General features: G+C 36.3%; 5 protein-coding genes across 8 annotated transcripts; 3 read left to right on the top strand and 2 right to left on the bottom strand.

The window, feature by feature from the left end:
* Positions 1 to 15380: 15380 nt before the first annotated feature.
* LOC306863496 (sorting nexin-7-like) lies at positions 15381 to 36989 on the top strand. 3 transcript variants are annotated; one of them, XM_079406857.1, is made up of 10 exons: positions 15418 to 15657; positions 17883 to 18074; positions 18156 to 18266; positions 20214 to 20378; positions 21791 to 21989; positions 22133 to 22332; positions 23541 to 23627; positions 25764 to 25865; positions 29807 to 29959; positions 35842 to 36989. In XM_079406857.1, the coding sequence occupies exons 1-10, from the start codon at positions 15535 to 15537 to the stop codon at positions 35917 to 35919; spliced, it is 1410 nt and encodes a 469-aa protein (XP_079262983.1). In that variant the 5' UTR covers positions 15418 to 15534; the 3' UTR covers positions 35920 to 36989. The 3 variants fall into 3 exon arrangements, with proteins under 3 accessions (XP_079262984.1, XP_079262983.1, XP_079262985.1); XM_079406859.1 differs by having other exon boundaries at positions 15426 to 15652; positions 35842 to 36983; XM_079406858.1 differs by lacking the exon at positions 25764 to 25865 and having other exon boundaries at positions 15381 to 15657.
* Positions 36990 to 44020: 7031 nt separating this feature from the next.
* LOC306863199 (uncharacterized protein) lies at positions 44021 to 46477 on the top strand. Of its 2 annotated transcripts, XM_079406421.1 has the most exons (3): positions 44021 to 44075; positions 44985 to 45261; positions 45348 to 46321. In XM_079406421.1, the coding sequence occupies exons 1-3, from the start codon at positions 44040 to 44042 to the stop codon at positions 45389 to 45391; spliced, it is 357 nt and encodes a 118-aa protein (XP_079262547.1). In that variant the 5' UTR covers positions 44021 to 44039; the 3' UTR covers positions 45392 to 46321. The 2 variants fall into 2 exon arrangements, 1 of the variants encoding a protein (XP_079262547.1); XR_013783659.1 differs by lacking the exon at positions 44021 to 44075 and adding an exon at positions 44594 to 44684 and having other exon boundaries at positions 44985 to 46477.
* Positions 45878 to 49321, bottom strand: LOC306863198 (uncharacterized protein). The gene is made up of 8 exons (XM_079406420.1): positions 49261 to 49321; positions 48089 to 48302; positions 47721 to 47796; positions 47129 to 47403; positions 46897 to 47028; positions 46318 to 46397; positions 46093 to 46173; positions 45878 to 46014 (listed from the first exon to the last, which is right to left on the bottom strand). Exons 1-8 carry the CDS (start codon positions 49278 to 49280, stop codon positions 45906 to 45908), a joined length of 987 nt encoding a protein of 328 aa, XP_079262546.1. The 5' UTR covers positions 49281 to 49321; the 3' UTR covers positions 45878 to 45905.
* Positions 49322 to 57877: 8556 nt separating this feature from the next.
* LOC306863670 (phospholipid phosphatase-related protein type 5-like) lies at positions 57878 to 97582 on the bottom strand (the record flags this gene model as incomplete). Its single annotated transcript, XM_079407176.1, has 7 exons — positions 57878 to 57971; positions 62044 to 62216; positions 62335 to 62469; positions 68089 to 68265; positions 78469 to 78719; positions 84825 to 84957; positions 97352 to 97582. 7 exons carry the CDS (start codon positions 97580 to 97582, stop codon positions 57878 to 57880), a joined length of 1194 nt encoding a protein of 397 aa, XP_079263302.1.
* An 18884-nt stretch (positions 97583 to 116466) lies between these two features.
* Positions 116467 to 131720, top strand: LOC306863132 (phospholipid phosphatase-related protein type 4-like; the record flags this gene model as incomplete). Its single annotated transcript, XM_079406333.1, has 7 exons — positions 116467 to 116544; positions 121247 to 121432; positions 124406 to 124535; positions 126017 to 126212; positions 127697 to 127754; positions 128839 to 129012; positions 130311 to 131720. The coding sequence occupies 7 exons, from the start codon at positions 116467 to 116469 to the stop codon at positions 131718 to 131720; spliced, it is 2232 nt and encodes a 743-aa protein (XP_079262459.1).
* Between the last annotated feature and the right edge of the window lie 1559 nt (positions 131721 to 133279).

Here is a 133279-nt window from a genome sequence, read left to right as displayed (position 1 = left end):
TCTCTTACCCGGAAGCAATAGAACATCTGTTCTATGTCGGCTGTGACGGCGATGGCCTCTCTTCTGAACCGAATCAGCACTCCCAGTAGTGTGTTATTCAGGTCAGGACCCGTTAACAGCACGTTGTTGAGTGACACGCCGTTGTATTGGGCACTGGAATCGAATACCACACGGATTTTCTTAGGTTTTTTCGGATGATACACCCCGAACGTTGGTAAGTACCACCTTTCTTCATCCGAACTGAGAGGGGGGGCTAACTCTGCATGACCGTTCCGAAACATGTTGCCCATGAAGGCGAGAAAGTGGTCTCTCATCTCAGGCTTTTTCTCAAAGTTACGCTTGAGAGACATGAGACGCCTCAGCGCCTGTGGCCTATTGTCTGGGAGCCGTGGGCGTGGACTCTTGAAGGGTAATGGTGCCACCCAACTGTTATTTGGGTCTTTTTGTAGTCCTTCATCCATTATCTCCATGAACGTTGAATCTTGAATGGAGGGAGCCACCTGGTTGTCATCCCTGGTCCGCCTGAACACTGTGCATCCAAGGTGGTCGGTTTCACAAATAGGCTGGTCCTCAGGATACGCTGGAGGCTCACTGATGACCTGGGTGTCGCTGAACCTCTCCTTCACATGGAACACGTTGGGGCACGCGTCAAAGAGAGTGGGCCGTTGCAGCTCTGTGGTGTTCGTATGGAACGTGCTAATTGTAAGTGGCCTGTGAACATTACCTAGGCACACATTTCCAACAATGACCCACCCCAGGTCTAACTTCTGTGCGTAAGGCAGGTTGTGAGGGCCATTCACCTGTTTGCGGACTTTATGCACTCTGATAATGTCTCGTCCTAAGAGAAGCATAATGGGGGCTTGCGGGTCAATGTCTGGGATGAGGTGTGCCACTGACTTTAGATGAGCATGATGAAGAGCTACTTGGGGGGTTGGAATCTCCTCTCTGTTGTTCGGTATGTCGTTACATTCTATGAGGCTTGGCAACGGGATGCGAACAGCTCCATCCAGAGACTCCACTTCATAGCCACTGGCCCTTCTGCCTGCTGATGGCTTCACTCCGGCACATGTTCTCAGTGTGTAAGGAGAGCTTGGACTTTGGTCGTTGAACATGTCGAAGAACTGTGAGCGAACCAGTGACCTGTTGCTCTGCTCGTCCATGATCGCATACAGTTTCACGGCTTTTTCTCTGTGGCCGACTGGGAACACTTTGACGAGGCATATTTTCGAGCAGGAGCGGTCTGTGAGTTCCCCTCCGCAGATTTTCGTGCATTTGTTGGTGACCTGAGACTGCGGTGAAGCTTCATCCTCCTCCCCGCCGTGCTCAGCAGTAGGGCCAGCCCTCTGATGCCAGGGTGCAGGTCCAGGGTGAAGCGCTGTGTTGTGCCTGTCGCTCTTACATTCAAAACACTGGACATTGAGTTTGCAGTTCTTTGCTATGTGAGACGAGGAAGAAAGACATTTAAAGCACACATTGTTCTCTTTAAGGAGTGTTTTGCGCTCGTCAATGGGCTTTTCTCTGAATGCCCGACACTTACGGAGAGGGTGTGGCTTTTTATGCAACAGACACAGTTTGTCGCCTTCGTCGGATTTTGTTGGAGGCTCACCCGTGTCAGATGTGGCTCTGGGTGACACCTCTGTCTTGTGGACGGAGACTTCCCGCTGTCTGGTGGGCTTCCACCCTGTCTTCTCTGTTCTGGGGGCCATGTCTGTGTTGCCGATGTGACTGAAGCTTGGGTCATTTGCGATGCGAGCCTGCTCGCTGACAAAATCAACAAAGAAGCCAAAGGGAGGATAGATCACATGGTTTTGACGCTTGTAGGCTGCACCAGCTATCACCCACTTGTCCTGGAGACGAGGCGGGAGTTTCTGTACAATTGGGTTGACGCCTCTCGACGTGTCCAGGAAAGCCAGGCCTGGTAAGTCTCCTTCAGCCTTAGCGGCCTGCAGTTCCATTAGCAGATCACCCAGCTTTGTCAGCTTAGATCCATCTCGGTTTACTATTTTTGGAAAGCTGTCAATGCGTTTGAACAGAGCATTTTCTATTGCTTCAGCTGAGCCATATGTTTGCTCGAGCCTTTCCCATGCCATGGCCAGTCCTGCTTCTGGCCGATTGATGTGTATTGCTCTTATCTGCTCAATATGCTCTGCTGACTCCTTCCCGAGCCACTTTAGCAGAAGATCCATCTCCTCACTCGGTTCCAGGATAAGGCCTCTGATGGCAGTCAAAAAGGAACGCTTCCATGCTCTGTAGTTTTGGGGTTTGTCATTGAATTGAAGCAAGCCTGTAGCCACAAGCTCACGGCGGGCTAGATACCTGACAAAGTCATTTATGTATGAGCTGCCATCATTGTAGTCTGGCGGTATGGCATGGTGTGCGGGAGGAGGCTGGGTGTGGTGATTTTGTGTTCTGAAGTGGTGTACTAGAGAAGCATGCTCACCGCTGGACTTGATGTGAGGTAGACAAACATCTCCAGGCGTCCTGTTGAATGGCTTGTGGCTGTCTTCGTATGTGCTGATGTAAGGCTGTTGTGAGATGAGACGATGTGTAGCAGTACTGTTCTGATGCGGATAGAAGGGACTGGCTTCAGGCTTTAGTGGTGGAGGTGACACGTTGTGGTTAAAGACTGGCGCTGTCTTTGCTTGTATGTCACCGTTTTCACATGACTTAAGTTCTGAATCCCTTTCTTTTAGTTGATCAAGCACATACTGCCTTGTGCGTTGTGAGGCTTCTAAAGGAACAGAGTCTTTGTTCAGGCCACAACTATGTCTCTCGCTCTTTACATCAGCAGCAGCTTCAAGTGTCTCTGCTTCTGCAATGGCTGCTGCAGCCTCTTTTTTATGTTTTAGCATTTCTATAGACACTTCCAACTTAGCTTGTTGTAGCCTCAGATTAGCTTCCTCTTCAGCATAGCATAGGCGTGCCTTCGCTGCTTCGGCTCTCGCTCTTGCTCTGACTGCTGCAGACCCCGCTGACGATAAACTGGATCTCACTGAACAACATACTTGCGAGCGTGTCCTTATCGATGCACTGTATGGGTCCTCCTGTGCTGCTGTATTTCCATGCAAACTCTCCTCTGTAGCCTGTAGCTCGGTGGCGCGCACTGCTCCAGTAGCACTTGACTGTAGAGTATGGTCTGTTGCTCGTCCACTGGATGCGTGTGACGACGACATGTCGGCCAGCTTCCAACTTGCTCTGCTTTATCTCACTTGCTTGATAGCGTCGTTTCACTGTGCCGTCCTCGATATGTTAACTTAATATCCTGACAGCCAGCTAAACTTTTTCCCCACACCAAGACTCTGAAGATTAATTCTTAGTTCCACAGGTTTATTGGGGTTAAGGAAAATAGTGAAACTGCAACACACAAAAGAGCAATGACAAATTACACATGAATAAAGGCTACTTTGCACAATTACTGTTACATATTTGTTTGTACTCATTTAACACTAATAAAGAAATACATGTGAATTACATTCTGGTCATTAAACCATCTTTACCGTGTAGCTCATAACAAATGAACACGTGAGAGCTAGCATATGCGTTGCTGAAGTGAGTTCAAACCACCGGCAGATTACGCTCTACAAACTTACAATTATTGTCAAAAATAACGAATAATACTTCCAGAATAATCTCACAAAACAAAGTATACATACCGACGATGCTACGTCAGAAATGAGAAGTAGACAGATGCGATTGAAGCGCCATGAAAAATAAACTTGAGCAAACCGCTGAAACGCGCATGAAGAGCGTGAGTAATACTTCCCAACTACGGATCGCGTAAAAGGACATTTAGCACAGCGCGATCTTAAAGTGACCATGACCTAAATACAAACACATATGAAATGCATATTCCTGGAACACCTTAGAACTCTGGAATGCTGACTAAAGGTAAAGCATGTTAATGAAACTTTAAACTTAATGCTTATTTAAGTTTTCTTACTCATAACAAAACAATAAATAAGAAACAAATTATATGCTTACATGGTACATTTTTCCTATTTTTTGTGATATGTCATGGTGGGCCAGATCAAAGGTCACCACGGGCCAACTTTGGCCCACAGGCTCTGGTTTGGGAATCTCTGGTCCATATATCAGCCTGTTTATTAATGTTTTATTTGCTGGTTTTAGTTTATTTTAGTTATATTAGTATTCAACTTATACAAAAAAAAAAAAAAGAAGAAAATGATGCTTTGCAATTAGTTAAAATAAAATAAATTGTTTATGTATTTTATGTTTCATTTTATTTCAAGTAACATTTTTTTATATGGTTTTAGTTTTAGTTTAGCAATATTAGCCCTGAAACTAACATTTACAAAGGTGCCATGATTTACCATGTTAGAAAGATGCAGTATGTAACTGTCTTTTCTTTTCATATTGGTAGATTTCAGCTAAACTGACATTCTTGTTTATGATGGGAACCATGCAACAAGATACTGGTACACCCCTAGGAAAGAAAATCCATAGCTGAGATATCTTTAGTGTCACAGTTGTTTTTACCAGACATCAATGAAATTAAATCGAGAGCAAATGATGTCTCTTGCTCCTCAGATTTTTCCCCTGAGAAAAAAAGATTCCCGGTAATATCACATCTCCTCAAGATTTTCCGAAAATGTCATAAGAATTTCACAAACTGTGAAAAAAAAGTTAACAAATCAAAAGTCAGAGATATCAGATTTACGACCAAATCATTTGGATTAAGTTATCCACATTCATTTTCGCTCTCAACTATTGTCTTAACACTATATAGTTTTTAGTTGAGTGAAATTACATTTCGAACACACATCCTCTTGTTTGGAGCTGCTGCTAGCTTTAGCATGTTAGCTATCCAGAGTCTAAGCTGGATATGGGTATCCAAAAATGTCTTTTTACGTCTCATTTTTAATATCCTGCATGCTCTTGCAGACACTGTTGTCTCAAGTACAATAATTAAAAATAATAATAAATCACACAATAAATATTAATATGGTTTCATTCTTATTTTTTTTTTTTAACTAACCATTTTAAATATATCATTCATATTTTTAAAACAGATTTCCTTAGTTTATGATTGAAACTCTGGGTCTGGGACAAAAATAAAACAAAATCTATAGGCTATTTGAAAAGCAATCCGTTCCCCAATCTGTTCTGCAGGCATCAAGAGGCTTAAATGTAAATATCACAGCCCCTGTTAGGGAAAAGTAAATGACATCATGAACAGGACTCATCATGTGGAGATTTCAGATGCCCCACTGACCTGTGGGTAATTCACTTCGTAGAGAGGAACACTGAGTATTACTTCAGACTAAACCCAGTAGACCTGTGCACATCTCATGGGGGCACTTACTCTGAATTGAGACATGGGATAGACATAACCCCATGCACACAGGCATGATTGCATGATCTCATGTTCCATTGTACATGCAGTTAGCGGCCATTGTCTGGGACGATTACGAGCCGAGCTGAGGTCTGTTGCCAGGCAGATGCTTTCAGTGCACACTGGAATAACTAAAGGCTCTGTGAGGTCTGTAAAAGATGTCAAAAAAATGAAAACTTCTGTCATAATTTACTCACCCTCATGTTGTTTCAGACCTGCATAACTGACTTTCTTCTGCGAAACACAAAAGCAGAATGTTAGTGTCCAAACAACATTGGAACCCATGGACTTTCACTGTATGAATCCAGGGTCATTGGAAAAACATCTCTATGTTGACATTTTTGCAAAATGATTTTCACAACTGATTAAAAAAAATATTAATCTGGCAACATTGGTTGCTGTATTTATCAAAAAACAAAACAAAACAAAAAACATTTACTTTGCTTCAACAAGTCTTTAAGGTCTTTTTTTAATCACAACTCATGCTTCATGGGACTTGTCCCACACCTATCACAACATTTTCAAAATGAACCACCCATTGAGTGGCACTAAAAGTGTGTTCAGTTTTATCTGAAACGGATTAACATGAATCTCGCATCATCTTATTATGGTGGTTGCTATACTTATGACAGCAACTCGGCACTAAAAGGTCACATTGCGTTGAAAATAACATTTGAAACCCTACCTTAAACTTAACTGATAGTGTTAACAAAATGTCAGATAAAAGTTTTCTAAAGTGACCCTGCAATTTTAGCTTGCTTTTACAAGTCTTTGAACTTTTTTATCATGACCCACATTTCACAGGACTCGTTCCCATGTGCACTGCATTGCAAGTGCAATACTGTACCAGGTGCGTTACTGAGCAAGTTTACTATGTCAGAAAAGCCATACATATGGCTTCATAATCTGCCCCTGTACTAATCATAATTTTGTGAAAATTAATTAAAGTTGTTAGTGTTTCATAACCACCAGTGTTTATTTTAGTTGGAAACTGCAGTGAATTGTACGTATATGTACGTTTTTGGAGCAAAATGTAGGTTGATGCATGTTTTTCCAAAGAGCCTGGGTTGCATTTTCCAGAATATCTTCTTTTGTGTTCTGCAGATTAAATAAAGTAATACAAGTTTGGAATGACACGAGAGTGAGTAAACAATGACAGAATTTACATTTTTGCATCAACTGTCATGTTAACTTCAGAATGCAACTGATATTCTTAAAGGGACGGCATGTGGTGCACACACTCTACCACTCTCATTTCCATCCGAGACAGCTCTGGTGTTATCCAGTGCGCCTTTATCAAGTTAATGACTTAACTAATTGCAATAAAAAGCAGTGGTGTTTACAGAGTGTGAGGAAAACGGGTCTAATTAGAGAGCGGTGCCGCCAAAGTTCTCGGATAGTCGGTCCGGGGGAAAGGAAGGGGTCGCTCAGGACCTCTGATCATCGGTGCACTGTCAAAGAGAACGGTTCCTCCATTGATCTAGTGCACTCTCTGCTACCAGCTGATATATGGAGCCTGTTCCTGTTCGCTGCAAACAGCTAGTCACCACACACACACACTCTTCTGTGCCTTGATCCACTCATACGCTCACTCACGTCAACACGGACACACTCGCTCAGACAGGACACCCTCAAGCACAAACAAATGCTCAATAATGATGTTGAATCCACTCTCATTGCTTTTTGATGAGAGTGCGTTGAAAGAGCAGGCTGCTATGATGTGGTCTAACAATCCCGTTCCCTTATTTGCATTAAGAGCAAGCAGGTAGCCCCAGTAATGGCTTTGTGGCTCTCCAAAAGATGTCTTTGAAGCCGAAGAATCGATGCGCCTCTTCAAAACTTCATATCCTTCCAGATACGACTCCTCGACCCACTCAGGCGCTACCGTGAGACCAAAGAAAAACAGTCTTTTTTAAAAAACGAGCCAGAGAAAGGAGGCCAGTGGCACTTTTTTGTAAGAGAAAAAGCAGACATTTGCACTTTCAGTTCCATCAATGCGACTCTGGCGAACATTACAGTGCAGGGCTATTTGTGTATATCTTGCTAAATGGAAATAAAGAGAGGAATCATGCTGCCAATTTGCATCATTCAGGCGTAAAAGCCCGCTTGGCATAACAAAGATAATAAAAAAGTAGCACAACTCAATTTTAAACATCCGAAATGAGCCTCATTTCCACAAAACCCCCAGATTTTCAAGGCGATGACAATAACGTGCCATTTTCAGAGACGTGTACCGGGTTTTCCACAGTCCACTGAGGCTGAAAGGCCATTTTGATGGGACAGGCTGAACCTTCTGCTATTGAATGTGACTGCAATGATAATTTGAAAAATGGGAGGTGATGGTTAGTCATTACGGCCGTCACTGAAGGTTCTTGAAAATGACTCCTGGCAGGCCCGACTCCTTCCCAGATGCAGGCTGTCAAGGCGCACCAAAGCAGAGGCTAAGCTGATTAAATAGGACCTTTTCCAGGGTGTTTGTTTATTTAGCGCTCGTACGAAAAAAACAACTCTCGTCGTGATGAAACCAGGCACTTAATTGGGATTCAGGTTGCATCTTTTAGTGGGGGGTGACCTGCTGGGAACGTCCCGACAGACGTGTTGGGGTCATGCGATCGAGCCGGATTAACATAACGGAAGCTACATGCCAACTTTGGGTCGTTTCAAAGGATGCTAATTATGGAGCCAAAGTTGAAATCAATACCTCAGAGAGAAAATGGCGACACATGTATAAAAACACACAGGAAAAAGCAGCTAAATTACAGTTGGCCTTTTTTTCCCCCTCCACAAAGTCCTCATTAGGGATCAGGCAGCATTATCGCTGGCTAGCCTCCGTTTCTGCAGTTAATGCCACCCAATTCCTTCTGTTTACTGAAAAGCCTCTGCTGTGGCCTCATACCTAATGTGCCGCTTTAAATTTTAATGCTCCGAATTCACACTGGAGCCTTCTAGGGGCCCATCAAGGCTCGAGTGAAGAGCCAGATGCCCATCTCACCCCCAGAAGGATGTGGAAGTATTACATTAGACAGAAAATCCACACCGACCTTGTTAATTATTTAGGAAAACAAAGTGCTGCAGTCATAGACACTCCACTGTACAGCTGAGCAATGTTTAATCTACATAATGTATCTGGAGGTGGATGAAGCCGGGAGAGCGGGGGATAAAGCGGTAAGGAAAGAGAAAGAAGCAGCTGATAGAGATGTGGAGAGCGTGCTAGGCTATAGTAATGGCAAGGAAGGGAGAAATGATGATGAGAAGCGCTAATGAGACAGCGTGGACCGAGATTGTGAAACCGCACGCAGAAAGGTACAAGAAAGCCATGGAAGGTAAACACGGCGAGGACAGAACAAGCAAACGATCTGAAGCCTTGAGATTGGGGAGGCTGGGGCTAGTTGTCACACAAGCGCTACAGTATATCTCAGTAATTCTAATTACACAAATATACGTTTTCTCTAGCAGTGACTTCGTTGAATGTCAAACAGCTAGTTCAAAACCGCTGTAAATTAGGTACTTTTCTGTCTTTCAAAATATTTGTTTTAAGAGCTGTAAGGTAAACATATATAAAATATAATTATATTATAATTTTATATAAAATATAACATAAAATACATAAATACACACAACCATAACGAGGGCAATAAGTAATGAATACTTTCACAGTTTCACAGTCTCTACAAAAATATTAAGCAGCACAACTGTTTTCAACATTGATATTAATAATGTTTCTTGAGCAGCAAATCAGCAAATTAGAATGATTTCTGAAGGATCATGTGACATTGAAGACTGAAATTCAGCTTTGCGCTCGTACGAATAAAATAGTTGTACAGTTCATCACAGTCCATCACAGTCCATCACAGTTATAAATTACATTTTTAAAGCTGTTATTTTAAATTAAAATAATATTCATAATATTACTAACAACTTTTTTTTTATTTTTTTTTATCAAACACAGCCTTGGTGATGTTTATTTTTAAAAAGCATTTTTTAAATCTTATTGACCCTAAAACATTTGTAATTTTGTTTTCTTTTTTTAATCCATAATTAAACAACAAATGATATATAACTACATAATGAAGGAGTACCAAAAGTTAACACAAGGGTATTTTTCATAAATGCCAGATAAGGGCAAGTTGTCACATCTGTTTTAATTGTTCTAATTTTATATACTATAAAATTACCATTAGGGCTCGACCGATTATCGGCTTGACCGATTATCAGTGCCGATATTAAGTATTTTTTATTGTTTTCAGTATCGGACATTTCCAAAACCAATTTGCAAAATTATTTAAAAACATTTAAATATATACATATATCAACATATATATATATATATATCTGTTATCTGTCTACTTGATCTGTAATAATCGGTACCGGCTACCCCTATTACTATATACAAATTTTTAAGAAATGTTTCTAAAAAGTGTGACAACTGGCTTTGTTCTCGCCTGTTTGATTTCAGGGACAGAGAAACACGGACAAACTGGGAAAACAAAGTTGACAATACTCAATTTCCACCATAATATGACGTTCTTTTCTCAAATACTCTACATTTTTAATCCCATTATTGTTCAAAAGCCCTGACTCCTCGCTACACTGAACAAAGACACGTAATTTCCCAAGTATTTAACATTAAAGTGCAACAAAAGAACATAATAACAAAGTCATAATTCTCACCGTTACACACTTTTAAACTTTTAAACATTTAAGTTAATGAATGAAAGTCTTTACGGGTCTTAAGAAACATTCCCTGCATAAATTTGTGTTTATAAGTGTGATCTATTATGCATTCAGAGAAAGCAAAGAGGAACAGGCCGGGTGTATTTTACCATTCATCATTATATCTATATTGGAACCACAATGCTAATACTGGCAATGCATTTGAGAACATGATGAAGCATCTCAAAGAGATTGTGATCGTCATTATGGCAGAGACACTGAAGTACTGTGGTGGTTATTGATGAAACATATTGAGCTGGGCTGAAATAGAGTGAGAGGGATAGTATGTGGAGGTGTTGGCAGTGGGATGGTGATGTTGCAGCTATAACCCTAATCATTGAAATCAGATGAATGCTGTGTCTGGCTATATTTATATGCAGACCATCCCCCATCTGTTTAGAGCCATCTATCTGTATCTCCTGACCCCAGATTTCTGTTAGATGCTAAAACAAGACTTAAACGCAATCTGGCACTCTGGATGAGCACTGCATATGTCTAGAAGATATTCTTGTATATTTCATAATACATGTTGCTCAAAGAAACCATTAAATATTAAGGTTTGGTGACTTTTAGTCCATGTTATGTGTATGCACGTTTAAACGTGTGAATTCTCTTCTAAAAAAATAGATTAAAAACTAATTATTTTAAAGCTTGTATTATTTATATATTTATTGACTAATTTTGATAATATTATTATTACAATTAAATGGTCCATAAAAGTTAAACATTCCATAAAATGGTCCTAAATGAATGAACGAATATAAGCTTGAAATAACACAAGATTAACAACTGTATCATTAAAAGTAGCTTAAGATAATAATAATAAAAGTCCATAAAAATAAATTTAAATAATACAGAGCTTGATAATAATAATAATAATAATACTAATATATATATATATATTTTTTTTTTTTAAATATTGAGAACATATTTGGAATATTTGTGACCCTGGACCAGAAAACCAGTTGTAAGGGTCAATTTTTCGAAATTGAGATTTATACATAATCTGAAAGCTGAATAAATAAGCTTTCCATTGACGTGTGGTTTGTTAGGATAGGACAATATTTGGCCGTGATAAAACTATTTGAAAATCTGTAATCTGAGGGTGCAAAAAATCTAAATATTGAGAAAATTGCATTTAAAGCTGTCCAAATGTTCTTAGCGATGCATATTACTAATCAAAAATTAAGGTTTAATATATTTACAGTAGGACATTTACAAAACATCTTCATGGAACATGATCTTTACTTAATGTCCTAATGATTTTTGGCATAAAAGAAAAATCGATAATTTTGACCTATACAATGTAGTTTTGGTTATTGCTACAAATATACCCCAGCAATTTAAGATTGGTTTTGTGGTCCAGTGTCGCATTTGAACTTGCATCACCGCATGAGCAGTGTAGCTAACAACTAGGCCACAGCTTCAACAACATACGACAATTTACAAATGAACTCATAATGAAATTTAATTACGAAACCAAAAAACAGAAAACTCAATTGAGGCTCTTTTACTATTTAGAGGATTAAAAGAAAACGTTTTTATTTTATTTTGAGAAGTTTGGAAGCCCCTGCATTAGGGGTCCTTTAAAATACTAGACTTCACATTAGTTAAAAATGGACATTAACAATGAATGCATTGAAAAGCAGCCACACCTTTTGCTCAGCGTTCGTTCGCCGCTGTGATTTAGAATTGTGCAGAACGCACTTGCGCTTGTTTTCACCTCTGCTTATCTCGCCCTCTCAGCCCTGTATCTCATGTGCCCCTCCTCTAATTTATCTTCTTTCTGGCTGATTGATTAGTAATGCCTTTTTTTGTTTGTTTGTGACTGAGACTTAATTAGATTTCACAGGTTAGAGGTCTACATACTGAAAGTTCAAGATTATTATTATTATTTTAATTAGATTGTGCCATTAAAGCAGGTTATTGTGGGACATTTCGGAGAAGGGAAGGGCAGCGCTGTGGCTCCACCAGCAGTCATTAAGTCTGTGATGAGTTCTTTGAGTTCTGCACATGCTCCATAGCCCTGGATGTGTGCGGTTACAGCCTAACAATGTCAGAAATGAGAAGTGCTTCAGGGAGCCAAAAAAGTGCTGTGTAAATGGACATTTTTAGTGCTATGGATTCACCTGTTGACTCAAAGAGAATTCTGGTCAATAAAATAATATGAAAAATCTCAAAAGGCTCCAAAGACATCCTTAGATTACATGCTCTTAAGCGCAGTAAGCCTCCAGAGCTTTTTGTTTGAGTGCAATTAGAAACGGCCCTCCATCAAACACCACATCCAGAAGGTCTATAATACACTGGGAAAGTGATTTTTCAAAGTTGTAAATAAAACACCATACAAGAAAATGGTATTTCAGTCAATTCACTGTGTTTCTTGCCATTTCTTTGTGATTTTTGGTGAAATTCACTAGCAATTTCTGAGTGAAAATTGTTTCACCACCAATTTTGTTTCAGTGGACCTGGAGAAATGGCATGGCTGTTCATCTCAATCGCAGTTTTATGGAACAGGATGTCTGTGGTCTTCTTTGCTCAGTTGTGAGCATTTCTGAGTCGAAAATGTCACTGCAAGATCCAGTTCCAGACCTTTCACTAGCAAAAATCCGGAGCGGTGACATCAACGTCAGCTAATAGGGAAAAATAAAAATCCATTTAATCTATCCTATTTATTTGCATTCCTCAAAGACCCATTAAAACCTTTTTGAAATCATGCAGATCTGCAGAGGAAGTTGAAGCTTCTAAAGGCATTTTAATAGATGAATTAAAAGACAAAGTAGTGTCCAGCTGCTTGGCCACAAAAAATAGAAGTGCCTTATAATGAATAGCCATTATTACAGCACGTACTAGCCGCTAATGAGAGCGATCATGACGGCTCAGTTGTTGGATTGGACACCTGGTAGGTATTGAACAGCAGTCACATTTAAAATGCATTTAGAAACCTGATTACAACCATATGAAATAAGGTATAATAGTCCTCGTCAGAATTCAGTGTCTCAAACAGAGAGTCGAAAAAAAGAGCGAATATCGTAAAAGCGATAACTATTGCACCCGTCTGGGGGGTAATAAATAAATAAATGTGTGCTTTGCAACTGTGCATCAGCCAGCAACGAGAGAGACTCGGCTGTGTGCGGATTTAATTAGAAAGCAAAGCTTTTTTGACAGTAAATTGATTTTTAATTGTCTTCTTCTGCATTCTCTCCAGGTGGCTCAAGTCTTCTCTATTTGATGTTTTGTGTGCTTTATGTGAAGGTTTTTCCTCCTGCCAAAACAGTTTATTATGGCACACTGCAGATTAGCAAGCGGTTCTCCCAAACCAAGCCTATTCTACATCTGAGGGACATCCAGTGGGGTTTTAACAGAACTGTTGAAATTCTCTGTTGCAAATGCACTCAGAAACAACGGCAATAGTGGATTTAAAAAAAAAAAAAAAACATGGTCTGGTCGACATCGCTAATGGGCCCAACAGGAAGGAAATGTAATTTGAAAGGAGCTGATCTATGTATGCCATTGTTGTGGGGTAATGCTGATGTAATTATTATCTGCCATTGATGGAGGTCGTAGAGGAAGGATTTGGGACCGTGCCACAAATTTGTGCAGGATGCCAGGATGTCGTTCATTCACAGACAGTCGCACAAAACACTATATATATGGTGCTTTCTGTGAAGTAAAGTGCTCTGTGTGATTTAGCCATGACTAGCAAGTCAGAATGGGTGTGGTCTGCACTGAATTTGACCTAATGAGGTTATATCAGTAGCATATTACATAACACATTCCCTATATTCTGCCTTACAAATGACTTTCCAACAGGCTATTTATCATTTACATTAAAAACTGTTTTAATTAATAGCGTGCACTGAATATTTACACTGCAACGGCTAAATAAAGATTGTTCCACAGCAACTCATACATCATATGGTGGGATATTGTGACACGGTTATGAAAGTCTTTGATCGGCACACATCAAAATGAGAAATAAGGGTCCTATAGATTCAGCTTTAAATCAGTTATGAAAGCAAATTATATAAAATGACAGTACGCTAATGTGATCGGGTGGGGCTGACCTTTTCTGTGCTTCGAGCTACAGCTGCCTGGTTCAGGCATGCGTAAGGCCTGCCCTTTCTACAGATATTCTAATACTTTATATGCTTTATAATGCAATCTATGCAAGATTTCAGAGAGTTCTTATGCAGAAGGGATTCAGGTTTGAAACAGTATTATTTTATCCTGATGCATGCTATAGAATAGCTCTTGATTTAGTTTCATACTAAAATAATGTAATATAATATATAATATAATATATAAATAGCAATGTCTAGTACGATTTTCACTCAATTCAAGAACGTGAAGCATTATAATTTATGATAATATAATGGATGAAGTCCAAATTCAAAGAAGTTCTACATTCATTATATCCAAGGGGATGGTCTTTATTTGATTAAATAAATGAAATAACTGACAACTAATGAGGAATTCTGTGGCAGAATATTTTATATTAATGACTAGAGCGGTCTCATGATAAGTGCTTAAATTTAATATAGTCTGACTGGCATGTCCCCAATTAGATGTTTCCTAATAAGTCTCTTATTAGATATGCCCGATTTTGTCCCATAATACAGTCTCACACAGCAAAATAGTTGAGTGTTTGCACAGCTATATAGAATTGTAATTGCCACTGCCATAAGAAGTCTTAATTATGAGATGTGCCACACTGCAAAGGCATTTAAATTGAGCAACAGTAGCATCTGCTGGTTTGAAAAAGACATAGCAGGAATTCAGTGCTAGTTGTACAAACCCCATACTGATATAGCCTACAGCTGATGGTGATGAATCATGCAAATAGAAATTTAATTTAACTTAATATTTCAAGACATGTACACAGTTCTTAAATAGTCACTACAGTGATTAACAATGTATAAATATTTATTATGATATGTTAAACACATAATTATATGCTCTTTACTATTTAAATATATTTTTTGTATATAGAATACACATATTGTATAGTTTGTAGTTATACACATAGTACATTAAATTAAACTAGGTATTACTGTTATAGCTACATGACATGCGAAATCCACGTAAATGTTTGTTTACACACGTTTTAGTAATCTTAGATTACAAACTGGACTCCAAACCCCATAATCAGAGTTTCATACCCAAAGTGCAATAAGAATTATAAGCCTTTTAAACATTAAAAACACTCATTTGATGTTAATCGCTATTATTTGACGGTTCAAACCTGAATAACCTTTAAAGGCAAGAGCTGTTGGCCAAAAACCAACCATAACATCAAGCCAAATACAGTAAACACACTCCTTCACGTGGGCGTCCCGCAGAGCTCAACCCTCGGTCCTTTCCGATTCTGCGCAGTTGAGCCTGATCCGCCTCGGCTGAGCTTTTGAGAGTTGTGCGGAAAAACCGATGAAGTCCACAAAACTTGTAACAAAGTAGCGATTTGAGCAACGATGAGTGAATCTGTTGTGGACAACACCGTGTCATTGGGCAATTCTTCGGTTGCGATTCCGACAGACATCAGCGGGCAAATATTAGATCTAGACGAAGACGATGACTTGGAAATTTTCAGTAAGGTAATTTATAATCAACTGAGATCGACCGCTGTTCGATCGGTTCTGTGAAACAGGCACATAACCAGAGTTGATATTTTTTGAGTCTACATAATCAGTGGCGTAGATATCTCAACTTCTCACTGAAATCTTGGTGTTTTGCTGTGATCTGAAGTTACAAAGGTCAGCGATCAGGCGCTGTCATGCCATGTTTTTTTGTTTGGTTTTTTCACTTCTGAGTTTTTACTGTTGTGCTTTCTGTAGACTTCGTCGTTTGATGTAAGAAAATACGTTTTAAATGGTCAGAAACCGTCGATCAGCTCAGTACAGATGCAGCGTGCGTTCTTATTTGAGTTTATCTGTCTGTCTCACTGTCGCGAACATAATGTTATGAATCAATCTGTCTATCTGGTTGTCTTGCCTGTCTGTCGACGGGCTGTAGTGCACTAGCTGTCAGTCCATTACCAGCAAGCAATTACATACCCTAGCAATGTCTGGCAAAAGTTAGAACACCCTAACAATTCATAGCAAGTGGCTATAGAACACCATAGCAACACCCAACAAGTGTTTAGAACACCCTAGCAATGCCTAAAAAGAGTTAAAATACTCTAGCAACTAAACAGAACACCCTAAAGGTTCTCAGCAAGCAGTTAGAACACCCCAATGTAAGTTGGAACACCTTAGTAATGCCTAGCAGAAGTTAGAACACCATAACAACTTAGCAGAACGCCCTAAAAGTTCTCCGCAAGCAGTTAGAACACCCTAGCAATGCCTAACAACAATGACAACACCCTAACAACAAGGCAGAACGCCCTAGCAACAGTTAGAACACCCTAACAAATAGGCAACACATCATAGCAATGCCTAGCAACAGTTAGAACGCCCTAACAATTCCCAGCAAGCAGTTAGAACAACATAGCAACTGGGCAGAACACCCTAGCAACCGTTAGAACACCATAGCAACCGGGCAGAACACCCTAACAGTTCACAGCAAGCAGTTAGAATGCCCTAGCTACCACTCAACTGTTTCAAACTGCATATTAAGCTTTGTCAGTCTGACATCAAAGTTATTCTTCTTGACAAACTTTCATTTGTAGTCGGAGTGTTTATACTCCTCTCTAACTGTTTGGTTGGTGTTGTAGTCAGTATCAGCAGTGAATGGTTATGAATGGAAGTGCTGTGTTTGTTGGGTAAAGCAGCAGCACAGTTTCTGCTGACTACAGGCCAGTTTGTTCTGACAGGAAACAGACGCTCAGGCTTCTTTCCCAGCAGCTGCGGCTAAATGAAAGGGATTTGCATGCGTCAGTGTTTGGACCAGGAAAAGATAACAAGACAGTAGGAAAATCAGATGTTTGTCTCTCACTGTGATCAAAACACAAACAGCTCTCAATTCAAGTTCATGGCAATATTACGTCCAGTTATAATGATACACTGTTATGGCATGAGCCTGTGGCTTAGTAACAATAGCAGAACCGTTTATTGTTTTTATTTTTATTTTTGGTTCAGTAAATATATTCTGAAAGTTTAAAATAAGTATTTTTATAGGTACATATGAGTCTAAATATGATCAAAAGAGCCTTTAAGGAATATAATTTCTTTGTTTTTTTTGGATCAAATCATATTTACAGCACTTCTCACTTTCAACAAATGTGTTCTTTTGAACTTCCTATTTATTAAAGAATCCTGGTTTTCACAAAAATAATAAGTAGCACCACTGTTCTCAACATTGATATTAATAGAAATGATTCTTGAGTGTCACATCAGTATATTAGAATGATTTCTGAAAGATCATGTGACACTGAAGACTGGAGTAATGATGCTGAAAATTCAGCTTTGATCACAGGAATAAATTACATTAAAATATATTCAAATATATTTTAAATGAAAATAATATTTCACAATATTAGTTTTACTGTATTTTTGTATTAAATAAATACAGAGTTGGTGTGCGTAATGAACTTATTTGAAACTTTTACGACCACAAACGGAGTTATTTAATTATTTTTATTATTGCTTTTTTATTTATTTATTTATTTGTGGTTCTCCGAGGTATTTTAAAGAATACCAGGGTATTATTATTTTTTTATGAGCATTGTACCGTAGATCAAATTTAGTGTCAAGCCAATCCACGTTCAATTGGTTGAAAACGCATAAAGTGCACGTGTTGTTTGCTTGATGTCTAAACACTCTTGCTGTTTAGTGTTGCTGGTCCCTCACGTGTCCTGATGCACGTTTTGTTTTTTGTGTAGCATACGACTCTAACAGACGGCAGCTCTTTCAACGCCTCCATGCAGACGTCCCCTGCTTCAATGATCAACCAGTACAAGTTTGAGGAAGAAGAGGAAGATGCTGACACTAAAGATATTTTTGTCACAGTTGATAACCCAGAGAGTCACATAACGGCTATTGAGACGTACATAACCTACCGGGTTATGACCAAGGTACTGATCTGAGCACAAACTCACTAAGTCAGGTTCTGTGAATAATTCTCTCATCTTTTCCATCGTTCTCCCTCACGTCAGACCACACGGAGCGAGTTCGACTCGAGTGAGTTTGAGGTGCGAAGACGATACCAGGACTTCCTGTGGTTAAAGGGACGTCTGGAAGAAGCTCATTCCACGCTTATTGTTCACGTAGGTGAAGTGTGTGAGTCTCCTGCTTGTCAAACATTCTGGAGAATGAACACATTATGGAAGTTTATGGGATAAGGAGAGTCGAAATATCAATTTTTCCATGGAAATATGCTTGTGAAGTTGTTTTAAACTTTAATTATGATCCGCACTCACGAGAACAGTCTTTTTCCGTTTTATTTAACGAACATCACCAATGTTATAAATAGTATAACAGTGGAAAATTCAATAATTAGAAACATCAGAAATACATCGTCATAAGCAATTATGGTTTTCACACTGTAAATACTCTAGATTTATTATATAACATCTTACTTACTTTACTTTACTTTTGTCATTTAGCAGACGCTTTTGTCCAAAGCGACTTACAAATAAGAAAAAGTAACTAAAACTAAAAAGTTACAACTCTATAAATACTATCTACCCACATATTTAAGAAAATAAAGAAATTAAATAAAATTAACACATGCATATAACAACAACATTTCAATAATAAACATATCAATGAAAAAATTAAATAAAAAGCTACTACTATCCCTTGCCGGTGTCCCTGCCCGGTGGAGTCGCACGGTAGAGTCGATGGTCTTTACACTCTTTGGTCTTCACACTAAGAGGGCTTCACACGACGACTGCCGCGACCGCTGCCGCGGTATAATAACCTTTATTATACCAAACCAACAAATGATCATTTCAATTCAGCTGGACCCACTTTCCTGTTTATCAACTACAAATGGCCAAGCAAGTGCACACACTGACAAGATACACGATACAGTACGAGACCAAACGCGATTTCAGCAACTCTCATCCTAGTAAACAAAATAAGCGTTTCCTAGCAACGGCAAATGCACTAAACACTGAGACAAGTAAATACACTTACGAGCTGATTTTAAACTTCCGCTGATAGACTGCTTCTCTTAAAGACCACTTCATTACACTGCCTTCTGCTGGCGCTTGAACCCACTTTCCTGTTTATCAACTACAAATGGCCAAGCAAGTGCACACACTGACAAGATACACGATGATCTTAAAGATGAATTCGAACAATTATAGTACACTAAAGAAAAACAAAGTTCTAGTTCTTCATTCATGCCATTTGGTGTCAGTGATTTATGTTTATGAATCCAAAATGCTTCTCATTATTTATATTACCTCCCAAAAACCTCTTCTATTCCTATACATTCCAATTGCTTGATGTCGTGTCTCATTTCTTTAAAATGTCTCGCTACTGAAGAGGTTATATCTTGTCGTCGTATACTCGATTTATGTTCGTTAATTTGTAATTTCAACTGACGTGATAATTTTCCTATATATATATCTTTTGACAGGGACATTTTAACATATAGATCACATCACGAGTTGAACAGGTAATAGAAGATGTAATTTTAAAACATTTCCGTGTTACTGGACTCATAAACTCTTTACACTTCACCAAATTCCGGCATGCAGCACAGTTTCTGCACGGGAAACAGAATATATGCGGTCTTTTTTCTCCTTACTACATCTGAATTTTCCATCATATCTGATAAGTTTCGTGATCTTTTAAAAGTGAAGTCCTTTAAGTTGTAACTTAAAGATTCATCAGATGTGCCAATATTTATAAATTATCGATTTTATTGTATTACTGTGCTCATTGTGTGTCATCGAACAATTTATTGAAAAATGTCTTAGTTTTTTTATTGGGTTTATTTATTTTCAAAAGATCATGTCTATTCAATTTGTTCACAAAAAGACGACTGTTCATGTGAGTGCGGATCATAATTTCTTATATAAAGTAACTTAACAGATTGACGCACCGAAATAAAAACGACGTTAAACTTTAAACTAATGCCATAATTTAACATAATTTCACTCCCCTGTGAAAATAATTAAAGGTCTGGTCCATTTGAAAATGTCTTTGGTTGTGGTGTGCTAAAACTCTCATAAAACATTGATTTGGTTGCGTCCCATCAGCCACTGCCTGAGAAGTTTGTGATGAAAGGAATGGTGGAGAGGTTTAATGAAGATTTCATCGAGACGAGGAGGAGGGCGCTACACAGGTTTTTGAACAAAATAGCCGAACATCCCATTTTCTCCAGCAGTGAGGATTTTAAGATCTTTCTCACAGCAGCATCTGGGGTAAGATTGATTGATTTAGTTATCTATTTATATTTTTATACATTTCATTAATTAATTTATGAATTCATTGTTACCTTTTTTATACATTTAATGCAGTTTATTTATACATTTTATTATTTTATTCATTTTTATTTAGTTATGTCCTATACATTTTATATAATATAGTTTATGTATTTATTTATTCATTAATTTTTAATAATCTATTTATCTGCTTTTGTACATTATATACAATTTATTTTTATACATTTTATAAAATGTATTTATTTATTTAACCTTTCATAGAATTCATTTATTTTTAAATACAATTTATTAATTGATTCATTTATCTTTATTTATTAATTTATTTAAAACTTTCAGTTTTTTAGTTATCTGCTATTAATGCATTTATAAAATGTAAAATATTACGTCCAGTTATAATGACACACTGTTATGGCATGAGACTGTGGCTTAGTAACAATAGCAGAACCGTTTATTGATTTAATGTTTTTGTTTTTGGTTCAGTAAATATATTATGAAAGTTTAAAATAAGTATTTTTACAGGTATATATGAGTCTTAATATAAATATGATCAAAAGAGCCTTTAAGGAACATCTGCTTCTTCAGCTTTAAATTATCATTACTATTATTATATGCAGTTAATTTATAATCTAGTTAATGTAGTTCTAGTCATTTGTAATACTTAAAAGGTACAGCAGAGGTATTAAACTTTAAGTAATAATAAACTATTAAAATATAAGTACTGAAGTATAACTCATCCCAAACCATATCTAGAAACCAAAATATCATACAAACTAAGGGCTTTTTTGACCTGGACTGGAAAGTGATCACCCAGCAACCACCCAGAACATCCTAGCAACCATGTAGCAGTGCTATATTATAATTACCATTTTTTTTGTTCTGTTGATGTTCCACTGAAAGGTTTTGCTTGTCTGCCAGAGACATCGTTTTCTTCCTAATAAGGACATTAAAACCTGTCTGTGCACACACACACACACACACACAGTCCCACATTACCCTGATAACCACTGACCTTCTGTGTGTTCATTATATGTGATCTCAGTTTTGCTTCATAAGAGGATTATGTTAAATGCATGCAGATAATGTGAAAGTTTCTGTGTTTAGCCCCGGCTGAGTGACCTCTAAGATAAGTACTTTATAAAGAGCTACTCACTTCCCTTCAGTCATAATAAAGGATGTTTTGCTGTTATGGATATTTGACGCTTGGTAGGCTTCTATGATACACACTTACAGTTTTATCAGCTATTTGCACTGGTGTTGTCATTACTGGCCGACCATGAAAATATGCACACATTTTCAGCCATTAGAGGCTTTTGCTGAAAAAAAAGATGAGAATTATTTTGCTGTAGTCTCTTTTCAGTAACATCATACACCGTTCCTATGATCCTCTACAGGAGTTGACCTCTCATAAGAAACAAGGTCCAGGGTTTCTGAGCCGGATGGGGGATACTGTCAAAGCTGTCGCTGCTGCGGTCAGAGGGGTCAGAAACCGGCCTCAGGAGTTCACCGAAATGCAGGAGTACGTGGAGGCCTTCAGTCAGAAGATCAGCTCTGTTGATAAAGTTACTCAACGGATCGTTATAGAGCAGAAAGGTTGGACTTTTTGTCTCATTTACACACTTTTCAGTGAATTCTCATCTCTAATTGGTTGACACTTAAAGGAAATGTATTTGTGTGGACTATAACTGCTATAGTTATGGATATGCTGCATAAACTAGCTGCTGTTGTTGTCACAGAGTACCTGGAGGAGCTGAAGGAGTGTGGGCCAACATATGCGCTGTGGTCACAATCAGAGGAGGAGCTGGCCGAGTCCCTGAAGAACGTGGCAGGCAGTGTGGACAGATGCTGCAAGGAGACAGAGGAGCAGGTCAAACATCTCAGTGATCACCTGATTCCGGTCCTTCATGAGTACGTCCTCTGTGCCGACACACTCAAGGTAGAGTGACAAGATACTTCTGTTTTGTCTTTCTTAAAGGGGTAGTTCACCCTACAATTCAAATTCAGTCATCATTTGTTCACCTTTATATCATGCCAAGCCTGTATGACTTTCTTTCATTGGCAAAAAGATGATATAAAAAAAAATCCATAGAAATTAATACTGTTATTCAGTAAGGATGCATTCAATTGATCAAGAGTGATGGTAGAGACATTTATAATGTTACACAATATTTTTTATTTCAAATATATGAATTTATTTTGAATTTATTTATTTATTTAGGGGGGAGTGCCCCTCTCTCTCTCACCTTTTTGGACTCCGCTCTCACAGAACCTATCATATTTGTTGGGTACTGAGATATGTTTGACTCCGCACCATTTTTTCACGAATGACTTTTGGGACTTCACCTTTTCCGTCCAACAAAGATCTTTACTATTAGCATCTCTCACAGCAGCAAAAAAATGACTAGTTAACCGTTGGAATCCTCCTCACACAATGGACAGACGAACCTGGACTGTGTATTTGTTGGACATTATCTCAGTGTAACTCTCTACTTCTCGTATACATGGATCTAACATGAAAACTGTAAATTCATGGCATTCAGCTTTTAATGTTGTCTTCTTTTCTAAAGTCTTTGTAGAAGTTATTTTGTTGTTATTTGTTTATCTATTGATATTAATTAATATATTTTTATTATTGTTATTTATTTTATTTTTATTTATTTTTTGGGGTCTACCAGGAGGTGGGATGGGTTGGGGTGGGTTCTGGATTTGTACGGCTGCTTTTTGTTTTTTTACTGCTGTTCCACAGAGTGAAGTTCAATAAACAGTTGTTAACAAAAAAAATAATAATAATAAATGATTAGAAAATAAAAAGGCAAATGGTTCAGAACGACGTGAGGGTGAGTAAATGGCATCATAATTTTCCTTTTTAAGTGAACTGTCCCTTTAAGTGTAGAATGTTAATCATTTGTTTTGGTTAAATAGAATGTTCTGTTCTATTTTGTTCAAGGCAAATGACCTGCTAGTATAAAAATCATATTTGAATTGATATGATGTCTGCTGCATTTCATCCCGTCTGATATAAACCTTGATGCAAAGCTATGATCAATACAGCCTGCATTGTTTTTCCGAGGCTTATTACATATTTCATTCAAATATATCTATCACAATTTTCATACTTCATGAGTATCGATCATGGGTTTTCAGGCGGTACTAAGGAGGCGAGACAACATCCAGGCGGATTTCGAAGCGAAGACTGAAGCTCTTGCTATGAAGAAGACCAACAGAGACACGGTAGGTCTATTATTGACTCTTTCAGTTCTCCACGTAATCCATCCAGTGCTCCTTTGGAAATTCATGGAGATTAGTTTTAATAAAACCGAGCTCTAGCTGTCGTCCTGGCTTTCATTAGACAGTGCTGCTGTAAAAGGAATTTGGAGAGATTATACGACTATCGCTGTAGATGTACCTTAAAGCCAGACCGCTCTTAAAGTGGGACGCTTTCAAATATTACTCATATTGCCCAAGCTAATATTGCCATATTTAAGTCTCTTTGGCTGTTTGAGTTTATTTCTGTCAATTCCATCAAATGTCAGGGGCGGGACGCTTGAACACTCTGAAAAGGCATTAATGGACAAAGTACCAGTGGTGTCCAGAGAAGCTTAGCAGCATCTCGGCTCTCTTGTCAATTTAATTATGTGCTTTGATTGAGCGCGGTCCCTGCTGACTTACGCTGCTTACTACAAAAGGCCATTTCCAAACTGAGAAGGTATCCCCAATGGCCTGATTTTTCTTTTTTTTAACCAAAGAACTATATGCTCCAGATTCACTCTCTCCCAGTGTGTAGAAGAAACGATAAGCCATGTAATGAATTTGAATATGGTCCTTATATATGGACCCCCTTCCTAAAAAATAGACACACATTTATGATGTATGATGAACTTTTATTCTGTGGGGAAAAAGTAAAAATGTGTGTAAAATATTATTTTATAAATATTTAATTTTCATTTTATATATATATTTCTCTATTTTTCCTGCTCATCATTAAAGTGATTTTAAATGTGTAAATCTGTGGAGAAAATGAACTTGACTTTAACCTTTTTATTATTATTAATATTATTTGTATTTTACACTAATTACTCTGATTATTAATTATTAATTTTTAAAGTATCTTTTTAAATAAATGTTAGATGATTTCTTATTGCAGTAAAATTTAAAGTTAAACTAAATAGTGATCAGCAGCATTTAACATTTTGCTACAAAAGACCTAGAAGCACCAATAAAAATGCCTTGTGAATTGTTTTTTCAGTTCATTTACACAAAAGAAGTGATTGATTAAAATGTCATTCTAGGTGAGGGCGTTGGATCATTGCTTCTGCTTGCTGGAGTGTAAAGCTACTTGTGCTATGTAATGTTACAGAAGCTAGTAGGCCACATACACACTGCAAGTTTCAGGAGTGACAACCACATTTAAATGCGATCAAATCCCGTAAATGATCGTTCCAGGAGTGTATGGAACAGCAGTCATTCCCGCATTTGTAACTATAGCAACATTTTGTCTTCTTGTGGGATTGAATAAAAATGTATCCATTTGTTATGCGCCATTTTTTTGGTTAAAGACTCTTTTTACCTGTCGTTTTAACTAAACTACTGATAGACGTGCAGCTCTTTGTTTATGCTCGGGAGGCTGCTTTTTTTTAGAGCGCTGTCTTGCAGTGTTGCCATGTCCTCATATTTACAATCTCTTTTAGGCATGTTGTTTGGTCTTAGCTCATAAAGATAGGCATTTTATGGAGTTAATAAAGTGTTCTGCTGCGGATATGAGCTGTATGATTTTTTTTTGGTGTTAAACATAACGCATTTGGGTGTTTTAGTGTTTTTTGTGTTTGTCCTTGTTTGTTTGTTTTCTATGAAGATCTGGCAACACTGACACTACCCCAGGGCTCATGAGCGCAGCTAGCACCATGTCAAAATGTGCTAATTTAAGACTTCTTTCACTGTTATTTTCTTGCATCTCGCATACAGACTAAGACACATTTCTGATACACGTTTAAATGTGTCATTTAACAACTAGTTGTTCAGTTCTGTACATACTGCGTAGAATTTCTGTGAATGTGGTTGTCACTACCTGTATTTTTCGGGAGTTAATGCGGTTATAGAATGCAGTTGTCACTCCCTTATTTTAGTGAATTATGTTTGTACAGAACATGATTAAGGAGTAAAAGGTGAACTGACAACTGAATTTAACTGCAGTGTGTACGTGGCCGTAGTTGATGGCTTACAGGGATTTAACCAATACCCCAATATAAACCCAATATAGCATTTCTGAAATTTCATAGTGTGATGTTATTCCCGCGGTAAACGGGTTTTGTGATTTTAAGTCCAGACATGTTCATATTCATGTGTCAATTCCTCGTGTGTCCATTGAAGGAATCTAAGGTGCTGAGTTTAGCATGGGACAGCTTGGTGGGACGATCCCCTGAGGAGATCAAACAGCAGAAACAGCAGAAACTTAAGGGCGAGATTAAGGAGGTAACATTCCCCCTTAGCGCTTGGGCTTGGCCTGACTAGCTTCTTCTGGCTTTATCTACTCAAGGGTTCATTTGACACGGTACATGGTTTTTCTGAGGCGACCACACCTTGATATGAGGGTGTGTTGTCTCCTTGTCTTTGTTTCACACATTTTTGCTTAGTTTAGACCTGCATGTGGCTTTACGTTTGAATGCTGTGGTGTGTGATGTCAACATCTACGTCTTCCTAACACGCTGTTTAACATGCTGTGCCTATTTTGAGTGGATAACCGCCTAATATTTCACTCTGCTGAGCATGTTAGTATAGTAGTCTTTTACTTATGGAATCAAGGTGTGGTGCATGTGACCATATTCAGACTTGTCCCTCCACTTTTTGCTACAGACATGAATGAAACCTTAAATCATGTGGCTTGTTGAGGAGAGGTGTGTTATTACATTCTTGGAGATCAGGGCCAGTTGCGACACACTGCACCCATCTGAGCAAGCCCTCAATTTTTATTTTATTTTATTTTTTATTTTTATTTTTGGGTTTTGTGTTGAGGGATTATTATAGTTTATATATATTATAATATTTTAGGGCTGCCAAAGTTAATGCATTCATGTTAATAAATTATGTATTGATCGATTGATTGATTGATTGATTGGAAGTTTACCCCAGCATTGTTATTTTAAGCATTTTCAGTCTTTATTTTAGATTTTAGTATTTTAGGGCCGCCAGAGTTAATGAGTTAACTTTTAATTTTATTTAGTTTATTGTTATTAGTCATTATTACTTTTTTTCTACATTTTTCCTTTATTTAAATTTTAGTAATTTGTAGTACTGCCAAGATTGTTGACTTATTTTTTATTTATTTATTTTTTCAGTTTACCTCATCTTTACAGTATTTTTTATTTACAGTTTTTCTTATTTTAGAATTTTAGGGCTGCCAAAGTTGATTTTTAACTAAAAAAATTCAGTTTTCAGTCTAGATTTTCATTTTAGTTTTCACAACCAGTTTGGTTTGTTATGATATAATAGAGACTTAAAATTGGGCTCTTTTGACTTGTTCAAAAAGTATCCACATAGCAACACCCTGGCAACCACTCAGAACTGTATAGGAGAGTTTTGCATGGACAAGCAATGTAAAAATGTCATTGTTTCTGCTTCTGTCATCATGTTTGCTAGCAGACTATGTGGGATTTTTAGCAGTTAGCACAAATACTCCAGATAAATTGAGCTGGGATTCCCAGACATGAGTTATGGGGTTCGAACCCGGTCTGCATCACTTTCTCATCCTGCTGCTCTCTCTTTTCCACATTATTTCCTGTCATATCTTTCACTCTAAATTAATGAGAAAAATACTATAGGATGCCGCCATGTGCTTTCTGTCCAATAGAGGGCACTAAAGGTCACTATAAACAAGTGGAATATCATCATCCCTTTAATGGAAAACTCTCTCCAATAGGTCTAAATACATGATACACTTATTTCAGTGGTGTCGACAAACTTGAATATGTGACTCAAGTTTGCTCAAGATGATTCATTCATTTCTTTAAGAGTGGATGTTAGAGTCAATTTGTTTGGCTTTGTGTATAAATGTGTGTTTGGGTGACAGCAACATCAGATCAGCGGAACTAATGATCTGGCCTGCTTGTCAGAAGCGAGACGCGGCTGCAGACAACGTCTCGTCCCTAGAGCAATGTGTCCACTCACCAAACAAACTGCTCTTCCACAAGACAGCCTCACATCTGATTCACATGGAAATGAGATGGAGCTCTAACAGACAGCTACCTCTGACCTTCATTAGCTTACCTGTCAATAAACAGCTCGCTCTCTCTTTCTTAAATGTTCCTCTCATTCTTGGCCCACTGATCTGACATGCCACCGTTCCCACAGGCCTGTCATTTCCAACATTACTGGGCATGTTTACTGTTCATCTCTCTTTGTGTTTAGACGCTGATACTGCTGAGTGTCATCTGGATGTGCTTTCACCCCTAGAGAGCTTGTGCACTAAATAGAGTATGATAGAGTTGTTAACAGCCACCTTGTGAGCCATTCACAGGCTGCGCAGTGACAGGAAAGTTGTTGTGCATTGTGCAAAGATACACAATAAACACAGTTTGTCAACACCCCTGGAATATTTAGAATTTATTGGATCACAACTGTAAAAACAGTAATACTGTAAAATAATATTGCTATCTAAAATAACTGTTTTAAAATATTTTTAAAATGTAGTTTATTATTGTAGTGATGGCAAAACAGCCATTACAGTCTTCAGAAATCACTATAATATGCTGATTTGGTGCTTAAGAAATATGTATTATTAAAAATGTTCAAAACAGTGAAAACTGATATTCTTTCAGAATTCTTTGATTAGAAAGTTTAAAATAACTGTATCTAAAATAGAAGTCTTTTCTAACATGTTTTATTTTACAGTTCATTTTGATCAGTTTAATGCATGAATGAAAGTTCTAATTTTTTTTGGGGGGGGGGGGGTCTTACAGACCTCAAGCTTTTGAGAAGTAGCATAGGCAGAGCAGAGGAAGATCAGTCAATTTGGGGGCAGAGTAAATATGAATAACTGACAGTTATGATCGTCTGGTTTGAAAGCAGAATCAAAACTGTCAGATACACTTAACATCGTTTAAACAACTTAGACTTTCGAGACAACGTGCAGGGAGCCAAGAAACAAATTAACTTAATTACAGTGACCAGTCTAGTTGATATCAGAATATCGAATTCATTCCTGCATGCTCAGCAGGATTTTACAGGAGTTATACTCCTCTGTAATGAAAGTTTTTACAACACTCTTAAAATGGCTGTTCGTCAGCAGTCTGATGGCAGAAGAGTTGCTCTGATAATATTGGTGGTGGCATCGTGCTTTTAACTTGTCAATTCAGAGCTACATGACTTGTCATCTCTATGAGTCACAGGTCAGGATTAGGGATCCGCAAAACTACATATTTTCAAAATTGGTTTGTCAGTAGGTCATCTGAAGGATTAGTCGACGAGTCTGTTTTAAGGAAATCCTGTAGTATTAGGCGGGTTTAGGGTTGAGACCACAGACCCAATTAGATTGGTTCTTAGCCATATATGTTAAATGCTGCCCATTCAATAGAATAAATAACAGATTTTCAACAAATAAATAAATAGACTAAATAAAAACAATATTTTATTGTATTTCTTATTATCAATGTTAAAAACAGTTTTGCTGCTTAATATTTTTGTGGAAACCATTATATTTTTTCTTGATTCTTTTAATTGAAAGTTCAAAAGAACAGCATAAAGCAGCTCACAGCAAGGCTTAAGCCTTATTTCATAAGCACCAAATCAGCATATTATAGTGATTTCTGAAGACCGTAATGGCTGTTCTGCCACTTGCTCTTATCATCCGATTGTGGTTGCATCTCTCTATTAGTCTTACTGGACTTTTGTGCTGAATGTGACTCTACCGACCACAGTAAAGTTTTGGGTAGGTTTGAAAATGATGTTGGCATTAGGGGAGTTGCATTGGCATGTTTCAAATCATACTTATCTACCCATTATCAATGAAGAGGTGTCATATTGATCACAAGTTCAGTATGTAGTACTGCAAGGCTCAGTACTAGGACCATTGCTTTTCATCCTGTACATGCTACCCTTGGGAGATATCATTAAGAAACCTGAAAGTAGTTACACTTAACAGTAGTCTCTCTATATTCCTTTGAGGCCCAATGAAACCTACCGATTCACAAAACTAACAGAATGCATAGTTAATATTAAAATTTGGATGACTCACTTTCTACTACTAAATTCAGTCTGACTCCTGAACGCATTTTTCCATATTTCTAAAGAACAACCTTTATCTGAATACTTGTCTACTTGTGAATGGCCTTCAATAGAGAAAGAAGCTGTTTGATTCCCTGATTCTACCAGCAGAGGCTAACAGGACCATGCTAACCAACCAATCCTTGTGTGTTCAGATGAGAGATGATCTGGATAAGGCAGAGGACCGGCTGGAGTGGGCAAATAATGCACTCAAAAGCGACTGGACCCGCTGGCAAAAGGTCATGAGAACTGACCTACGATCAGCCTTCGTCGACACAGCAGAGAGAAACGTCAGCTACTATGAAAAGGTGAGATGTTTGCTTAGTCCAAAATATATTTTTCTGATTAATATTCACTTTTTTGGTGTCTTTTTATATATTTGTTGTTGCCATTTTATAAAAGCAATAAGCTGCTTGAGGTCGTCGGTTACTGCTCTAAATTTGATCAAGCTTTAAAATAGTGATATAATTGAGAAATTTTAGTCATGAGAGATAAACATTCACAGCTACAGTATGAGGGGGTAAAAAACGATTCCCGTTGAAGACTTGGACAAACCGCCAACAAATTTTAGAGGGATGCATGTGGCCATCTGCCTGCATTCATTTGCACAGCCGCCCTGGATATGTGCCAGCAGAGGGTGGTAGTATCTCATTTTTATCCCTGCTGACAAGTAATTGCACTCCAAGTCTATAAATGTTGACATTGCTCGCTAGATTGGATGTGTATAAGCCGGTACACTGCTTAATTTATCTTTTTTAAAGCTCTCTTCCTTTGCTTTTCAGTCTTAAACTGTAAATTACGACCTCAAAGTTGAAGGTCTTTTACAATAGCACAAAATAAAATGAGAAGCAAAGGAAGAATTGTTAAACTTTCAAAGTTTTAGAGATGTTGTGATCTTGGTTACCTGCTGTGCCCTCAGAGGCCCTAGAGAAAAACTTGTTGTTGGACAGAAACAGATGAATGAGTTTATAGCGATAACGAGTATGACAAACTCTCTGTTTGGTCTCTAGAGAGGTTGAGGAGACAACCAATGGGACATTTCAGACTCAGAAAGAAGCCTTGCTGTATAAGAGCTGTCAATCACACCAGTGTTGGGGAAGGTACTTTAAATGAGTAGTTTGGCAAGCTGCAGTTTCAAAGTAGTTTTGAATACAGACAGAAACTGACAAAACCAAGACAAAAACTAGCAGTCAAAATAGCAGATTGTAAAAGAAGAAAAACTAATTAACATTTTCTATAATATGACCAAAAGCTAAATACAATTACAGAAAAAAATAATTGAAGTTTTTGTCATTTCAAGTCTGATTTAGTAAATTATTCTATCGGGATTTTTTTGTTTTGTAGTGTGACATTTAGGGGCAGATCAATCTGAAAAAAAATAATAAGTTAAAGAGACACCACATATGAAATTGTCTCATTAACACTGTAAAAAAATCATTAAAAAAGATTATTGGAATATGTTTTGCAAGAAATTACTATTTCATTTTTTCTATTTCAACATTTCTGAAGTCACTGTTACTTGCCAAACCTTATAATTATTTGTAAAATTCAATATCAATTTCGAATGAAAATTGCTTCTACAATTATTTTATTTTTCAGTGTACATGATACAAATGGCCTCAAATAAAGCTTCAATATATTAAAAAAATTCTATGCCATAAACTGCCTAAATTATGATTAATCCAGCAACTAGTTTTTCTAGTGAATCCAGTCTATGCTGCTGAATCATAAATGCCTTTGAGACATCAGAATAATGGAAATTAAAATTTACTGCACTACATGTATTATTTTACTGTGCACAAGTACTGCAGTATAGTGTGTTGTTGTGCGTTTCATAAATAAAACTTAAACTTTCATGGCATTATTTTGAGCATGGTGCAGTTTCTGATAAAATATGTGCCATCGTGTGCTGAAATTTGTAAAATTTAAATTTGAAGCTTTGTTAACAGCTATTGAGGTATCATTAAATCTAACTAAAACTAAACTGAAATTGAAAACGAAAAAGTAAGAAATAGAAATAAATACTGCATGTTCACAGGGCCCTGCAGACAGCCTGTGCCTCACACAAATGTTTTTTATGTAACCTCCAGGCAAAGAGACATTTTTATTTAATGTGGAAGGAAGAGCCTGACAGCATCAAACACTGACCTAAAAGTGAATAAGGTGTGAGAAAAAAACAGAGTAGGTGGAGGAATGAGAAAATGTTTGTGTAAGAGAACTTCACCAACCTTGGTCTGTGGGGATATCTGTTAATATGAGAAGATCCAGGCTAGAAAATGTGGTCGAAACACAGTTGTGGAAATGGTTCGTGTTGCATAGTAGAAGATGGTCGTATTTTGGGGTTCCTTACACTTTCTGGAAGTCAAATGCTGGTGTATAGAGCTCCATTATGTGGTGATGTTTGTGATAGACTAATACGCTGGCCCAATTTTAAAGGGATAGTTCACCCAAAAATGAAAATTCTGTCATTAAGTACTATTAAAGAAATTGATGATAAAGTTTTAAGTTGCGCACAAAAAGTGTTGTCGTAGCTTTAGAAAATTAAGGTTGAACCACTGATGTCACATGGACCATTTTAATCATGTCCTTCCTACCTTTCTGGGCCTTGAATGTGGTAGTTGTGTTGCTGTCTATGGAGGGTCAGAAAGCTCTCAGATTTCATTAAAAATATCTTAATTTGTGTTCTGAAGATGAACAAAAGTCTTATGGGTTTGGAACGACATGAGGGTGAGTAATTAATGACAGTTTTCATTTTTAATATTTTTAATATTCACACTTTCCTTATCAGTTCCTCAATACCTGGTATGTATATAAGTACATGGGACTAGATTGGGTGGCACCATTATATAATTTTTCGTTCAAGAAGAATAGTTACAGGTAGCATAGTTTAAATCAAATATTGTTTGCATGAACTGAAGTTAATTGTAAACTGCTTTTCCCTTTAAAGCATGAAGTGTGACCATTTACAAACCAAAAAATGAATAGCAGTTTTAAAATAACCTGTGGAGCTCATTGTTATGCAGCTATTATAATCTGTTGTGAAAAAGTTTTGTAGTTTAGAATTGCTCTTACTTATTAAAAAATAATTACTGCATCAGTGTGTTTTTTCCAGGACTAAATAGTGCACTACTGTGTAATAATAATTACATTACTGTAATGCTAATCTTAAACTTTTCTTTGTTCTCTGTTATTTTTTCTTGCACTTCTACCATTCTCCCAGCTGAAGTAATTTTCTCATGACAAATGGGAAAATTTCCAATAAGTCGTTCTCCGCTGAGATGAGAGAAATGCATTTTCCCCTTCTTGTGGAAGAGATTGTGACCCCTTCATTTTCATTTTTGAGCTAGACGGGTTAACCAGTGTACTTTAAAGGGATAGTTCTCCCAAAACTTTCAAATAATTATCAGAATTTGCTGGTAAGAATTCACTTGTATGACTTTTTATTCTGTGGAACACACAATTTATGATTTTTACTTTTATTAAATTACAATATTTAATCATATTTATAGTTATAATGTTTTTATTATTGTCATATTTAATTTTTATATTAGAAATTATTTTCTATTTGTATTTATATATTTAATAGAATTTCTATATTAAATTTGACTAAATTATTATCTGCTTCCAGGTCTAAACTACACAGTGCACTACTGTATAATATTAATTATTCACTTTCACATCTTGCTTTTTAACCTATCATAAAGACATTTGCATTTGACCTTCCTGTACACATCATTAAGCTGTAACAATGCAGACTATAATATAAGGAACCGTGTTATCCTGCATACTGGTGTGGGTGGATGTTCAACATTTGCATGCCGCTTAAAACAAAACAAAAAAACCCACTGCAGCCATGTACTGCAACATGGCAACTTCAGAGAATTGCCATGGAGATACCATAGCAACAAGGCTGTAGCCGAAACGATAGCAAAGATGAGGAAGCTGTCATTAAACGTTAAAGATAATTCAGCCAGAACAGAGCCCTCAAACACAGACTGCAGAAACATTCCTCTTGTTACCAACAGCTGATGCAACTGATGTTTAAAAATTCACATCTCAAGCCCTTCGACCGCGTCTCTCTCCTCCTGCAGCTGAAACAGAATGTTTTTTGCCGTCTGATCTGCACAGTTACGTCTCAGGTGTGTCTGTTTTGATGATTGTTATTATTCATGCATTGCTGCCTGATTAGCGCCACATTTGGCTGAGAGCGGTTGGACTGGCAACAGAGCTAATGATCCTCCTGGTAACTCATTACTGAGACTCAATCTATCACTAAGTGTGTGTCAGACAGGGATTTGTTAGACTCTCTAAACCAGTGGTTCCCAACCTGGGGGGTGCGCCCCCCTTTCACAGCGGGGGCGCGGGAGCAGATATACTTTGAGGTAGGGCTAAAACGATAACTATAATTATAGTGATATAATTTCCTCTATAAAACAAGTTCGATCAATATCCAATTTAATGTTTATGCGGCAAAAGCGGAAACAAAACAGCACTACTCATTTAACCGCACTACACGGACCATATAACACAAATGACTGATATAAACTAGTTTAAATCCAGATAAAACAGCGCTGATAAAAAACAGCAGAAATACACTGTGTGCAACGATACAGTCAGAAGGCTTTTCAATCTACAAAACGCCATCGTTGGATTTACTGTAGCAACATTAACTGCACCATGGTATTGTGGCAGAAGTGTGGGGTATTTATATCAAATGTATTATATTAATGTATACGTGTATTAAATGTATTAAAGGAGTAATGGAATGTAATTAATAAAACTCAAACAGTCAGAAAAATTCAATTTCACCAAGCCTTGTTACTCAGTCAGTGATCTATAATGGTCACATGGGTTTGTATTGTGCCTTTCTGCTTTATTATAGTGTTATTGTGTCCTCATGTGCACTGCATTGCAAATTCAGCTTTTGTTGTTGATTCTGAGGCTCGAAGAACATGTTCTTAAAAGTTAGTTGTGTTTGACTTTTCTCTGATCTGTTCTTTTTTTCATTGCATTTCCACATTTACCGTTTTCTCAGGTCGAAGTAATTTTCTCACGACAAATAGGAAAATTGCTGACAAGTCATTCTCCGCTGAGATGAGAATAATGCATTTTCCACCTTTGAATGGGACGGATTCGTTTTCATTTTTCTTGTCCTCATTTGACCAAGTTGTGCTAGAAGGGTCAGTCCATGAACTTTAAAGGGGGACTTCACCCAAAAATGGTCATTTACTCTAATGTCATTCCAACCTTTTGACCTTTTCCTGTTTTTGTTTATTTATTGAACATTGGTGTTTGTTTTTAATTCTAATTTAAATATCATAATTGTACATTAATATAATACATTTTCTTAATTTTACTTATAAAAAATATATTTATTTCAATTAAATTTTATTTATAATATTTTTTATATAAATATATTTTAATTATTGAATTTTGATGTCTTGTTTATTATAATTTATAAAATAATTTGATATTTTCAAAAAGTTGCCCCGTGTATCATCAGCCTAAAGTCCTGAGCAACTGCTGCAGCTTAATCAATATCTTGTACTTGAGTGACTGTTTCCTTAAACTCAATATAGCCAAATATAGCCGTGTCCTAGTGTGATTTTGAGGGCAACTGTGGTCCAGCGGCCTCACACACGGCCTATCCAAAGTCATTTACCGAGGTCACGTCACGTCTGAATCCTGTGGTGATGGAGTGCATTGATTGACTGCTTTTGACAGTCGGTCAGCTGCAGCCAACGCTCCTCCAGAGATTCTGCTATGAAACATCCGAGCGGTTTGGGCCGAGGTTGTTGAGGTGTTTAGGGGCCTGGGCGGACATTTATCAAGGGCTTAGAATCTTGACACCTAAATGGCACCCGGGATGTGGAGCGACTGCAGCTTGTGAATGAAATTGGAAACCAAATGGCAGCCACTTGTCAGGCCTCACGCTTAACGCTGTTTAAATGTCTACATATTTCACTGCAGTCATGACTTTTTACTGGTGTGAGAATGTAAAAATAAATATACAATTATTTCAAATATATATATTACAATTTAGATTATGTATTTTAAAATTTGTATATATTGTATAATTTATATATTTAGAATTAAATAATTTAAATGTATTATTTATATTTAAATTATTTATTGCATGTATTTTATTTATTACATTGCTTCTTATGTTCTTGTTTATGTTCTCTTGCAGTGTTTGGCTGTATGGGAGTCGTTCTTGCATTCTCAAAAGACAGACGCTGAAGGAAATGAAAAGGTTGACTTCTCCTAATCTCTCATGGTGCTTTTATCTGAACGGGACCACCAAAGATGCTTTTATTCCTGCAGAAGCCAATAAGATTTATATTTTGAGACAGTCACCCTGTACAAACATCTCCCATCATTCACCAAGTTACCGAAAGAGATCGAAATGAAAGGAGACATTTCTCTGGCATCAGTACGTTTGGCCCACGTTTGAATTTTTTGCTAATGGGGAAAAATTATATTGCCTAATCTTTTATACTGAGAACTATTTTTAAAATTTTTGTTTATATAAATACAACACGACATGAAAAAAATAATGCAATTCCTGGAAAATGAAGATGCACACATTATGGCTTTATTGCTTCATCTGACCTTTCTAGTGAGGATTGTATCCTTATGATGTTTGCGATTCATATGTCCTGCCCTTTTGCAGATCAATGCAAATGCTGTTTACCTCTTATCAGAGCTGCCTCGCTGCAAAAACCATTCGATTAGCGGATAAATAAATATAAATGCACTCTGAATGGATGGGACTGAATTCATCATTGTGCTATTCCATTCAGGTTACTGAAGCTGCATCTTTATGCAAAAATCATATATTGAAGAAGATGCTGACATTCCAGAATTGTTTATGTTATTGAAGTGCATAAATCAAAATAATTTACTCGTTGCCTTTGAATATGAAATGAGTGTATTGTTTTAGATACTTCCATATGATTTTGAATGTGGTGCACTAATATCAGAAAGTGTAATAAATTACAACCTGATTTAAAACTATGCTTTTACAGATCAGTAGTGAATTTAATGTCTTGGATTTTTCTGTGTATTTTTGGAATAGCTGTAAAGAAAATGATTGAAAGATGATTGTTGTGTGTGTTTTTATTCTCTCTCGAGGGAAAATAAGCAAACAGTTCGGTATTTTGGATCTTAAACTGGGTTACCATCACAGCTTGATCACATGAAACATTAAAGAGCTCTTTAAATAAATCTGTGCCATAAAATTATTGCTTTATTTTGATTAAATACAAAATATATAAGGTTGTACTTTAGGGTTAATGTCTGGTGTCTTTTTGTAAATTAAAAACATATATTACAATCAAAACCAAATGACTCTTACGAACAGGTTCTTTTTAGTGAATCAAAAGCATTTTTTTTTTCTTTTTAATTAAACAGTACAAACTTTACCACAGTACAGTTACAATTTTACACAAAGACAAAATAAAAAAATATATATTAATAAAATTCAAGGGTAACACTTTATTTTAAGGTGTCCATAATACAGAGTAATTACCTAATTAAGTACTTAGTAGTAGCTGTTGTACTTGCATGCAATAAAATGTACTTAATACTTAAACTTGTTTATACATGTAACTAAGTTATGGAACAGCCTGTACAGGCCGAGTCTGTTACACAGCAACTTGTGTAACCAAAAGATTGTTACATGTGTTGTAGACATTATACAACGTAATTACAAATGTAAGTACACAGGCATAAGCTACTTAAAATAAATTGTACTTAAGTGTACTAGTAGCGGTGTAACAGACTTGGTCTGTTACATATATGTAACAGTAGCTGCCTATTACATCTATATAATTACAAACTGTAATTACAGGCTGTTCCATAACTTAGTTACATGGTAAGTACATTCCGTTTCATATAAGTACAACAGCTACTACTAAGTACTTAATTAGATAATTACGCTTTATTATGACACCTTAAAATAAAGTGTTACCAATTCAAGAATATACACTCAGACTTGCCAGGGTTAACAAAAAAAACAAGGTAATAAAACCACATCTTAAGAAGACACAAAGGATGAATACAGAGATACAGTTTTCATAGCTTTCAAATTAGCAGAATTTTGGATAGTTTCCTACTTATATAAGTCCACTTTGAACAAAGAAAATAGGGGTTTAGAGCCAGTAAACTTTTGTTAATGAATGTGAAATTTAGCTAACAGAAAGCATAAAGTAATTATGTAATATTTTCCTGTATTTTCTTTTGAATAGTCAAACAATCCTAAGAAAGCATCCTTGAAACAGAAAGAAAAGTCACTTACAAAATAAGATTGAATAAACACTAAAAAGTCTGACCAAACTTTTCCAGTGTAGGTGCATTGCCAAAACAAATGAAGTCGTCTTCAGATGAATGACAAAAACTGCAGTTCACTACAATGTCAATATCAATATTTCCTAAGTTTTAGTCAGGTAACATTTGTGAATCAGTTTAAATGTTATTTTCTTTATTTTATTGTTAAACAGATACTTTGAATCAACAGCATGCAACCAATGTAGCCTGATTCATGAACAAGTGACTTTTCTGAACAGGTCCTTTTTAGTGAATCAAAAGCATACAATGCAACCAATGTAGCCTGATTCACGAACAAACGACTCTTACGAACAGGTTCTTTTTAGTGAATCAAAAGCATACAATGCAACCAATGTAGCCTGATTCACGAACAAACGACTCTTACGAACAGGTTCTTTTTAGTGAATCAAAAGCATACAATGCAACCAATGTAGCCTGATTCACGAACAAACGACTCTTACGAACAGGTTCTTTTTAGTGAAGCGAAAAAATTAGCTGTACCTTGAAGTTGATGAATTTGTGTATTTGGTTTTGCTTGGCTTAGGAAAAACTCACCCTTTAAGCACATGTGAAAGATCATTTTGAGAGATAATTGATAAATCAGCATTCAGTTTCTCCATCAGATCCGTCCCTGGACCACTGAAGTCCATCCATGTGGACATGAATACTCCAGACGCCTGGAATGGAGAAAGGAAAACCAAGCCCAGACTTGTCCCAATCCAAGACCCAATACTTTTACCAAATGTACTCTGTGCACCCGCAGATTTAATCACTATTGTCTCCACAGCAATATTAATTTGCTATTAGGTTTGTAAGTAAGTGTGTTACGAATGTAAAATAATTTTGTGAATTTTATTCCACGGCACTTTCATTTTTCCCTGCCATCAGCAGCAGCTGTTCCCTGACTCAAGCATCTGAGCCTTCCCTGGCAGAAAGCAGCTCTGCTCTGGGCTTTCCTCATGGAGACTTGGAGAAGGGAAGTACATGCATGCCTGAGTGACCAGATGGATCAAACAGCCTCAGGGAAGCCCACAGTTTCCTTCCACTCGTCATGCTCCTATCTTCCAGCGCAAGACTTCAGTGTGACTAAAGAGAAACTGCCAGAGGACGATTTCAAATACTGCCATTTCAAAGCTAAAAAGCTTAATAGAGTTCTCTTTGCCTTAGATGTTTCTCCTCAGACTCTTTAGAAGAAATAAGATACATTACATGCATTAAGAGCGGCTAAATATTTTGGTAAGTTTTGTTCAGGTATCAGCTGTTGGCAGTGGGAAGGCCGCTGTCAAACATCACCTTAACCAGTTACTGAAGCGTGTCCAAGTTCCTGGTTACTGTTGTGTCTCTTGAGTGTAATTATGGCATTGGGTGTGAACATGACCATGTCAAAGCGTTCAGAAGAGACCACGAGACAAATGTGTGCCAACATGCAGCTCATGGAAAATAAACAGAAAACTAAAAGGTACAGTTATTAGCTTTTTTTTTTTTACTATTATGCTTCCTAAATTCTACTCAATATTGATCTGCATGTTAAATCATGTTAAATCCAAATATAATATATACAGTATATAATTATAATTCTGCCATTTATAATGTAAGAATCATGGAAAAGAGCAGCTCAGAAATGCATAATGTAGATTTTTGTATTACAAATAAATAAATCAAAACAATTTTGTAGCTATTTTAAAATAAATGTTAAATTTTATTGTACTTATTTTATTAAATATGAATTTTTATTAATAATAATAAAAATGAATGTATACGTATTAGATGAACACGTTTCCACCTCACAATTATATATGCATTATTTATTTCATATATATATATATATATATATATATATATATATATATATAGTGCTTTATATCATATATAAAAAATAATACCCATATCTTAAATCTATACATGAATATGTTACATATACAATATTTATATATATATAATTTGTGTATTTTGATATGCATATATAAATATACATAAATGCATATAAAATTTATATATATATATCTGTATTATGGAAGCCCATTTCTACTCACAAGTTATTGTAAATTATAAAAAAAATATTGTAAATTTATATCTTCCAATTTTGAGCTTATATCACAATGTGAATTTATGTCTTCATTTAAACTGTATACTCTGGGTTGGAAGCCGTTGTATGGGCTCTGCTCTCTCTCTCAGTGTTGCTGTAAACCGCAATCTGCTGGAGGAATTAAGAGTTCTCACATCGTCATAACAAGCCATTTCTATTGTATGCTGCACTGAACACAGGGCTGGAACAGAGAAAATTACTCTACTTTGTTTAGTTTCTGCATTACGCTTTCACTAAAAGTGTGCTTTAGAGATGTTAGAGGTGGCTTATGAGTAGCGCTGATATTAGGTGATGGTAATGGAAAACAATAGCCAGGAATAATTATGGACTTCTATGACTCATTGATCCTGGGCTACAGAGTCATTCTCTATCAGATGAGAGGTTTGATGAGCTGCAGGAACATTCACAGGGAATCTGTTAGCATTGTATGCTCCATTCATTTGACTGCCGACTAGGCACTGATGTCGTTTTGCTATAGTGAAGAGCTTCTATTGTCCTGCCTGTTGCCATCACATCAGAAACAATTAAACACCAGCCATCATGCTGAATACAACATACTAGCTGCTGCTTTGTAAAAAGTCTCCTGTCAGTCCTTTCTGTGCAAATCTGATTTAATTTATGACTTCACTGTGGTTCAGTTCAGTTAGCAGATCTCCAAAATTGCATTTTGTTGCTCAAACGTTGGTATTTAGTAGTTTAGGAGACTTTTCCCAAAGAGTTTTATGAAGTATCTGTCTGTCTGTCTGTCTAATAAATTATATGTAAAAAAAATATATATATAAATATTAGAATATGAATAGCATATGTGTATATATATAATATATATAAATTAAATTTAAATAATGGAAAATTACACATTTAGTAAATTATTATAAATTATTACTGCAAATAGACAACAACGTCATTATATGTAATGTTTAATGGTCGAATGTCATTACTACAGAAACTGCACTCTATCTTCAGACTTTAAAAAGTTGTATTCTGAAAATTCTGGTCTTTTTTGCATTTACATTTTTAAGCGTTCAAATTTTTTCCCCAGAAAGGGTGAGAAGAGGGATCTGTGCTGTGCTTGGGAATGTTCTGATACGGATGGCAGAATCAGCGGTAAGCAATCAAATCCATTCATATTCAGTCAGGGAACCTATGTAAGTAATGGCTTACATTGTAATGAATCTAGTTAAAAGGAATAAAATGCTGCCAGAGAAAAATCAATAATACTCTCTGAAATGGCTCTAATGCCACATCAGAGTCTTGAGTGACAGTCCCACTGAGTTCCCTTAAACATGGTTTAGTTCAAGCAGCAGGAGAGGAGATAATGGACGACGCTGGCGTTTTCCTGTGTGCGACCTGCGTCTAATTACACAGTTGCTTTCACCTGCTGCTATGGGAAATTCCTTGCGGGGATCTGGAGGCGTCCATTATGTGCGGTGCAAACATTTGTCTGCTACTGAGTCTAGCTTGCTACCCAGCATGCCTCAAAATCACCTCGCAGTGTGTATCGGGACTGAAAGGCACGACTTTCTGCCAATTACTCAGCATGTAGAGGTTTCTCTGCACATGGAGACATGAGGCCAGATGCTTAATTTGCTCACGTTTTTCTGTTTTGACTGGTTATTATGTTTGTTTATGTTTATAACTATTGTTTTGACTGGAGGGTGAAAATTGATTTGTCACTAAAGCAGTTTTTGGAAAGACAATAACCAGGCTAGGAGTAATGGGATACTTGGCACACATTTATGTAAGCAAGATACAAAATTGATGCAGCTTCATCCACATACATTAAAAACAATTTAACACTGTGATACTGTGATTCAGTTCAGCAGAGAGAGCTATACACAAAGTTAATCTCTAAAATAGCCTAATCCATCTAGATTGGTCTGATTTGTTGGTTTTAGAGGGCACTTGTCATCTTAAGACTATAGTTTCATATATTCACTGTATTTTTACAGCATTACAACCGCTCTATGTTCCACTTGTCCTTATTTTTTAAGATGGACGCAATATATCATTTGTTTTCTGAGCAACTTCCAAGCAGCCTCATGTCGGAGCTCAACAAGGGCACTGTGTGAGTCACGACCGCTACTGACTATTAGATGCGCAAATGACACTTCACTCACAACAGCACTTTGGTACTGAGTCATATGTGCTCAAACCATATACAATTATTGTAACTGATACGATTACCTACCCAACTCACTGCAATGGACCTTTCTTGCATTGACATTTTCTCTGTCAAAGATAAAAAGAAGCAACAGTTCACCTAAAAATTAAAATTTGCTAAAAATGTACTCCGGAGAAATTTAGCATTGATATATAAACCTTGTTTACAGATGGTCGATGGATCCTCTGCAGTGAATGGGTGCCATCAGAATGAGATTCCAAACAGCTGATAAAAACATCACAATAATTCACAAGTAATCCACACCACTCCAATCCATCAATTAATGTATTGTGAAAAAAAAACAAAACAAAAAAAACTCCAAAAACACATTCAATTTAAACCGCTGCTTCTGTAGAAAACAACATTCTGGATTGAGGACACCCATTTTAGGTGGAAACAATTTTGATTTTAAATATGTTAATGATGAATTTATTACAAGCATGCAACTTTTTACTGGACAAGATGTTAATTCTTGTGTGGATTATTTTTATGTTTTTATCAGTTTTTGGACTCTCATTCTGATGGCACCCATTCACTGCAGTGCAGCCAATTTGAATTTCTAGGTCAGCTATTCCTTTAATGATAACATTTGGACTTGTTCAAACATAATTTCACACATATTGCATATTTATGTGCACAGAAGATGTTCTCGCTCTGAATTTTTGACAAATTCACAACAGGTGCATGTACACAGAAATGTGTTCCTGTCATCATTCATCACTGTTGATGAATGTGGATTATTCTAAATGAGGGCAGGTGTATCTACAACTAGTAATTTGCATAAAAAAACGCCCAAGGCATGTTCATATATAGGTTTTCCACTCAAAACCAATTCTCAAAAAACAGGCTTTAATTGACTACAAATGTACAAGGCAAGCTGCATTTTTTCATGTAATTTTTTTTCAGAAATTATAAACAGTTTTATTTCACTTTACTTCTTTTCACAAACTCCAGTATTGGCATCTTCTCAAAATATTGTGAATAATTACAAAAAACTAACATTCATGCTGCAAATTATGCAGATGTCTCACAGGAGCAAATATCAGCCAGATGTTGTTTACTCCAATCTCATATACAGCAGGGCCCTAAAGTCTGAGACCACAGTGAAAATTTGATTTAAAAAAAGAGAGAGAGAGAAAAAAAAGCCAATTTAAAAATAGGAAGAAATTTGTAAGATTTTTTTGATCACTCTGATTTTGTACTCTTTGTACAGATGCTTAGATATTCTTGCATTTATTAAAGCACAAGGTTCTTTTTGGATAATTGTCAAGTCATGCTGGATTACATGATCATCAGGTTTAACTTGTGGAGTTCATAACAAAAGAGTGACAAAACAAATACTAAGATATTCCAAAAATTCATTAAATTAGAAACATTTCTATGGAGTCAAAATAGGGCCATATAGATCTGCAAAATAAAACAATGTTTTGCAAACAAAAAATATGTTTTGCAAAAAAAAAAAAAAGTTTTGCAAAAAAAAATAGAGTATTGAGAAAAAAAATGCTTTTTTGCAAGTAAAAAAAAAAATAGCAAAAGAAAAGTTAACCACTGAGAGAAAAAATAAAGTTTAGCAAAGTAAAACTTCAGCAGCATTGACTTTGCAACACATATTTCCCTTTGCGCCGCTCCTTTAAATCCGCGTTTCAGTCATCCGTGCCTCTGCGGCGCAAGCTTTCCTTTGCGCCTCGCTTTGTGTCCCTGATTTGACGTGGGGGAGGGGTCAAGAGGTTGGGGTGTGTACAAGGGACGAAGGCGCGTCCTTCTCGTTACGTCATCAGCGCGAGCCCCAGACCGAGTGAGTGGATCGATCGAAATGGCTGAGCAGAGACATGCGGGTGATGGATCACAGGTATGTATTATTGATTGCTTTCTTATTATTATTAGACTCCTATATTATTATTAGACTCCTATATTATTAATAACAGATACTTCAGACCGGCCAGAGGGTGGTATTTAGCGGGGTTTTGAAGTAAAATTATTTGAGTAACACAGGCTATTATGTGTGGAGAGCTTTCACTGAACATCATAATCTCATTTTTTGATGGAGATGGGCCTGTAGAGGCTTTTTGCATCTGAAATCTTTAAATGTAATCCGCAAAAAAAGGCACAATATAGTATGTGTGGTGGAAATAGTATTCAGACATACGTTACTGCATCCGCCATGTTCTGTTGTCATGTGACCCGTATGTTCTTTGACCTGAGACGTTAAGAGTAATTGCAACCTTTACCTAGGCGTCAGCACAAATAAGGCTGTCACGATTAACAGACATTATATTGTACATGATTTATGAACAGCTTGTGGGTGAAATAGGTAAAATACTGTTGCACCCGAAAGCTAGAGGTCGCTCTCGTGCGAAAACTCAAAATACGCACAGTAGAGGAAGACAATAACACACATAACTAGTTATAGGAAATGCATATGGACATCATTTTATCAATATTCCTAAAACCTTCTCAGGTATTTAAATAAAGTATATTAATAATAATGATGATGATGTTCGACTGGTGTTGCTTTTTCAAATGCACGTTATAAGTGACCCAAACTCGAACTGCTTTTACATAGAGCAGCATTTCCTACTGATCAGAATCGTGAAAACACTCAAATAAGAAACAATCGTGCACAAAACACACACAGATGCACAGAACTCAACACACACACACCAGCCAAACTCCTAAGGGTGTTTTAACTTTAGCTGACTCGCATATCAATTTGTAAATAATTTTTTATACATTTAATCAAATAAATTCTTATCTTTAGGTCCATGGACCTAATGATGCCACAAGTCACCAGCTGGGAAGGATGATCATGGAAAGACTGCTATCCAAACTGCAGGATACAATGAGTCGCCTACCCCTAGATCTAGATTATTTGCAGTTTTTATGCGGTCATGAGCTTCTCTTCATTTCATCAGTCTATGATCAAATTTCAGTCCCAGGGGAACTCCTTGGCGAACTGTCAACCTTGAAAAACACAGTGGATAGGCATATTGACAATAACAATGAACCTGTTACTGCCCTTGAAGTGGAATTTGGAGGTAAGGGGCCCCCAAAGTTTATTATTTCCAGAGAACATCTTCAGTACCTAGTTAATATGCAGCTATCTGTTCCATGTATTGCCTAGCTTCTTGGTGTGTCAACAAGGACAATCAAACGTCGCCTCACTGAGTATGGCATTTCTCTAAAGGACACCTACAGTAAAATCACAGATGAAGAACTTGACAACCTAGTGAGATCAATCAAAGCTAAAAGTCCACACCTAGGCCATAGAATGATGAAGGGACACTTACAAGCCTTGGGTCATCGTGTGCAATGGACAAGAGTTTGGGATTCCATGCATCGAGTGGACTCTGCTGGAATACTTGCAAGAATTACACAATTGAGATGTGTAGTCAGAAGGACTTATTCCATCAAGGGCCCTCTTCATGTTGTTCACGTAGACACAAACCATAAGCTGATAAGGTATGTCATGCGTGTCAAGCCATTGATGTAATGCTACTGATAAAAGTATATGTGACCCTTTCTGTGAAAATATCACATATTGTGATCACATTACATTATGTGAAGTCATTATTTGTGAGTTTGTGTTTTCTAATTCTATTTAAATTCTTTGAAAATGTATGAAGGAATATAAGTAATGCCCAAGATTTTTTTGATATTTTTAATCCTTAAAAATGATTTATTATACATGCACCATAGCTCTTTGATAGAAGTCAGTTCGAGAAACACAGATCTTGAAATCCTTGCTGTCATCTACCCTTCTTGCCAACAAACGCAATACATCATCTGGACTATAAAAACAGGAAAAAAAAGATTAGTAAAGAATTCTGATGTCTCAGGGTTGTTAAAATGTAATAAATAAACTGTACCATTTCATGTCTGGGCCTTGGTTTTGCTGTACTGGTGTGCCACACGGAGGACTACTCTCATAATCCAGTGTCTGTAATATACTGAGTATATACCCAATGGTTAGATTGACTTCTTATAACATTTACAACAGGTTATAACACTTATAATACTTAAAACATGTTTTTAATACATAACATTATTAAATGTCTGTAAATGAAATAACTTTTCAAATCATTAAAAATTACCTATCTCCACAAACGCTTGCATGCATGGGCAACTCTGTCTGTGAAAATGTGTCTAAACAAATGGGACACTGTCCCTCATCCTATAATGGCAAAAGGACAACTGATTAAGTATTATACAATAAAATCCCAATTAAAACACAATTGGTTATTTCCAAACTCCAATCAAGTTATTTGTTTAATTTGTCACTTTAAATACTTTGGTCACCAATATTTTGCAAGATCTAAACAAGCACTCGCTGTTTCAGTTTTTTTTAACTTTACAATTTACTAAACATTTAGAACTGAATCAGAATGTTTTTTTGTATTGACTTCTAACATTTGTGTATAGTTTGAAAACTATAAAAATAGGGCATTCTCAACCAGTGTTATTTACCTCTTGCAAAATGGTCTTTATGTACCAATGAGAGACAGTATAATTACAATCAATTAATCAAAAGTGCTTGACAATAAGGCACTACAAAGAAAATACCATACATTACCATTTTACTAACTGCACCGGTCCTTATGCACTTAAATTAAAAGCAAATGTATTCTCAAATATTTTGAATATATTAAAAACAGCATTTTCATTTAGCTCACCTCAAAACTTGTGGTGGGTGTAGGAGAACAAGTTTGTATTGAAGTGGTGGGTGTAGGTGTAGAAGCTGGGGCTGTAGGGGTAAGTGCTCTGGTAATCTCACCAACTACTTTTACATCATCATCTTCAGTAGTCTGAAATGACAAAACGAGATATATTCTGCCTAAAAGAAAACTTAACTGAAAAATGTTATAATAAATTCTACTAAAAAATGTCATTGTGTAAACAACATACCTCATCATTAGCTGACTGTGTGCAGCCACCACAAGATTTAACATGCAAGTACAAAACTGGTAGTGGCATTGTGGTTTTACAAGTACGACACTCAACCTTTGGCATCTTCGCAAACTCTTCTGCTGAGAATGGCAGTGGATCAAGACATAACTCTTCTTGAAGAGGGACCATATACAGTGCTGTTCTTCCAGCGGTGGTAGCCATTTTGAGAAGGCTGCCTGTATAACCCTCTGAGTCTGGAGGGACAACAGTAAGCTTTCTTCTTCCATTCCCACCTGACAATTTAAAAACACATTAACAAATCCAGCAATAAAAGGTCTTTACTATATAATTGGGCTTTATACTGTAGCTAAAAACGAAGTGCTTTTATAAAAAAAAAAAACTTACAACACAGTGCAAAAAACAGTGCTTCCCATATTCTATTAACACTTCCCTGTGTACTATTATTAAAAAAGGATGTAGCCTGGGATTTAAGGTTAGAATGCCAGGGGAAATGTTCAATTAATAACTACCTATGGAAATTACTTACACTACAGTATACTCTACTCAGATATTCATGTTTGTGTCTGTTCTGGTTGACAGTACAGCATACCTGGTGCCTTATAAAGTAACCACCCTCCAGTAAGTGACTTCATCTTTGGAAATTCAGCTTCAAGGAGCTTGCATAACTGAAATAAACATGAAACAGAACAAGGGTTCTCAAACAACCATACAAAGTAAAAACTAAATCTTTATCACATTGAAAATTTTACATGCATTTGTTTGTCATTTTTATACATACTAATTCACATTTTGCTATGTTTAAGCAAATTATGTTCATTCATCTCAGCATGTTTTGAAAGTGGAATATTACTTTGAAGCAGTTAATTATATATTATTCGCAGGGTGATAAAGAAATAATCCTGCTCTAATCAGATGGCACAAACTAACAAATTAGATTGTACTATAAAATGAACTTACATCCGAATGGTTCACATTGGATGAAATTGTAATCACCCGTTTTCCTAGTCCGGCCTGGAGTAGTTCAAGCTCTTCAGAAGGTGTGGGTGAGGTGTCAGTGTTGCTGCTCATTAAATATATGGAAACAGCAAATGGTTTCCAAGGTGTGGCTTTCACATGTATTTGTGGATTTGGAGTTTTCTTCTTTGCTTTTTTAAACATCCCAGGAAAAGATCTACAAATAATAAAACAATGTTAATTATAATATTAAACATTCAAAAGACAATTGTTAAGATAATTAGATGTGGATGCGGCAATATCTGGCCATATCCTGCTCTATTCGAGGCTGAGAAATAGCAGGAGGCTGCTGTCGTTGTTGTGGCTGCTGCTGCTGACCCTGAGCTGACTGAATCTGACCAAGGCTTTGGGTCAGAAGACCTATTAAATTCTGTGCAGCTGTACAGACATCTGAATATTCTCTCTGTTAAATATGTCATGACAACATCATATAGGATTATCTGGATCAGGGGTTTTAAACTCAGTTCCTGGAGGGCAGCGGCTCTGCACAGTTGAGCTCAAACCCTAATCAAACACATCTGATTCAGCTAATCAAGATCTTCAGGATTTCTAGAAACCTCCAAACAGGTGTGGGTTGGAGCTGGTTTGAGCTAAACTGTGCAGAGCTGTGGCCCTCCAGGAATTGAGTTTCACACAACTGATCTAGAATAAGTGCATTAACAATGTATCATATTAACATCACAGCTTTTAAACATAGTCTATATGGATGTGACCTACTGTATATAAATCAACTTGTTCGGAATCAGAAAGAGGTTTATTTCAAATTATGTTTGCACATACAAGGGATTTGTTTTGTATTATTTGTTTTCAATTTACAGTATATTTTGAGAGACACCTTTGGCATCGTTTATAGTCCATAATACAACTAGGACGTGGAGAATAATAATTATTATTTATTAATTATAAAACAACGTGAAAGGTGTGCATATTGAGAGAAATGTAACTTTACAGCCGCCGACACACTTAACGTTGCGTCGGCGATTAGCTAATCGCCACATTAACCGCATTAATTGATCTCTAACTTACTTAACTTGAGCAAACGCGTTGATACACATAGTTACATATAGTTATCGGTCTATCTAGCGAACTTGAAGAAAGCGATCAATAATACATACCTGTGATCCATCACCCGCATGTCTCTGCTCAGCCATTTCGATCGATCCACTCACTCGGTCTGGGGCTCGCGCTGATGACGTAACGAGAAGGACGCGCCTTCGTCCCTTGTACACACCCCAACCTCTTGACCCCTCCCCCACGTCAAATCAGGGACACAAAGCGAGGCGCAAAGAAAAAAGAAGCGCAAAGGAAAGCTTGCGCCGCAGAGGCACGGATGACTGAAACGCGGATTTAAAGGAGCGGCGCAAAGGGAAATATGTGTTGCAAAGTCAATGCTGCTGAAGTTTTACTTTGCTAAACTTTATTTTTTCTCTCAGTGGTTAACTTTTCTTTTGCTATTTTTTTTTTTACTTGCAAAAAAGCATTTTTTTTCTCAATACTCTATTTTTTTTTGCAAAACATATTTTTTGTTTGCAAAACATTGTTTTATTTTGCAGATCTATATGGCCCTATTTTGACTCCATACATTTCAGCATGGTAATTTATTAATTATATATCCCCAATATATCGCTCGCTGCTCTCCAGAGGTTAGATGTTGAAGACATTTGCATTTAAAACTTTAAACCCCCACTTGCCTTCTCTGGAGCAAACGGTGAGTCATGGAGAGTCCCACAGCGTCAGTGCAGCTTTCTGAAAGATAGCCGTAGAGTGGGACATCGATCAGAGCCGGGCCACGCTGGGCTCAGACCTGACATTTAAAAACCGGACCTGTGATTAATCATTGGCCTAACAGGGCTCAGACTTCACAGCATTTGTAATGAAGCCCTATGGACACTCAAAGACCCAAGAGCAAGAAAGCAGGTTTAACATCTCTGTGATAGACATAACCTTGTTAAACAGTCTAAATAGGAATGTTTATATTTACCCAAATATCCTGGAAGGATTCATTCTTGTTTCCAAAGCAGAAATTAGATCTTCTCAACATATTTTAATGCAGGTATGAAATCAATATGCCCTAGCTAATCATATTACATCAAAAGTACCGTCCTTTCCAGAGTGTTAGCAACAATAATACATACCACGAATAGTGCTAGTGTAGTTAATTGCGTCTATATTGGGAATAGCAATAAAACTTTCCAGAAAACAACTGGAAATGTTTTTAACCTGGTTTTTAACGCTGCTCCTGCAAAATGATTAATAAATAATGTGCATGATGTCCGCTTTGTTTATTCATCAAATAACTTTTTATGATTTTATACAATTTATGAATGTGCTGTACACTGATTCATTACACATTGTATTGTAATTCTACAATATCATTGTATTTTGTACATGCAACTTAGCTAGTTTTAGTGTATATAAATAAGTGACACTGAAGACTGGAATAATGGCATTGCAGGAATAAATTACATTTTTAAATATATTAAAAATAGAAAAAAAGTTTTTCAACTGTAATAATATTTCACAGTATTACAGTTTTTAACTGTATTTTTCATCATATAAATGGTGCCTTGAAAAGGACAATAATATTCTTTCAAAAACATTAAAAAAAATCTTACATATGACTGTATTTTTTTAACAGATGATAATGAATTTCACCAATACCAGGAGGCTCAACAGAAGGTTAGGCACAAATGCAGTTACTTGGACGAAAGGAACATCATTTTGTCCCCTCATTTATTTGCTCAGCCCAGGTCATGCATATCCAGAGCAAATGATGCATCTGATGAAGCAAACTCAAGATGGAAAGCATCTCAAATCAGTAGCGTCCCCAATAAATCTGCCAGCCCAGACATGAACATTACTACTGAGAGACCAAGTGCACCAGACCCAAGCTGTGTACCGATAAATCCCAGCGTATCAAGTGATTCAGTGACCCAGAGACAAAATACTGTCAGCGAGAACTCACTGCAAGTACATATCGTAGAGGTGAACGGGATTCTGCCAATGATTGAGTGGATTCCGGAATCATCTCATGAGCAAATGATGGAAGAAACCACATCCTGGAGGTGTGCTGGACTTGTCTCAGCGAACAATGAAACAAGAAGTCCTGAAGCTCTTTGGAAAAAGGCATCTGGAAAGAAAATCGAATGGTGCCATGAGCGCCTGGCTAAGGCGGCCCACCTTGGGTCATCATCGCCCACCGCAGCCAGACCCAGAGTGGTGATCCGGAGACTGGCACGAGGAAGAGGTTACAGAGGGACAAGCAGGCATAGGGAACAGAAGCTCAAACCGTTGGTGAATCACAAAGACCTGCACAATAGCTACTACAGTCTGTCAACACTGCAGAATCGCTATGGATGTCTCTGTAGCCCTTGCCAACCGCTGTTGAGACACAGTCCAGGGGGAGACCAGCGAAACGCCACACATAACCTTGACAGGAAACAGCAAGGACAGCAGAGAGAGTTTTCAGAAGCGATTGGGGTAAGATCGATGTTCTCAAACTACAGACTTTTTGGTCTAAAAGCCAAACTCTTCCATTTTGCTGCTTTTGAGATTTGTTTTCTGTCCACTTCCTTCTCAGTCACGTCAGCTGATCGATGTCCTGACTCGAACTTCTCGCCTTTAAAGCACAAAGGCCAATTTTTACAAGCATGCGAATTGAATGAGAAGCAAAACAAAGCGTAACACAATAAGGCTACTTGTTCTCGCTGGGAAACCTGCAGTGCAGATTGATTGTTTTAGAAGGATATCGACCTGTTTTGTGGTAAACAGAAATGAATGATTTTGTGACACAATCAGCCTCTGTTTGATTCCAGATGAATGCTGGGATATGGACTGGTAGCTATTGTTAGCTGCAAAGTATTACAGGAGCAATTTAGACTCTGTAGGTTTTTTTAGAGTGCATGCTAAACACTGATGTAGTAATGTGTAAACATGTCAGTGAGTGCACAATGCTTTAGGCTGACAAAGAAAATGCAATGTATATAATGTAGGGCTGAATTAAATATGAAAAACTAATTATTAGGAATTTTCATTGTGACATCATTTACAGGTCAATGAGGCTCATTTTTAGGGTGGCCAAGAGAGCTCAATGTGCTGCAACTTATATATGCAAACATATAAACATATGCAAATCGAAAAAAGCACTGGCGAATTGAAATCGACAACACGTGCTGAAAATACTCGCAACACAATCAAATACAGAAATGTGCTGCAAATATGCACAACACGACCAAATACAAAAAAGTAGCATAGACCACAACAGAAATGTTTATCCAAAAGGAAACCCCAACAACCCTTCCGAAAATTAACCATGATTTTATTATTGTAAAAGTGTAGTAACTTTTTTTGGCATATTGATTACCATTTGAATAATCACAGTTGTACAAATACCATGGTTAAAATATGGTTAGTGTAGCAAAACAACGGTTAATTAGCTATTAGCTAGCCCACTTACATAACATTTCACAGTTAAAGTAACTGTGTATTTCGTCAACTTATTAGGCTAATAATATCCAAAAAAGCTAAGGAATCATTTGATCAGGATATTAAAATAGATTAAAAAAAAATTCATCTTTCAGAGCAGACATTGATAATGTCCCAGTCATGTTCGTCACATATTGCGGTTTCCTTAAACATTCCACTGGGGTCTGTGCATACTGTACTTACAGAGCATTTCTGCCTATTTGGTTCTGTTATGAGAATTTGTAGCATGTTTCTGTATTTGGTTGTGTAGCGAGTATTTGCAGCGTGTTTCTATATGGTTTTGCGATTATTTGCAGTGCATTTCTGCATTTGGTCGCACTGCGTGTATTTGCAATGCAATTCCATATTTGGTTTTGTTGCTAGTATTTGCAGCATGTTTCTATATTATGTTGCAATTGTTTACAGCGCATTTCTGTATTTGGTGCGTATTTGCAACGTTCTGTATTTGGTTGTGTTGCGAGTATTTGCATTACTGATGATGTTGTTTTCTTTATTTGTTGGTTTTTTTTGCCATTTGCATTTTAATGAATTTTGAGGGTAAAGGTGCTTAATTGCTCTGAAAACAGCATTTATTTATTTATGTTTTCTTTTGGATTTAGGGTGTAGTGTGACCTTGGTATCTCTTGACAGATTTCGCCAACTAGCTACTTTAGGCAGAAGCTTGTGACATCACTAATTTGTGTAATGCTCAGTTCCTGACCTAGAAACTCTGTTAGCAGTTTTTTTTTTTGACAAACAATGGATATATTTTAAAGGAAACATTACATGCAGTATTAAAATGTAATATCAAAAAGCATAATCTATTTTACTTACATAATGTGATGCATTTCCAAGTTGAACAAAACTTGATTTTAATACTATCTACATAACATATTATTGCCAAAAGGAAAGTTGTTTGAGAAGAAACGCTTTTTTTAAAGTAATTGTTTTTCTTTCGAATAGCTTGCATTAACAAAATTTACAAATAGACCAGTAATGCGTATTAAGAAAGCAAATAGGAAGAATTTTCATTTCATGTTGAACCGATTAACTTCAAACAGGCATTACTGAACTGTTAAGTGACCAAATCAAAAAACTATCCCTTGTAATGTGGCCAAGTCATGCCAAATCACCCTTTATTAGTGTTATGTTTACGCCCTGCTTTATTGCGAGCAATGATAAATCATTTTTGGCTTTAGATATGACTCTCAAAAGATCAAAAGACTTTCCTAAGCCCAGGTGGCCTATTTCACAGCACTTCACCACTGGTTTCAGTCTTCAATGAGACAGTTAGCAGCTGCCAGACCGGAGAAAATAAGAAGGAATCTCAAAGCAGGAGAACATGTTTCCCTTGGGAAAAGAATCAATCCTTGTGATGTGGGGAAGGAGGAATGAGAAATAGAGACTTTCCACTTTGACCCTGTTGAGTGACAGTTATAAATGTGAGCTGGTCAAATCGCTCTATCTTTTCTGATTGCTTGTTTGTCCGTTTGTTGCTCCTCAGGACATACGGTGTCAGTCAGGATGCACGAAGAACACCGAATCCCCTCCAACTCTGCACCACGTCACTTTCTCTCATATTTTACAGGTTCTCCAGAGCAAACCAGCCAATTTTCCAGAGGCCAGGGGCCAGAGATGCCACAGGGCTCTTTAAACGTTGCTGAGAGCATTCAATATAAGACATCCTCCCTTTTATAGTCTGCACACATCAGTGAAGTGCTTGTAAAAAAAAAAAACACAGGCTTTAGAATATATATATATATATATTTTTTATTCAAACTTTAAATTTCATCATCTCTACAGTGTAAAAGGTCATGAATTCAAAGCCCTAAAAGGACTCAAAGAGATGGATTCAGATCGATTTGGTAGGAAATCCATCTATAGTCTCCAAATAAACCATTTAGTAATGACTCTCGAGGTGGGATGGGAGAAGAAAATATAGGAATAAGAAGTTAAAAAAGCTTTTGAGGTCGAAAGAACATCTTTTCACAACCAAAAACTCTGTGCAGGCTATAAAACAGAACATAAATAAATATAAACACAATTAAAAAACATCCATTTGGTACACCAGTGTGATAGTACAGCTAAAATTCAAAGAATGTCCATGATAAATACAGTACAATATGTACTTACAGTATGCCATCGTACACTCACAAACCCCCAGCACACATACATGTACAGCACAAACATAAGAAAATAAACATTGATAATCTCTGACAAAAATTATAGTCATGTGCATTTACACTGTACACACCATGTTGGTTTTCACTGTAATACTGCTGCAGGCGCTTATCGCTTTCATTTATGTTTTTTTTTTTCTTTCGGCATTATAAAGTGCAGCTATCCCAGACTTCTGTGATTAGTGATCTAGCAATAATATACCATTTATCACACCAATATATTATATATGTCTCTATATATCAATACAAATATACATACCATTTGAGGGGAAGCCAAATGGGAATGTTCTCATGAGATATGAGGAATCACATTATTGCTCTTAAGGTTAAGGATTGGTCACATCAGCAGGACATATATTTAACCAAGCACCAAAAAATCTAAAACCTTTAAAAGAATATTCTGGGTTATTTTCGTAAGATCTCCAGGCCACAAAATTACAATTATTTTTTTCTTGAAGAATATTATCATGCTAACAGATGAGACTATGATTTGAGCTTGTGGATAACACTCAAAGGTTTGGGATCAGTAAGATGTTTTTATTTTATTTGATGAAAAATACAGTAAATATTATTACTATTTAATATAACTGTTTCCTAATTAGGGAAGTCGTGACCTAATGGTTAGAGAGTCGGACTCGTAATCCAAAGGTTACGGGTTCGAGTCTCGGGCCGGCAGGGATTGTAGGTGGGGGGAGTGAATGTCCAGTGCTCTCTCCACCCTCAATACCACGACTGAGGTGCCCTTGAGCAAGGCACTAAACCCCCAACTGCTCCCCGGGCGCCGCAGCATTAATGGCTGCCCACTGCTCCGGGTGTGTTTACGGTGTGTGTGTGTTCACTGCTGTGTGTGTGCACTTTGGATGGGTTAAATGCAGAGCACGAATTCTGAGTATGGGTCACCATCCTTGGCCATATGTCACGTCACTTTCACTTTCACTATTTCGATATATTTGCAACTGTAATTTATTTCTGTGATGCAAAGCTGAATTTTCAGCATCATTACGCCGGTCTTCATTGTCACATGATCCTTCAGAAATCATTCTAATATGCTGATTTGCTGCTCAAGAAATATTTTTTAATTGTTGTGCTGCAATCCATTTTTAAAGGATTCTTTGATGAATAGAAAGTAAAGAAAAACAGCATTTATGCGAAATAGTATTCTTTTGTAACATTATAAATGTCTTTAATGTCACATTTAATCAATTCAATGCATCCTTGCTGAATAAAAATATGAATTAAAAAAAGTCAAATCCTAACTGACCCCAAAATTTTGAACGGTAGTGTCATTACGCTAAAGACATAACCCAGAATATTCCTTTAAATGGCACCACAACATGACTGAAACAAAGGGCTGGAGATATGAAATATAAATTAGCGCAGCACTGCATCTTTTCAGAATAAAATAATGTAGGAGACTAATTTATATCCACAATTTTACACACGAGGTATCACGGTTTGTTTTTAATGATCACAGGAGGAGAGGTGGCTTTCTGACTCATTATTTCTTTAACATTAACAATATCGATCCTCAGTTAAAGATGTGCTGGCCATTAAAACAGTGTGAAACAAATGTCTACAGTATGTGTGTATCATTTTATGTTGTTCACTGGTTAAATGGACGCATCTGATGGACTGACTCATTATTTTAGTGAGATGGCTGGTGATTGTCTTAGCAGATGATCTGTCTTTCACAGCAGGGTGATTTCAACTCACACTCAAACACAGCTTCACTGTGAAAGCCTACTGGCCACAGGGTGAAACTGAATCCTGGTTCATGAGTTATCTAACCAATGGATCTGGAACTGTTTTTTTTTGTTTGCTGCCAGTACAGTAGGTGAGTACTTGAATTTATCCGAGCTTTGGTATTTTTTTTTAAATGTGATCTTTCAACAGGTATTTTTAGCTTATTTTCTGCCTTATTTTTGTGGACACAGTGTATTTACGTACGTATGGAAGCACAATTCTGCCACAGAGTACAAAATAACAGACATAACCATCAGGAATAGTCACAATTTGAGAAAATCACACTGAGATCATAATTAAGATAAATACATTTGCGATTAAGAGATATTAAGCTGTAATGAAGGGAAGTAAACTCATATTGTGAGATAAAATCATAGTTGAGAAATAAAAGTTACAGTTGTACTCACAATTGTGAGATATGTTGCAATTAAGAGTCATATTGTGAGAGATAAAAATCCCAGTTAAGAGAAATAAATTAGAAATTGTGAGATATTAAAATCACAATTATGAGAAAAAATATGCAGTTTTAAGGTATAAATTCACAAATTGAGACTTCAGTCACAATTTGATTAAAAAGTTGCAATTGTGAGATATTAAGCAGCAATTAAGATAAATTGTGATATTGAGAGACATACAATCACAATTATAAGAAATATGGTTCCAATTTTGAAAAACAATAACAATTTGAGAAAAAAAGTTGCAATTCTGAGAAACAAGGTTGAAATTTTGAGATATCAAGTTGCAATTAAAATAAATAAAGTCTGTGAGACATAAAAATCACAATTATGAGATAAAGTTGTAATTATGAGACACATACGACTTCTGCCACAATTTGAGAAATCACATTGTAAAATAAAGTGTCACAATTCCAAGAATACACTCACAATTACCTTTTTTTTTTTTACTCTGAGGCAGAAATGTGCTTCCATATGTTTGCACTCATCCAATGCAAGCACTACACGAGAAAAAAATAATATAGGAATAAACATTTTCTGGAATATATGACGACAAAATTTTCCACAACTACAAGATTAGTCCATTTTGAATTCCAAGGGCAGGTATTTGGATCAACCTGGCACAAACCTTTCAAAAGCAAACAAAGACACGTACGCTCTCCACATATGCGAGCAGCTGAGATATTCTGAGCTCTAGATGTGAGCTCGGTCTGCAAGAAAGCCAAAAGAACCGGTCAAGGAAATGTGAAGTGCAGCTTCAGTCTTTAGTTGCGTGATGGTAACAGTTATTAGTTGATAGTACTAATATTTCCACACACACAAAGCAAGGGTAGAGCGATCCAAAACGACACCATAGAGAATATGACCACTGCGTTAGCGCTGAGCCGGGACTATCGGGACTGGACGGTAAACAGCGTGGATGTCCAATGTGTCTGCCACACCGGAGAATCAAGGTCACGTGATCTCAGCGAAGGCGATGTGATTCTGTTGACAGAGTGAGACAGAAGGAACAATGTCAGCAAAAACTTGAGAAGATCAAACACATCAAATCTGCTCTGGCAGTGAAACGGCTCTTTAGATGCAAACTGTTTTCACACAGGGTTTGAGGAGAAAAACATTGCTGTACCTAAATTCACTGCAAAATAACATTGTTTTCCAGTAAGAACATCCTTTATTTCTTTTTCATTAAACTCTTGAATAATGCTTACAGCATGAAAAAAAATAAACCAAATTAATCATTATTCGTATCTTACTAAATATTATAAATATTTGTAAGAATTTCTGGATAGTTTAAATAAATGTATTAAAATTAGATATATTCATAAAAAACAAGTCTTAATATCTTTTGAGATGCAATTGCACTTAAGTAAGTCTTAAGGATGTTTACATATTTTAACTGGAAAACAAGACAAAAATATAGAAATAAAAGAAAAACAGAAAGTGTTTGTTACTTTTATTTAATTTTTTTTTTTTGCAATTAAACTACCAATTTTAATGTTTTTAAAATAAGTCTCTTCTGCTCACCAAGCTTGCATTTTTTTTACACAGTAAAACCATAATACTGATTTTCTATTTTAGCATATTTTAAAGAGAAATTAATTACTGTGATGCAAAGCTGATTTTTCAGAATCATTGTAATGCTGATCAGCTGCTCAAAAAACAACTATCAAAATACTCAATTTATGTTTTAATTTCCCATTCGCTTTATGTCATATCATAAATAGTAGACACTCAAGTACTATAAAAACACATTAGCTGAGCTCCCACACAATTATTTTTAGGATAATTATGGGCCATTATTCGAAGCATAAACCATAAGATATGCCCACCCTGTCATGGACATATATATTACTATCAAATACGTTTTCATTGCAAAATTAAGATGCAAATTATATTTTCTGAAAGGTATGATGTCCCTTTCCTAAACAGGGTTGTATGTTTGCTTTCAAATTATAAACACATACAAGATTTTATGTAAACCAAGTGTTCTTAAACTCATTCAATTTGCACATGTATTTTTTTCTTATTTGGAGAAAGCTGTGATATTTGGATGCAGTTTTTGGTTTGAATGTTATTGCCTCCACATCTAGCTATTGAACACACTGGATTATAAAGAAATAGTTGAATTATTATTTAAAATGTTATGTTACAATATTAAGATGACAGGGTGGACACAAAGCAGAACACACAAATCATGACAAAACATGACACCCCCCCCCCCCCCCCCCCCCCCATTCATTTCAATTCTGGACATTTTGGAACAACGACAGGGTGGACATTTTGAGCTTCAATTATCATATTAACTTACAAAAAAAAAACTGTGACTAGCTAAATATTTAGTCTGGTTGTTGAAGAGAATTTGGTATTTTTAAATGTACATATTTTGAAAATACTGTATTCGAATCACTTCTGGCATATTTTATGCAGACAGGGTGGACATGTTAAGCTTTGGCAAAGCAAGTAAGCAAACTCAGAAGAAGAAAATTTGTCAATTGAAAAGTCACCAATTTATTCACCCAAGCGGATGAAATTCCTGCCACTGAAAAGACCAAAAATCTGTTGTCCTGATGTCACTAAAGGGGATTGCCTTTTCTTAATTAAGAGGCGGATTTCCCAACACAACAGAGAGGACAACCATTCAAGGGAAATTGTTATTTTTAACAAATATAGAAGCTTTTGACTGAGTCTCAGAATTTAGGACTCCACATGATCACTTTAGAAATGCAATGAAGGACAGAGAGCACCCATGTGTGCCGTTTTGTAATAGTGTGAGTTTAGAGGTAAATATATATAGGCAGCTTTGCTTAGGCCCAAATCTCCCAGTATTCCTTCATCCATTTTACACACAGCCAGTGACCTTTGGGACAAAGCAACAGCAAACACTAATGGTTTTGTTTAATCTTCAGCTGCCATATGCTCTCGGTTTACGGGTCCAATCTGAAAGAAAATAAGTCCCGGTCGGAATCCAGAAGACCGATCGTTTCAGTCAGATCTGAAGAGGTGTGTGACTCTGGTGATCAAAACTATATTAAAAAACGTAATGTTCTGTTTCTTACACGCGTCATGCAGATATAAACTGGCATTGAAAGGGATTCTGCTGGAGTTGTGATTTAAGGATAGCTAAAATTTCATGCTACAGAAACTACACGCAGCATTAGAAAATTCATAAATAATACAGCTGGAAATGGAGCGAGTTCATCAGAGATTCAGCAAACATGAAGAGCGATCACAGAAAAACGCTCCGCAGGTCACATTGCTGAAATATACACTGTGACCTCGGCAGAGAATATGGGGAGGATTATTTCTTGCTTCCAGTCACATTCACTGTGATCCCGCAGTTTGTGTGAGACAAAACAGAGATGCGGATTTTCCTCGCTTTGTCCTCCCACTTTCAACGGCATTATGGTTTCTGACAGTAATCTGTCTGGGGGATATTTCAGCAGAAAGCAAAGTGAAATAGTCTGTTTTCCGTCCCAGAAGCCTCACGGGACATTACTGCATCCAAACTTCATCTACAAGGATGGAGGGATATCGCAAATAAATCTCTCAAATCGGCACCCTTGACTAAAGAAGATTAGCATTTTTATTGGTGGAAAGAGCCCTCAATATCCTATCCATTTCATTTGCTGCATTTCAATAAACCATCTGTGAACCGACATGGTTCCCAAAGGGTTTTTATAGCAGCTGAATAAGCAAACAAGCACAACATTTAATCCCTCATATACTGCAGAGAGAAAATCAACACCGCAGTCTGGGATTAAATTATTCTCTTGTTTGCTTACTTGCAGGATCGTGAAATGAATGCATAAATAAATGCATTTAAAAGGTCATACTTGCAGCTTAATTACAGTCTGACGGGGCTCAGCGGTGGCCTGTGGCTTAATTAAAAGCGGAAACACGAGGTCGGACTCTCTGCCCTGGAGGATAACGGCTGCTTGGGAGTGCCTCGGGAACAGAGGAATTTCAAACGTGTTTCAAGTCTCTGAGGGCTTAGTAGTGTGTTTCGAATTCTATTCGAGGTGTTGGATTGCTGACGGTTTTTAGGTCACCCAACACAACGCACACCAGGTCTCAGTTCAGGTTTTAAATGGATTCTGGAGCACCGGCTATGAAAGAAAACGGACTGGAAGCAAGTGTGCGTGCAAGGAATTCTTATTAGATCACAAAAGCTTCGAATGATATGACTCTCAGGTATATTGCAAAACAAAACAAACAAAAAAACAACAACAACTTGATGTCTCCTATCACAGTGTACTAATAATAATAAAAAAAGCTCAATAAAAAGACCCTTATCATGTATCAAAATCAAATATTTTGAGAAAAAAATAAATCCTTATTGGCCGATCAGTCAATATCAATATGTTGGGTTATGTTTAACTAAAGCTATAAAAAAAATGTTACTTTAAATATTTAAATAAAACTTAAATCAAACATATTAAATTCACATTAAAGTTAAATATTTAAACATCTTATTATAAATGAAGAATGAAAAATGACAGTGACAATAAATTGTAAGCTAAATCCAAATTATAGGAGATTGGTAGGATCTTAAAGTATGGTTATTAATATTTATTGAACAGTATATTACAATAATTATATTAATATAATTATTGCATCATACTTTTAATACTTTATTATTCATATTAAAAATGAGGTTGTGTGTGTGTATATATATATATATATATATATATATATATATATATATATATATATATATATATAAATAATCAAAATATTCAATAATTATAAAACAATTACTGTAACAAGACAAAGGTCCACTGATTGCACCCTGAAAAAATGACTGAAAATACAAAATCTACACATTAGCTTTAAGTTCAGAAGAAGACCAATTGCAACCATGAAGATTGAACTGCAAAGGACTAGAAAACATGCGGACGAAGATGCCAAAGATCTGGGTACGCTTTAATTAGCTACAGGTAATTGGTTTGTTCAGTTGAAATGAACATGATTGGGTTTTAACTGGGTTTTAATCGTCGTTGTACTCCAGAGCTTTGGCAGCTTGAGCTCCTCACACAGGTGCGCATACGTTTATTGCCTTGTGATCTGCAGGTGTCTGAAGCGGCTGCTTTTGCCTGTGATCCAGCTAAAGAAACTCAGGAGACGGTCTTTCACAGAGCGGGATGACAAGTCCTCATCATCCATTCTCAGTTCTGTCACCTGAGGGACAGGAGCGCACGGATACACATCTTGTTGATACGAGCGCTCAAACTGACACAATTAGGACCCTTGAGAGCTGATTCAACACTCTGCACACAGGACATGTACCATGCGGCAGTTCTTTTGACAGCATGGTTCCAAGAGTGCTTTTGTCTACGGTGTTCTGTACCTGTGAAGCGATGTACTTCTCCAGTGGACTCTCAATCCTGGGCGAGCTGACCATCGGATTGTTGCTTAGGTGGTCCTGTGGGGGATCCTCGTTCAGCAGTTGTTTGCCTTTGAAATTATGGACCACACACACCACCTGAAAACATGAAAAATATAACATTATTTAAAGGGATAGATCACCCAAAATGGGTAACCAAACAGCCATTGACTTCCATAGTATTTGTTTTTCAACCAACATTCAAAATATCTTCTTTAGTGTTTAACAGAAGAAACGAACTCATACAGGTTTGGAACAATCTGAGGGTGAGTGAATGATGACAGAATTTTCATTTTTGAGTACTATCCCTTTAAGGGATTATTTTGATCTTTTTGTTTGATGAATGCTGAAAACACAAAGTTCACTCCTAAACACAAAGTTCATTTCTAAAATAATATAAAAAAAAAAGAATTGATTGTGTTGCAGTTCTGTAATACAAAGTCAACACAATACAGCTGCACTGTCAATAGAACGGACAATTTTAAAGCACATAAACTTAATACAAAGCGCACAGTCAGGGACAATCGTGTGTCACAGTTGGAAGAGAGAAGAGGAAAATAACAGTAATTCTGTTAACAGCCATGTGTCCTCGACCTATAAAAAGGAACATAGCTACTACCCATAGCAGTTCCAGCTCAGATAGATAGAACAACAGACGGATAGAACAACAGATAAAACAATAGAATGGTAGAATGATAGATAGAATACTAGATAGATAGACAGACAGACAGATAGATATACATAAACTCATTACTGTGTTTTGCTTGCTGTATATAATTCTCCATTCCAAATATGCATTTGTATGTTGCTGAGCATCTGCTTTTTCTGACTTCTGTGCAAAATCTGTTGATGATATTAATAAAAAGCTCCAACACAGCAGTCAAGGGCCAAAGTAGGTCACATATTCTGTTGGTAGTTTATATTCTGTCATCATATATGCAGCTCGTGGATCTCCAGCTAAACAGAGCATGTTTGAATCACTAACCCATCGTGGTCCAAATGAGGCCGATATCTTATAGCGAGCTCCTTACGCGTCGAGAAAGCTTAGCACATGCAATTTCAATAATTGGAGCGTGTCAACTAATCACACGATTCTTTGTGCACTTCCTCCAACAAAACGGCAGCTAAATGCTTTCATTAATCACAATCTTAGTCGCCGGAGAGGATTCGTAATGGCCTCGCAGCAGGGCTAAACACTTGTCTGACCCTCAAGACTGGAGGGTCATATGCTAGCAATATGAACAATGGAACAAAAAAAAATATATGACTACATATTTACATTTGCTCAAGAAAATCTGCAAGGATAGATGATGGAACTATAGAACGATAGAACAATAGAATGATAGAACGACAGACAAATAGAACAATAGACAGATAGATAGAATGACAGATAGATAAACAGACATATAGATAGATAACGACAAGGATAGAACAGAGCGACAGAACAACAGAAAGAAAGACAGATAGAAAATCAGAACGATATAACGATGGATAGAATGATAGATCGACAGAAAGAAAGAAAGAAAGAAAAACAAAGAATATGTTGCATTTCCAGCTAAATCCGAGTAGTGGTTCAGAATGTCTAGTAAAGAATGACCGATTTTTTTATTTTATTTTTGAGTGAGCCATCTCTTTAGGGTTAGATGTTTTGACAAAGCAATAATTAGTTGCCTTGGCAATTACCACTAATACTGTGATAAAGTACGTTTAGTCATAGTTGGAAGTTGACATTAGAGAGCAATCTTGGAGCTTTTCTACACCCAATAATCCACCAATACAAGAACTGCACTGCCACAGTGTTTATTCAGCATCAACACGACCTACTCTCAGACAAATTAATAGCTGAAGTCAATCAAATAATCATTAAAGAGCTCAGTCTGACAGGTCATTACTAGAGAAATCTCCGTGAGACCACTCAGGAATACTTTTCTATATCTTGACAGCGACTGGAATGAAGTTAGACAGGAGTTATGAAATGTTTTTAAACTATTTAATTCACTCTCTGATCACTAATGAAAGGGGGAAATCCCTCGACAAAGAGTCTTTTGTCACAAAATCTTCAGATGAAATGACACCAAAACTTTGCCGCTGGGATATCACAGCTCTCTAAAAAGCTCCTTTGTGGCTGTGTGGTATGATGGACAAGAAACAGTCTTCATGGCTCCGGAGCTTGTGGGCGTCTTGGCCCCGATGTGGCCTACATCAATGTTTTTATCGATTCTTCTGGGATCATTATCTTTCATCCTAAAATCATGCCTTATCTGTACACTGGGCTAGAGGCTGTCATAAAAATAAAAAAACACATTCGAATGCTTAAACATTAATCACATGCAGTGGACTCTCTCATTAGCAGTGCTTGCTAAGGCAAACATCACTATTACTATTGCTCATAGCTTATTCAAATCCCTCGCCCGAAGTACTGCAAGACTAGAAAACATCTTGCAACATCTGAGAAGGAATTTGTTCTAAGCATCACATTTGTGTTCACTAATGGTCCAAAAGTTTGTGATCAGCAATATTTGTAAATGTTTTTAGGTCTCTTATGCTCACCAAGGATGCACTGATTTGATAAAAAACAGAGTACAGTTAAATTGTGAAATATTTGTTTTAATATGGTAATATATTTTAAAATATTTTATTTAAATTTGAATAAATATTGTTTTGTAATAAATATTTTTCTTGAATTATTACAAATTTTAATGAATATAATTAAAAAATATAATTTATTGTAACATTATAAATGTCTTTACTGTCACTTCTGATTAATTTTATGCATTCTTGCTAAAAAAAGGTATTACATACTGACCCCAAACTTTTGAATGGTATTTTGATAAGTTCAATCATTTTCTAACATCAAACAAGGAATGTTTTAGCAAGAAAGGCTCATGAGCAAATGCTATAAAACCTTTGTCTGGGCATCAGTTTTTTTCTTACTTTAGTCTGCAACTTCAGTCATTCCACTGTGGCAAGAGGTGCGGGATTGTTGACGGTTTTTAGGTCACCCAACACAAACACCAACACCAGGTCTCAGTTCAGGTTTTAAATGGATTCTGGAGCATGAAAGAAAACGGACTGGAAGCAAGTGTGCGTGCAAGGAATTCTTATTAGATCACAAAAGCTTCGAATGATATGACTCTCAGGCATATTGCAAAAAAACCCCCAAAAAACACAACAACCAGATGTCTCCTACGATGGCGTTTTAGTGAATAAAGTCGAAATACTACGAGAATAAAGTCGAAATGTTTCGAGAATAAAGTTGAAATACTACGAGAATAAAGTCGAAATTTTACGAGAATAAAATTCGAAATGTATAAAGAATGAAGATTAAAGTTATAATATGAGATATTCTAGCCTTTTGCACATGCAAATGGCCCGGATTGGGAGCACCGGCAGATATTCAAAATCTGTCAGTTTTATAGCGAAATACAAACAGAAAAAAAAGAAAAAGAAAAACTAATACAAAATATAAATTAAAGAATAATAAAAACTATAATCAATACTAATAATAATAATACAGTATATAATAGGGGTGGCACGGTACATGCATTCGTACCGAACCGTCACGGTACGGACCTTACGACGAATACAGGCAATTCACCCCCAATCCAGAAGGGGGTGCCTGCAGTAATGCAACGCTGTTTGATAACCCCAGCAGAAGAACAGAGAATGCCATGTAGTGCCATCCGTATCCCTTCTAGCCTTGCGCGCTTGAAAACAAAGCCCTCTAGACAGTGACCATGTGCTGATTCTGAATGCGTCTCTCACATAGACTGAGAAAGGTGTATACTTTAGTTTAAAGGCTTGCGCACTCAACTGTTTGCGAAATGGGGCTTTGTGCTCGTGTATCCTACCTCTCTCATTCGGCATAATATTTCCATATTTGCGATGTAACATATCTGAATGCTAAACTATTATTTATTATGTATAATAATAGTATATATATAGTAATAATAATAATATAATATAAAACCTTTAATGAATTGAAAAGGTGTCTGGGCATCAATTTTGTTCTTACTTTAGTCTGCAACTTCAGTCATTCCACTGTGGCAAGCCGAACTAATTAGCAGCTAGCATGAAAGTAAATCCTATTCCAGTGTTATTTTATTGCACGTGCCAAGAATTGGTCTTTCCAGAGGTTTCTGCATGCTCAGGATGGTGGAGAGAGCTTGGGATTTGGAACATCACACGCTGAATTTACCGCATGTGAGGTTGAATTTCATGGATTTTCTTACATTGCTATGTTTTAATCCTAAAATGGGGCATTTTTTGGACTTTGACATAGATTCAACCAAGTTGGTTCAATCTACAGGCCAAAGTCCAGAAAGTCCAAAATGTATACCTGCAGTTCAGCAAAGCAAGAGTCATTGTGCTTGATTGTAAAGCTCTAACACAGCTGTGGTCTTCACAAATACATTAGCTTCTGCTTTTAGCTCCTGTGACCTGAGAGGAAGCCTGCATCATGATGTGTCCAGATGTGGGTGGTGGAATGAGGGTGAAATCCATCTTCCTGCATTTGGCAGCTCCTCTACGCAACACAATTGGCTTTAAAAGGAATAAGAGGCCTGGAGCAGAGGGTCTGCAACAGGGCTGGATGCTGGCATAAGATTAGCTGGTCCTCTAGAATGTCAGTGTGAGCGCTTCTTCTACTTAGCTTCCCACCAGCCAACATGATTCTTTCTTTATCCTGTTATCCTTGCTAGATGACCTATATGTCATTTGCCCTTGGCTTCCACCATTCAACTCCATCTTTGTCACTTACCGTTAATTTACAAAAAATGAAAATTGTGTCATTTAATCACCCTCATAGTTGGCTTGTTACAAAACTACTGTACAACTTTACAAGACTTACATATGAAGGATTCTCACATTTTAACCAATGAGTTTCTATACCTTTTCTATCTATGATTACTGAATTAAAAAAAGAGACTGTGTCCATAAAATGCCATTTCTAGCAGATTACATATTTTCCATTTTTTTAATGATATATTAGCTATAAACCAGTGCTGTTATTGTTAACTGAAACAATTAAAAACACTTTTGTTAAATTGAAATAAAGCTGAAATTTTTTTATATTTTATTAAAAACATTAGAAATATTGCCTTGGCAACTAACTGAAATAAATAAGTGTACGTTTAAATACAAAAATTACAAACTAAGACTGAAATAAAAAATAAATTACCGCTAAATAAACAGGACAAAAGGACATAAAATTACTGAAATTTAAAACTAAAATTAAAATATAATAATGAAAATAATAATAATAAATACTGTAATAGTATATAAATAATAATACATAACACTGCGATAAGGTTAATAGTTAATTCTGAAAAGTACAATTTAAATATTTATGTACGTACTAGAAATACTGATATATATATATATATATATATATATATATATATATATATATATATATATATATATATATATATATATTTATTATATTTCTAGTATTTCCAAATGGACCACTTATGATGCATTTATGGTGCTTTTTTAAGCTTTAGATCTCCTCACTCCTCGTCCCTATTCTCTCACACTGTATGGAAAAGTTTGATCAGAACATTCTGCAAAACATCTCATTTTTGTGTCGCACAGACGAAAGAAATTCATATATGTCTGAAATGACATAAGGGTGTGTAAATGATGATAGAACTATCATTTTTGACTTTGAAAGAAGCCTAAAAGATATATACAACATGAATCTGATGAAAAACTTACTAGAAAGGTGGCGATGGCCACACCGATGATAAAGCCGGCGATGACGTCAGACCAGTGATTACGATACTCTGCCACCCTGTTAATACCCGTAAGGAAAGCCAGGCACATCAGGCCCAAAGACATGACTGGTTTAGCCAGACGAGTTCCTTTGGCTTTCACTGTAAATGTGATGTACATCTGAAAAAACAGAGAAAGAAACAAAATATATTCAAAAAATTATTTTGATTTGCAATCATTTGTGGTTCTGTACTCCTACCCCTCAATTTGTGGGTTTTTACAGTACACTTGGTCACTTTATGTGTTTTTACTAGTTGGATAGACATCTATAAAAATAAATGCATAGCAAACCTCATGATTTGAGATGCAGATAAGATGTCATTGTGAATGCATCAGTTTATTCAGGCCAAACATGTAAACCGTCCACCTCCCAAACCAACATCCAGACACTCAGGAACCCCACAATCATGGACTGAATCGAACACCAATTGCCGTATAGGGCAAAAAGAGCATAAACCGAGTGACAGAAAGCACTTTTAACAGCCTACTGTTGTTATGGTTACATCCTAAGGTGAATGTCACTTGTTTGCGAGCATCTATTTTTGACTAGGTGAGAATATGTGCTCTGACTAACTTACAATCTACATTATTTTTTAAACATTCATAACGTCATATGTAGAATTAAAACTGCTTTGTTAATATACAAGGCCTCCTGAAGTATTCAGACATAATTTTGAAGAAAAAAAAACAATGCAAGGAGAATGGATGCAAAACTTACTCTGAACTAACAGACTCTTACAAAATTAAGGTTCTTTATAGATTTTGATGGTTCCATGACCTTCATTCATGGAACCTTTCCATTACACAAAAGGTGGAAAGGTTCTTTTATGAACTGTTCACTGAAAGGATCAAGAAACTAAAAATGGCTCTTTTATGGCATTTTCTGCGGAAGCCCCCTTGAAAACATTTATTTTGAAGTGAACAGTGTCCATTAGCAAATGTCCACATTTGCAGGTAGAGAATATAGAGATTTTAGGGTGTGAATTAAAGGCATAGTTCACTCAAAAGTTTTTCACTCAAGTTGTTCCAAACCTTTATGGGTTTCTTTCTTCCATAGAACTCAAAAGGGTATTTTGAAGAATGTTGGTACGCAAACAGTTACTGGTATCCATTGACTTCCATAGTATTTTGCCGCCCATATGTTTCTCCCAACTGTTTGATTACATCATCAACAGAGGAAAGAAACTCATACAGGTTCGAAACAACTTGAGGATGAGCAAATGATGACAAAATTTTAATTTTTGAAAACGTTCATTCTTTAATGGATACAGGCATGTCCCTATGTGTATGAGTGTGTATCTCAGGGAGGTTCATGGGCCGGTGAACAGCTATCCAACACTCACTTAGATCAGTCAGGTAAGACAGAGTGGCCAAAACAAGCCTATCCATCTTTGTAAGTCACGTCATAGCAAGTGAATGAGAAAATGTGGACAAATGTGGGACAGTCCTGCCGACTCATTCTGGAGTATGCCTGTGTATCAGCGCTGAAGGTCGTAGATAATCAGCCATCACTCCTGAGGAAACGCCACACAAAGACAGTAATTGTTACCTTGTGCGAGTTGGAGACGCTACAGCGCTGTCTCGCTCTTTCAGAGTCTCTCTCTTGGATTCAAAGGTCATTGTCACATTGTGACCTGATTTTATGTTGTCTCCAGGAGGAGTTGGGGTGAGCAGGTGTTTTTGATGTCCTCAAATTTCAATATGTATAACTCTGTGTTTTTGGAGGATAAAACCAGACAGATCAGACAAATTAAAGCAGACTCAATCTCATACAAAACACAGTTATGCTCTTCCAATGGATGTGTATGTGGCAAGGCATTTTGGAGGTTTTAAAAACTGAAATATGAAGTTCATATTTCCGTTACAGTATTTACAAGCAGTGAAGCCCTTTGTAATGATCTAATGCTCACTTTTAACTCTCATTTAATCTTTAAAACACTAAGAATTTAATAATAATGTTAATTAAATCTAATCTTTAGCTAATTAAAAATAAGTGTAAATTATAATGTAATTCCTAAATTTACTTGTAGCATTTTTTAATTATTAGTGTTTTATGTTTAATCTATTTGAAAAAAAATAAAAAATTATAGATATATATAGAACGTTAACATTAGCCATAACATGCCCTAACTTTGGGGTCAGTAAGACTTTTAACAAATTTTGAAAATAACTTTCTTATGCTCACCAAGGCTGGATTTATTTGATAAAATACAGTAAAAACAGTAAATGTGTGAAATATTATTACAATTTAAAATACATTTTCTATTTTAATATATTTTAAAATGTCATTTATTTCTGTTATAGCAAAGTTGAATTTTCAGTATCATTACTCCAGTGTTCAGTCACATGAACCTTCAAAAATGATTCTAACATGCTGATTTGGTGCTCAAGAAATATATTATTATTAATGTTGAAAACAGTTATATAAAAAAAAATCTGGATTATTTGATCAATATAAATCTAAAAAGAACAGCATTTATTTGAAATTTTTTTTTTTGCAACAATGTAAAAGTCAATTTTGATCAATTTAATGCATCCTTGCTGAATAAAAGTATTAATTTCTTGAAGAAAAAAAAATCATACTAACTTCAAACTTTGAAACGGTACTTTAATTTAATATCAGTGTATCCATATTTTTCTCAAAAAAAAAATAAAAAAACGGTTTTACTTAGAAGTATGTCAGACTACAACAAATAAAATGGGTTGTGTGAGTATCGTTGCACGCTGACTTTTCTCTGTCCTACACTTTGCATGTGCGATTCAGGAGCCGGTTGAGTCTTCAGTCATCTGCCTTCAGGGCTTCTGTCAAAAACCATGTAGTCTTTTTGAAAGCAACAAAACGTCATCTCACAGGTCAAGGGCAGAGCCTCTGGACTACCTCAAAGCTGCAGAGAGTAAGTTGTCAAAATATCAATTTTACACACTGTTGCACAGTCGTAAATTTCTTTCCTGAGAGATACCATGTGTCCTTCCTGTTGGGCCGACTGGCCATCGGCTGTGATATGCTTTAATTTACATAATCTGAAGGCCTAAAAGACATTTTTATTGTATTTGTGATAGCTATCGTGTTCAGGATTGAGAACATCATATTATTGTTCAAAGACTTTATCAAACTGTCTCAGTTTGCCTTGATTTAGAGAAAGTCAATCTCCCACGGGAGTCTGACAAAGTCATGAAACTCTGGAAATGGACTGACTCACAATATCCTGCCAACTCTTCTGACTTCATTTGCCACCTCATTCTTCAAACCTGAAAAAAAGTGTTAATGCGTGTTTGCAGCACTGTTGCAAAAACCAGTGAGCTGCTCCCTACTTAGACTGCAGACTCATAAGTAAAATAAATCATTATAAGAGACCAATTGGATGTCTCTTTATTTCTTAAATAAAGAAAGGCCAAAATGTCCAAAATGGTTTGTTAAAATGCAGTTAAATACCAAAAATCAATACAGCAAAAATGGTAACAAAACTTTAACTTGTTCAGCTCAAAGTTATAAACATAAACAATATGTGCATCTCAAAAAATTTGAATATCGTGAAAAACGTAAACTTGAAAAAGTTAAACTTTCATGTATATTTTACATTCATAACATGTAAAGTAAGACATTTCAAAAGGTTTTTTGTTTTAATTTTGATGATTAGAGCTTACAGCTCATGAAAGTCAAAATCCAGTATCTCAATATATTATATTTGAGTTTCATTAAACTACCATCTCTGCAATATAAATTCAGGGTCTCTTGTTCTTTGAAACCACAATAATGGGGAAGACTGCTGATTTGGCAATGATCCAGAAGACAATCATTGACACCCTCCACAAAGAGGGTAAGTCACAGAGGGTCATTACTGAAAGGAGTGGCTGTTTACAGAGTGCTGTATCAAAGCATATTAAATGTAAAGTTGACTGGAAGGAAGAAATTGAGTAAGAAAAGGTGCACAAGCAACAGGGATGACCGCAAGCTTGAGAATACTGTCAAGCAAAGCTGATTCAAACACTTGAGTTTCACAAGGAGTGGATTGAAGCTGGAGTCAGTGCATCAAGAGTCACCAAGCTCAGATGTCTTCAGGAAAAGGGCTACCAAGCCACTTCTGAAACAGAAACAACGTCAGAAGCATCTTACCTGGGCTACAGAGAAAAAAAACTGGACTGTTGCTCAGTGGTCCAAAGTCCTCTTTTCAGATCAATTTAAATTTTGCATTTCATTTGGAAATCAATGTCTGGACTCTGGAGGAAGACTGGAGAGGCACAGAACCCAAGCTGCTTGAAGTCCAGTTTGAAGTTTCCACAGTCAGTGATGATTTGGGGTGCCGTGACGTCTGCTGGTGTTGGTCCATTGTGTTTTATCAAGTCCAGAGTCAATGCAGCTGTCTACCAGGAGATTTTGGAGCACTTTATGCTTCCATCTGCTGACAAGCTTTATGGAGTTGCTGATTTGCTTTTCCAGCAGGACTGTAGCACCTGCCCACAGTGCCAAAACCACTTCCAAGTGGTTTTCTGACCATGATATTACTGTGCTTGATTGGCCAGCCAACATGCCTGACCTGAACCCCATATGGAATCTATGGTATATTTTCAAGAGAAAGATGAGAAACAGTCGATCCAACAATACAGACGAGCTGAAGGCTCAATAGTGCCTCAGCAGAGCCACAGGCTGATCGCTTCCATGCCATTCCTCACTGATGCTGGAGTTTGTGCTAAAGGAGCCCTGACAAAGTATTGAGTGCATAAATGCACATACTTTAAAGAACTTGAACTGTTCTGCTTTGCAAATCCTTTTTTTTTTATTGATCTTAGGAAATATTCTAATATTTTGAGATACTGGATTTTGACTTTCATGAGCTGTAAGCCTTTTATTGTGGCCAGCCTAAGGCACACCTGTGCAATAATCAAGCTGTCTAATCAGCATATCGATATGCCACACCTGTGAGGTGGATGGATTATCTCGGCAAAGGAGAAGTGCTCACTAACACAGATTTAGACAGATTTGTGAACAATATTTGAGCAAAATAGGCCTTTTGTGTACATAGAAAAAGTCTTAGATCTTTGAGTTCAGCTCATGAAAAATGGGGGCAAAAACAAAAGTGTTGCGTTTATAATTTTGGTCAGTGTATGAAAGTTTCACTTTTTGAAATAAGTTACAAAAAAATGCAGTTTATTTTAGATGTACCTGTAGAAGACACAAATACTGGGTAAAATAATCCATTTTAATTAGATATTACATACAAAACTGTTCAAAACATTTTTTTGGTGGAAAAAAAAAATCTCCAAGGATGCATTAAATTAATAAAAAGTGACAGTAAAGAAATTACAACAGATATATATTTTTTTTAAATTCAATTAATTAATTTCAAAATATCCTTTTTATATATATATATATATTCAAATAAATTCTGTTCTTTTAAACTTTGTCTTCAAACTCAAAATGTATCATAGTTTCCACAAAAATATTAAGCAGCACTATTTTTTCTATGATTGATAAAAATAAGAAATAGTTCTTGAGTACCAAATCAGAATATAGTATGATTATATTAAAATTATAAACAGTTCTTCTAAATTGTAATAACATTTCACAATATTACTGTTTTTAGTGGATATTTGATCAAATAAATGCAGTCTTGGCAAACATAAGCGACTTCAAATGGTTAAAAAAATCTTACTTTTGAACAGTTTATGTATATTATCAATGATTTTCAGTACTAAATTAAAAAATATTCATAATTAGGATTTCTCTCAATACAATGCATTCTGCATTAATTTAAAACTGCTTGAAGCTGATAAACACTGATACACATGACCGAAGTATGGAAACCTACAACTGTGACTATTTTGTCAAATGTAACACACTGAATCAGCGTCCTTTACAAAAAAAATTAATACATTAAAAAAAAAAGGAACCGCTGTCACATATTCAGTGTGGAGCATTTAGTCCAGATTATCAACGTGTTTAAGAATCTAATTAATCATGATGTTAAAGACAAAGAATTAGCTAACTTTTGATTCTGCAGGACATGCAAACTAAAACAACATCTGCATACTTCATGATCTACATACAAAGCATGATTGATCTGCTCATTTGATTGGCAAAGCACATCCGTTCAAAGACTCGAAGCTCTCTGACATGACAAAGCACATCCTACAGACACTAATCAGACTCCTCTTGTGTCTACATTAATAATCAAACCTCCAGGGACACCGTGATTCTTTCTGAGTTCTAGTCATCAGGGCTTGACTCGACTAACAGCCAGTATGAGACATTCTCTCCACTCGGAGTGAGATTTCCTTGTGGGCCCGGTGCACATCTGGAGCGGCATCAACGATGAAAAAGAGGGCTAAACTGTGCCAGATGCTCATTACTTGATTTTTAGATTCTGTCCTTCATAGTCTGCTCGGCTTTACGGGACGTCTCACATCCTAACCGGGTCATGAAAAATTAAGTGAGGCCAAAAAGTGGCAATTATAATGGGAATGAACAAGTAAAAGAGCTGACAGAAAAGCTCATATGTTGTCTAATTTTTGGGGCTGGTGCTTGACTCGTAGCCCATTTCTAAAATCATCTGTAAGCTGTAACATTCAGTAAAGATAAATAAACAGACAAGCAGCAAAAATCTGATTTTCCCCCATATCTGACTCAGGTTTGCTTTATTTTATGGAAACTCATCTCCACCAAAGAATAAAAAAAGGTAATTTTAATGTTTTATATCACAAATCACAAACTTCGCAAAATTCGCAATTCTGAGAAAAAAACTATTGCGAGATATAAACTCAGAATTCTGGCTCTTTTTTTGCAATTCTTAATTCACAAGAATTGTTTTTCTTTGACAACGTTTTTCTCTATTTCTGAGCATCTCACAATTAATTTTTTTCCCCGCCCTGGAATAAAAAAGTAAGCAAAGTAATTTCAGCTTCTCAGAATTGCAAGAAAAAAGTCAGAATTGTGAGATAAATAATAGCAGTTACCTTTATAAAAAAAAAATTATGTGGCAGAATCAGGCTTCCATAGTTTGTAGTTGGACCGCAAAAAACATAAAATAATTATTTTTTTTTTTTTTAAATGTTTAAAGAAATAAACGTAGTTTTAAATTGGATTAAAATCTGATTTCAGACCTAAACTATTAAACCTTGTTCACACCAAGAACGATAACTATAAAGACAAAGATATTAGCATTCACACCAGCGGACGATATTGTCTGTCTATTCTAAGCGCACACTTGTCTGCCGTTTTAAATTCTCGAGCTCGTGATAGCAGGGTGGATTCTGATTGGGTGTCAATGTTTGTATTTGATTTTTACAGTCAGATCAGATTTCGTGTAGTTTTTATTTTTTGGAATTCATGATATACAAAGCACAGTAGAAAAACAAAACAGTAAAATCAGATTACTGTATGTGTGAACAAGCCTCTGTGTCTCATGGAAAACCAATTGAGCCACCAATTGAAAACCAGCCGTATCTTGAATGAGAAAGGTCCACATACAACCTTTAAATTGTCATTAAATCTTTTCACACCAATCCAACTCTCATTTCCTTTCTCATCGGCAATATTTCCTGCTGAAAGATTGCTGACAGACAGAGCTACCGCAGCGTTTATCGAAAAAAAAGTTACCACTTTTTCCACTGCCTATTACTAGAAAAAAAGTCCTTTCCACAAACGACTGTGTTCACGCTATAGTGCTTTGTGTCATATCTGTGCTCGATCAGGCAATGGACAGAATCCAAATGAAGCTGCTGCGAATTTGCATCTGCATTTCAAACGCAGCCCTGCGTTGTGCCATCTCTGCTGGATGCACTCAAGATAAGCATGCTTCATGATGATCACTATAAGACGCAGAGATATACATATCAATGATCTGTACAGGCCATTACCAAACCAAGCGTCGCTCGCTATAAGAGCAGAAATCACCTTCATATGCCTGCTGTATATAAACATCAGCTCAAAGTCAAAAGTAGACTGACGGTTGTCACTCTACATCACATTCATTAACAGCGGTAAGTGTGAAGAACAGCAGAGGACGTGCTTTGAAAATCCTTCTTGAAGAACTTCAAAGCTAATGACTGTCCAAGGATGCGTAGATGACATTACAGAGTCAATGTTACACGTTACAAATAAAAATGTAAAGTTACAAAGTTACGTTACAAACAAAAATATAAATATAAAGTTCTTATAAAGCTCATGGCATCTTAAAACACTAGTGGGTGGAACCTCAAGAAACAACACAAGACAATGCAGCAGCTAAACTCATCCACCTGCATGTGTATAGCAGTGCTTTAAAAAGGGATACATTTAAAGACAAGTAAGTTTTACCATGGAAACAGTCTAACAGCTAAAGCACAGCATGTTAATTAATCCATCATGGCTAAAAATATCATAACTAAATAAAGAAAAAAAAATATTTTTACTTTACACTATCTACTGGTGTTTTAAAAAGGGACACATTTAAAGACGATTTTTCTACCAGCTAAAGCACAGCACAATAATTAAACCATCACTGCAATAAATATCAAAACTAAATAAGGAAAATAAAATTTAGACTCCTACCATGCCAGAGCTTTTAACAATGCATTTGCATAATTTCTTTAGAAAAAATCTTATAAAATGAATATCACGATTGTCTTAATTTGGTGATTCTTCTGGTCAAAATAAGCTTTGAATGTCTAAACAATATCAAGAATTCTTGCTACATTACAGATGTACAGTAATAAACCGAGATGATGCCGTCACAATTGCATACTGAATTGTGATTGGTCATCTTTCACCACCCTGCACTGGATAAAGAAAGAGTAACTATTATCTATTTATGCAACACAGATTCATTGGAAAATGTACCAACATTTTTGCAAAACTCCAAAAACTTTTATTCCTTTTCACCCAAATTATAATTACACAAGTACACCATCAATTAGTACAGATTTTTTTTTTGTACAGTTTCGTGCACAATACTATGTTACGGCTATGCGATTGATAGAAAATGTCATAAAATCACAATTTGAGCTTGCGCAATTTCTAAATCGCTTTGTAGCACGATTTTATAGCGTCCCCGACCTCCCGCAGAATGTTATCCGAGCCAATCAGAATGTAGCGCGGCCAAATGGCGCACGAGAACAGAATGGGCATACAGACAGACATAATGCCATACTCCATCTGTGGTGCGTATTTTTTCTGTGCCCATGTTAATGGTTTAAAGCGTTCACACTGTACACTGTTGCGGTCCGGCAGTGCGCTCTAGGAGAGGTGCGTCTGCAGCAGAGAACGTTTCCACACAGAGTCTGTTTTTGCTGTGCTGCACGTGCTGCATTGTTCGCGGTAAAAATGAACATGGATTGACATGGAAATGTAGTAATTACACCATAAATGCAACAATAACAGATGGCACTCCTGGAGGTAGGAAAACAAAGTTATATTTATTGAGTTTAAACGTGAATAAGTCTATGAAAGATAGTGTTACTACACTGTGACAAAAGGGAATTACAATGCTGAAAAGTATTTTCAGTAACAACGTTTGCATGTGAAATCAAAATAATGGATAAACGTTGTGTTTGTGATAAACAGCCGTAATGTTTGCCATATGTCTGTTCTGGAGAGATTTTGTTACACATTTACTTAGTGATTATTTTCCCTTATGTCTGTTCTAGAGACATGTTACAGATTTTTGATAAAGCTCTAATTGGGTTTCTTTTGGAAATATGTTTCAAATTCACACTGAATGCACTTATGACTGTGTGTGTCAAAACGTGATTAAAATCGAAATCGCAAAATTGATCAAAGAAATCGTGATAGATTTGTCCATATCGCACAGCCCTAGTTACGACCTCAAATCACTTTTACCATACTACATGATTTGTTAACTACTACATTTTGATGTTTGCATCACATAACCAACTCCATATGAATGGCTTGTATGATATTGTAAACTTGCTCGTTGACTCACCCGGTAGTACAGCTCTGCACTACAAATCATGTGAAACACGATTCACAATAAAAGAGCTCAAAAATAGCAGTGCTGCTTTAGCAAATGTGTTTTTAATCTTGCATTTGCCTATGTTAACACTATCAGTTATGTTAAGTGTAGATGGTACATTATTTTCAAAACTGATAGAGCATTAACCTTTAAGCGCCACTCAAAAGACATTTAATTTAATAACCAGCGTTATAAAATGTTGCCAGATTCAAGTTCATCTGATTCATGTTCAACGTTGCCAGATTCATGTTCATCTCACTGGACATTCACTTTGAAATTGTAGCGAAACAGGCAAGAAACAATGCAATATTTTGCAACATTGTCACCACAGGCACATTTTTCCAATGAGGCTGGGTTGGATTTAGAAGATACTCACAGCCATATAGACAGCAGCGTACACGCTGAGCGCCGCCTCTTTGCAAGGGAAGGTTTTGCGGGCTTGTAGGATGTCATCCTCGTTGCCGGTGCAGGCTTCCTGATGGCTGATGTAACGAAGAGCTTGCTGGCAACCCAGAGCTGTGTAGTTGGGTTTACACACTGTCAGGAAATGAGGGGCCAGGTTCCCCGTTACCACCTGACCAGCGTTCACGAAGATGTCTGTGGTGAAAAGGCCAAACATGTATACACCTATGGAGAAGTAAACAGATACCAATTACTACAAAAACAAAAGCGTTTTTTGAATAGCTATACCATCAGTCACAAAAAAAAAACCCAATATGACTATTAAATACTTCTTATATTTGATATTAAAATTCCCTGCCTTCATTTGACATTAAGAGTATGTAATCCCTTAAAGAGAACCCTTCAAGATGGGAATTAAAATATGTATTTGACAAACATGACCTGGAAAATTGGTTCAATTATTCAACGGTCGTGCTTGGCCTGTTTATTTGGCCTTGGTTAGCACAGCGGGGGACGGATACGACTAAGACTAGGTGATCTCCACAGTGGCACACATCTCGCCGCTGAGCTGTGAGGACGCATTAAAGGAGCTAATGTTCTGAGTTGATGAGATAATAACCGAACCTCATAATTGAGTCTTTCTCAATCGCTGCTCTGTAAACCAAACCATAATACCTCAATTAAAAGAGCTCAAACATTGGATGCGCATGTCATTCTCAAGCTCTCAATTTTATTCCCATTTCAATTATATTTGATTCCAATTCATTTAATGTTATATAGTATATGTACCACTACATCTAACAGTATATATAAGAACCAATACATAACAATGGATCTTTATCACTGTTGAACTGTAAGTTCAAAAGAACAGCATTTATTTGAAAAGATTTACAATCTTTTGTAATAAAATGTCTTTACTGTCACTTTTGATCAATATAATGCATCCTTGCTGAAATGAAGTATTAATTTTATTTTATTTAATATCTTTTTTACCCCAAACATCTGAATGTAGTGTGTATATATATATATATATATATATATATATATATATATATATATATATATATATATATATATATATATATATATATACACACATACATACACTCACTGGCCACTTTATTAGGTACACCTTGCTAGTACCGGGTTGGACCCCCTTTTGCCTTCAGAACTGCCTTAATTCTTCATGGCATAGATTCAACAAGGTGTTGGAAACATTCCTCAGAGATTTTGGTCCATATTGACAGCATCACGCAGTTGCTGCAGATTTGTCGGCTGCACATCCATGATGCGAATCTCCCGTTCCACCACATCCCAAAGGTGCTCTATTAGATTGAGATTTGGTGACTGTGGAGGCCATTTGAGTAAAGTGAACTCATTGTCATGTTCAAGAAACCAGTCTGAGATGATTTGAGCTTTGTGACATGTTGCATTATCCTGCTGGAAGTAGCCAGAAGATGGCTACACTGTAGTCATAAAGGGATGGACATGGTCAGCAACAATACTCAGGTAGGCTGTGGCGTTTAAACGATGCTCAATTGGTACTAAGGGGCCCAAAGTGTGCCAAGAAAATATCCCCCACACCATTACACCACCACCACCAGCCTGAACCGTTGAGACAAGGCAGGATGGATCCATGCTTTCATGTTCTTTACGTCAAATTCTGACCCTACTATCTGAATGTTGCAGCAGAAATCGAGACTCATCAGACCAGGCAACGTTTTTCCAATCTTCTATTGTCCAATTTTGGTGAGCCTGTGCGAACTGTAGCCTCCGTTTCCTGTTCTTAGCTGACAGGAGCGGCACCCGGTGTGGTCTTCTGCTGCTGTTCTGCATACCTTGGTTGTACCATTCTCTGTAAACCCTAGAGATGGTTGTGCGTGAAAATCCCAGTATATCAGCAGTTTTTGAAATACTCAGACCAGTCCGTCTAGCACCAACAACCATTCCACGTTCAAAGTCAGTTAAATCCCCTTTCTTCACCATTCTGATGCTCGGTTTGAACTTCAGCAAGTCGTCTTCACCACATCTAGTTGCTGCCATGTGATTGGCTGATAATATATTTATTTTTCTCCTTAACTTTCATTTGTTTTGGATCCAGGAACCACTGGTTGTTTTTTGGATTTTAAGAATCAATATGGAGATTGTTCAATTTAACATTGTGATTTATATTTTTACCTAGTCCAACACTGAAGACCTCATCATCAAAAATCTGAACACAACTATGCAAGGTCAAAGAAAATGAGCTAAACGTCACTGAACATTGGGCAACAGTTTTGTTGGCTCACCAGTTGACGATCCTGAAGCAAAACAAGAACTACTGAACTTGAGGAACCCCAAATCATGATGGACAAATCACAAATTAGTATTCTCCCTTCATAATATACCCTTCTGATCTGAAGAGTTTTACAATGGTGATATGGCTCCGTTTTTCTCCTTCACTCCTAAATGTCATGTTCTTTTTGTTTGGAACATCTTTTCAGCTCAACAGAATGACAGGCTTGACAAGGCTATTATTATAGCCACTGAAAGACTTGTATCAACAATAAGTCATTTTCATAACTGTTGGCAGACATATTCAGACAACATTAACAAAGCCCCGTTTAGCATGTTTCCCTCCGTAAATACAGTCACTCAGAGGAACGCCTTGCGGAGTTTTTTGGTAGTTTGGCAGATGGTTTGGAGGGAAAATATGGTCTTGTTTTTTGTTGAGACTTGAGAATGCAAGTTGAGGTTGGCATAAAAAGACCATCTTATAATGTCACAGGCTGGCGTCACATCAATTCTGTTTTTTGTCACATTGGCTACATAATGACGCTGACAGTCCCCGAACTGCATTCTGTCTGTAAGCGAACTGAAGCTAAATCTGGCTTATTCACACTTCCTCTCACACAGTGATCTCAACAACTGTGTGGACACCAAAGAAACATATTGTCGTCTGTAAATCTATAGAAATTTGTTCAATTAACTAGCATTCATTCGCATCTACTCTTTTAATTCAGAAAGATTCAACTAATTCAAACTCCTGTCCATGAGTCTTTTTGAATGGTTCATTATAAGGATTGACTCAAAGGAATCATTTGTTAGTGAATCAGACAACCCTAGTTGCACTGTATGTTTTGGATTCACTAAAGTCAAAAGAGTCATTCTAATTATACACTAAATGCAATGCATGAATGGCGAAAATGACCAGCTGACTAAACATTATACATTAAACAAATACGTAGACATGAAAATACTGATTCTAGATTAAATGATTTCATAATCTTACCTGTATAATATCCTAAAGCTATACATATATCATTACGGTTTTGTGGCATGGATAGATATAACATTAATATAACTTGGAGGAACAGGAGCTGTTTAATGATACTGGCACAAACACACACTGCTTTGAAGTGTTTTCCGTTTTCATTCACAATCATTTTTGATATCAAGAGTTGGCGTGAACCGAGAGTTCTTCTCAGGCAGAGAGATGGGGAAATGTTACTGAAAAAGCCTGCCTGAGCTAACCGAGAGTGCACCATGACCCACAGCCATTTTCTAAATGTAATCTCTCCCAAAGAACATCGCAGCGTGAGTCATTACGAAAATAACACAAGCCAGTGACTCCAGGTCACGAAGCAACTGGTCTCATTTTGACATGGCATCATCAACCCTCAAACAAAACAGGAAGAAACACCATTCTTCAAAATATTTCATTTCAAGCAGCCACCACTGGCTGGAAACACACAACATCTTCTAGATGCTTTATCTTTTAAATTTGATTAAGGTTTGCAAGGAATAAAAGTCTAAAATAGATAATCATAACCAGAAGCCATAAAGAAGGAATTAATTTTAAAATATAAATGATATAAATGGATGCTTTGTCCTTTAAGATTTGTAGAAGCAATAAGGAACTACAGCCTGAGCTATAATGTGAATATATTTACATACAGATAATAGTGTATTTCAAGCTACATTTATTTGATAGAAAATACAGTAAAATCAGTAATATTGTGAATTATTATAATACTTTAAAATAACTACTTTATATTTTAAAATGTAATTCATGAATTTTCAGCCATTGCTCCCATCTTCAGTGTCACATGATCCTTCAAAAATCATTCTAATATGCTGATTTGCAGCTCAGGAAACATTTCTTATTATTATCGAAAATTGTGCTGCTTAAATATTTTTGTGGAAACTGTTATCGATTTTTTTTGTGACCCTTGATGAATGGAGGGGGGGGGGCAGCATTTATATGAAATATAATTTTTGCCACTTTGGGATCAATTTAATGTGTTCAATTGTTCAATAAAATATACATTTATTATAATAAATTCTTACTGACCCTTAACTTTTGAACAGCAGTGTTTATATTTTCTACACAACCTCTCAAACCTTATTGCTTAAGTGTTTTTTCATTTACTCACACTAATGTTTCAAACCTCAATGACTTTCCTAAGTTACCAATGAATGCCATTTGGTGTTATTGACGTCAAAAGTAAATGTGATTTGAGAATTGCAATGGATTTTCAGGGAATAACGACTTAAATTTTAGTCTGTTTCTACATTTGTGATGTTTTTTTTTTTGTCCACAGAAGGTTTGGAATGACATGAGAGCAAGTGATCAGACACTTTTTTTTGGATTACCTGTCCTTTTGGGAAAAAAACAGAGCTTTATATAACTTGTTATATCTATTTAAAGACAAAAATGTCACAGCCTAAACAATCATGACAATGCTTTCAAGGAGGCAAGAGCTGTAAAAAAAAAAAGATGATCTCAGTTAGATCCGATTTCCTCTAGGGCACATTGACTGCTGCTGAACAGTGACAGATGCTGTCAGTAAAGTAAAGGTGAGCTTCTCAGTGCCCTGTAGGAGGCTTAGGAACAATTCTGCTTATCTGATTTGTCTTTAAGACCACTAATGCCGTCAGATGTCCAACAATCCCGCAGCTTGGATGACTAGGCACAGCAAACTGTGAAACTATGACTAAAGTACTGTACATTCTGCCGGAAAATGAAAGCGTCTGTGGGTGAATGGGAACCATTTAATGCAGAAATGAATAGGAGATGGAAGTGGATTTTCTCTGAGGATCAGGCTAATAATCCATGACGTTGCTGCTTCTTTATCTCACAAAAACACTAAAGCATTAGAGGGAGAAATTGAGTGAAAAGGGGGGAAAAAATTAACTGAGAACGAAACAGTAAGGAAGAGAGACAGACAGCACAGATTAAGTCTGGTCTTAAAATATGTTAAACTGCATTAAGTGTACGTGACGTGGCTGGAGAGGCTTTACCATCATGATGTTGTAGAGCATGTGAGGTTACACAGCAATAAAACACATGCAGATCATATAGAAGTACAGGCCTATGTTCCCAATATTGAAGCACCAGAATTAATTTTTTACAAAAACATTGCAATTGAAATTAAGCTTCTCATTTACCTGAAAACCAAAACAGAAAATAATATTTGGGTAATTAAAGAGCCATCGGCAATCCAAAACTATTAAGTCTGAAGCCAAATAATATTTATTTTATTTTAGTATTTTATTTGATTTGCCCCATTGGAATATTTTCCAGTGCAGAAATTTTGATGCATCACTAGTTCCTAGAAACCACATTTTGTGTGCAACAAACTCCATTTAGACTAAACATTAAAGGAACACTTTACATGAAAATTGTGTCATCATTTACTTACATGTATTTTCAAACCTGCATTACTGTATTTCTTTTGTGGGACACAAAAGTAGATCTAGAAAAAGCATTATTTTTTTCATAAAACAAACACACAGTAAAGTAACCAAAAAGGGTAAAAAAAAAACAAAAAACAAAACAAAAAAAAAAAAGTACAACAAAAGTTTCAAAATTATAGTGCATTCATCTTAATTCAAAGATTCTGATGCCAATTGAGTACATTTAAGTCATCCTTTTTCATTATTATTATGAATAACAAATGATATTTCAGTCTGTTCCTGTGTGGCTTCAGAAAACTAGAAATATTGAGTTCTTTTAAGGTGCTGTTTTATCCTATTAAGATTTTTTTTTATCAAACTTTCTCCATTTGTGTTGTACAGAAGAAAGTCATAAGTAAATGAGGGCAACTTTTATTCAGGTGAACAGTCCCGAATATAAAATAAAAGCCTTTCAAATGCCTTCCTTCACTGGTTATAACCTAAAATACAGGGGTTTTTGACACTTGTGCACTTACCGTGGGTTGTGCAACCTCTCTTTCTTTTGAGAGGAACAAAACCCTTCCAAGTAATTCTCACAGTTTAACTGTAAATTTAATGCCAGCACAAGGTTCTATAAAAAGAGCCATAAAAAGTGGAAAAGCCATGACATACCAAGGAAACGGAAAGTCCTCCGCACTAATGGGTTGAGGTAACAGCAGTCCCCGGTCACGATGGTCTTCTCTCGACTATCAAGATCTTTCGATGTGTATTGTATCAAGAACAACGCCGTTTCTGTCACGGTGATCTGAAACAGAGCGAAACATCAGAAAATGACAAACATCTGAAATAAAACGAATACATTTCTTAGTGCAGCAGCGTATTACTAGATGGTTTCTTAACAGCCCAAGTTAAATAGCCCACAATCAACACAATCAAGTTTATTTTATCTGGTATATAACCCAGTATAGAACCCAAGAAGCTATAAGTGTGTGGAAAGCCCCAACTGAAACCCAATTTTCAGTTGCCAATGAAAAAAAAAGGGGGGTAGAACAAAAGACTAAATGAAAAAAAGTTTAAAAATGGCAAAAAAAAAAAAAAAGCCTGAAACAGAAGCAAGATATTGATTGTATTGCTCTGGCTGCATTGTTAAAAACCTGCCGGTCTTGCCTCTGCAAATGACTGTCATAATAAATGTGTTGTGTTTTATTGTGCTGATGCTCATTATGAGAATGGGCACTATTTATATCCCATAAATCCAAATTAGAGTTCGTTCTGCACTTATTTGCATCCATTAGTAGATGAAGTGTTGCAATATTGTTCTAGACCGAAGCCTTGCTTTGACTACAGGCCTTTTCACACTGTATACTTCATCTATAAGATTGAATAATTTGGTCAGTTAGATTGATATCATTGATTAACTTTCTTCTCGTTAAAAGTATCATTGATTAACTTCTTCGTATGTGTCCCTTGTTACTGCATTAAAAGAAAAAAAATATTTTAGAGACAGAATGAATATACAGTATCTCACAGAAGTGAGTACACCCCTCACATTTTTGTAAATATTTTATTATATCTTTTAATGTGACAACACTGAAGAAATTACACTTTGCTACAATGTAAAGCAGTGAGTGTACAGCTTGTATAACAGTGTAAATTTGCTGTCCCCTAAAAAATAACAACACACAGCCATTAATGTCTAAACCGCTGGCCACAAAAGTGAGTGCCCTAAGTGAAAATGTCCAAATTGGGCCCAATTAGCCATTTTCTCTCCTCGGTAGTGTTACAAGGTCTCAAGTGTGAATGGGGAGCAGGTGTGTTAAATTTGGTGTTATCGCTCTCACTCTCTCATACTGGTCACTGGAAGTTCAACATGGCACCTCACGGCAAAGAAGTCTCTGAGGATCTGAAAAAAAGAATTGTTGCTCTACATAAAGATGGCATAGGCTATAAGAAGATTGTCAAGACCCTGAAACTGAGCTGCAGCACGGTGGCCAAGACCATACAGCGGTTTAACAGGACAGGTTCTACTCAGAACAGGCCTCACCATGGTCGACCAAAGAAGTTGAGTGCACGTGCTCAGCGTCATATCCAGAGGTTGTGTTTGGGAAATAGACGTATGAGTGCTGCCAGCATTGCTGCAGAGGTTGAAGGGGTGGGGGGTCAGCCTGTCAGTGCTGAGACTATACGCCGCACACTGCATTAAATTGGTCTGCATGGCTGTCGTCCCAGAAGGAAGCCTCTTCTAAATGATGCACAAGAAAGCCCGCAAACAGTTTGCTGAAGACAAGCAGACTAAGGGCATGGATTACTGGAACCATGTCCTGTGGTCTGATGAGACCAAGATAAACTTATTTGGTTTAGATGGTGTCAAGCGTGTGTGGCGGCAACCAGGTGAGGAGTACAAAGACAAGTGTGTCTTGCAAATGTACACTGTTATACAAGCTGTACACTCACTACTTTACATTGTAGCAAAGTGTCATTTCTTCAGTGTTGTCACATGAAAAGATATAATAAAATATTTACAAAAATGTGAGGGGTGTACTCACTTCTGTGAGATACTGTATGTATATATATATATATATATATATATATATATATATATATATATATATATATATATATATATATATATATATAGGGTTGTGCGATATGACGATATATATCAGATGGACGAAATAAAAAGTCTATCATTTCATATTATGTTCTATCGTTTATATCGTGGTGTCGCAAAATACATCGTTTACGGTAATACTTTTTCATAATTTGGATGACTGCGGTCTTTACACGCCACCACAAGGCGTGAAGGGGAGACAGAACCAGGTGGAGAACGACCAGAACAAAACGAGGAGCTCGTTCCTAAATGAGGGACTACATCTGTAGCATGGCCACCCCCCCCCCCCCCCCCCCCCCCCGCTTTATTGGCTTTGAACGATTACATAAACACACTTATATGCATCAGAATCCCCGTCTTTGCAAGTATCCTCATAAACACAGCGATTTAGGTCTTAAGAGAGAGGAAACAGCTGAAAGAGAAAACATATGTAACAGTATATTGGATAAGGACTTCGGTCTTAAAGGGGAAGCTGTCCAATATTCGTTCTGTGTGCCATTCACATTAATCATAGCACATTCTTAGAAAATCTCTCAATGCTCTTGACTAAATCACTTTTGTAACTTTAATAAGAAGAAATAAAAAAAATAAAATAATAATAATATTTATATATATGTATAGAATCTATACATAATATATGTGTTAATTATATCTATCATAGATAGATAGATAGATAGATAGATAGATAGATAGATAGATAGATAGATAGATAGATAGATAGAATTAACACAGTGAAGACTAATTAATTTACACAATGTATGTAGCGTTTCTTATTTATTGTAGTTTTTTTGTCCTATTGCTTGCAATTGGTTTCTTATCCTTATTTCATCACTGACTGTTTATTTATCTTCAGCGCAGCTTGAGTTGTTGTTTTTTTTGTCTCTTTTTAGGCTTGTATTAGTTTTATATTGACATTGGTGACAAGGATTATGAAAATTATATGGTATCATAGATTTTAATATCATAAACACCTTTTTAAAAGAAAGAAAAATTACTATATCGTGATATATATCATTACCGTGATATAAAATTAGTCATCGTGATTAAGAATTTGGTCATATCGCCCACCTCTATATATATATATGATGCTGATGTCATCAAGCCCTCTCATTTTAGCCCCTCCCCTTCATAATCCATTCAATTCCCAATGGTTGTTTAATATCCTGTCACATTCAGAATAACATCACATATAGTAACAGATACTTCATCTAGGATTGAATCATCACTTCATTAAATCAAGTGAATTGGGCAAATTCATGTCATCATTAAAAATGGATTTTAGGTTCCATAAAGATTTTAGGCATTTAAGACATTTCTTTCTCTTCCTCTGTTCATGAGTGCAGAGATCCTGGTTTGACTGAGGTAACGAGACCAGGATAAGAACACACATGGAGCTTGAGGCTCTTCCTGATCTGTCAGAGTGATTTAAGAGCTTGTCCAGCTCCTCAAGGGTTTGCTTTTGGGGCTTATAGATGCAAGTAGGATCTTCTGCTTCCAAAAGCCGAGCGACTTAATCTCACATTCTCAAACTGCAAAAACCTCCACATAAATATCTGGGTAGAGAAGCATAAGAGTTTGGTGGCCTCTTTGCTCCCCTCCTTACTTCAAAACAGTAGCACAACCGCTCAAGGCTTTACACACACACATACTGCAGAATCTAGGTTATGAGCATCCAGCAGAAAAGAAAATGATCCGAAAAGACAGGAAAAATAGAAGAAAAAAACAACAACATAGCCATTTGAGAAACACTTCTGTTTGATCTCTATATCCATCAGGAAATAGATTTAAACCAGGGCTGTCAATCAAATTACTTACACAAGTTGTTGATTAATCAGATTAATCACATATTATATCATAGCCTATATTTGTTGACAAAAACTAATTTAAGAGAATTTAAGACTTTACCATGGTACGTATGGACAATATAAATATATATTTACTGCAGCAAACTCACAGAAAAAAAACAAAAAAACTTGACAATTTCCAAATGAAAATGGATATTCAACAGGAAAAAATTACTTGATTGTATCCATTAGGAATTTATTGGATTGTGAAAAATGGTCTCTATATGTCAGGTACTTAGAGGGCTAAAAAATAAGAGCATGGCGATGTCTGTTGAAAAGGAATGCAATTTATTCAATAGATTAATAGATTTGATAATGATAGATTATGAAATCATATTTTTCTTGCACTGAATAATGAGATTAATATCATGCTGATATTAAAGGTGATGCATGCCATTTTTATACCACTAGTTTCACCAAAGAGAACTGACAAAAAATTAAAATAAAAAAATCAGTACAACTGTTTCCAACATTGATTAAAAATCAGCGTATTAGAAGGATTTCTAAAGGATCATGTGACACTGAAAATACTGCTTTGCTTCACAGGAATTAATTACATTTTAAAGTATATTAAAATAGAAAACAATTATTTTAAACCAATAATATTTCACAATATTATTTTGTGAAATAATATTCAGTATTTTTTATCAAATAGATACAGCCTTGATGAGCATAAGAAACTTCTTTAAAAAAACTTTATTGATCCAAACTTTTGAACTGCAGTGTATTGCCCAATAGAGAAAAGTTTTGCTCAGCAAGAAAAAAAAATTAGAGGGAACATTGCTCCCACGGGTCCTTAAATTTGATACAACTAAACTGAAGAGTTTTTAAGGCCTTAGACAGTTTAAATACGTTAAATGGTATAAGAAATAATTTTTCAAATTGCCTTAAATAGATTTTTAAGAATTCTGCAGATACCTTGTAAATAGTAAAATAAAACTCTTTCCTTGATATTCGTTGATATTTGCGTATTGAAACAACATTTATGGTCTTTATTTTATTTGGGAAAATAAATTTTCGGGCTACCAAAATCTGAGGAGTACCTGCCCGAAGGGCTACCAGGGATTTAGGAATTTTGCGAGTGCTTATACTGTCAGCAGTTAAGCACTAGATTACATTTTAAATGGCCCTGTCACATGTACATTAAAACTTTTTTCACTTGTTAAAACTGGTTAAAATCTGTTAATATTCTGAAAGGGGTTCTTCCACACCAAACAGTTAAAAAATGATTATAGTACAGATGGTTTCAAGTGCATACGAACACAAAGAACTAATCTGCATAAGAATAATGAGGTTAAATCTTCAGGGTTAAGCTCCAAGCACGAGGTTACAGTCCTCCACCTGAGCAGGAATACCTCAACGTTACACCATACTCTTATGTTGTATGTTTTCACACAAGCTTGCCAACCTCAAATGCTGCCTGTAGATCTCAAGAAGATGAAGAAACATCCAAAGGAAGCAACTGAACTAATTTCCTGGCTTCTTATTTTTACACAAACTTGGTTTAAAACCGTTAAATAACAGTTTTATAGTCATTTATTCTCATGTTTATGCTTAACATCACTCCAATAAATGACAAGTGGGCTAGTAAACTCAACCATTTCCAACCTAATGGGCTAAAACTCCATAAACACACACAGCAATTCAAGCATGAAGTCCTGATCACTCGGCCAGACATGAACATCTGTTGGTTTCTCGCTGGTTTGTAGGGCCCAGATGATCGCTGTTGACAATGGAGTGATATTTGTTTGGACTGTGTTAATGAACGGCATACTCCTCGTGGCCCATTTTCTGTTAACAGAGAGTCTTTTCAGTCCGTTCCATAAAGCTGAGAGAAATCTAGAGGTCTTTTATATGGATGTACTGAATAAGGAGAATATACTAATGCTGTGAAACTAAACTCCAGAGAGTCAAAATCTCTTCATGTTCCTCATTACATTTTTTAAATCACCATTTTTGTAAAGAAACCCTTTAGCCACTGAATTCAGTCTCATTAGTGGGATGTGAAAAGACACCTGACAGAAGATTATAAATATATGAAGACCATTGAGACATAGACACGAGAGATTTAAACGAAACCAAATCTCAGCAATGGTGTACGTGTTGAAAAATGGGGATTAAGAATAATTTCTTGTGATTTCGTCCTAGAAAGAGGAAATTACTAATAGATACTAACCAGTACTTACAAGCATTTTCATCACCTTCAAATGGAAGCTCATTTCTATCACATAAGAATGAAAAAATAAATAAATCACACTTTGGTAAATAATAATTATGAGACAAAAAGTCATAATTAAGACTAAATTATAATATACAAATTCAAAATGTCATTTGTCATACATCTAAATTATGAGATTAAATATTGAAATTATGTCACAATTATATGAGATAAAAAGTATTTCAACAAGTCATAGTTCTATGATAATTATATTATAATTATGACTTAGTATTTCATAATTATGGATTACCGAAGCATGTTTTTTTTCTTGTGTGGTGGAAATGGACTTCCATACCTTCAAGTCCTGAAAAATGTTTCAAACTAAACTTGAAACAATCTGGTAACATGTCCATGGGTCAAGGACAAAGAGGGGGTTTTCAAGAATCAAAACAATAAAAGTTCAATACATTTTGTTCTCCTTGCATTAAAACATGTCTTGTTTAATGTTGTATTTTTTTCTGAGAACTAATTTTTTTTATTTTAATCTTACGCTACACATTAAACCACTAGGCTTTACCCTTTTGTCAGCAAGAAATTTTAAATAATTTATATTATATTTGATATCTAATCAATAATAAAATGTCATATTATCACTTATTCTTTTAAATATTTTAACAACTACAGGTCAGAATAAATATGCTGTATCATTTTTATAATTACTATTATGCTGACTGATGATGGAACATTGTTTCACTCATATTTTGACATTTTATTTTCACAAAAATGATCTGAAACATTAAAGAAGACACTTCACTTGAATTCAATATATTTTTATGTATAAAAAAAGTCACTTTTCTAAATTTTATTTTATGTAGACACCAAAATGGCACACCTTGTCTTTTAGCCCAATACATTGAGCCAGTAAAAGACCTTTCTTTACGATCTATACAATTCAACAACAGTGTCGTTAGTCAAAACAACAATACATCTTCATGAATTGACTTGCTTAAAGGGACTTTGTTTGTGGTCAGTACCGACAGAGCACATTATTTGCACACTGCAGAATACTAAATGATTTTGAAACCACTTGCTCATTTTGTGTCATCTTAATTACTTTACTTATTGATATCCACTTTGAAAGAAAGTCTGCCAGACAAAATACATTCAATATAATGAGTGGGAATGATCAGGATAAGTGTGATTACCTCTGAATTGTGAAGTAATTTACTGTATTTTGATGATCTAACGATTACATAAATGGCGGCTGAATTCATGTACATTAATATAAACAGTCTACAACTGCAAAATGGATGCGGTTGCATTCGTGTTTGAAAGCATAACGGTGGATTTGCCATAAAATAGTTTTTGATAATGGTAACTGTTGTTAAATTGTCCCTGATGGCAGTCACAACTCAACTGTGAACCTTACTTTGATATACAAGTGTACACCAAGATATAAAAGAAGTAGTTGGAAAGCCTCAAAATCTGTAACAAGTCGATATGAAAGGTGATGATGATCTATCACATCTGACTGCATGTCAGAAGCAGACGGCTGTCATCTGTATCTGTGGTTCAAAAAACACAGTTTGTAAGCGTAATAGAAAAAAACACCAATTCACCGGCTTCAAAGTCAGAAAGATACAGAGATCAAAAACAGTATACGCTTCACTCAAAGAAATAAAGGTTCTTCAGTGTTTTTTTAACTATTTAATAATTTCCATTGATAATTTTACCTTCTGCAATCATAATCTTTTTAAACATTAATGTACCATAATTGCAACTGCAATTGCAACTGTTGAAATACTGAAATACACTGAACCTTTTCTTTTTCTAACTGAACCTTATATATACACACACACACACACACACACACACACACACATATGCATATACATATTGTACAAACAAAAGATGAAACCCTCTGACAATACAAACATCAGAGAGAGAGATAAATAAAAATATGAATAAAAAGTTATTTGTGAATGAATCGCATAAAACTTTCATGAATATGTCTGGGTCATATTTCACTCCATGATCAAAAGAAAATAAAAGAGAAAAATTATATGAGTCGTATTTTGGGACTATCAATATATAATCCTTTAATAAATCATTATTGTGCACAAAATATATAATTTAAATCATAAAGTATTTATCATAGTAGTATTTGCAATGCATTTGAGTTTAGACTGATTTAAAATGAAAATGTTCAGACATTGTTTACAGTATGACTGTAGCAGAATTTTTTAGCCTAATGATGAAAATTTCAAAGCAAAAAGGTCCTAATCACAGGATTTTCCTTATTCAAATATTATTTTTTATAGATTATTTTTTATTTTCTATGAGACTCACCTAAAATGACATCAAGCTGTAAAATATGTGCATGCTTATATTAGCTTATTAGTTATAGTTATTAGTTGTGTGGTAATTGCTTTTTTGCCCTAAGTGACTGCAGCACGTCTTTATTACAGGGACAGTCCCCCAGGAGCAATCTGGGTTAAGTGTCTTTTTCAGTGATTTTTTTTTTTGTAATGATCAATTTGTTTCTTACAAACATGCAGCTTTTCACTTCACAAGACATCAATTGATGGACTGGAGTTGTGTGGATTACTTGTGGATTACTGTGATGTTTTTATCAGCTGTTTAGACTCTCAATCTGACGGCACCCATTCACTGCAGAGGATCCATTGGTGAGCAAGTGATGTAATGCTAAATTTCTCCAAATCTTTTCTGATGAAAAAAGAAACTCATTTCCATCACAGATGGCCTGAGGGTGAGTACATTTTCAACAAATGTTCATTTTTGGGTGAAATATTCCTTTGATTTTTCCACAACTATTGGCCCAGCCTTGCGCTATCAAGTAAATCTGCAAAAGTCATCCTGAAAAGTCATTAAATGTTTGGGTAAAATGATTATACTCTAAGTTTGCTCATTATAATCTCTGATAAAGAATGGGCTTTGTTGTGGTTTAGCACATTTGACAGTGATCATCAAATTCCATTCATTATCAGAAGCGTTATCGGTATTAAATAGGATTTTATGTTGCAATCTGTTTTAAATGAAGATGTGATGGCAATACTAGTATGCTTTATCCAAACGTCTGACTGTCTACGTGTGATATCTATCGCACAATCACATCCAAATCCGACAGCGAACTTATGTTGAGGGATTTCTTTAATCATTCACTTTTGCAAGACTTTTCCCCTATAATCCGCACCTTAACGCATCAATGTCATTTTTGCCAATATCAGCTCAAATTGAGCAATATCTCTGTCTGAAGCTCATATATTTACCGCAAGCCTTTCAGACTACAAATCACAGCGTGATGTTTCAGTACGAGTCCGCCGTGGAGTTTACGAGCAGTACTTTGTGGAGATAGAGTTCATGTCTCTTTACGACAGCTTTGGCTGGGGTCACAGTGTTGCGACGTGGCAGCCGGATTGTTATTTTTTCTGTCTAGAAAAACATGAGCCAATATCTGTCTGTGCTACTCAGAAAGGTGTTGGGGGGAAAAATATAACAACCTAGCTGCCATGTAGCAGCACTTATAATCTGACAGCACTGTAAATGAAACATGCATCTATTGGAGTCTGGAAACAGTCTAGGAGGGAATCACTGAAAATAAGTATTCTATATTTAATTTTCTTCCCTCCATTCATCTTTTTTTGCATTCAAAACTATGAAGCCATACCAGCCTAGCTAAACATACCAAACACTACTGCCATAATTTTAGCTGTCCACGCTGCAGTTTATTCTAGCCAAAACCACTCAGTTAAACAGGAATTAATAGTCTGTTCGACATGTAAAGTGACAAACCATAAGGTGTTGGAAATCTGAAGAAAAGGTTCAAAATTTATGCTCACCAAGTGATAAATTTGAGAAAAATATTTACCAAGGTTCAAAAGTAAAAATGCAACTCTTAAAAATAAAGGTGCTTCACGATGCCAAGAAACGTTTTTGTCTAAAAGTACCTTTAACACCTGAAGAACCGTTCTGTTTCACAAAAGGTTCTTTGTGGCGAAAGAAGGTTCTTTAGATTATAAAAAGGAGAAAGAGATGGTTCTTTAAAGAACCTTTGACTGAATGGTTCTTTGTGGAACCAAAAATGGTTCTTCTATGGCATCGCTGTGAAGAACCTTTTAAGCACCTTTATTTTTAAGAGTGTATACAAAGAAAAAGGAGCTAAATAATCTAATTGTCATTGAGACAAAAACTATTATTAAAAATAAAAATACTAAATTTATAACACTCTTAAAAAAGACAAATTGCATGGCTCCATTGATTGAATTTGGCTTGTACCCACCCCACTGTCACTGTTATCATTAATGATCATTTTTATTTATTAAGCCATATTTTTGTGGCTGATAAGTAATATTTATGGCAGGTGTAACCAAAATTATATTTGGACCCTGGCTCAAGAATAGCATTTGTGATCATTCAGTGGACAAAGAAAAAGTAAATAAATAAACAAATAAATAAAAATCTGCAAACAAATAAAAATAAATCAAAATCAAAATAAGAGTCCAATCAAATGCAATCCTAGCATAAATAAATAATGAAACCAAAAGAGAACTCAGAGAGGTTCACGTTTTAAGCATAAAACGTCCTTTTATCTGCTGCCATTCATCTGATAAACACATTAGCTGGATACAGAACCACACTATGAGCTGACAGAGCAGCAAAGGTCCAGCATGGTGGCACTTCAGATTGAGTCACTGCCACTGATGAAATAATGTGGGCTGGTTAACATTAAATTATAGACAGTGAGATGTCTATACTCACAGTTTGCTGTTTTCCCTTATGAAAAAAAACACTGCAGTTTTCAATGAACAAGTTTTATTAAACAACGACACAGTTGTCAGTGAATAGTCAAGCTTATGAAGGCATTCAGTATTGGGGCAGTGCCTGGTGTGATCTAAGATCAAAGGCTTTGTCTTCAGCAAGATATGAAGCGATAGGGGGGTTTATGATATGCAGGTTTAATTTATGCATGCATGGATAATGAAATCTCATTATGTTGATTTACCAAGATGGAACATGTTCAGTAAACATATTTGGATCTAGTTAATTATACAGTCCCGCATGCATGAAAATGAGTATTCTATGCAATGGTTTAATAACCTTTAAATTATAAATAAACATACTAAATCAGCAGAGTTGGAATGTATTTGAATGTGAAAGTGATGATGAACAGCAGTGTCGACTAAAGGCAGTTATGACTCACACACAAGTCTCGTTTTAAAGACTCATGGTGTGCTTGATTTCTATACCTCAGACAGCATTGCCAGCATCACACAGCACTGTTTTTTATTAAAACTCTTTCTTATGCATCTCTAGCTTGACATACTTTCATGCAATCACTTGCACGCTGCTCAATCAATAATAAATAGCACGTTAAAGTGTTTCAGAAAGCAGAAATCAAGCAAAATCACTTATCCAATCCAAATCTAAAACAAATAATGTATTAATTATTATAGAACCACTAGAACCCATGGCACTTGGCAAAAATTGCAAAAAATTATCTCAAACCACTAATCAGTCTCTAGCCGGATCTACTTCCATGCAATCATTTATCTAATCAATCAAAATCAAGTTTTGCATCTCGAGTTTGATTTGCTTCCATGCAATTATTAATTTGATAATCCATAAATGCAAAAATATATATAATAATAATAATAATAAATACAAACTCAAATCAATATGAAAAACTCAAATCAGTATGAATTAATATGAAAGACAATCGATATCAAGTGATCACATCAATCTCAGGTCTGAGAGCCTCTCATGTAATTATGAATTTGTGAGGTACTTAATATGACGCATAATTGAAAACCAATATGAAAATCACTTGAAAATCATAACCTCTAGCAAATAAATATCAAGTATAAATCAAGTTTTGATAAATTTGATAATCAATAAAAAAATACAAATGAAAATCAATATCAAAATCTCAAATCAGTATTTATATTAAAGACAATCAATGTCAAGCGATCACATCAATCTGATAGCCTTTCATGTAATTATTGATTTATGAATTAATTAAAATAACACATCACTGAAAACCAATGTAAAAATCACATATGAATCATAACCACATACTCCATTAAGGAAAATAAATATCAAGTAATAACCTATAAATCAGTTCCTAACCTGATGTGTGTGTTTTCAGTCAATTATCAATTCATCAACACTTACCAGGTAATGAATATGAAATCAGATATAAATTAATATGAAAATCACTTATCACTCTGATCTGCCTTGATGCAATCATTCTTTTTTAATCAATAATTTTGAATGCACAAAAATAAATCAGCAGATAACTTGTCAATCAATAATACTTAGCTTAATAATACAAAGCTTAATTTGCTTTTATGCAATCATTCATTTATTTAGTAATACATTTAAAGCACCTATCAATGAAAATCAATATAATCGCTTATCAATCGGTTATCATGCATCAATTTCAAGATTTTTTTTCTATCATTGATCGATAAATGAACTTTTCAATGATAATCAATATCACCTTATCACTCAATAGCATTTAGAAATCAATGAAGTGACTGCACAAGCACTGTCTTGAGTGACTCACCAGCAGCGTGGGGACTCCGGTGACCACCGCGTACAGGACGGCAGGCGGGATGGCGCTTGTGTCCTCGGGTCCGAGGTAGGGTTTCGTGTACGCGGTCTCGTAGCAGAAGAAGCCCTGCACGTGCACGTTGAACGTGTCCGTGTACTCGAAGTAATATGCCAGCATGACCGTCCCCGCCATGATCACCAGCTGGAAATAAAGCATGATCGTCAGAGAGTGGGGCAGGAACATTTACCAACAATCCAGTGGAGAACCTCCAAACATTTGAGCTCTCGTTATAGTTCCAGCATCTCGCCGAGGTCCGACGCTCTGAGCGCACGCGAGGTTGGCACACGAAGACGCACGCGCTACCATGGCACAGCGCTCAAGCCGGAATGAGAGAGCGCGAGAGAGGAGAGCGCGATAAAGTGCCACCGCGCGCTCCTCACTACAGCCAGCTAATGATGAAGAGACAAGTCAGGCGCCGTGCCCGCGCCCCACCACCATCATCATCATCATCATCATCATCATCCGCTCAGAGGATTTAACGAGAGGAGCTATTCCGTCAGTCACCAAATGTCACCTCGGCCCTATCAGCCCTGAGTAACAGCAACAAAACTGGCTTTTTCTGTAAAATATACTAACTCATAGACAATACAATGAAAAAAGAAATCAAGTGATGATTTAAAAGTTCATAAAAACTTTGACCAGTCATAATATAACGCACACACTAACACTAAAGCTCATGTTAAAAATAAAATGTAAACAAACATGATAGTTCATGCAGGGAATTCTGGGAATGCTTCTTTAAAGAAATTCATAATTTTTAGCTTATAAAATAAAAAATTATATATTCACACACATGCATCAATCTATATACATACATCTCACTTGGTATATATATATATATTTATTTATTTCCTGGTGCTTTTAATCGATTAAAAATGTAATAATCCAGTTAATCATGACCAACAGCATCTAAAATAAAATTTTGTAAATTTGTAATCATAAATATATTTTTGGCTATGAATTATGAATAAAGGCAAGTATAATCAGTACCAATAATACCACAATTACTTGTATTATTTTTTTTATATCAATTTCTGGGGATAACAAGTGTAAATACTATAGCCATTCAACATTACAGTAAAATTTGTGCCATCATTTTAAAAATATCTTAGACATAAACTGTTGCAGAACATTAAAAAATATTCTACATTTTAATTACCAACTTTACATTTCAGACCCAGAAACGGTCTGTTTTTCATAAAAAGACAAACTAATACTCCTACTAAGAACTGGTTGCAACGTGTTTTCTCCCAAAAGTAGGTTACACTGTTTTTGTTGTTGTTGAATAACAGTATAAAAAATAACATATTAAAGGTGCCATAGAATGGAAAACTGTATTTCCATTGGCATAGTTGAATAATAAGAGTTCTGTACATGGAAATGACATACCGTGAAAAAACACCATTGTTTCCTCCTCCTTATGTAAATCTTGTGAATGCAAAAGACCACTGAAAATTAGGCGACTCAGAACATAACACCGACTGTGACGTTACACTCAGGATCACTAATAGTTACGCCCCCAACATTTGCATATACCCACCCGTGTTCTAGGCCAGCCGCCAGCCGAATCATCACAAGTTCTGCAGGTATTGTGAAGAAACAAGCGAGGCAGATCATGGAAATAAATGTTATGTTCCAGGCTGTGCAGGTGGTGTGATGTGCAGGGATGGGTTGGTGTCTGTATTCAGAAAGGCACGAAAGCGTTCAAATAAAATAACGCGAGCCACTAAAGGGACATGGTTAGCTTCGGTAGCCTGTTATATTACAGAACATAATATTTCACTTACCAAAGCAGTTTCAATGCCCGGCATATTGACAGCGGCTCCCTGATGCCCACATTTTATTTACAGTACAATTACCCAACGATATAACTGCTAGAAAGTATTGAAATATATATTTTCCCTATGTTTCCCTCCTGCTGTATGAGCCACTGAAATGAGCCGCACTGTGAAACAGCCAATCAGAGCAGAGCTCAACATTGAGCTGCACTGTGAAACAGCCTATCAGAGCAGAGCTCAACATTATTATTCATGCCCCTTCCAAATAAGGTAATAACAGACCATTTCATCCTAGGGACAAATCCTAGGGTTTTAAATGGACATGTAAAACCGTTTCTGGAGATTTTTTGCCCTTACCCAAGCCACATACCTTCTATGTAGATATCAGAGAACAATTTAAAATATTGTATCAGTGCATTCAATGGCACCTTTAAAACCAAAGCCCAACACTGATCAGCTGCACCACTGTTTAATTAAACTGTCTTTGACTTTATCTCAAAAGCTTTGACACTTTCAGCTTTTTCAGTTATCAAATTTCTTTAATAATGAACCTAATCTATTAAAACAGCTGTGATATAGTCTGACGGGGATAAATTTTTTCCCTTTGCCAAAAAAAAACATTAATAAAACTTGAGCGAGACATTGTGAGGAATTATCTGCCCTGCTGGAACCCCTCAGATGTTCACATTAACCTCACAGAGAATCAATTACAGGGCTAGCATATGTGTGACAGGGTGACGTGGTAGAGCCGTACATCTGTTAAAAACTCTACGATAACTAATCATGATAATTGGGCAGCTGCAACTGTGTCAGTCAGTATGTGTTGCCACAGAGAACAAACACAGCAGCTGGGCTGATAAATGTAGGTGTGGTTTCTATGATGGGGGAGGAGGGATTGTTCTTAATCTTAGCACCACTAATGATACAGTGTTTTATTATTTTGTTAATTTTGTATGGATTGGCTTCTGAAAAGTATTTATTTGAGTCCAGGAATATGATTGATGATCTTGGGGATCTTGTTACTAACTAGGACCGTGTTCTGAACATGATGTATCACTGAACATGAAAAGCTTATTCTTGATTTTAACAGTTCAGAAAACCCTAAGGAATAGCTGGCATAGATTGAGTTACTAAACCCACAGACCAATAAATCAGAGTCCTAATAAAGATGTGTTAAGAGTGCATCACTTCAGACTATTACAGAAAGAAGACAGTATTACAAAGTAATGTGACAAAATACACATTAAAGGACTAAACGATATTCATAAAGCACTTAAAAGCAGAAAACTTGTGCACATTTAATCACTGCTTCTATAAACAGCACCTAAAGTATTAAACTAATGACGGTAACCAACTTCAAAGCAACTTGCGAACTTTATCTTTCACGCCACGGTTCATGAGAAATTCATGGCCTGTCTTCAATGTACTTGAGAAGATCTGAAGGGATTCTCTTTGCTTTTTTCAAAATATTTGTGTCAGGCTCAGCAATATTGAAATAAATGCCACTCTATGAGAGGAGCAATACAATACAACATCTATGCAATGATTTAAAATGTTTAACCATGACTTTGTGCTTTATTTCTACTGCAGAATACACATAATGGGTCTGTCAATTCTGTTACTAACCTTACATTACACTGCTAATCTTAAAATATTGTACTATTGTATATGTTTTAATAATGGTAAGTCAGTTTTTACTGAATTATAGACATGAAATGATCCCACGATGCACTGATTTTGATTGATAAGCCCGACCTTTAATGTTCTATATGTATTCTAAGAGTGTAAAAAACAACATTAGAAATCTGTGCTGGTAGGCTGCAGTCTCATCGTCAATATGAGAGCGGCTTTAGATGAAATAGTATTCTGAAGTTAAAGCTCATATATTGGATTCTTCTAGAAAGGGCTTTTGGTAAACAGCCAGCAAGAGCAGTTAATTAGTGTTTGAGGGCCACCATACTTCATCCAAATGAAATGGTTCAACTACAACGACTGCATGTTTGATTAACATCAATTAGAATAGTCTGCCTGAAACATTAAACGTCTGAAATAGTCCCCATTAAAAACAAAACACAATGACGACTCCACAAACGAAGAAGAAAAGAGGTCAATTGGTTGCATGTAGACGTCTGAACATCAAGCTAAGAAGATTGTTTCCTTTTGATTAGTGGACGGATAATCATAAAGTAGAACAAACACATCAGTTCTCTAGATCACTATCATTGGAAGTGTTCATATTGTTATCAGTAAATTTATATACAGTATATATATATACACTACTGCAGAGTCCTCTATTTGTAACTAAGTGAAGATATGAGAAGGTAGGTAGGCAGAAGGAAGCTCAGTATCAAAGCCAACTGCTATAAAGTATAAAGTATAAAGAATAAGAACTCTCTCTCCTTCAAATAGTTTGGCGCTGCTTCCTTAGCAGCTGTTCCATAACTTATTCATACAGCTCATGATTTAAATGACTCCGTCACTTTAAGACAGATGCTTCACAGAGCACTTTAATCATCCACTTTTTCCATATAAAGGCGTGGGTGTAATGAAGCATTAAACTCAATATTAATGCAGATCATTCAGGAAATAAGGCAGAGAGGAGGCAGGGCATTTGTACTGTACACATCCCTCTCTCTCTCTCCCTCTCTCTCTCTCTCTCTCTGCCAGCAGTCTTCCTCTAAGCATTAACTTGCTTTTATGAATGTCACAGAGAATAACACCGCCACCGGAAAAAAGTCTCATTACCTGAAAGGGAGACTTTCTTAGAGAAATTTGCTTCCTTTTTTAGGTTTTATGAGACCACCCATTTGCATATGATACACATATATTTTATAGAGAGAAAATGTAATGTAGCCTTTGATTTAATAGGACATTTGTTATGTTAACAGGCTCTTTTACATCCATTTTAATAACACCCTCATGTTATTTCAAACCTGTATGACTTTCCTTCTTCTGTGGAACACAAAAGCAGATATTTTGAAGAATGATGGTAATCAAACAGGGTCTTATTGACTTCCATTATATTTTTTGTCCATACTATGGAAGTTAAAAGCATTTGAAGAAATGCATATAAGTTTGGAACAACATGACATTTTCATTTTTGTGTGAATTATTCTTTTCATGTCTCTTGGGAATCTGCTAAAATGACAGCATATGTAATACACCTCCAGAAACTGATATTTTTCAGCATTTTATGGAATCAGACTTGGCAAAGTCTAGCATTATGTTCAGATAATTTTTCGTCTGCCATGTTTGTTAATTTTGAACAAACCTAAGCAAACACATAATTAGGTAGTGTTGTTCAGTTTGGCAGAATGTGATCAGAGCTTCCACTTCCAAACATTCATTTAATCTGCAGTTCAGATTCATATGTATGTTCTATCTAGTCTTAAATTAATTAGATCAAGAATCTCAAATTTGTGTCACTGCTAGACAATTACATTAGAGATAAAGTAGAGCAAGCCACTCATTACTGCAAATTAAACTCAAACACTTGATCAGGACACATTGGATTCTTATGAGTTTATTTCAAATTAATGACAAACTGTCTGTGCAGCAAGAGTATAGGGTGTAAACAGACATTTAATTGTTTGAACAAAATGATTGCTAGAGACAACTTAGTTATTAAATTCTACGCCCTTAAAAATCATAAAAAGAAATGTCCAACTTTGGAAACTACAGTTTTCTCCTTAAATATGAAGAACAGATTTTGATCCAAATTTCATAAAAAGCTTATCGCCATAATTATAATAGCCTAAGTCAGACATTGAAGTGAGTTGCTGTTTTTGTTTGATATTTTGTAGGCCTACTTTTTCATAAAAAAAAAAAAAGATTCACGATACGTGCTCCATAGTCCCAATCTGAATCAAAAGATTTATGAACAACAAGCTCCGAAGTTCTGATCTAAATCAAATAATTTGTGATACATGAAGTTCTGGTCTGAATCAAAAGATTCATGAACCAACCCCAAAGTTCTGATCACAATCAAATGATTTGCGAACCCCCACCGAAATCCCAATCTGAATCAAAAGATTCCCCTCTGAAGTCCTGATGTAAATAAAATGATACACAATCCGCGCTTCGAAAGTCATGATCTGAATCAAATGATTTGCGAAGATTCACGAACCCGCACCGAAGTTCCGATCTAAATCAAATGATTTGCACCGAAGTCTCGATCTGAATCAAATGATTTGCACCGAAGTCTCGATCTGAATCAAATGATTTTCAAACCCGCTACGAAGTTCTGATCTAAATTAAATGATTTGTGAACACGCTCCGAAGTCTAATCAAAAGATTCACAAACCCGCTCTGAAGTCCCGATCTAATTTAAATGATTCACGATACTCGCTCCAAAGTCCTGATCTGAATCAAATGATTTGCGAACCCCCACCGAAGTCCCAATCTGACGCACTCCTCATTTGAACCAAAAGATTCGTAAACCCGCTTCGAAGTCCCAATCTAAAACAAATCATTCACGAACCCGCTCCGAAGTCCCGATCTGAATCAAATGATTCGCGAACCGCCCTCCGAAGGTCCGGTCGGAATCTAAAGATTCATGAACCCACACGGAAGTTTTGATCTAATGTTTCGCGAACCCGCTAAGAAGACTCCATGACAGTTCAATCATCTCGTTCTATTGAAGTGAATGTTAAATTTATCAGTATATATATATATTGTAATAAATATTTGAGAATAATTGTTGTAGGCCTATCTGATTTAGTCTATATAGAGTTATTATCAATGTGAAAAGAACAAATGGGAAAAGCAGACCCTTGTGAAAAAGAAGTGTGCTTAATTGCAGTAAAAGTGTACTTTTTGTGTACTTCAATTATTAAATGTATACTTTTTAAAAAGTGCACTTGCAGATAATATAATATAATGTAAATTGTAATGTTTTAAAATAAGGTCTCATTTGCTGTATGAATGATAATTTTCTTTAATTTTTTTTTAACTGTAATATATTAAACATTATAAATATAAATACATTACACTGACATTAAAGTGTATTTTAGTTAACATTAATTGCTTGTTAGTACATTAGTAGAACACTTTAACCATATTTTAACGACACTAGAAACAATTATGAAAGTACATGTAAAGATGTACTAAAAAGTACCACTTAAGTGGATTAAAAAAATCACTCAAAAGTTCAACTTATTGCATTTAATATCCCTTTAAAATGTGATACATTTGAAGTTAATTATAATTACAATGTATTTAAACAAATAAAATAACATTTAATTTGCACTGATGTGTGTTCTTTTAAAGTATATTATTTCTGCAAAAAGTACACTTTATAAAAAGTATACTTAAGTGCATTTCTTTTTCACAAGGGGATGAATACAAAACAGCATAACAACATGAAGTTAATGAGGATAAACTTTATAATTCAACTGAACTGTGCACACATATTTGAAACACTTCGGTTACCTTATATGTTCTTACTCCACCGATGTATTAAATGTGCGTCCTTGAAAGTGTGCGGATTTCTAGCGTATTTATACTAATTTCTCAGGACATATCAGCGGTATGACCTATTTCACATGCGGCTGAAATTAAAACAACAATGGTTACATATATATTTAATTGTTTGATCAAAATTATTGCTAGGGATAATTAAGTGGTCGATATATTGGTAGGGACATGTTCCTATAGCGTCCCTACTCCCTACTAAATTCAACACCCTTGCTGTACAGTCCATTATGCTGTTTTAGTAACTTGAATAGTAGTGTTAAAATGATAACTATAAATGTAGGTTTGCACTAACCCATAAAATGTATAAATACTGTTGCCCAGCAGAAATGTTTTGAGTGCCAGCAGTGTATCATTAGTGTGTTGGGGCTCACTGGATCAAGAAGGAATTATAGTCTGTCCACGCTACAGGCATCATTGGACGTGGAAAGAACTCTTCAGCCGACTTCTCTTGACTTTAAAAGGAACTTGAGAAATGAAATATGGAGCCATGCTCTTGCCTCAATGGTGCCACACTACTGCAGAATAGAAGTGCCACCTAGTGGCCACTAAAATAAGAAAAACCTTGCCACTGGCTAAACAACAAGGACTAAAATATAAAATCAAATTATCAGGTGCATTATGAAAGCCTTATTTAACATGCATGCAGAAAATGAATAAATAGTATAATTAAAACAATAATATAATATAATATAACATAACATAATAATATAATATAATATAATAATATATCTTGAACACCTTTGCAATCTACTAGAAACCACCAAAAACAACCTAGTTTTGGCCGTAGTCTTCAGTTTAATATCATATCATATCATATCATATCATATCATATCATATCATATCATATCATATCATATCATATCATATCATATCATAGCTGCAATTTAATTAATTTAACTTATGAGTTTCAAATTTCTTCCCCAACAACCGACTGAACAACCCTTCAGATTCATTTATAATTTGTTCCTGACTTCCTGCATCACAAAAACACAACATCTAAAATCTAAATTCTGCTTGAAACAAGTGCCACCCAGAACAGAAATGCTATCAAGCACTCTTCCTTCTTAGGACTGATATTTAAAACCAGAGCCCTCTGTGATCCCATCACCGGACAGATCTCAACAAGGCATTTCGGAGCACTTGCAAATATTTGCAGACAGCCACATCGCTGATTGCTGTGGCACAGCAAACAGACGTTTCATTCCTGCGGCCCTGTGCTAGCCTCAGCCCTTCAGATTAATGAGGACGGGCCCACAGGGAGCGATGACCAAGCATTTCATTACAAGATAACAACAAAAGCTAATTCAGCACGGTCTCTCATAACTGTGATCCCTTCGGGCAGCAGTAAACACTGCCGCATCGTGGAGGGAATTAAGATTTTTTGCAGCGCTCCATGCATGATATTAAGACCTCAAGAGGCCACTGACAAGCTTAGTGAGCTAAAAGTGCTCTAAACTCTACCACCCAAAAAGTAATTAAAAATTGATCTGTCTGTTGAGATTAATAGAGATTTGACTATAAGAATTGTAGTAATCTGCAAACAAGCTGTTAAAAGCACATATTCTCTTATCACAAATAAAACTATTGCTAATGGAAGAGCAGATGTAAACAAATATATATTTATATAATATATATAAATAAAACTATATAATACATCACATATAAATACACATTTACTGTCCAAATGTTTGGGGTTATAGTATTACAATGTAAAAAAAATGTTTTCTAGTGAATCAAATTTTTAAAATTAATTTATTCCTGCAATATAAAGCTGAATTTTCAGCATCATTACTCCAGTCTTCAGAGCCTAATATGCAGATTCTAATATGCTGATTTGGTGCTCAAGAAACATTTCTTATCATCAGTATATAACATCTGCTTATGATCCTTGGTCGTTGGGACTTTGTCTTAAGAGACCCTTTTAGCCTTTTGACATTTGCATATAATTCACAGACCTGGCCCCACATTCTACCTTTATTTGGGTGCTAAATTTCCAATGGTTGTCCCCCCACTGTCAAAAAGATGCTAAACAATTCGATCCTCTGTTCAGTCCATCGGACTTCAAACACATTCCAGAGAACTAAATGACCCTCGATACCAGACACCAACGGCCTGGCTGACCAGTGGACTACCTCCACGATTACAACACACATAACACACACGCATAGAGACATTTCCTTTATTTAGACTATAATCAATCAGTTACAAATGTATATGGTATATGCATGTGTTGTTTGTATGTTTCCTTAGTATATTAGCCTAGTTACCACTCGTTATCTGTATTAGTTAAGCTCTAAACACTCATATTCAGGTATATGAATGTATCTCTGGGTTATTATCTTCTAGATGTCTCTTTCTTGATATCAAAATGATCTGCTCTTTATTCCTAAAACAATGTTGTACACTATGTAATTGCATATACTAGTATGAAATGCATCATACTAGTTTTACTGTACTGTGAGCAAAACTACACCGATTCTTCACTAGTCATAAAACATGCAAATGAGGTGTCAAATGGGACAAAGAAACACTTTCCCTTTCCCACTGAAACTATTATTGTTATTGTTATTGGTCAAACTAACCAAAATGGGTGTTACAGGGAAACCAGATAAAACTACTTCCACACCCAAAAGGTGGTTTTTCTCTTGACTTTCGGTTCCCTGGAGACACACATCTCAGCTTGGATATCACGACTCCCCTTTCGGGGGGAGTCCGAGCTTCTAGCAGTTTTAAGTTCAGTAACTTTGTCGAGTCACTTCGGACCAATCAACCCGTAGCTGGAATGACGAAGCTTTCACTCCTAAAGGAATTCATCAAGAATCTACGCATTATACATGCAACAGGACAATTTACTCAGCACCAACAAAACCAATGCAAGTAGCTTGTTAACTATTTAGATGCGTTTCTAGGCCTCGACCCCTTTTAATTAAGGTGATGTGAATCTCTGATGGTTCTTAACAGGTTGTGTTTAGCTGATGTGTAAATACTGCCATTACACTCTACTCTCTCTCTCTCTCTCTCTCTCTCTCTCTCTCCATGCCTTCCTTGCGTTGGCATCTATGTTTAATGTGTGTGTATGTTTGTATCTAGTTAGATGTTGCATGTGTGTGGTTTAATAAACATCCATATGTATTGACGCTTGTTTGTCTGTGTCTGCTGCTTACAGAACGAGGTCACTTTAACGTACCGATTTTGTTACATGCTCTGTGAGCCATGTAGCAATAAGGAAATTATTTTTCGTGGCCAGAGAAATAATTTTCCTTAGAGTCAATAGATGATTAGAACTGTCATGCGGACGAACAAATCATTTTATTGTACTATTGATGCTACAGTTAATTCCTGAAGATGAATATTTATAACAAGCCATTATGATTAGTTCATCTCACTTGGAGCTAATTTGCAACAAGTATTAAAAAACAACTGCTGAATATTTTTGTCAAAACTATGATACATTTTTTTTCAAGATGAATTGATGAGTAGAATAAAAAAAAAAAACAGTATTTATTTGAAAGGAAAAACCTTAATGTAAAATGTCTATATTGTCAATTGTGGTCAATTTAATGCATCATTTATGAATAAAATAATAAATGTCTTTAAATTGTAAACAGTAGTGTATTGTTTTTAATGTAATTTAGCATTTCTTTTTTCAATCTGAATCCCACAGTTTCACAGAGTTTCTTCATCCTTTCACAGATGTATCTGTCTTTTGCCAGTTTAAATTGTGTAACTTGCAAAGTTTTCTTGTATATAAAGCAAGAAAGACATTTAGACACAAACTGCGAACCTGTCTATCATGAGAAATCTGCTGCTGGTTTGTGTTGGTGTGTCTTTTTCTGCATTATGTGTAAAGTGAGGGTTGATTGACTCCTGTGAGTCAGGCTAGAGTGCCTTTGACGGGCTGAATATGTTTCTTTCTTTTTTATTTATTTCATTTTTACATAGATGGACCCTCACTCTGTATATGATTACACCTGAGCTGCTTCAGCAGGCTGCCTCAAACCATCTCCATATTTCCCTTATGATATGGAGAAAATTTTTTTAGAAATTCAGCAGGACACATTCTTATACAAGCTGTCAGGTCCAGTGGGATCTGAAAGTATAATAAATAATCCAATGCATTCAGTAACTATACAGTACAATGCATCTGTTTCCCTGAATAGCAGTCTTTAAAGATATATACAGGGGAACATGTCACTTACATAAATGCATTAGACATTGACACTTGAATGCAATAAATCTTTCTCATTTACACTTAAAAGAGCTTCTGTGATGGCCGAATATGCAGTATTTTTGCAATACATCAGCGAATTACTGTGCTAAGTAGACTTTCTGTGCCTTTAGGTCTGAGGGAGGAGTAGTAATGTTTCTCTGGGTGTTAAAGCATTGATGTAGACCTCTGTGGAGGCACTAGGATCTCAGTGAACGTTACTCTGGCCCACACACAGCAGTACTGCAGTGGAACGTTAAACGCCTCCTATATAACACCCCCCTCTGCAGCTGAGCGCTACTGTGTAGGCGACTCTCTTCCTCAGCTTAATCCAGAGACTTACTGAAGTACATCTGTAATTTACTGTCAGACAAAATGTGTGAAAAGTGTATCATTAGCCTGTCAATCACATTTGTGCTTTATCTACTGGGAAAAAAAAGTTTATAATTGTACCTAAAAGGAATAGTTTATCCATAAATGAAAATGTACTCAGGCTAAGATGTAGATGACTGTGTTTCTTAATCGGAATAGATTTGGAGAAATTTAACATTACATCACTTGCTCACCAATGGATCCTGTGCAGTAAATGGAATATATTTCTTACAAACATGCAGCTTTTCACTTCACCAGATGTTAATTGTTGGACTGGAGTTACGTGGATAACTTGTGGATTATTCATGTGATGTTTTTTATCAGCTGTTTGGACTCTCATTCTGACGGCACCCATTCACTGCAGAGGTGATGGAATGCTACGTTTCTTTTTTGTTGTTGTTTTGTTTTGGTGTACTGCATTAACACGAGTTAGTAGAGGTGCTAAGACAAGCTTAACTATTAATATTGCACAAACATGTTAAACTTTGACACATAACTAATATGTTGTGCCATGGACAAAGATACTTGCTAAAGTGCTATTGCCTTGCTAACTTATTAATCTTTTCCATCAAGGTCCCCTTTTCAGTTATGAGCTGGGAAAAGTGCTATACTGTAAATAAAGCTTTTTTTTTTTTTTTAAATGTACATGATGGATGATAATATTGTCAAAAAATCCCACAGAAAAAACTACCAGGTATTTTTTTTTTTTTTTGAAAAAATAATTAACAAAAAAACTTATTCGGCAAGGAGGCATTTAATTAATCAAAAGTGACAGTAAATGCATTTGTAATATTACAAAATACTTTTATTCCAAATAAAGGTTTTTCTTTTGAAATTTCTATTCAAAGAATCCTGACAAAACACAGTTTCCATAAAAATATAAGCAATACAATTAAAATAAATAAATAATAATAATCAGAAATGTGTCATAAGAGACTTCATTCAAAAGATTTAAAAAATCTTACCGACCCAAACTTTCGAACTGTGGTGGTTTAATGTGTTTAGACTGCAGAAGCACACAAAATCATCCTTCAACACCAATCAAAACATAAGCAATATCCAAACAGCACGTTTCAATGCACTCATCATCATGCTGGCCATTTGAGGTTAGAAAGGAAAGGCCTCAAAGAAGAAAACCCCTCAAACATTAGAACAAGCTTTCAAGGTAATCTGGCCTCTGGATACTGACTGTGCAAGGAATTTGTTTGCCAAAGTGTAAGTGTCTTTAACTGCAGTCTAGTTGTGTTCAACACACAGTGCTAAATGTGTGGATAGACAGAGGAGGGTCAATACACACATTCAGCTAGCAGATTGTGCTCTTCTTTCACATGAAGCCAATTATGATACTGTTAGAGAACTTCATTGGACCCTGATTAACCAACCTTCATAACTTTCAGCTCTCATCATCAAAGATCTTGTCTGCTGTGACATTTTCTCCTCTGTGTATTTATTTATTTTTATGCTAAAGCTTAATCATTTTTCCACTAAAAAGAGTCAAGAGCAAAATATGTTTTATTAACTAAAATTTATCTGAAGAAATCACAGGTAAGAAAATATAAATTCACACTAAGCCAGCTGTCTTTCTTCACTTACTTACAATCTTCAAGGTCATGAAAAAAGCATAATCATTTGTCATTATTATGCAGGTCTGTGTATACTGCATTTATTTGGTTTCTTACCTCCATGGTGAGATCTTTGTAGAACTCCTTGCAACTTTTTAGATCAGTCATTTTTTTCCATTAACTTTGATGCCTGAGAGAAAGATAAGTGAGTTCAGTGGGCAAAATATAAGCAGCAGAAACCACTGGGTGGCACTAGTGATCATCTTTTGATGGTTGCACCTGCTGTGTTCAGACTGTGTAGGCACATTCTTTAAGTTTTTAGAGATGTTTTCTCAAAGTAGACTTCACAGCAAGATTCATTTTTCTGATCTTTAAATGAAAAGTTTTAGAAAAACCATGAGAGTTCACAAACTTAAATTAGACTTCATGCTTTCTAAAAGTTTATAAAAGCATGTTTTATTTTGCAAGTTGTATCTGCCAAGGTCACTATTTCAAGAGAGTACCGTTTAAATAAAAAGCATCCCTGAGCTTGTGGAAAGTGCTGTATTAAAATAAATAAATAAGAGAACCGGTGAATTGACATATGCAGACAGAATTTACTGGCATTACATGCTTCCAAATGACACTGCAAAAGCATGTTTCAAAGGTTAAAAGATTTCTGAATTAAATATTTTCTCTTTATATATTTAATTTGTTAAATATACAAAGGAATACTTCACCCAAAAATGAAAATTTGCTGAAAATATGCTCACCATCAGGCCATCCAAAACGTACATGAGTTAGTTTTTTGGAGAAATTTAGGATTACATCACTCATCAGCATCCACTGCAGTGAATGGGTGCCATCAGAATGAGAGTCCAAACAGCTGATAAAAACATCATGATAGTCCACAGGTAATCAACACAACTCCAGTTAACATCTTATGAAGTGAAATGTTGCATTTTTATAATAATAAACAGATCCATCAATAAGAATTTTAACTTCAAACCATTGATTCTAGCTAAAATAAGTGAGTCCTCTATGCATAATACTACTTTGTCCAGAGAAAAAGGCATCTCGTCTGAATCAGGAGAGATGTACAAATCAAGCAGCATTTACAAGCGAAAACAGTACAAAACAGCTCTAAACAACAGGCACGTGCAGATGGGGGGGGGGGGGGGGGGGGGGGGATGTGCTTTGGGGGCTCAAGCCCCTGCCCTTTCTCAAAATTATTCAAAAGTGCCCTTCTCAGACAAATAGCAAAGATATTGTAGTCAATAAAACAAAATGCATTTGAATTATAATTAGCATGACAACGTGTACAAAATGGTAACTAATGCTAACTATTTTTACTGTTTTTACTAATACCGTTTTTTTATTATAAGTTTAGAAGTTAAACGTAACTTTTTATTAATCAAAGAATCCTTAAAGTATCACTGGTTTCCAACATTGATAATAAATCAGAATTGCATAAAATGTATTTTAAAGTATATTAAAAACTTGATCAAATAAATGCAGGCTTGATGACCATAAGTGACTTCTTGCAAAAATATAAAATAGTAATGTATCAAAATTTTTGACCTATAATTTTTAATTAATTTATTTATTTTTTACATTACCCCTATTTACATTTCAGCCCCTGCCCCTGAGGAACTCTCTGCACGTCCCTGCTAAACAATGTTGGTGGACTTTAATGAGAGAGGACAAGAGAGGATTAACTTTTTCACTATAGCTGTAGGAAGTGTTATTATGGATTACGGACAAGTATTTTTTCCCAGAATCAACAGTTTAAAGATGCCACAATGATGGAGTTATTTCTTACAAACAGGCAGCTTTTCACTTCACAAGACATCAACTGATGGACAGGAGTCGTGTGGATTATTTGTGATGTTTTTATCAGCTGTTTTGACTCTCATTCTGACGGCACCCATTCACTGCAGAGGATCCATTGGTGAGCGAGTGATGCTCTCTCTCAAAATCTGTTCTGATGAAGAAACAAATACTGTATTTGGACAAATAAGCCAAACATAAAACTGTCTGAATGTCTTTTTATTATATATCAAAATATACAATCTGCAAATAAATAAATAAATAGTATACTTTTCAAGCAAACATTTCACAGACAAAAGATTTGCTACTGTGAGTTTCAAATTATAAAACAACACTGCTGTTAAAAATTAAAACCAAGAATATTTGGACACTTCTTGGCTTTGAAATGTTAGTAGAACATATGCATAGTTAATGTGATAAACTAAACCTGTGGTTACTCTGCTGTGTGAACTTGAGAAGAATTTAAAATCACCTTCAGACCACAAGATTACTAGCTAAAGATGGCTAAGGAATGTGAAGTTAGTTCTAATAAAAACTTCTGCATAACCTAATTCAGACAAATTTACTGTGTGAATTAGGCTAGAGTGAGAATATTTCTGTTTAACATTCCTATTTTTATTTAAAAAAATAACAAAAAAATTAAATAATGAATTAATTAAAAATAAAATACAAATATGCATAATTATATGCATATTTAGTCTCTGAGAGGATTGGCTGCGCAGTACTGTATCTCTATAAAGCCATAGATGGCATGCAGTGACAGTGAAATACAGAGTCCTACCTTTGCCAGTTTGACTTTATAAGGGCATCAGAAAGGACCCTGCTGGAGGAGGGAGATACATTTATTATTGTCTGCCACTCGCCGCTCGCACCTGTTTGTTTTGCTAAACTTTTAAAAGTACGATTCGTCTCTAAGCCATTTAAACCAGCGGTTAGCTTCCTCAGTCATTCAGTCTGCTGCTGTTACTGCTCTGCGCATGCGCACTTCTTAAAGAACAGTCTACTTCACCTCTTTAATGGCAGGACACGCACACGCACACCTGTATGGCAAGCAGTTTTGACTTTTATTCATTCACAGGATAAATTCAATTTTTACTAGTTAATATGCTAATTCTTGATATCAGGAATGATATTTCTACTAGTAACAATGGCTATTTTTGATACAGCAATTACATTTCCACTAGTGACAATGTTAATTTCTGATATCAAGTATTAAATTGTTGATATCAGAAATACATTTTCAGATATCAGAAATGAACATTGTCACTAGTGACAATTAAATTGTTGATATCAAGAATAGACATTTTTACTAGTAAGAATTGTATTTCTGATATGTGAAATTGGAATTTCAACTAGTAAGAAATTAATTCTTGATATCAACAATTGATTTTGAATGGCAGCCTATGGTGACATTTAACTAGTGAAAATACAGATATCAACTATTTAATTCTTGATATCAAGAATTAAATAGTTGATATCAAGAATTAGCATTTTAACTAGTGAAAATTGAATTGTTGATATCAAGAATTAATTTCCTGCGACTTAATAAAAGTCAAAGCGGCTTGCCTATTGGCAATACCATGATATAAATTCTTGATATCAAGAATAATATTTTTTACTAATAGAAATGTAATTGCTGATATCAAGAATTAGCATTTTAACTAGTAAAAGCTGAATTGTTGATATCAAGAATTCATATCCTGAGAATGAATAAAAGTCCAAACGGCTTGCCATACACCTGTAGGGTTTTGTTTCTTTACGTGACAGGAAACGCTGCTGCAAGATTGATGCCACTGAAATTAATTTTAAATAAAAGAAACCGAGTGTTAAAGCAAAATAAACCGCAACATCTTGATTGGGGGTTTTGTTATGATGACTCTAAACACGTTTACTCTGCCATCATGACCTTATGCACAGGCTACGCAAAGAACATATCAAAGAAATGAAACCAAACACCTTGCAAACACTGCTGACTTTGCTTACATGATGGAAAAAACGACATGTAACCAAATTCAAGGTTATTTGGGCTAGAAGTGGGTTACATATAGCCGGACTATATCGGGTCTATGGTTAACCGAGACGGTGAAATGACAGCTATTGCTTGCTGGGTACTACCCCCCTAGTATCAGTAGCCCCTCACTGCCGAACAAATATCCAAGGGGAGGGGTTGGATCCACATCTAGGGGGTGGAGATGGTAGGTTTAGGGGTGGGGATGGGTTGGTTTATGGATCAGGGGGTGGAGACTGGTAGGTTTTGGTAAATGTAAGGTGGGAGGAGTTGGATCTAGATCCCCCTGGATCTTGTGTTCTGCAGTGAGGACCATCTCCCTATTGGTAGGTTCAGGGTTAGGCGTGGGGGAGGGGTTAAGTTTAGGCAATCAGGTAGCAATTAAATACACCTGAAAAATGCACCTGAAACATTGCGAAGAGTGATCCCCTGCAATAAATTCATGCGAAAAATTGCAAGCTTAGGACATGCATACATCGTTCTGACAGAAAGCGAGTTGAAGTTAATAACATTTTATTTTATTGTTTTGTATCGCACTGCACTGCACTGCATTGTGTTCTTTTGTAGGCTATTTACATTGTACTGTATTTCACTGAACTGCATTCTATCATATTACATTAGGCCTAATATTAATAGGCTATATTGCTTTATATTGTTTTGTTTTGACAGGTGAGATCACGACACCAATTGACAATGACAATTCCATTTCAATATTCAGGACAAATCTTTAAATGTTAAAATCATTAGCCTAGTCAATATAGCCTATGTAACATTTAAATATTTGATCTATGGTGATAAACTGAAACTGAGGAAATGCTTTTGCTCAGAGGATGCTCTTTTGTAGCTCATGAGACTTCTTATTCAGGTTCCAAAACATCTGCTAATATTTTTAGGAAATAAAACAGAAAAAAAAAAGAAAAAATAGTTGAGAGTTCAAACTGTAATAATCTGAGGGTCTACATTTGCTCTTCATCGAATCTAATTGCTGTCAACAATTGAGATTTTTTACACATTTGAGACATTAGCCTATCTTAACTTTTATTGCCATACGGATAGGAGATAAAAAAGGAGAGTTTTCACTAAAATCGTCGGTGTTTGTTGGGCCAGTGTGATTGTGAACTAGCCTCTACAATAAGAATAATGCAGTATTATTTAGGCTATATGCTGTATAGATGCATTGCATCCCACTGAACTGCATTCTACGGCATTGGATTGTGTTATAGCCTACTGCTTTGCTTTGCATTGTAATGAATTGTGTTGTAACCTATTATTTCCTGAACATTAAATGCCCAAGAATCAATAATAATAATAAAAAATAAAAATAAAATAAAAAAGCTGTGAAAAATATGGAATTCCTTTAATGTTGCAATTCTTGTGAAATTATTTTTCTCTGTCAGTGTTAATATACATGTTATTAGTGTGCAAATGTAGACTACACATACCTTTTTGTGGTACTGGATAATAAAATACTACTTTAGTGCTTCCTGCATTCTACAAGAACCCGTCCAACTGTTACCGTCTACATTCGTGACATTATTAATATTAATGCGAATGACTGGAGGAATGCGCAGCTTGTGCGCATGCGCGTCGGGACGCAAGACCCTCATCTGACAAATCTGATGTCATCTTGCCGGCAATATTTTCCTCTCTGTCTGTATATTCAATTGCAATCATATTCCACTGCAATATAAACAGTGCGTGTAAATGGTGAAAGGTGCATGTTGTGTCTGTATTTCTGATTCTGTGTGCATCTCAATGGAGCAAGCAGCAGCTGATCTAGACGCTTGTTTTACTGGATGAAGGCGGACGCTTAGGACACAACAGGTTATTGGCGTTTATTAAAGGAGATAAATACGATGTCTGCGAGGGAAAGACTGAAAGAGAAGATGATAAAAGAGAGCGTGACACTGCTGCCATGCTTTTATTTCGTGGAGGTAAGAGACCGTGTGTTTACATTTGCACGTTTTATTTGACAGCTAGGTGACAACTTGCGAGATCAGAATGAGATGACAATTCCATTTTAATGCTCAGGGTATGTATTTAAATGTTACAGTCATAGCTGAATCAATAAATGAAATATTTAAATATTTGACTATTTATCAATGGTGATAAAGTGAACCTGAGGGATTGTATTGCTCATAAGATGCTCTTTCAAAGCTCATGAGACTTGATGGAGTTCTCCTTGATTGAAGTATCTTGATCTCAGATGTTCTGCTAAATTCCTTGGGAGAAATGAAACAGAAAAAAGACGACTACTAAGAGAATGTTTGAGTTAATATTGTAATCATAAGAAAAAAGTATCCCATCGAATCTCATTGCTATCTTGGATAAACAGTTTATTTCATTTTTAATTGCCACAAAATAATATTTTTGCCATATTTATGTGTTTACACACACACACACACACACACACACACACACACACACACACACAGGTATACACATTTTAAAAAATTAGAATATCATGAAAAAGTTCATTTGTTTTTTGTAACTTATTTCAAAAAGTGAAACTTTCATATATTTTAGATTCGTTACATGTAAAGTAAAACATTTCCATTTTTGTTTTTGTTTTAATTTTGATGATTAGAACTTACAGCTCATGAATCCAGTATCTCAAAATATTAGAATATTTACATTTGAGTTTCATTAAATGACCATCCCTTCAGTAGCCTATAAATTCTGGGTATCTCTTGTTCTTTGAAACCACAATAATGGGGAAGACTGCTGACTTGGCAATGATCCAGAAGACCCAATCATTGACACCCTCCACAAAGAGGGTAAGTCACAGAGGGTCATTACTGAAAGGGGTGGCTGTTCACAGAGTGCTGTATCAAAGCATATTAAATGCAAAGTTGACTGGAAGGAAGAAATTGGGTAGGAAAAGGTGCACAAGCAACAGGGATGACCGCAAGCTTGAGAATACTGTCAAGCAAAGCTGATTCAAACACTTGGGAGAGTTTCACAAGGAGTGGACTGAAGCTGGAGTCAGTGCATCAAGAGTCACCAACTCAGACGTCTTCAGGAAAAGGCCTACCAAGCCACTTCTGAACCAGAGACAACGTCAGAAGCATCTTACCTGGGCTAAGGAGAAAAAGAACTGGACTGTTGCTCAGTGATCCAAAGTCCTCTTTTCAGATAAATTAAAATTGTGCATCTCATTTGGAAATCAATGTCTGGAGGAAGAGTGGAGAGGCACAGAATCCAAGCTGCTTGAAGTCCAGTGTGAAGTTTCCACAGTCAGTGATGATTTTGGGTGCCGTGACATCTGCTGGTGTTGGTCCATTGTGTTTTATCAAGTCCACAGTCAATGCAGCCGTGGGTGATGAAGGAGGATCGGACGATCTGTGTCTCGATGTCTCAACTGGGGTGGGTGGGGGGGTTCTTGGCACTCTCACATGTGCGCTGTTTTATCAGTACTTTCGCTTTCAAAATCAATCGCGTTCAACAAGGAGGAGGGAGGATGGAAAGTGGTGGGGCACAGTAACTCGTTTGGGGGGGCACGGCCCGCGAGTGCCCCCCCTTGTCGCCGGCCCTGATATATATATATATATATATGTATATGTGTGTGTGTGTGTGTGTGTGTAATTTTGTATTATGTATGTTTTTTTCATTATAGCTGCTTTTAATTTATCTGAACTTTTGACAGTTTATGGCTCTTTTAAAGTTGCAAATGAAACATGAAATTTAGTATTTACTTTTCATTGTATTCAATAAGCACAGCGTGCAAACAAAAAAGAATCCCCAGCTTTATTATTATTAGCATTAAATTAAAATAAGAATTGAAAGATAATTTAGTGATGTCAAACGATTAATCGCGATTAATCACATCCAAATAAGTTTTTGTTTACATAATATATGTGTTTACTGTCTATATTTGTTATGTATATATAAATACACACATGCATTTATATATTTAAGAAAAATATGTTATGTTTATATATTAAATATATATATATATATATATATATACACAATATAAATTATATGAATATAAATATATACTTCTAAATATATGTTAATATTTTTAATATATATACTGTATGTGTGTGTATTTATATATACATTTTAATAATTATATAATTATACATTGTTTACTTCCATGGACAGCATCTCACACTTTCCTTGTAAAATATCAGTTTGATATGTACGAACTGGCAGAGAGTGATGTCAGCACTGGTATGCTGTGCTTCTGTCAGCTCTCCTTCTTAGATATTCGCCCCAGGAGGTGCTGCTCTGCTCTCCATGCATCATGATGGGGTTAGTGGAATATTTGTAGGTCAGTGTGACATAAAGAATTGAGGCAGTGCAGCTTTCATATGCACATGCATACACCGACACACGTGATCTAGTACCTAGGAGGAAGATCTAAGCATGCATTCATACATTATGCAGGGCTGTGCTGAATTAGACATTTTCATTAATTTACTCATTCCTCCATTTGCTGTTTTTCTGTGAGCTTTGCAAAAGTGTTTGTCAAATACCAAAAATGAAGGTCTAGATAGAAGATCAGGATGACCATATTTGAAGGTTTTAAAGAGATATGATGCATGTGCTCAGCAGAAACGTCTGCATTTTGTGCATTTTAAGATGTCACTTAAGTTTCATCAGGTCACAGAAACCTCCACGTCTCCTCATGTGGAGCAACGCTCTTATCTTAACTGGTCCTTTACCATCCGGACACCATCTGCACCTGCTGGGATGGTGCCTATCCCACATAGATCTAAAAATAGCCACTAAGAAATGCTATCCTCCCCATTTATAACCATTAATTATTAAGACATCAGTCTCACCTCTTCTTTTTATTTGGGATAATCTTGAAGTCAACATGAAATTGCATTCACAACCTATTTTAACTCAGTAACATGATGTATTTATGATTGAAAATGGATATTCAGTCAGAAGAAATTGGACTTGATTAGATCAAGGAAATTTGATCCACTTCTTGTTTTAAAATAAAACTAGACAATCAAATGACCTTCAATATTCCACATATACACTGTAAAAAGGTGTTAATAAAAGTAGGGTTTGCAACAAAATAGTATGTTATTTGTTCTACTTCAACATTTCACATTTAATTCTATGTGTTACTTGCTGATTCTTTGGAGTTATTTGTGAAGTTTACTAGCAATTTCAGTGAAATTTTTTTTTTTTTAGTGTATTACCATCTGATACCATCAATATACCACCACTTCTTTATAAAGGCAAAGGAAGATGTTCCGTTAGAATCTTTCAAAAAGAATTACAACAATCATCTGATGTAAAACTTCAAATCTACTGTCAAAGCAAGCAGGCTTTTGTTGGGTTGTGATTCGCTTTGATGCTCATGGTGATGGTCGGCTGCTTTTTAAACTCTTGCAGTTTGTCCCAAGTGCCAGCGCTTTGGAAGAAAATATGGGTCAGTGGTATCAGTCGGCCACAGCGCAACTGTGCAGAATCAGCACAGAACGGCAGCTGCTTGCTGTATTCATCTGCATATCAAATGCCCACAAACTGACCCAATCACTCTACTGTAAAAACTTCAGCCGAGAGCTCTTAATTACAGGCTTAAACACGACAAAACAATCTGTCATAAAGAATAGTAGATGATTTTGTAAACATCAATTTACACTGAAAATAAATAAATAAAGAGTTTACTTGAAAAAAGCTAAGAAACAAGTTTCACTCAGTAGTACATTTCACAAAACAATTATAATTGTAATAACATTGAGCATAAAAATGTAATGATAATTATAATAATGCCTATTGGATAAAAATGGTTGCCGGACAATTAAACACACACATGCACAAATATATGTTAATGGTATTCATGTATCATGGTATTTACATGGTGTATATACTGTATCATAATATAAAAATATATACTCTTTAATGTTAGTGTGGGTCCATCTATAGCTTTTCTGCATTTCTGTGAATCCATTACTACTAAATTTGTACTACTAGCTCACAGGCCTTCAGATATCACCTCACAAGCTCATTATCTGGCTTTCATATACCTGGGATTTTCTTTATCTTCTAAGTTCTGCCCTGTCTGGGTGTATATTTTGATAACGGCTGGCTTACTACATGTGCATTTCCATAGGGACCCGTTCAGTGGCGGATTAAGACTCTTTGGTGCCCCTGGGCAACGACACCTAGAATGCCTAGAAATGAAATCGATAAAAAACTAATTATATTAATAAACTGATCTGATAACAAGGCTACAAAATTCCTTACAAAATCAGGTTAACTGTATGCAACAAATTGAAACATTTCATAACTAGTGAAGCCAGCTGTTACAGGTATAATAATCCAATCTGTTAATCATATATATATATATATATATATATATATATATATATATATATATATATATATATATAATGTATAGGCTATTTAATGTGTTTTTTTTGGGCAGCGGCTATTTGCACTCAATAGATTATTTGTTGGTAAAGTAGGCCTATATATAGGCCACGGCTAGATAGACGTTTGAGAATACACCACTTGTTTTACCGCAGAATTACCCCATTGACGTGGTGGCCCTGGGCACTTGCCCAATTGCCCATATGGTTAATCCGCCTATGGACCCGTTGTGTGGACAGTGTAATTCTTTGAAAATGTTTGTTCAAGAGTTATGTGATATTTTCTCCTCTCTTACAGCTTCCTCTCCTGGTCTCATCTATGGTCAGCGTGTATTTTCTGGAGTGGACGGACATTTTCAAACCGGTCCGCTGGGGTTTCAGCTGTCATGACCGCAGTCTGAGTCTGCCTTATATAGAACCCACACATGAGGTCATTCCCTTCCTCATGCTCCTCAGCCTCGCTTTCGCAGCTCCTGCTATTACGGTCAGTCTAACCCTATACCGTTACAAACACCCGCACACAGTCTTGCTTTTGGATACTGTTTATTGGGTAGGACACAAACCGTTGGCCTCATTCTGAGGTTGCCTGCATTATTGTGATTCACCCTATCTGGATGAGCACCTGGAGTAAGTCAATGACAGGAATGTTCCAGGACCGACTAGGATGTGAATGCAGGAGCATGTCCTACTTGAAGAATTTAGACAGTTAGCCTGTGGTCTATTATCACAGCTGACACACACCAACTGGCCTCATCTGAAACACTACAGAAAAAAAAGTTCACTCACGAATAGCTCAAATACCCAAAGAGTTTTTGTTCACACTACTCCATGAGCAGTGATCTGTCAGATAGCATCTTTCTCTTCTCAACTTTATGACACCTTCGGTGCATCACAACGCTGCCAGAACGGCTGCCGGCCCTCTGAGGATGCCCTAATGACACAATGAATTAGCTTTTCTCGTCTTCTACCTAGCAAGGTCCTCGGTTTAACTGACGGTCCTGGAGCAGATGAGTGCAGTTTCACATTAGGCTTTACTGTGGATTTATGATAGTTTGGTTGTTCACTCGTATAGAAAGTCAGATTATTTCACACTCAAATTCAGTTTTTAGGGCAGATTATGCTGTTGTCTCAGAAATGACAGGATGGTTAAATGGTTTCTCAAATGCTAATGGGCACTTGGCGGTAATGAGTTGGTTGTGGTTCTCGTCTTTCTGATCCTCTGAACTTATTTGTAGATGATAGTCACTCTGTTCTGATGAAGAAATAAACAGACTGAGATCATCTTTACACTTGGCAAATTTTCTAAACACTCCGCAGGCATTTTTATATCAAGGTCATAAACATTTATCAAGCATCCATGTCATTGCATTTACTTACTATTTTTTATTTTTCATTAGATGAGCACTCAAATTTAATCTTTAGGCAAAGAAACATTTAAATAATAAATTGGATATATCATACAAATCAAAAGCAATCAAAGCAATAAATAAAGTCTCTAGTAAAATAGCATCTAAATACAACCAGAAAGAAACGGTATTGGTTTTTATTACTCTTTAATCACATATTATGTTTCATTAAAGTAACTTACTTTTAGAATTTTTTTGGAAGTGTTTCTGCATCTTAAAAATGTGCCCTTCCACTGAGTATAGAGCAATAAAATTGAAATTAATAGATGATCTGGCCTTGGGAGACTTTCATGAGTTCATATTGAAATCTCTGACATTCTTTTGCAGACTTTGCAAATCTGAGCTGTTTGTGATGTTGTTCTCTTCTGAAAGTACAGAGGAGACATGTGAAGAGAACAAAAATTGTTGCAAAAGTTAAATTCTTTTTTACCTAGAGGAAAGAGAAACAGAAAGCGCTGATTGAACGACTAAAATGACAAAGACACCCAATGTACTTTTCTCTGCAGCATGTGACCACCATGCTAGCAATTTTAGGTAATTAAATAATTCAGTTTGAGTTGCAGATATCGAGAGCTCTGACCACGTTTGCATCTTATCCCAACATGTTCAGCTGCATAAAAATGCACAGTAATGTGTTTCTAAAAACACATTTTGGTTGTCAGGTAATTACAGTCATTAAAAATGACCCACTCCATCCTTTCTTTAGCCCATTTTTGGGCTACAATCTGTTTACCTACATAGGCCAGATTTAGCATTAGGCAGGAAGTGACTGCGGGCATTGAGACGTCCTGTGGTTCCTCCAGGTGTCATGACACAATATGAGTGTCTGAGAGGCTGAGCTGGTCAGATGGTATGGGATGGTGGAATCTGCGGGCTTCCTGGGATCTGATTCAGGTCATGGTGTGGCACATGGTCTTGCCAATGTTTAGATCGTATCCTTAGAACCTCCCCTACCAGGCCTGAGCGTAAAGCACAGCTGATATCAATCCCATGATCCCACTGGGATTTAAACTCCTCACCTGGCGACCTATGCAATATAGAAGAGAAGAGTGCCAGCTGTCAAGTCTGTATGGTCTATATGGAGCTAAAGAAAAATAAAAGCAGTCAGTGCAAAGCTAGTGTCATGTAACCAGGCATTTCTCATGCGGCACACTGAGCACAAATGTCATAATTGCAATATGATGTGTTCAAGTGAAAAATAATAAATGAACGAATAAGTATACAAATACATATAAGTTATATACAATATACTGTTATTGTATGTAATTACTGAAGTAAAATTATATATATGTATATATACAGTGCCCTCCAAAAGTATTGGAACAGTGAGGCCATTTCCTTTATTTTTGCTGTAGACTGTAAACATTTGGGTTTGACATCAAAAGATGAATATGAGATGAGAGATTAACATTTCAGCTTTTATTTACAGGTATTTTCATCTGGATCTGATAAACAACTTAGAAGATAGCATCTTTTGTTTGAACCCACCCATTTTTTTCTCCTTCATTGTGGTTAAATGTGAAGGTTACAGAAGCTTGGAGAGAAGGGACCGAGGACCCAAACAAGGTTTTACAAAGCTTGTGACCAGCTGAGTTGAAATGATTCATCTCCATGAAAGCAGCACTTCACAGCCTGCTGTTTGTGCAGAAGTCAGTGGGTGCGTGATTTTCAGAAGACACGGAGGGGAAACACCGGGGACAGATCTGGAGCAGATTAAGGATGGATGTGTCTTTGATGCACACTGACAGCCCTGCATAAGATGGGCATTAATACATGTGTGCGATGATCAAAACGACCGCTCTCTCAGCCCAAGTGAGAGCTGATTGCATTATGGCTCATCAAAACTGTGCATTTACAAGTAGACAAGGACATTATGGCGGTTCTGTTTAAAGGCATCTGTAGCTTCTCTTCAGAGTTTCTGTGTTTGGTGTCACAGTAAAAAGAACCTCCTGAAGAGTTAGTATGAGAACGTTGAGTGCAATCTGAGAGGAGAGATATCCTGAACATTTGATCCACTTCCACCTCTGACCTGGTGTGTTGCATGTCCATAGATCATGATTGGAGAGGGGATTCTGTTCTGCTGTCTGTCCCGAGTGCAGTGCAGAGGAGGAGCTGAAGCCGATATCAACGCCGCGGGCTGCAACTTTAACTCTTTCGTCCGGCGAGGTGTCAGGTTTGTGGGTAGGTCACATTTCTTGTAGATATCTTTCATTTACTCCTGATTAGTCTTTATTCTGTTACCTGTGATTAGGGCACACATGGAATGTAGATTTTTTTTTACCAGAATTCTGTGGAATGATGACTACCAGTAAAATTGATTAAAAAATTTGAGACCAAAAATTATTCACACTTTGACCTGACCATGTTTTGCTAATGTGAACTTTTTACATCACAGACTGAACAAAGTTAGGTATTGCTTGGTAATTGGTTGAACTAAATTGATATTAACTAATTGCTGACAGTTATTCAACCCAATTCATTACATACCTTTCTATCAAAGTTGTCTGACATTATCAAGAGGAATTTGTTCTGACACAGTTTAACTCTAAATAACTGTGAATAAACTGATAATGTGAGAAATATTGAAGGGGTCTGAATAAATTTTGGTTTGACTGTACGTTTTCCCTTTGATATGTATTATCAACCTGATCTCATGGTAATTCGTACATTTCTTTAAAAGGTGGCTAATTCGTGCGAATTCATACAACCTCACTCATACGAATTCATATGATTTGTGAAAAATAGTACGTATTTTACGAGGTGGCAAATTTGTAGGAAGGACCATACCTAATCCCGCCCCTAAACTTAAAGGTATAGTTCACCCAAAAATGAAAATTGTGTCATTAATTACTCACCCTCATGTCGGAACAAACCCGTAAGACTTTCGTTCATCTTCGGAACACAAATTAAGTTATTTTTGATGAATTCCAAGAGATCTCTGATCTTGCACATCCAGCAAGGATCCTAGCACGATCAAGCTCCAGAAACGTAACCAGGGCATCGTTAAAATAATCCATGTGACATCAGCGGTTCAACTGTAATTTTTACGAAGCTACGAGAATACTTTTTGTGTGCAAAGAAAACAAAAATAACAACTTTGTTCAACAATTTGTCTCCTCCGCATCACCCTGGCGCCATTTTAGAGAGTATCCACTGAACGTAAACAACGTACACTGTTCTGTGTCAGCCGCACCACACGGATACGTTGCTTACGCGGAGGAGACAAATTGATGAATAAAGCTTCGTAAAATTATGGTTGAACCGCTGATGTCACATGGACTATTTTAACGATGTCCTTGCTATGTTTCTGGACCTTGACCGTGGTAGTATGCTTGCTGTCGATGGGAGGGTCAGAGATCTCTCGGAATTCATCAAAAATATCTTAATTTGTGTTCAGAAGATGAACGAAGGTATTACGGGTTTGGAACGACATGAGGGTGAGTAATTAATGACAGAATTTTAATTTTTGGGTGAACTATTCCTTTAACCATCACAGAAATCAGACAAAAACGTACAAGTGAGGTCATATAAATTCGTACAAAATAGCGACCTCAAAAAATGCATAGAAATTGGCCGTGAGATAGCGTTGGTAATATCAGCCAATATATTTATCAACTTAGATAAATATCAGTGCATCGCATTCATTGTCTTTTTCCTTTCAGGCGTTCATGTGTTTGGATTATGCGCCACGGCTTTGATTACAGACATCATCCAGTTGTCAACAGGTTACCCCGCTCCCTACTTCCTGACTGTCTGCAAACCCAACTACACTCACCTCAATACCTCCTGTGATGAAAGTTTCTTCATCCTGGAGGACATCTGCTCAGGATCTGACACCGCTGTCATCAACGCCGGCAGGTATGGCTCTGATTCATGGAGAATGGGGACCTAGATCTCTGTTAGATTAACAGTGCCACAGTCATGTGAAACATAGATTATCCCGCTGATACAGACAAGTTGATAAAAGTGTGAACTCCTGATACTCAGGGATTCGTACGAACTAAACAGGCACAAGAGCCTGCATGAATTAGAGTCAAGCCTCAGTGCAGCCTAAGAATAGAGGCTGTAGATTAAAGGAATATCTTTTCATGTATGTTTTAACAAGGTTGGTTTTCAATGGAACAGATGAGGCTGTGGACCATCTCTTCACTAGTGTGGATTCACTAAATAATGAAGTACTGAAGTGGCTTATGAATTTCTGAGTATACAGTTTACTGAAACAAATACCGTTTACCCTGTTTATAACTCCAGCTCTGTCTGGAGAGATTCGCTGTTGTGATGATTCGAGAACTCACTATCAGACTGAGTTGGACGTGTTGTAGACCAGCAAGCATAATCTGATGCCTCAAATTCGGAAAGTGTAAATAATGTGGAGGTACATTGCATCTTTTCTTCAGACTCTTTTATTTACTGTGTGTCAGGGATAATATAGTATATGCGATCGAAGCAGAGCTTTTTGTGGTGGTTTTCTGCTTAAGAGGAGACTGTGAATGTTTATTTATTTATGAATGAAGTTTAATCATGAGAGGAGAACTGTAATTAGATTTTCAAATAAAAACATGAAAAAGGTGACATATGACATATAATGAAATTCTGACTTTTTTTGTGTTTAAGTGCTATAATCAGGTCCCCAATGCATCTACCAACCCAAAAAATGTAAAAAAAAGAGCAACCCAGTATTTTTTTTTTGGAAGCCTTTCTCTGCAACTTGTGAAAAAAACAAGCTCAGAAAACTGTATATCAGAAGTTTAAACTGATAGAGCTGATTTTTTGGCAGAGTATCTGAGCTACAGCTTTAAAGGTGTAACCCTATTCTGGAAAGGGGGGCGGGGAGCAGCAGCTCATTTGCATTTAAAGAGACATGCATGAAAACAGCATGTTTCTGCTTCCAACCAAAATTAGGCTTTTTCAAAATTATATAATAGATGATCTGTGGGGTATTTTGAGCTGAAACTTCACAGACGCATTCTGGGTATACCTGAGACTTATATTACATATTGAAAGAAGGGGCATAATAGGTCTCCTTTAAGTCATATCTATGATCTAGAATAGCAGTGCACTACAAACCACCCCTTTCAACCCTAGAAACTACAAAGATACACTAAAAACCACCTTTAACACCCTAGCAACCACATAGCAACGCACTAAAAACCACCCTATACCAACCATACAGCAACACACTAGAAACCACCCCTAGCACTCTACAGCAACCACATATAAACTCATTATGACAATATGCATCTAGAAGAGAGGTGCTGAGGTGATGTATTTCAAATGTGTCTGCTGTATTCTTTCTTTTCTTTGATGACAGAGCTGATCGCAATTGCTTTAATTTATTTCAGAAAATCCTTCCCGTCACAGCATGCAACGCTGGCATCCTTTGCTGCCGTGTATGTCTCGGTGAGTAAAAAGTCAGTCATTCAGAAGCATTCAGGCACTTTCAATTCACTGTGTTGTTAGAGACCGATAAAAAATGGAGCTCGTGTCACCTTCTGTACAAAACTGACCCTGATGTGTGGATAAAAGGACAACAGCTCTCCACTGTAATTTGTGCAGCAACATCCAGATGCCTTCATGCAGTTTAGTGGAGCTTGTCAAAGTAGCAAAATGGAGTGTTGGCCCCTTTGAGCTGTGTGTGTGTGTGTGTGTGTGTTTTTGTGTGTTTGTATGTAATGGTCCATTTGAGGGTAGGAATACATTTGAGTCTTTACATTTTTCTCTTTTTTGTTCTTGTCGTGAACTATGTGCACATTATATAAGCTAACAGAATGTCGGTAAAGCCATTTAGATTTGCATAAGGAATTATAAATTGGGCATTCTAGACATCCTAAGAGTGTGTGTTTACATGCACAATCTTACGCCACTTATACATAAAGAGCTACAATTGTGTAAAATATAAACACCTTTACTGGTAGGTGGCAGGTCATTTAATGTATTTCTATTTAAGTTTTAATATCAAACCCAGAGAACAAATTTGATTTCAAAGTGTGGTTTTCAGACTATATAGCTCCTTCCTTAAGCTCAGTTGATTCATTATATAAAACAAAGAATCTGTTATTTATAATGAGCTGATATACTCAATGTGCTTTTGCTTAAAGCGCCTTTGAATTTCACTGATGAAAGAGCACAGTTTAAGCTGTTGAAATTACCTTACACATTGTCATCTTATGTACAGTCAGTCTAATAATCTTGAGTCAGTAGATGGTGATTCATGTCTCTGTAAACCGTACCAACCATCTCACGGCTCTGGGGTTTACCAAGTCACAAAATGCACTTCAGTGGTATAGCAATAATGATACACTCAATCAGCTGAATCATGTTCCCTGTGGTTAATTAATTTGGTTTGAAGAATCTTATAATTATTAAAGTGTATATGATTTTTTTTTCAGTGCAAATGTTATGGTTCTGGCTCCCTACCTGATTCGGCTTTGACTTGGAAACATCACAAAACATCTTTGATCTTGATAGTCTTTTTCTTGTGCAGATGTATTTCAACAGCACGCTGACAGACTCATCCAAACTGCTGAAGCCTCTTCTGGTGTTCTCCTTCATCATCTCTGCCATCATATGTGGCCTAACCCGCATTATTCAGCATAAGAACCACGCCATTGACGTTTACCTGGGCTTCCTGCTAGGAGGGGGCATCGCTGTTTACCTAGTGAGATAAATATAAACAGATTATCATATATTTAATAGCATTTTAAAGAAATTTCACAAAACAAAGTGTCTTAGAAATGCAGTTTACTTGCATGTCTACAACATAAAACATGGACACGATAATTTAGTTAACTAGGACATGTTCCTGGATCAGACTTTTGTTAGTTCTGGAATAACATTCCCATCAAACAATCATAAGCCAAGCTCTAACACTGCCCTAAAATTAGAGGGAATCAGACATTTTTTCATGCTCCAAACTCAAGCCCTAAGCCTAACATTAACCCTAAAATCGATCTAGTTGACAGAAAAGTTGTTCCTGGACCAAACAGGTAATTGTAATTTTTTTTTCATGCTCCAAACTCCAGCCCTAAGCCTAACCCTAAAATCGAACTAGTTGTAAGAAAAGCTGTTCCAGGACCAAAAAAGGTTATTAGAATTTGTTCATGCCCCAAACTCCAGCCCTAAGCCTAACCCTAAACCTAAAATCGAACTAGTTGACAGAAAAGTTGTTCCTGGACCAAAATGGGAATTGGAATTTTTTTTCATGCTCCAAACTCAAGCTCTTAGTCTAACCCTAAAATCGGATTAGTTGACAGAAAAGTTGTCCCAGGACCAAAAAGAATATTGATCCAGGAACATGTCCCACTCAAGTAAATTGTGTTACCCAAACCCTTATTATTAAAGGGTTAGTTCCCCCCAAAATGACAATTCTGTTATTAATTACTCACCTTAATGTCGTTCCAAACCCGTAAGACCTTCAGTCATCTTCGGAATACAAATTAAGATATTTTTGGTCGAATTTGAGAGCTCTCTGACCCCCCATAGACAGCAATGCAACTGCAATGTTCCCAGGTCCAGAAATGTAGTAAGGACGTCGGTAAAACAGTCCATGTGACATCAGTGGCTCAACTTCAATTTTGCGAAGATACAAGAAAACCTTTTTTTTTGCGCAAAGAAAACAAAACCCTGTTGAAACCCCCCCCCAGCATATGCTGGGTAGGTATGTTTTGAAGCATGGCTGCTGGTTTGAGTTGGTTTAAGCTGGTCCTTAGCTGGTCATGTGCTGGTCATGAGCTGGTCCTGAGTAGGAGCTAGTTGCTTAGGACCAGCTTAAACTCTCAGAGAGCTCTTAGATTCCATAAAAAATATCTTAATTTGTGTTCCGAAAATGAACGAAGGTCTTACGGGTTTGGAACGATATGAGGGTGGAGTAATTAATGACAATTGTTATTTTGGAGTGAACTAACCCTTTAAGTATGTTAGGAAATACAATTGAAATACTGTGTTTTGTCCATCCAGGGTTTGTTTGCTGTAGGAAACTTCCAACCGAGCAAGGAGAAACAGACAAGTCAGTTTCACATTCGTGATTCTCATCGAACTATGGCTGACCTTTGCCAGCAAGGTCACCACCTAACTGCCAAGAGCTGCAGTGGCAGTGACGGTCTCTCATCTTCCTGCTCCGAGGGCATCCTCCATCGCAACACCCAACACCACCAGGCTGGATCTCTTAGCAGCCTGAAAAGACCAAGTGGAGATGTGGAGGTCATCACCCGCAGTCCTCCATACAAGGAGAACATGGTGACCTTTAACACCTTGCCCAGAGTGCATACGCCTGCCATGGACGAGTCTGCTTTCCGCAACGCCACCATCCACACCTCCTCGGTAGATTCAAGTCGATCAAAGCAGCTGCTGATGCAGTGGAAGATTAAGAACGAGAACCATAAACACTCCCTGCATGCCATGGAAGGCGGACCAGGACAGTCCCCTCCAAACAGCATGGACATCCGCTGCAAATCTGAACCCTCAGCTCTGGGAATCAACGGTGAACATCAGGGACCTGGAACCCCATACCTAAAAATGGCCACTGGAAGTACAACACTACCAAGCAACCCCAGTGGAATTGCTGGCGGTGCTCGGATACCCATGCAGTCTCGGCCTGGTTCCTCGCAGTTGGTGCACATCCCAGAGGAGACACAAGAGAACATGAGTGGCTTGCCAAATACCAGTAACACCCGTGACAAATGGCTTAAAAGCATGGAGAGGACTGGGGAGAAGGGTGGGGAGGTACCGGTGGTTAGGACTAACTCTAATGGCCAGCCACGCATCATGCAGGTCATTGCAATGTCCAAGCAGCAAGGACTCCTGCAGGGGAGCTCTCCCAGTTCTGAGAGCAGCAGCCACACCAGCTCCACTGCACCTCTGCAGCGCTACAAGAGCCTAACTGAGGAGTCTGGAGGTCAAGGCAGCACTGGGGCCATCATTCGGGTGGAAGCCCATCCAGAAAACGGCCGACCCCTGGTGCATGCGCACTCCACGGATGGAAGTGGGTCCTGGACGTGGAAGTCCCAAAGCAGCCTCAGACAGTCATTTGAGCTCAATGACTTGAATCGAGACTCGGAGAGCTCAGAATCCGTGAGGGATGGGAACAGATCTACGGACAGAAAGAAGAATGGCTCTAATGCTCCTAAAGTCGTCGCAGTGCCAACTGTCCCTACTTTATCTACAGCAGGTGGTGACCACCATCCCAACCAGACCATTTCCACCATCCGGGTCACTCCCATGGAAATGACTGAATCTGGTCCTGAGAGTCGTGATTCAAGCTTGCGCAGAAAAACCAGGATCCTTATCCCTGAAAGAGGAAACAGTCCAGACAATACCAGGAATATTTTTTACAAGGGAACATCCACCACCCCAGTTTTCAAAGAGTAGTCAGTAATATGCTACATTTTACACATCTCCAATGTACCTGTTATGCATGAGATGATTCACTGACTTAAAATTATATGGCAGCAAGAAAAGCACAAAATCCAGGTTTTGGTCAGAATTTTGTTTACTTTTGTGATAGCGATATTGTAAACATATGACAGTATATCATATGGAAATGTCTTACCTTTAGTGAAACACTGTGAAGCTGGAACTGTGACCGTGCCAAGAGTGAACTGCAACACTGTATTTAAGTATTTAACAACTCAGATATCTTAAAAGATTTTCCATATAGTCATACTTCTACTTATTCAAACACTGATAACTATGCTAGCTGAAACTCTTATTTTTGTATTCTGTAAATAACTTTTAAAATTGGTGCTGCCCAATTCTGAGAACATAATGTAAAAACAAAAAGTTAAGGAGAAAATAGAAAAAAAAAAAAGTGCAGGGCACCCTTCTGAAAACTGTCATTTGAAATTACTTATGACCATAAGTGCTTAGAATATTCTCTGTAGCAAATGATAGTCATAAAAGACATGCACTTCACGTTTACTACTTGCAATACAAATACTTTACATACTGTATGTACTGTATCTGTAGAAATTTGCACTGTAAAATGCACATTCATGTATATTTTATTAGATACATAATATTGTATGTATCAGTGTCAATCCAAAAGAGAGAAAAAAAAAAAACTACATTTTATGTACAAATACCAATGAATGCTAATGACATTTATTACTTCCATTTAAGACTATTATTGTGAACAAAAAACAACAACAACATTATTATTGCACCTAATGTCTATCTTCCACTCTTTTCTCAAATGTATATTTGCATAACAGAATTAATCTTACTTGTTTCCCTTCAAATAATTCTGATTTTGTCATAGTTATTTTAAAGTTAGCTGCATTAGTAACAAAACGGTATTCCATGCTGATTTTCTAACTGTGGTTATTCCACTATGAGCTCCAGCTTTTTAGGCCAAACAGTCATATTAAATGTTTTATATACACTTGTGTAGCCGCACACTAAAAAAAAAAGAGATTTGCAATGAGCGAGAAGAAGCTTATTAAATCTAGTGTCATTTTAGCTGTTAAAAACTACAGCAGTGACATTTAATCACATGATAATTTACTGTGTAACTTTTTATAAACTGTAAATTAATGTGCCAAAGGGTATTTTAAAGGGAAGATTCAGTTTTGAAACATTTCTATAGAAGTCTGTATTCTTATAAACCACAAACTCTTTCAGCATAGCTGTAGCCAGTGCATGGTAGTTTGATATTTCACATTTATTTTTGGTTTCCTTTTTGTAAATTATGCATTTGTGTAGCAGCTGCGTATGTGATTATTTATACTGAATATAAATGACTTGTTGACAACCTTTATAGATAAAGTCACACCAGAATACACGGTATGTTATCTCTAACATGTCGAGAGATTGTTTGGAGACCCGTTAATATGCGCTAACGATTTTAGAAATGCATTAAGCATGCTGGTAGCAGTTTGTATTCTCTGATGGAACTTTTTACTCTGTAGCACTCTGTGTAGCTGTCATCG

This window comes from Barbus barbus, assembly GCF_936440315.1.
Source record: "Barbus barbus genome assembly, chromosome: 44".
In the NCBI taxonomy this organism is placed as follows: domain Eukaryota; kingdom Metazoa; phylum Chordata; class Actinopteri; order Cypriniformes; family Cyprinidae; genus Barbus; species Barbus barbus.
The sequence above is the reverse complement of the archived record's forward strand: the minus strand, read 5'-3'. Positions and strand labels throughout refer to the sequence as shown.

Coding starts and splice junctions, on each gene's coding strand:
- LOC306863198 (XM_079406420.1), bottom strand. CDS start 49,280: ATGCGGGTGATGGATCACAG. Junction 48,303..49,260: donor ATGCGGGTGATGGATCACAG/GTATGTATTATT, acceptor TATTATTTGTAG/ATCTTTTCCTGGGATGTTTA. Junction 47,404..47,720: donor GTTACTTTATAAGGCACCAG/GTATGCTGTACT, acceptor TTAAATTGTCAG/GTGGGAATGGAAGAAGAAAG.
- LOC306863496 (XM_079406857.1), top strand. CDS start 15,535: ATGAGTGAATCTGTTGTGGACAACACCGTGTCATTGGGCAATTCTTCG. Junction 21,990..22,132: donor GATCGTTATAGAGCAGAAAG/GTTGGACTTTTT, acceptor TTGTTGTCACAG/AGTACCTGGAGGAGCTGAAG. Junction 25,866..29,806: donor TTAAGGGCGAGATTAAGGAG/GTAACATTCCCC, acceptor TTGTGTGTTCAG/ATGAGAGATGATCTGGATAA.
- LOC306863199 (XM_079406421.1), top strand. CDS start 44,040: ATGGCTGAGCAGAGACATGCGGGTGATGGATCACAG. Junction 44,076..44,984: donor ATGCGGGTGATGGATCACAG/GTATGTATTATT, acceptor TCTTATCTTTAG/GTCCATGGACCTAATGATGC. Junction 45,262..45,347: donor CCTTGAAGTGGAATTTGGAG/GTAAGGGGCCCC, acceptor TGTATTGCCTAG/CTTCTTGGTGTGTCAACAAG.